Genomic DNA, 122,969 nt, shown 5'->3' with positions numbered 1-122,969 from the left:
ATCCGCTTTTTTCGAGAAGGAATCAATGAGGGTGGAAATAATTGTTATAGTTCACGCTAAGCTTTTCTTCTTTCTGGATCCATTCCTTTTCTGGTTGCGCTTACTTGATTTTCTAGTAACACATTTGCTTAACCTCATTTAATCGATTTTGACATAATTTTTGGAATCCCGTAGAGATAGATCCATGGAGAACTTCTTTTCAACAGGTTTGCGATTGTGCATTAGGACAATGTTAAGGTTAACAGGTATCTTTTGGGTTAGGTGTGATTCCGTCCGTTGATAGTATATCTAGTGAAGAGGTTATTATCTATTTCTTTTTCTTCGGAGAAAATGTTTCTATTGATGTTACTCTATGATCTCATATGCCCTGTTCACATGTTGTTTTAAATTGTTTCTGTCGTGCGAGTAACTGTATTCCGACCATCCATCCCATTATGTTATAGTGTGCTATTTATGCCTTATAGGGCGTCATTTAAATTTCCGAGATTTCCTTCTTTTTTGTAATTATTCTCTTTGAGTAGTTGTTTTACTTGTTTATTATTGTTTTTGAAGACACTGCTTTCCAAGTAACACTCTCATCACGGAGTACTAAGATTGGTTCAGTTAGTTGAATTCATATTTAATAGATATATGTATATGAGCTGTAGTACAGCTGTGGTTAGATTCTTTCATTGATATTGTGCGCAGCAGAATGCGCTCAACTGATTGGTGTATTGTTGAATGAACAACTGCCTCAGCAAAAGTTCCGGTTTTGGGAAGTGAACAACGCACGCCGAGACAAATCTCATGTATGAAGATCGCTGTGTTTACTCCGCGGTCCTGTGTCGCTACTTCTCAGGAAACGGTGCCATTTGGTAAACATAAGACTTTGTGCCTATGTTTGCGCTTTGAAATCCCTAATTTTTTCTCTTCTGTGGATCTATTTGAGTCCCTGTCCCGGTATGCGCTGTGGAGAAGGTGAAGTAGCTCCCAATTAGCTTCACACAATTTAGACGCCTTGTATGTGACGATTCACTTACTGACCTTGTTTATAAAGGTGTCAGAAAAATTTCTTTTAGTTCGCTTGTGAGATTTATACATCACCATAACAGCTCTGTGTAAAGGAGACTGTACCAATATTCGCCTTAAGAAGTCTAGGTGTAGTCGAATCAAAACGACATTAAGGGCATCACCCCACGAATCTGAGGTGGTACGGATTTCAGGTGGCGTATTCGTATACGAGATAGTAGATTAAGGAGAGAGGGGTGATTCCGTCTATTTCTTAATTGGCGTAGAAACGGCCCGGAAGATACGGCACGTGCACAAGGCCGGCGCACTCCAATCGAACTCCTTGTAGAAAATAGCGCGCCGGAACGCCCAAAGCCGTCTCTTTCGGGCCGTTTTTTACGGCAATTAGGCAGAAATGGACGGAATCACCCCTCTCTCCATAATCTACGATCCCGTATACGAATACTTCTAAAATCCGCACCACCTCAGATTCGTGGGGTGATGCCTTTAAGCTCGGTGCAATTGCGTAAGCGGCGCGGTGGAGTTGACTGTGGGGATCGCGATGGGACCCTCGCTAGCTACGCACGGCCTAGAATGATGATTTATGCTACCTTCGAGCGCATACGCTTTCGCAATCACACAGAGTCCAGGTAATTTGAACCCGGGTGTTATTAATAGGTTTTTTTTTCGTGATTGAGCGAGAATTTCTTGATTTCGTGTTGACATAACAGAACTGGAACTCAAAGAGATGACAGGACAGAATTTTGCCACTCAATGGAATTTCACACGAATTTGTCTCCTCGCATAGAAGATAAGATCTCGCAAACTTCCTCCGAACGACACTTCCCACATGGATATTCTATATCTTGAATTTATTCAACGAGGTTTTTTATTTCAAGAATATCAAAGTGATAGTGATCATAGAAGAGATCTCCATTCCCTAAGAAGCTGCACAATCTAATCAAGCAAAGTCGAGCTCGATTATATAACTTCCGTGTGGGAGCGGGAACAGAATTTTGCGAGATCTTGTCTACGCAAGGGTACAAATTCATGTGAAATTTCGCTGAGTAGGAAAATGTTCTGGTCAGTTCTGTCATCTTTTTGGCCTGCATGTGCATGTTCTTCGACGACAGATGACATGTCGACCAGATTTTGAAGAAGAAGTTACTTTCACTGATTACTGAATTGCAAGCCGTGAGCCATTGTGATGTAGGTCGCGACAAACTAATCGGCAAACTTTGTGAGTGCTAAAGGATCCTTGATTCTAGACGAATCCTAGAGGCTGCTGCTTCATGGGTTCCCCACAAAACGTAGATCTGTATAATCTCTATAAGTACGTCGGCAAAGTTGCTCTGTTTTTCTTTTCAAATCTGATATAATTCCTATACAGAAAGGGAAATAATGATTTCCCAACACCTTGTAGTTCGTCATGCGGAACGAAAATCGTAAAATGTATGGAAATACAAAGAGGAAGATGTAGAAGGAATCTGAACAGTGATTTTAGTTTTTTTTTTTTTAAACTCTCCACAAAAGTAATGGGGATTAATATCCTATGTACGGAATTGAAGACTAACCAACTAGGTAGTCTGATAAAAAAAATCTGATAAAGACAAATAGAAAATTAGGTTATGAAGAATATTAAGCATAAATCGGTTGAGCTGATGAATTTTTGTGCTCTGTTCGAGAATATGATATTATGTTCGTTCAGAACAAAGTTGAGGTCCTAGTCGGGAGCGGAATCCGAATCCAGCGAGACCAGATAAAATCGCTGAATTACTTTTTCGGTTTGAGGCGTGCAGCGGAAAGCACATGTGAGCCTATGTTTGTTTCTCCACTTTCGTCAGCTGAGGTTGACATCACGGACGAATTTCTTGTGATCAATGATCTTCAAAGATATTCGTGTTCCGTGTAACTTTACTGGCTGGTTTCTCTTTGCATGCAACTTTTTTTAAAGACTATTCTTTAATAAGTTTACCTCGATGGTTGCCTGTGCGATCTGTACATTTTTGAATTTCCTAGATATCTTAATGCGTCATTTCGTTTTGTGGTAGTGAGAACGTTAGTGCGTTAAGTCGTCCCAGTTTGAACGAGCAACGACAATGCACATGTTGCGCTAGAGGACCACACTCTTTACAGTACCTAGTGTACCAAAAAAACTAGAACTTGACTTTCTCGAAATAGTTCACCAAACAGCTTCTATAGTTTTTTTAACTGCTCGACTGAAACAAGTGGAATGACGGCAACGCTCACGCGTTTTTCCCAGTTTGAATTAGACTAATGAATCAAACGAAGAATAACTAAGCTCTTCCTTCTCAGACTGCAAAATAAGAACGATGTTTGTCCACTGGTTTATTGCGATTCCTCAAATTTTCGGAAACAACAACATACTTGTGCAAATCTGACACAGTACGCATTATTAGTTAGGACGAACGGCTGATATTTCTGGAATTCTCGAATAACTGTCACTGATGAGAAAATAATGCCTCGATATGAGACAGATCGAGATCACTCCTTCCACTGTGCGTTGTGACCACAATGTTTATCTGAAGAAGTAATTAGGAGTCTGGAAGCAGAATGGCTGCCGTGCGAAGAAACTGCGTAGCATTCTTCTCCATTTTTTCCCTACCATTTTTTCACGAATACCATGAGCAGCGTCTTCATCCTTTCTTGAAGGAGTTCGACTAGGATTTCGTTGTCAACATCTCAGACTCCCTCCAGAAAGGTGATGGACACGGCTAGATTCGATTCCTTGTCTCTTCCTAATATGCTCAGGATGCGCTCTTAAAAATACGAAAAGAAATAGCTTATTGGTAAATTCTCTTACACCATCATGTCGACATGCGCCATCGTATCGCAACTTTAGACGTTCAATTCGCAATTACGCAGAGTCGCAATCTCTTCTAAAAAAAACCATAAATTTCAAATCACTGGCTTGTCGTTAAATAAAGGAGGGGAGCATGGCCTAATCCTTCAAAACTTTTCAAAAGTACTCTAACCTTAAGTTAGTGTTACCATCGGACACTTATTGAGTGGTCACAATTCCCTTGGCGTTAACACTACTGAACTTGGTAGTGGTAATGTGAGTACAGATTTCCACAACGAGGCATATGAGCTCAGAACATTTCTTTCGTTCAAATTAAAAAAAAACTCTTTCGAGAGTATTCTGGTTTAAAGATTTAATTATATCCCTTTATCACGACAATAATAATTTATTATTAATAATTTTTTCATTATAACACATTGAATAGTAATTTCCTGTGAGTTTTCAAAACAGCTACCTCTGATCTAATAGATACGACTCTCTTCTCTCGAAAGAGATCATAGACAGCATAACTGCCCATACTTCTGAGCTTCGTCAGCTTTCCGTTTTTTTCGGTGATTTTCACTTTACACAACTCAACTACTATTCCGGAACTTTTATTTAATATACACGAAAAGGGATTAACGCTAAAGAAGAAAAAGAAAAGAACACGAAGAAGAAAAGGGAAGAGAGGAACGAGAAAAAGATGATAATGAGGAGAAGGAGGAAGCAGGCAAAAAGACGAAGAAGACAGGGACAAGAAAACAACGGAGGGAAGAAGTTAAAAAGGAACTCCGCTCAATAATATTGAAAATGGAACAGTACTGGAAAAGTGCAAAGATGAAATTGTCCTTAGGACTTGACTCACGTTTTGCTGAATATCGTTTTCGGTGGTCGTATTTGCGTATTGGGGAACTACTAAGAACTCCAAAAGATCTCTAATGGACCGGAAGCTCATGCTAAGAATTTGCAAGTGTCAAGCGTAAATCAGTATTGCGCAGACGAGAAATCAGTCCCGTTTTATGTTTAGTTGACTTTAAAGGCATCACCCCACGAATCTGAGGCGGTGCAGATTTCAGGTGGAGTATTCGTATAAAGGATGGGAGACTACGAAGAGGAGGGTGATTCCGTCCATTTCTTCCTAATTGCCGTAAAAAACGGCTCGGAAGATACGGCTTCATTCGTTTTGGCGCACCATTTTGTACAAGAGATTCGATTGAGCGCGCCAGTCTTGTGCGGCGCCGATCTTCCGGGCCGTTTTTTACGGCAATTAGCAATAAATGGACGGAATCACCTCCCTCTCCGTAGTCTCCCATCCCGTATACGAATACTCCACCTGAAATCTGCACCACCTCAGATTCGTGGGGTGATGCCTTTAACTACTGCGATGAATAAATTCCGGAATGTTCTCCAAGCTCCAATACTTCTCTTCTGGGTAATTTTTATCTCTGCTATGTTTCCTATGTCCGTCACCTTGCTTGATTTACTAGGTTAAAGGCATCACCCCACGAATCTGAGGTGGTACGGATTGCAGGTGGAGTATTCGTACACGTGATGGTAGATTATGGGGAAAAGGGTGATTCCGTCCATTCCTTCCTAATTCCTAAAAACGGCCTGGAAAATACGGCTTCATTCGTTTTGGCGCACCATTTTGTACATGAGGTTCGATTGGAGCGCGCCAGCCTCGTGCACTCGCGCATCTTCCGGGCTGTTTTTTACGGCAATTAGGAAGAAATGGACGGAATCACCCCCCCCCCCCCTCTCCATAATCTGCTATCCCGTCTACGAATACTCCACAGGAAATCCGTACCACCACAGACTCGTGGTATACTGCCTTTAAGAGCACATGCTCGACAAAGTCATAACAAGGTTAATGGCAGTGCTTAGAGGAATAATAAACATAAAAATAGTAATAAGAATAGAATTAAATGGTAGTACATTAGTTGATTGAATAGTTTTCGGCGCTGTCTCAGTCTTTTGGTCTCTCTTTCCCAGGTTTTTATCTGGACTATGAGGTTGTTGTCTGTTCCAGTAGTGAGTTTCTTCTCGTAAAAAATCTCGCTTCTTCTTCTTCTTCAAGAATCTTTCTTCAAAATCTTCAAAACAAATATTTGTCCATGCATTAATAACCTTCTAAATCACCCTTCGCCTCTTGTTTGTTTGTTTATTCGCCCAAAATGAATTCTAATATTGATGCAAGAGACCGTATTTTTGTTATTCGCCTTCAAAAGCATTTTTTTGTGATATAGTGATGAAAGCACTATACAAAAAAATGTAAGCGGGAATGCAGTGGAGTAATGTCTACTTGTTCTGATCTCCTTTTGATTTGTGCGATTTTTTCTATTGAGAGCGAAAACTCGTCCTCTAACATCTGAAACAAAGTCCTCGCTAGGCGCATCGAAGTTGTTAAGTGAGCAGCTAGCTTTTCAATGGTAGAAAAGAGCTCGACAGACACAGCCCTACACAGAAGTTGCGCTTCATGCTCACATGACGTCACGCACACACGCTCCGCCTCTTTCCATTCATTCTGAGCTTCTCCAGAGAACTGGTGTGATCGGTGGCTCCAGAAACAATTTTCCGTGTCCTCCACGAAGATCTTTTCGTTGGAAAAAAACACAGTGGTTAGAAATTAAAAAAAGTAGACTTTCTAGGTGAATTATTTATTGTTTCTCTGAATTTGATAACACACAACAGGCTCTTTATTCTGCTCCTACATACTGCTTCTGTGGATTTTCTAAATATACAACGCTTGTTCTTCCTGCATATCAGTTTTTTATCTTTGTTTTTGAACCTTCATTTTCAACTCGTTCATTTCACTGTTTTCGTTCAATAATTCTTTCGAAATCCCCGCCCATTTGTGGATTTTTCTAGGGAACTCTTTGTAACATATTAACAGGTTGATGTGGTGTCTGATCTCTTGCTTCCGCTGTTGAAGACAAATTTATTTCAGAAAAGTCTCTCTAACGTAGATTTTCCCGCTACTCCTCGGTTTCCATCTGTTTTATGCTTCAAATTTTCTCACTGGAATTTATTTGTTTACCGTATCTCATGGATATGTTTTTCGTAACCTAATTTATCCTAACTAACCTAACTCATCTGTAGTCGGATCAAAAAGACGCGAAGCAGTGCAGTTGCATAATCGGTTACGCTTGAAGAGACGCAGTGGAGATGGCGATTGGAATCCAGGTGGAACCGTCGCAAATTGCAGCACTGGACGCTGGCGGCAGGTGTCCTCACTCGATCCTAGCCGCTGCGCTCCACCACACCGCTTCGAGCGCAGGCGCTTACGCAACTGCTTCATGTCGTTTTGACTCTACTATACTAACTAACTAAACTTCCTGTGAACCAGAAGAAACAGCTATTCCGCAACCGTGCCTATGACAGGCTTTGTGAGACACCTAACTGCATCGTTTGTCCGAATGGGAGGCAGGGTGATTGCGTGGTATCGGGGGTTATCTATCTGATCACCTGGCAGTTATGTGGGGCTGAGTAAATTGGCGAAACAGGAAGACCGCTGTGTACCCGCGTCAAGGAGCACCTAGACGGGCTCGTAAAATCAAAATCGTCGACCCCTTTAGGTGCTCATCGCAGACAGTGTCATGACAACATCCCTTTCAAGATAGCTGTCACCATCTTCGCAGGCGAATCAGAGGCTCTGGCGGGAAAAAAACATTGAAAGCGTTTTATGTCGCTGCCAAAGGTCCAAGAATGAATTGTAAAGAAGAATGCATCGTTGTTGCGAACGAGCTGGCGCCATATCAAGACCTTGTGGGCTCACGAGGCGTTTGAGAGAGTAGATTACACGTGTCTTTGATTTTTTCAAGCTCTGAAGAAGGCGACGGCGCCGAAACGTTAGCCAGAATAAAGACCAATAACAATCTTGGTTCTGTTCAAAAAGTAGTGCATAATTAAACTTCACTTATTTTCATTTACTCTTTTCATTATTCATTTGTTTATTATTTATTCCCTTCACCTCTCTTATTCTGTTCAAATATTAAAGGGATTTTCTGCAAATCTTCATTGTTTTACATGAGTTCTCGAAAATTCCGTGTAAAGCAATCAGTTCAAATCCTCAAATCCAAACCATTAGTCCTAATCAAGAATCATGCCAACTAATCAGGGGTTCACACTGTTTTCGAAATGTCTTAAAGCATATAAGCACTAAGCCTGTGCATATCCAGCTTTTCGGTGTTTTTCGGTTGATTGACGAAGAGCGAAACAAAAGCGCTGATGCATGTCGTTTAAAGCACGTTGAACGGAATGCATATGCCCGGATTATCAGCGATACCTCGAGATGCTTTCTGGGCAAATTAATCAGGGAGCGCTAGAGTACTCCTGCCTTTCCACCTTCAAGAGATCATCGACCGCTTCTCCCTCTGCTTTTTGCATCAAATCTTGCATGCAGTGTCGCAGTAGATCACAGGTAGATCTGTCATCTCAGGTCACACACCTCATCACTCTACTTTTCCTTTTTTTCTTTATTTTTGCCAAATTTTTGCCAACCAGTCCCAAAAATACTGCTTTCTTTCTGTAAGCAATAATCAGCAATAATTATAGCTGTGGTACTTCATCATTATCCTTCAAAAAAAACTCGAAATGTTACATACAAAACCGTATTCCTGAAGAACGTTGAGCACTTCATCAATAATGCATCAGGTGCGCCAGGTAGAGATCACCAAAGTATCCGAAACGAATTTTTTTCCGGGTTTTCTTTCCTTGACAGATTTTCGGGCAGAATTCAGCAAACAAATTTAAGAAATTCTTCCAAGAATCCCTCTTACTCCATCTTTATTTCTTCTCTTAACTGTTACCCATTCCGGGAGCATATTCCCAAGCTGTTAATTGAGGGTCACAGCATCCCTTTACCAACAGGGTTTACTTCACTTCAGTGATTCTTCCCTAACGTAGCGCGACCCACCGTTAGAGTCTAGAACTGAACTACTTCAAGAGGAAATTCTAGCAAGAAGGAATTTTACCAAAAGAATAGGAAGCATAAGTGGAGTGTGCAGTAGAATTCAGCATGATCGTTACCGTAAGGTTCTCGGATTTAAATGAAAAAGCAGACTTTCTGGCTTAGTCTCACAGGTACAACGTTGCAGAATAACGCATTTGTAGCCGTGAAAGCAAGGGAATTTACGATTTAGATAGTTTTACGATTTAGATAATCACAGAAGAGAAACACTGAAAAGCACTGACTTCTGGCTCGCGAATTTACGGATGGTTGTTCTTTGGAAAATCAATCGAAGCATCGCACCGACTGAACTTCGAGGAAAGGAATCGTAGAGAGGTTTCTCATCTAGCTACTTAAGCACCTAGAGGATATTTCCACCGTTTTTGTTGGTTTCGGACCCCGTATCCTATCTATTTTGGAAAAGAAAGGATCGATGGCTTCCAACCATTCGGCTATTCAATATTATTTGGCTGATTTGCTGAAACAAACTCGGTGCGGTGGTGGCTCACAGTGGTCCAGACCCGTTCATTCAACAAAGCTTGTTTATCCACTTGGCTGAACTCGTATTGGGCACGAGTTCAGGACTGGAGACTCTGTTCCAGCTTGGCGCTTGGGCAAGAGCATAAGTTTATTTATTTATCCACATATTCATACTTATAAGTTGCGAACCAACCGCTTTGTCGATCAATCAGTCGAGCGATCCAGATGCTTTGTTCTACTGAAACCAGGAGCCGTTACGTTTTTTTGTTAAATACTACAGAACCATGGATTCTTCCTGAGGCTTTGCTTCTGCTTTTTGTTTTTAAAGCAACATATCATTCCTCCGGCATTTTTATTTCCATTGTGTGAGAATTGTCGTTCTTTTTTTGCGCTCACAAATTATGTGGAGATGGTTTCTATTTCGTTCAGTTATCTGGTCACTCATAAATCACGACCTGGATGCACGAATCTCACATCTTCCCAATTACTCGCAAAAGCAAATATTGTTTGTGGAAGAAAGCCTTGCTTCGATTTTTAAACTCGAACTTTAATTTTTAAACTTTTTCGAACTTTCTTCAAAATTGTGACAAGACTGTGAAAAAACGGATTTATAACATGGTCCGATGTTTTTTAAAACAGTGTGCTGATTTTGAGCGTGAATTGGTACTTATCGCTTAGTTTTTTGCCGATCGCATCCTATTTTTGCTATTTGAAGCAGGCCCATTCAAAATAAAGTAAGCGTCCGTAGATTCACTCAGTATGAACGTCATCTGTTGTGATTCAGCAATGGTGCAATAAATAATCAAATAGAAGTCCATATACATATGGATATGATCACTAGACAGTTGATGGTGGGCGATTTGAAGGCGAATGCTCGGTGGTGCCGCTTGTTAAGCGCGCTTCGCTGGAGATGATCTTCGATCGATCGATTGAGCAGTTTCATTTCTCCCAGGAGTTTCCTACTTGCGCTCGTTCGTTAGGCGATATTTTCGAAACTGATCACAAGTACGTATAACGAGCTCCCCTGAGAGATGTATAATAGCAATTAATCTCCACGTTGATAATCCTTTCTCGTTCTTTTCGCAATGTTTCACATTCGCTCCTACTAACATAATGACGAAGTATAGAAGTGCTAAGTCATAATTAAATCATTTTGTATCATGTAATTGTTCACATCGTTGTTTTATTTGATATCATTTATTATTATTTTATTATCTTATCAATTGATTAAATTCTTCAGTCCATAATTATTCACGTAATAAAAATAGAACCTTTCAGATGACAAACAACAGAAAAATTCTTTTTGTCCCGCTTCCAGATCTTTCGATACGAGCAAGAAATGCACGTTGTATCTCCGTTAAATACCTCGAAACAATTCTTAATTGAGTTCCAAATCAGTTTACCCTGTAAAAATTGTATTATTATGGAGGAACACTTTTCTAATACTAATTATCCCCTCCACTGACTCTTTGAGAAGGTTTTAGTGGAAGAAGAACAGTATTTCGGTTCGAAAAAAATTTTTTTAAAGCGTAATTAAATGAGAATTGTTGATGTAAAATTCAAAAAATGTACTTATTTTTGAAAAAAAAACAGAGGAAAATTATGAAAACAGACAACAAAGATGAACATGTACAAGTGGTTCTACGACAGATTCCAAATTTTGGTCAGCGAAACTTGGTCGCCCTTGACTGGACGGTTTTTTTCGTTTTTTTTTTTTGAACAGACAAGAATGAACGACCAGCATCGGGAAAATGAAAGAATTTTTGTAGAGCAAAAAATCCTCTAGCAAGCTTTTAGCTAATTACAGTTGTCCGTGCACAACCTACGTGCGGACCGCCCCTTCGCCTCCTGCTCTTTCGATGGGGTTCGCTCTCTAGGAGGAGGGCTGGCCTCAAGCGGAGTTCATCAATCACTATTGGCTAGCCATTTGAAATCCATTCGCTTCACAATCAAATCCTTCATTTTCACGTGTCCTTCGCGCAGCAAACTTAGGGACAGCTAAAAGTGGCTAAATCTCACTGTTTCCCCCTAATGAATTCTCTTGTCTATTTAAAAAAAAAACGAAAAAAAAAACGTCTGGTCAAGGGCGACCAAGTTTAGGGTACGATGTTAGCTTCAGTGAGTTACCAAGGTTTTTCTCGTTTTCTTTACGTCTGATCAAGCTTTTAGTGTAACGTTTAGTCTAATTTAGGTTTAGTGCAATGACTCCCGTTGTGTAGTTCTGTAGGCCAAAGTTTCTTAAGACGAACTGAGCGACCAGTTTGAAAGAAAAAATCTTGCAAATATTATCACCGGAAAGAATTATGTTTTGACAAAAATACTAGAGCTTTTATGGTGAGGCGCATATACCTATTCAATTGGATATTTAGGTACAAAGTCAACTCGAGTACTATTTTACTACTATTGCTACTTGGTCTTAGCTGTAGAACTTGTGGTGGCGTGTCCGAAAATTAGGTTGAATAGGCATAGCTCGAGATACAGAAGGCACCCAAGGCCATGGTACTCGCAAAGATCATCAAAGATTCATGAACTCTCAAGAAAAAGCCGTGCCACTTTATGTTTTGTGCCCATCACATCGTTTTACGATGACTCCTCCCTCTAGGTTGGGTTTTGCTGTCGCTTTAGTAATTCCTCTGTGTCTCCAACATTCAAGTTACGAAAAATGGAATGAATTCCATCGTCTAATGCCCAGCTGGAAGAATTCATGACCCTTAATCCTCCACCGGCACTCCATCATGCGACTTGATTTCTCAGTTTATCGTTGTCCTGTACGATTCCTCAAATAGCTGCGTACCTGTGAACAATTCTGAAAACTCGCTTTTAGTTCAGCACTTCTCTGCTGGATTGAGAATGTTTGCTTCTAACGATTGTTTGCTCGTTGCCTAATGGCCAGTAAAATAGAAGTAAATGTAATCAAATGTCGGAAGTAGTGCGTGTAATTGAAGGAAGCGCGACTGAACCCGGATCCATTAGTGTCAGTGATTTTGAAGTGCCTTGTAGCTCCGCAAGTGTTGGGTTTTAGAACAATTGTTTCGTTTTTTTTCTCAAAAGGACCGATTAGTTTCTAAGTCGGAAAAATGAACGATAATGGGATTTTTGTTGAGTTTCTTGGAATTTCTAAGCGCTGTACCATAGAATAATGATCCATCAGTAATTTCTCTTCACCAGAATCTCTCTGTATGGAGTCTTGCCATGCGAAATAATTTAACAACACTTAAATAAGGCAATAATAATGTTAATGATTTAAATACTCAACTCTATCCTATACGACAATAACTTTATTAAGCATTTCACGCTTGCAGCCTTACTGCTTAGTCATGAATAACTTAAACTTCTTGTTGTTCCTCCTTGTTTGGGCCCTAGAAGGCAAGTAAGTGGACGAGATTGATAAGTTCTTCTACGGGCCCCTGCTTGAAGACATGTTTTTATCAACGAAATAGGAAGAGTCGTGCAGTCGCAACAAAAAATACATTTACGGAACAAAGAGAGACATGTAGAAGCACATAACAGGAATAATTGTTGTTGCACGAATCGTTATGGCCACCAGTCTTGCTCAGCTTTCCCTTGATATCTTGAATCTAAGAATTTCAATGTAGGCAGCCACTTCTAGTGGGGAAGAAAAACAGGACTTCAGCGCTCTTCTGGCGCACTCATGTACAATTGCTGGCGAGCTTTTTGTCCTGTATGACGCGTCGCGTCACTTCTTCACATTTCCTCAGGTTTCAGTCCAAAACCGGAGGGAATTTATAAATATCAGAGCAAAAATGTAGAATTCTATGAAGGCGATCTACAAATTGTTAAAGGTTTCGGTACATCCATGGCCTTTGCACTCTTAGGACAATGAACTAGCGATCGCGTCGACACGATGTCGAAAAAAATCAGATTTTTCAAGAAAGAGCTAAATTGAAATTGGTTCAAATGAAATTTTTCGTCTCCTTCTTCACTTTTAGTCCAGAAAATCTCCATCAAAAGGTGAAGTCGATTCTAGTAATTGGTTATTATCGACGCTCGAATATCCTTTTTCTGCTTTATTTTCTATTCATTAACATGCCACAGGCACACATGCAACGGTCTATTATATCCTCTCCCTCGTGCTGTTTGTGTTCAGGAAGCGTTTTGAAGGATTTCTTTCAATCTCTGAGGCCTAACTTATTCATTTGACGTCATACAAATATAATTATAGTTCTGTGTGGAGCAGGTACTAAATAACTCGGCGAACGGAGAACGGTCTGGGCGGAGCACGCACGAACGGCCCCCCACCTCACTATCGGAGAGTTTCTGATTAAGAACACTCGACCGAGCCTCATTTTCCCTAGAATTCCTGTCCGTAGATCTTGTTGTTGTTGTTGCTGACGATGAAAATATATGCTCTTCCATCGTGACAGTGATTCCACCGTCTCTTTGTGTTCATTCACATGTGTGGCCCTATTTAATCCCCTCCTCAGTCTTAGGATGTGTAATTGGCTTACACATCCAGACAAAACATCCAGATGAATGAGATATAGGCGCTTTGTCTAGCGAGAAGGAATAGCGGTATTTCTTTCCAGAATGCCATAAATATTTCCATAAATGTGATTAGCGCAAGCCCACGACACGGGCACGGCGCCTGAAGAATTCTTCAACATTTCTCATTCTTCTGGAGTTTTTCCATTGAGACACGGCCATGAGAGAAGGTTGAAGTGACGATTACTTTGGTCTGAGACTTTGCTTTCTCCAATTAGTGAGGCTTAAAATCAAGTGGATTTTCCACAACTGGACAATCTGCCCTGACAAAAACGTTCCATGTCAACTTTTCGAAGAGCACGCTGATGGGAAAGAGCCCATACCGTACTTTTGGATGATAGAATTAATTAAAACATTGCTAAATATCAAATAGACGATATCATTGTTGACATAGGTCCAAGGATAGGGAAAGTACAGCAATACATTGTGGCTTCTCGTGAGATTGAATTCTTTTACGCGACTCATTTCTGGATTCGGAATGTTTGCACGTGTTTATCTGCCACAATTTGAGATTTCTGCATCAAAACCGTTATCTTAACTTCAAGATTAAATCCGTTATTGCACTTTACTCACTCACCGTAGTATTCATTATAGAAAATAAACCTGATCATTTTAGAAGAACTCGTATATCACTAATCATTCTTTTATAAAGTCAAATTTTGCAGCTTCTGAGAAGCTTCAGAAAATTTGCTACTTTTATTCGTAGGTAATTAATTTTGCTTCAATATAAAATTAAAGGCATCACACCACGAATTTGAGGTGGTGCAGATTTCAGGTGGAGTATTCGTATGCGGCATAGTAGATTATGGAGAGGGGGTGATTCCGTCCATTTCTTCCTAATTGCCGTAAGGAACGGCCTGGAAAATACGGCTTCATTCGTTTTGGCGCACCATTTTGTACATGAGGTTCGATTGGAGCGCGCCAGTCTTGTGCGGCGCTGCATTTTTTTACGGCAATCGGCAAGAAATGGACGGAATCGCCTCCCTCTCCGTGGTCTCCCATCCCGTATACGAATACTCCACCTGAAATCTGCACCACCTCAGATTCGTGTGGTGATGCCTTTAAGTGCTGTACAACCTGAAGAAAGGAGTGTCTACGTCACGTTACAGAATAGTCCATTTGTCTATTCACTTATTTATTTATTCAATCCATCACTGCTGCCTCCTGGAAAACGCCAAAAAATTCCTTATGAGGCTTTCTTGGATAACCTAATTTACAAGCAGGTACAGTAAAATGTCAGCTGCTGAGTTTCCCAAAAAGAAAATCAAGACGAGATTCTGATTCCAAAATAGGGTTGATATTTTCAAGAAAATAAGGGCTTCAAAAAAAAAGAAAATTTTGCTGTGGTAGCTCAAGTCCCACAACACAGATAAATTTTTGTGTATCAATTAGATTTCTGAGCCATAAGCTAGCCGTCATCAATTAATTTACTGTGAAGAGCACAAGAAACGTTCGTTTGTTAGTCGTTTGGCCGAGTTGACAACGGAAATTATCTCCAAAATCCCTTCAGACAAGTGCACCTTCCGGCCGTCCTCCAGAGCTTAGCCCGGTCAACCACAGATCGCGTAAGTGCTCCAACACCTGTAGAGTCGCCAAGATTGTATAATCTGCTCCTGCAGCACATTCATTTACATTTGACACCTCATCTGTAGCTTTTTCGCGGCGCTAATTCGATTTGTCGCTTATTTCCCATCAGTTGCAGTGGCTACTCACATCAACAACATTGTAGTCGTTCTCATCTAGAAAATTTCTTTGTCTGATTCCTGTTAATGTCACTGTGCTAGGTTCCAAAGGAAATACACATTTTTCTTCTTTTCTGTTCTCATTTTCTTTTATTTTCTTTTCTCTTAGAAGTGTTTGGCAGTCAACCGCGGAGAAGACTGCCAGGAAGTTATCGTGCGAATTACTCGATAACTTTCGGAAATGAATCCATAGTTCCACAAAGCATGACGTTCAAAGCTCCAATTATGTTTTCGGAATGATCACCCTGAATACTCGTAAATTTATCTATTACTTTGTGTCAATGATAACACTCAAGGGGCAAAATTCTTTATTTCCATTCTAAATGAGAAAGTTGAGTTATTAGTGAGTGCTTGACTTAGGACCGCGGTACCAAAATGGACATTTGAACCTTCTCGAACGGAAACACTGTTTCACTACGAAGGCAAAAATTATAATGCTATAGAGGGGCTCATTATGGAGTCTAAAAGCACAAAACAAATCTTTAGAAAACTGCCAACCTATTTATTTACTTATTCATTTGAAAACAACCAAATGTGTACCGTAAAACAAAAACAAGAAGGAAAGAACAGAGCTCGCTAGAAGTTCTCCTAAATTTCATGTAGTTTCATACAAAGTTGTTCCTTTTAGCACATTGTGTGTTTGTTCGGCAGGGCATTCTCCTGTCACAGTGGGTGAAGAACCCCTACACAAGATTTATCCCTCACTTTTATAATTTTTGATGTAGTTACACAGCTTCATTTCTAAAAATATTGAGTGAATGGAATCCAGGTAGTTTTTTTTTAATCTTTTGTGTATGTGAGTTCAAACGAGGGAGGAAAAAAACAGCATGTAAGGGCGCATTCAGACTCAATCGATCAAATTTTTTGTATGTAGTAGATTAGATTTTTTGTTAGTAATCACCAGTACGGAACGGAGAAAAGCCGTTCCCGCTTTTTGGTTCGTTTCCTGTATTAGTGATCACTCTGTTACTTAGATGGTTTAGAAAATACCAAAACGTGCAGCAGAGTCTATCAGCTTTTATCAGTAGAAAAATAGTCGATAATACTTAAATTATACAACTTCTCTTTCAAAGAAGATGTTTCAGTACATCAATAAAGGCTTGATCTTAGTAACATCCGCATTCTAAGTTATATATTGCAACTACGTCGGGAATTTAATGTAGTTTCCTGAAAACTAAAGAATACAGCCCCTAAGAAAAAATAGCAAAAAGTGGAAAAATAGCAAGAAAATAGCAGTTATAACAACAAATTGTTAGTCTTTCCTCTGATTCTCTTACTGACCTCGCAAGACGATGTCAGCCACCAACTTTCATAGCGTGGCCTGATCTACCTTGCATAGAGAACTTGTGTGATCGACCAGGTTTACGGTATTTACGGGTAGAAACCACGTAAAGACTGGTTCAAGTGCGTAAGCAGCTGCACTCGAGCCGGCGCGGTGAAACTAGCGGTCGGGATCGAGGTGGGACCATCGCGAACTGCAGCGATGGGTGATGCTAGAACAGGTCCCACCACGACCCTAACCGTTACGCTCCGTTGTCACTCTGAGTGCAACCGCTTTCGCAGCTTCACCGAGCTTCTATTCGTTTTGAACGTACTGTAGCTCCGCTGTTCTCTCCAGTTCGAGTGGAGCTAGCGGTCATCCCGACTCGACTGCAGCTGCTGACTTCTTCGCGCAGCTTTGAGTGCTGTCGCACAGGACTGTCGCCAACTGCACGAGGTTTCAACTCCTACGTTTGCGTACGCATGTATGCACGCCTTTCTTTTGCAAGTAGGACTCACTTCCGTACCATCCTAAAAAGCTAGTGTTCATCTCCATGAGGTTCGCTACTTTTTCATCAAAGAAACATTTCTTCTCCAAAGTACGCACACACTGACGACTCGCTGTCCTCTTACCTACCAAGTCCTAGTACACTTTCGGCTTTTTTTATTTGGGGTAGTGAATGGGACGAGAATTATATGCGGTTGCCGATAGAGAGATCCATATTGAAGATACAGGTCTCAGCGACCGCGCAATGCGTGCGCCTCGCCTATAGTCGGGTCAAAACGAGGTGAGTGTAGCTGCGGTGCATTTGCGTTCGAAACGGCGCGGCGCAGCAGTTAGAACCGAGTGGGACCGTCGCAAACTGCAGCCATGGGTGTTGCCAGCTAGAGTCCCACTACGCTTCACCGCACCGCCTCGAAAGAAGCCGCGTGCGCAATTGCGTACGTGCCTCATGTCGTTTTCACCCTACTATACCTCAATGGCTCTGCTCTGTCCATCTGGTGCAAGGTCCGTGTCGAATTGACTGTTTTGTGATTACTATACTTTATTTCCCAACATAGCAACTCCCCCGTAACCTTTTCCGTCTCATTCTCTCAGCATTTCAAAAGTCTTGGAACTTTATATTCTGCAGCATCATTATCCGGCGTAAGACGGCATTGCATGGCATTTCCAATAAGAATTTTCTTGGCATGGCATAACATATGAACCATCTACGTAGTTTTTCAGAAGTTTGATTTGAAAAAACGACAAGAATGGCGAAATGTCACGAAAGATGAAAGACACGGAAATATTACGATAAGGGAAGTATGTGAGTGAGGATTTCCAGCCCTTCCCCATGCACTGATAATACCACGAGATGCCAGGGAATCTCGCCACTGGATTCCACGACGTGAGGAGCAGATCTGACTGTTGTTCGCTAATATCAACCGGCACAAATTTCTGTCCTGCATCTTTCTGATACGTTTAGTTTTATATATTTTCGATAGGTCCTCAGTTGAAGGTCAGAAAGACGGCAGCCACGTATTAGCCTTATAAGTGGACTTGACTCGGTAACACCTTAATTTGTCGCTGACTACCACTCGTTCTTATTTCATTACGTTTTATGACCAGTGAGGCTTTTGTTCATGTACTTTGCTTCTATTATTATTATAAGTTTCTATTATCTATTATTATATTATTATATTATGTTTCATTATTATTATTGTAAGTCCAGTATTCGAATCGCCAACGAACACTTTCCTCAATGTAATTATTAACAAGAATTGCTTCTTTAGTTTTTGTTTAAATGGCGGTGGATCCAGGGACTTTTATTATCGCATTTACTGTAGTCCTGATGATCTATAGTAAGCAGTCTTTCCAGTTCGATCCCGGACTGAAAAGCTCCGTCGGCTTTGAGTGGTGTCCAGCCATAGACTGAAGAACTTCTACCACTGCGCTGGAGAAGCCGTACTACGCCAAGAATCATTTTTCGTACTGTATATATGAATAGAATTATATGTGGATACGAGGATATGAATAAGTACACACGTAATGCCCATGAATGCATATGAATAGCCCATTTCAGGGACAATAACATCTCGCATTTTGGTTTCTTTGTTCCCACGTTTACATGCATTTCTTCCCGAGAAACATGTGTTCCTGACATGTGCAATCCACAAAAACAATTTTGAAGATCGGAAAAACTTTGTGATTGAGGCATGTTCAGATTCCTCATCGGACATTTCAGAAGGAATAAACTATTCCTTCTTAATCACCTTCCTGCATTTCTTACCGTGAACGTTTCCATGTTCTTCGTTGGTGTCGCATTGTAGAGATCCCAGAGATTTTAAGAAATTATCAGATTTTCAGTGATGCGTACGCTGGCGTGTGTCCTGATCGCTCTATTTTGCGCTCTGCTCGTCTCAGCTCAAATGGAAAAGCGAGCGTCAATGGGAGGGTGAGAGAGGTTTCTTGATAGCTACACAAAGCAATTAGGGAGTAAATAGTCGCTGTGGGAACAGTTGGGGAAGCGGCAATGCATTTTTCGCAATGCGCGAGTTTGTTGCTGCAGCTAACGTATGTTCACAACAGGAAAGAGAGCAAAGGATAAAGTTCTGGCGTTAATCACTCCGCTCGAGATGCGCCACCACATTCACTTCGATTCAGAATCGCTTGAGGTTCACGAATGCGTAACTAGCTTGTATAATGACTTGCGGGGGATAGCCTACATATCAAGTCAGTGCTTTTATGCTCCCAGACAAGTCCGGTACCAATTTATCGAGGAATAGAAAGCTTGGTCGGCAGAAGTGCGGTGTCGAACCATCGCGGCCCGGAGAACTCGAGCGAAAGCAACCAGCCAGCCTCAATGGAACCGTTGAAATTGATTACATTGGGGCTACTGCACAAGTCTTTTTTTCAGGGCCGCATTCGGTGCCATGGATCGCCTACCGCTGGAACTTATTCAGAAGTTCTATCGAATAGGTCAAAAACGAACGCAGCCAGATGGACCATACAGTAAGATCCGTTTGTTCCAGCAGATAATATGAGCACGATCGAGTGAATTTCAGGGCCGAATCTAAGCAGTTACTACAGCATGTTCTGATAAGTGGCGACCGGATGATCCCAACGCACCTTATCGGTCTCTATTCCAATTAATCCAAACTATTCCAATCTCCACTTAATTTGTTACTGTAGTATTCGGATTGTTAAGACGCTTCGTTTACATTTCCTTGTGTTCAGTGAAGAATGTAGACGTGAAGTACGTTGTATGGGGGATGCGAGCAAAACTTCATAGTTTTTGTTAAGTTTTAGTAAATTTAACGTCAAACAATGGTCCGATGAACATTCTATGTTGAATTTTCATCCTTTGTCTGGAATTTTACTATTCTAATCTACTGCTATTCGAACAAGTGCTGAGAAGAATAGAGAACATCGTGACCTCGGTATTAGAATTTTTAATAGGACATGTGGCGAATGAGTTCAAATACTACAGTATCGAATACTCGCAGTCCCTAAACGATACCCAAACAAACAAGATAAGAGAGTGATCGAAACCAAATGTCTCAGCACTAGAACCGTATTCGATATATCCAAATACGAGAACAATCCGTTCTTTGGATTGATGTTAGCTGCCTCTCAATTGCGGCAGTGGGCTCAAATATTAGAAGAGATAACCTCACCTGTTGGATATTCGAACTCGAATATGTTCGAATCACATGGGTCTCGCTGAGTAATTTCGGAGATCCGCCGCTTACATGAGCGCCTGCATCGCTCACAAATATCCTATCCTTTATGTTGTTGATTGAACACTGAAGAAAAGGACGCAACAAGACTTACCTAAGTCGCCAGACGTCGAAGTTTCTCATAAAATGAACTTCTTCTAGAAGAAAAACAAGTGAATACCCCAGCTCATTCCCCATCGAGAGATCCGTCCCTGCGCTTTCGCAGTGCGCTGAGACCTCCTCCTCGTAGCACAAGTGTTTTGGCGGCGCGCCACACAGCTTATCGTCATCCGCTCAAACAACTCCGTGCTGCGCTTCCGTACGACGACGCGAAACCGCCTCTTACGGTCAGCATTAGTCCTAAATTCCCTTGAGATTAGAGGCACAAAAGAGAAAACAAAAGAGCGGATAGGGACCGATGTCGAAAAAGAAGAAAAAAAAAGAATATTTATCGAAACAAATCCGAAAATTGTGTAACATTAGATGACTAAACAAAAGTGCTTAGTAACAGTCATGTCCGTATGCATTTAGCATGGTCACAGAGTTAGCTACAGTAAATAACGAGGATGTGTGGAATCGCACGACATAACTGCGCAAACCTGAAGTGGACTATATCTTAGTATTAAACAGAAACGCAAAGAGATCGAATAAATAGTATATGCTTCCCATACCTGCTAAACACATACAATTTAAGATTCTCCATCATCTTCTGTGTTTTCGAAACAAGATCATTTTCGCAGAGTTTTTGTTTCATTATTACATTATTACTTGCATATAGGCTCACCTTCGTCATATTTGCACAACTTTACAGATTAATCCTTAGAGGATCTAGAGATTATCTCGACCACGACAACTGTGACGCGTTCGGAGTAACTCGCAAACTTTCTCCTCGAGACGCTCTCACGAACGCACACTGCGGTCGTTCGGGCACGAATAAGTATCGGCGACTCTTCACATGACCTGGACGTACTACTAGTAATGATCCAGAGTGCAAAACACTCAAATTCGCAGCACCTGAACTGGACTGGGACGCATGATTGTGCTGCAAAGTCCAGGCTGAGAAAGTCGAGGTTCTCCGTTTTCTTGTCTTGCGAGAACGAGATTTCGACATAACTTTATTTGTGGCCTGACGTTTCGGCAATCTCTTCTTTATCGAAGGCTCGAAAATGATTTTTTTCGAGATTTTTTGATGCTGTGCCATCAAAGGCTTCTGTTCTTGCCAGCCTCGATATCGTTCCATGGTACACCACGAAAGAAGCGGAGCTGGTGATTCACCACGTTCTTTCAGATTATCACCCAAGGCGAGTGAAATATTGGTTGTCTTTCAACAGCCCAGAAAAAAAGAAAGAAATTCGCTACAGGCAAAGAAATCAGGCTGTTTTCCGTTTCTTTAAATGTGATGATGAGAGTGATTTGCTTTCTACCAGAAACAATACTAGTGGTTCTTTCAACAGAATGGTAAAGCTTAACAATTACACAGTTCTTTAGTATAGTTATTATCGGGTCGAGAATTCATTCCTCTCAACCTCACTGGAACTCATTTCTGGCGGTTGGACAGGGATCGAACTTAAATCGAGAGCTTCTATGTCAACTCTTTGATAGATCGCCGAAAGTTCAAAAAAGAAGAAAGCTAATAACACAAAAAACAAAACCATTCTATTCCCTGGAGCTGAGCTTCCGTTCTTATCTTTTTATGAGTGTGCACAAGCCTCTCTTCTTTTTCCATCATTCAAGCAGTATTTGTGCGCGATTGTGATTCGAGCACACGACGAGAACCACTACAAGTGGTGCTCGCAGCTTCTACACAATCTCCTGACACTTCGTTAGTATTAACGGATGAATCGTCTTTGAAGCGCAGGCAGCCCCTCACGAAACGTCCTGATATTCAGCTGGGAGGGTTCGCGAACGGAGTGTTTGAGTAATGAGGGAGTACATTCGCCTGGTCGGTTTGTTTGCCGAGCTCCCCAACCGCTGGCCGGCTCGAGCTGACCGCAGACGACGCTCAGTAACAGCGACCTTTCTGGCTGTGTTTGTTCATTTATTAGTTCCTCTCCTTATGTCCAATTCATTTCGCAATTTCCATCGCTTCCTGCGCTCATTTAAGGTTTGTCTGCGATCCTCTGTTTGGTGACCGACACTAGATTTCGATGCCAAGCGCTTCGACAACCTCGTGTTTATCAGAGGGTTGGAAGTGGTTCGAGGATTTGGAAGCTGTACATATCCCTCGGACTCCTAATCTCTCTTCGTCTAACCTCGATACTGCTTTACCTACAACCCGCAAACAATTCCAACATTAACATAAACTGACCAGTCTTTCTGAATTTCGTAGCCCTTCAGAGATACAATGATAGCCCTCAAATTGACTCCCACTGAAGAACAGCAGTTTACCCCCTTATTTCGATGGTATTACTTCGATAGAAGTTCTACGATTAACTTGCAGTAAACGTACTGGACGTTCCATATCACTCACTACTAATTTCCAGCATTACTGATCTACTACTACTATCCACTCCAGTACTTCACTGAAACTTCCTCAACTTCACATAACTTTTAAAGGGGGGGGGGAGGGGGGAAGTTTTGAATCAATCAACAGCTGAGCTGAATATCTTGAACAAATGACCGTAGTTTCATGAGAACAAATCAGTAGAATTCGAATATTGACATGAATTCTAGCCCTTGCTTACTCTGATTCAAACTTTTTTGGAAATACACAAGTAACAATATGAGTGACTATCTGAACAAACAAACTCCAGACTTTTATCATTTAGAGAATCACAATGTATGTATGACCGTACCAGTATGGGGGGAAAGTGTAGTTGAGGGGGAGGGGAAGAGGGTTCAGTAGTCCCCTTACTTCTCGACTCTCTAACTGACTCTCTTCTCTTAGTGACTTCAGCTCACATGTCATAGAGCGTTGTAGATCCTCTAGGAATGCTGGTTAGGTCTCAGGGCCACGATTGATTTAATTATTTACTTCGAGAAGTAAGGGCGCCACTCGAGGTAAAATGTAGTTGCGAGAGTGCCCTCTAATAGGGTTGTAAAAGCTCAAATTTCTCCAATTGAGACGACTGGTGTGTCTACCCATTACCTGGCGCTTTCAAACTATTCCCTGTAGGAATCTTCTTAAAAGAACCTAGGAAACGAGTCAACAACACAAAAAATAAATAACTTAGAACTCTAGAACACACAGCATTGAAGGCAGCGTATCACGAAACTGACGCAGTCGGGAAATCTGTCGGAGGGTACAGAGTTCGGAGTGCAGAGTACGAGTATGAGCGTGGTCCCAGTCAATTTCCCCTATCTTCCTTGAAAAAAAAAACAGCGTCAGCATGTTCCCACCAGGTACGTTGGAACGTGCCATCCTTGTACACGATCCGAGACTATCGTTGCTTTCACTTGAATAGGCTGGTAAGGAGACCTCAGTGATCTTCGACAGCTCGCACATGAACGCGGCGCGTGCACTAGGGTGGTGCGTCCTCACGTACCTCGTTCGAATAAAAGCCGTTTCTCGTGCCGTTCTTTCACAGCGGTTTGGGAGATTGACCGCGGCCAAACACACAATCCTATTCTATGCCCCGAACTTTGTATTTTCCAAGAATTTTTCACACTACGTCAATTTCACGATACGGTACCTCTAGAGGGAAATCAGAGAGGTCGTAAAAGCATTCGTAAGCATGCTACAAGTCGTTGAACTGTTAAATGAGCGCGCCTTCTGATGTGGGTTGTACAGTGTTATGTTTGAGCTTCCCATAGAACGAATTTTCACGGTGGCAAAATTCATTCCTAAAATGTGGCATCAATAGCTGTAGTGAGTCATAATCATTAGCGACTTTGATGCAGGGGAATGCTAGAGGGTCTTTCATAGCCCAACTCAGTCATCGTTTTAAACAGATATTTTGGAAATTATTCCGTTCAGTTGTTAATATCAATTGTTAATATTAATTACTGGGCTAGGTTTCAAACGAAAAAGGAAATCATTTAGGTGTATACGTAATTTTGCTCAGTATTCTTATATGACGAAGTCAATGTTGTCACGACACGAATGGAAACAATTGCAACGACAAGGCTACCACACAATCTCTTCGTGTTTTTCTCATCTCAATTAATTTTTGTAATCATGTACATTATCTTAGGAACGTGAAAAGGCTGTTTTCAGAAGCTTTAGGAAGAGAAGGAAGGGACACCTAAAATAGTGGGCGATAAACAAAGTCTGGTGCAGTTGCGTAAGCGACTGCTCCCGAAGTGGAGATCCAGGTGGGGCCAAGGTTAGCTCTGCAGTATGAGTGAAGCTAGGTCCCATCTCGAGTGTAGACGCAAAAATTTGCGACTAAAGCTAAGGAATAAGGAAGTTCTTGAGAAGGCAAAGAGGCTGTACAAGAGCAGACGGATTGCGACTCGAATCATCGGATACATCCAAAAGAATTACTGTTTCATGGTTTCCTGTGTTTCACATCTAATCAAGGTAGCAGCGAAAGAATCATTGGAAAAAGACCTAGCATGTAAATATATATTCCTCATTGTACTTTTATATAGGTATATATTTCTGTTTTTCTAAGACGGCGACAGTTAAGTGATGACATGCGCAGGCTGTAAAATCAAACACCACTCTTAATGCGAATATATCTGCCCCATCAATGTCACTTTTATGCAAAAGCACGGTCGTATGCTACGAACAGGGAATGGTATTGACAAATAGCCCGAAGTCAACGCAACCGCGCAACACGCGCCGTAACGCGGCTCTTCGTGGAACAGTAAGTTGGCAAGTTGCACCCCACACTTCTTTTCTTCTCGCTGTTGTTGCTTTCGTTAGCTTTCTTCATTTAGTTTTTTTTTCTTTCTTTCGTTTTCGCTCTCTCTAAAGATGAAGAGATTTCTTAAATTTTCTGTTCGGAAGGGGTTGTTTCTCTACAACCATGATGATGACGTGGTGACTCAGAAAACTTCTCTTTACTTATTTGGGATTCTTTCAAATTTTTTCTCAGCGCACCTGAGAGCTGAGTGTTCGTGCGTTCATTATGTGTTTGTCTGTTGTGCTTTGCAAATAAACCGTGTTCGCTAGACTTTCTGCACTTGTTGAAAGTGCATATACGTGCTTTGCTAAAAGACAGGTTTCTATCTAGTAGTGTCTTTGACTGAGTTGCTCTTATATACGTTGATGGTCTTCTACTTTTATGCTTAAGTCATTTTTTGTGGAACATTTCATCCTAATATTTAATATTTTTGATATTTTAATATTTTACTGCTAACTGGTATTACCAGAATAACTACGATTTCCGTTTACTTAGCGTGCATTTACGTTTTACCCAAATGCGTCGAATTTCTCTTATTTTCTTACTGCACCCAGACATGTTTGTGTTGACTCGGTCTCTTTATTGACGTAAGGTTTGAACAACAGTTTTTGCTCACACATCCTACATCCGCGGACGATATTCGTTTTCTCATATTCGCTTCACATTACGCTTCTTATTGTTCATACTTCACCTAACACTAATATCCGATGTTGGGGTTGAACTTTTTGTCTTTCTCACTTAATTTTTGCTATATATATATATATATATATATGCTATATTTTGCTTTTGCTTTCTCATAGTGTTTTGTAGGACAGGCGGCTGACGATGCCTTGGTGGCTGCTCTGCCTCCTTTTGGGGGTAGATGCACAAGTCGTCAACCAGAACGTCGGTACGGCAACGGGTCAAAACGTTGGAGCTCCGGGAACAATCTTCTCTGGAACGGGAAATAATCCTTACTATGGAGGTATACACAAATCTTGTAATAAACTTTGACTTTAAATGCAATTTCTATGTTTCCAAGTCCAGAAAAGCTGTACTCCTACAAAAGAACAACACTGTAAGAAAATACATCTCAGAAGACTGTCATTTTAGTTAGATTATATCCCTTTTTTAGTATTTGTGCCATAATCACCCGTCATTTCATTCTTTTTTTTTTGCGTCTCTTTGCACTTGCATTGCGAATCATCCGAATCTGTACTGTCTCTCCTTCAGCGCACGTTGTAGAAGAAACTGCCAAAATGGGATGACGTCGACCATATGCACAGTTTTGATAATGTGTGTCTGAATGTCATCCTTTCATTGGTGTTTCCTCCGCAACTGTTGCGGGAATGGAATCATAGACTCTCCCTTTCTATGCAAGGCGCTATTTTTTGAAATTCCTTTCGTGGCAGTTACTTTTGGAAGATTTCATCTCTGCAATCCGAATACGTATGCATTCATTTGCAGCGTAACACGCCCGCTCCCACGTGTTGTGATGTTGCAGTGGATGAATTAGTATGAATACGACTATACGTGGCCGTATAAGATCCAATAAAAACTAGGCGAGCGGGGACAGCGGCGAGAGTTCCAAATCGTAACTTTTATTTTGTATAATGTACACGCGACTACTCAACATTTGCTTATACGTTTTTGTTTTCGATTTCAACGCCTCTAACTTCCTTTGGTTCGGAACTTATATGACTTCTTTCACTGTGCTTGATCTTTAAAAATTCAAAGCACGCTCACCACATGCCCTTACCTCACGCCACCTCGTATGTTCGTCGAAGTAACACGATCTGTGCTTATTGATTGTCGAACACCGGGTTCTATTTGCTCACCCGGAGAGCCGGAGCTACCGAGCGTGCAGCCTGAGAGCAACTGTCAACAGCGGCTTATGGCAATCATCTGGCGGGGACTGTAAGATTGCATACAGTAATACGAGTAAGGCGCGACTGTTTTTCAAAAATATCTTCGGAGGAAAATGTAGTTGGGGGATACCCTTATTTCTGGACGCTCTATCTTACTTTTTTTCTCTCAGTAACTTTAGCTTACATCTCATAGATCTCTAAGACTAGCTTAGATCTTAGGGTTCCGACTGACTTAGCAGAATTTCCAGAAATTAGGGTGCCACTGAGCCCCCCCCCTTTCAGCTACATTTTACCCCATCTCCCGTCGCCAATAAACATGACAATTCCATATATCAACATATATCGACATTTTACAGTAAATCTCGTTCCCTTTGGTCCGGAAGCAGGCGATCTGAAGGTGAATCCTGGAATGTTAACATCTGGACAGACTATTGATTTGCACATGTTCTTTCCTTTTTACGGTGGATTGTACAACTACACAACAGTAAGTACTTTGAGTCATGCTTCTTTTTCTAATTTTAACTTACTCAACCATGACTAAAGGCAAACACCTCCTTTTTCGAATCACGCCCTTCTCTGATGATTTTTTTCTCCAAACCACAACTAAACTAAACACAACTACCAACACTTTACCATAACTATGAACTGCTAACATAATACGCATAAATTCAGAATATTAAGAACTATTTTCTCCAGATATCTGTCAACGGATATCTTGCCTTCGCTACTGTACTAGATCAAGGCCCTACAATAAATGTTGGACCTCAAAGTACGGATTGGCCACGACAACAAGACCCAGCTATGATAGCTCCATATTTGTGTAAACAACAGGTACCAACCTACTGCACTCTTTCAGATAATCTCCGCTGAATGAGTAGACACAGATACATTGCATATTTGGAACAGTTTTATGTTTCACATTTATTTATACATGCTCGATTAAAGGTCTTTCGAAATCAAAACTGCATGCTTCAGTAGTTCCCAGCAATAACAATTCGCTCTATTCAGATTCCTCAAAGTGGGAATCCAGCCTTACGTGCTGGTATATTCTATCGCTTGATTCTGCGGCAGTCGCTATTTGGACGCGAGTCTGGATCAAATATGAATCTAGGTGATGCATTGTTTTTATTGGAGATTTATGCTTCCTGGTTCTAGTCTTTTTTAATTCCTGACAGAACTTTTATTTTCCACATTCAAAATGTATTTTGATATCAGTTTAGGCGGTACTATGCAGAGCAGTAGTTTCTTCGGTCAGAGTGCAGCACAGGTACCCTGTTGAATTTCCTTAATTAAACCTTTCGATTATTGATATTCTTAGGCTTGTCCTGGAACGCCGGACAGCTACGCCCGTTGTGATGCTCAGAGCGATTATTTCTTGGATGAAATGATGAGGTGGATACAAGGTAGGAATGGCATTCTAGAGTTGGGTTAAGTGGTGCCGAGCTTTTTTCCAGTGCTCCTTTTGCAAGAACCAAAACTCCGATGTTCCACCTGTTTGTCCTTTTTTTACTTTCTTAAAGAAGTTCCCTCCGTCCGTATGTTCTGACTCCCTCTTTTGAAACTTCTGATAGTTCTTGTTTACACAATTATTTCTCCTTTCCTGATAGGTTTTTCTTTTTAAATTCTACCCTGCGTATCACTTGACGATAACGGTCGATTCTACAGTATCTACACCAATCTCCCCTGTCTCCTTGAAATCGTGGAGCGATAATCTACCATGTCCTGATGCATGCTATTCACTCTAAAAACTAGAGTTTTCCTTCCAGATGGAGTGGCTGGAGGATCGATGTTCCGTGCAGATGCCGCGCTTGTTGTCACTTGGCACAATACGGCTTCAGCTATTGCTGGCAGATCTGATATTGACGCGGGCCAGAGTGCTACATACCAGGTAAAGTGCTGAATAGTTCTTTCATTGGTTTCTTTTAATTTTCACCGGATCCATTTCGTGCTGTTGTTTCTATGTTTCTATTTTTCTATTCGATAATTATTAGTATTACAATTCAACTTGCTTTGAAGGCCATCTGGTTAACTGACCAACCTGGTCGTCTGTCCTACGTTATCCTCAACTACGATAGGCTGGGATTTGATGCTCAAGACGTGCGAGCCAATTCCCGTCTTGGACGTTGCCGGGTATGAAGTTATCAGAGGGTTTATCCCCTTTTAGTTTCGTTACTTGCACGTAACGTTATTTCTCAGGCGTTGTTTAATGGAGGAAATCACACCGGTATCGTTGAGGTCGATCCCACTCAACCATACAAGAACTCTCCAAAGGTAATTGTATAAAATCATATAACATAAAAAAGTGCGGGGCTATTTTCTTTGTCGTAGATTTTGGCGCAACGTTCTGGAGTACCAGATGTGGTGCGAGGTCGTTACATGTTCCGTGTTGATGATATTGTACGACCTGCTGGTTGCAGTAACAAGACTGGAGGAACTTGTAAGATTTTTCCTGTTTTCACAATGCAAAATTGGCGCTTGATTTCATGCCTCTATTTTTTTTATCTCAGTTTGGAAAAATGAATGGGGGAAGATATTATATACCTCCTAAAAACTGTGACCACCAGCTGTGCTAATAAATAATCTTTACAGATCCTATGATGATTTATCCGAACATTGTGAACATGCTTGGTGAAATGAGTGTCGACGTTAATGCGATGTGTTTGGATAGAAGCCAGACATATATACTTATGATTGAAGAAAGAGAGGTACGTAGTCATTAGAGAAATTTTTAACTTAAAAGCGAGTCTATGCCATATTTAGTGGTTAGGGTAGGAACTGTCTCGATATCAAAGAACCTATCCCTGTTTGAAATTGTCAGCCCCGTCCATTTCAGTTCCAAGCTTTAAAAAAACAACAAAAGAGTCCAAATCATTGTCTTCACCTCCAACATACATTTGTACTATTGTCTTTATGCCTAACGTACAATATCTTGGGTCTGTTTACAACCGATCCCTACGTACTCTTTCAATTCAGCACCACCCTCATGTTTACTTCTCCTATCTATGTCCCACATATTTTGGCGCTATGTTCGGAGCTGCTTGCAAGGTCCCAGACATTGCTTGTAGTGAGTCTCAATCTTCTTAAGGTGGCCACTTGTAATATCTTAAACGCTGCGATTGCTCGTTGTAACCTGCCGAAGATCTACGATTGGGGGACAAAGACGGTATATTTCCAACCGCAAACAGGATTTGCCAATGACGACAAAGCATTCGTCGGATATATTTATTTTGGTGAGTATTTATTTCGTGACAGAAATTCTTTGAAAGAAAAACTTGTAATGCATTCGATTTCCTCTGCTGAATATGCTTTAGTGCCACCTACGCTCGATCCGCAGCGTTTGGATATTGGGAATTTATATGAATGGTATAAAAATCCAATGACGAGCTCTGTATGTTTTTTTCATCCTTTCCTTGCTAAAATTTATACGTCTTTTCTTCTTTACTGGCAATGTGTTAAGCTAATGCCAATATCGTGGTATCCGCGCAATTTCACTAATCCGGAACTGTTCAACACTCTCAATCAAATGGGTCCTAGAATCTCAGACGACGCGTTATACGGTGTGCAGCTTGGTCTGTACGTGATAGGATACAGAGAATATAAGGACGATGAAGTATTTTCTAGAGTTCTCTTTAAATAGCTGATCATGGGTGCATGCACGTCAGCTGTGTTTCAGATCAAAAAATTCCGCCCTGAACACCGCACTCTGGCCCGCCTTGCAACTTATACGAATAGAAATGGTTTCGACTATCGCTGGAGACCACAGGAAGAAGTTATCAATTTAAATCAGGTAGGAAACGTTAGAGGGAATGTTGGCAGATCTGATGAAACCACATGTCTTGCAGGTCCAACAATGGTACATGACGGATTGGGAACGATGGAACACATTGTATACGTATCGAGTCGGTTATTTCAAGCTGGCTCCTATTCGTCCAAACGACTTAAATGGAACTGAATTATTATCAGGGTAAATTTCGCTTTCAATTTAAACTCCTTTTTTAGAAAAAGTCCAAGTTGCTAGTGCTTTAGAGGCAGCGCCTCACCAAGCTGGCGATGTTAGGGTTTCTGTGGACAAGTTCATGGTGTAGATTACGAATCTGAGCGGTGCGTCACTCAATTCCGCCTAGTCGTGCTGAAAAACTGTCTGGGAACCACCTTAGTCAGGGTCAAGCGAGGCGACAACACCCTCTCGAACCCGCTCCCTCCCTCTTCTTCTTCTCCTTCATCGTTCCTGCGACAGTTCCTGTTTGCTGCCAATTGAAAATATTGGAAATTTTATGTGTTTCGAAAAAGAAAAGTTGAAAATTGACCGAGGAACAAATGAGAAAATCGGTAGCTGACAGAGGCGAAGAAATAGTATGAAACAAGTAGTAGAAGGAACAAATTTGCCGAAATGTTGATGAAATATTGGTAGTGAAATATTTCCATTTTTATTCTATTGCGTTTTTATTCTAAAATCTATGAAATGACTTCAAATACTGATTAAAGGACATAACACGATGAAAAAAGAGGAGTCAGGTGCATAGGTCGAGTCACAGAGGAACGTCAAAAAAAAAAACGAAAAAATCAACATTTTTTTGAAAGTAATATGACAATGGGACGACTCAGGTTCAACGCCCCGCTAAATCTATCATCTAGCGATGATGGTCACCTATCGTGACCTCACTGCAGCTCAAGTCCCATATAGGCGTGGCCCTAGATATTGCTTGGTGTGCTTCACATATACTTCGCCTTCATTGCTCACGAGTGGTCGTCTGGTTGTAGCAATAAACATCCGCTAAACCGCCTATTTATTCATCGGAACGATTCGGGCAAAGATCCCGAGAGTCTCAGCATCCCACACAGAGTCAAATTTTTTCAAAAGAGTTAGAAACTTGAAACCACTTCTAAAAGATGAAGAATTTGATCATACATAGTTTTCAACGGTTTAAAAGTGGATTTTTTTTTTGCGCACGTTGCTAGGACTGCAAGATTGCGAACAACTTCGTCATAAGAGGACCAAAAGAAAAATTTAAGGTAGCTTTTCAGAGAGGAAGGTTGTCCCTAAAAAACAGTCATATCGCTGTTTTTCCCACCACTTAGTTTTTTTTGGATTTTGATGAGACAAAGACGGGAAAGATGGCATTTTTTGTCCCACCAAAGATTTGGGAATTCGATGAGGCTCTGCAAATGTTGTGATACAGCTCCTGAGAGAGGAAATTCTCCGCTACAAAATACTAGTAAATACGTCCAGAATAACTCAAATAGATCAATAGCTTGTCGAACCAATTTCGGTTCATAGCACGAGTAGCTCGGACCCGCTCTCTTGCACTATTATGGCTATAAAACGATATGGCACTTGAGTGATTCAGCTCAAGCCCACTGTTGCTCAAACGTTTCTACAGTTGTTCTTAGCCTTTCTTTTTCTGTTTTTTCTGCACTCTCGCTTATGCTTTCGTTGCTGCAAGTTTTGAAATTGTTCACATTTGTCGAAACAACAGTAATCAAAAGTTGAGATAGTTAAGTAGAAGAAACAGGATTAATTTATAAGCGACTGTCAGATATTACCAATATCTGATAACATTTACATTTACATTCGTTCGTAACATTTACAGGTTGGTATCTGCTCCAATCTCCTTGCACTGGCTATGGTCACCAGAGGACAACCGCTTTGGACAAAGCACATTCTCACAACAGGAAAGAGATCAAAGAACAGAATTTGTGTCCCGCAAATCCATGGAAATGTGTCATGACTGGTGAGTATTCATTAGACAACTCTTTTGAGATGAAACTCGGAACCTACACATCTGCGACAGTTCAGTACAGGAGATGCTGTGCTTGCAATTTTTGTTGTCAAAGTTAACACTTTAAACTAATGTGTCCAGGTGGATAAGCGGTGGATCCTGAGGAATCGAAGAGCGAATTAAGAAAGGGAAGTGTAATTATAATACAAAGAACTATATCAAAAGAAGTAATACTGAATTACATCGCAAAACATAAAATGAGAATAAATAGATCCATGAAATCTAAAGATATGAAAAGTGTGATGTTGTCTGATACTACCACCAACTACATCTGAAATCATGAAAATGCGTGCATAAGGTGAGGTGTCAATGAACTCCCCCCCCCCCCCCAAAAAAAAAAAAAAAAAAAAAAGAAAAGAAAATGCGGCAGGTACGGCCAAAACGACCTGAAACTCAGTGTACTTGTGTAGACGGATGCAGTGGAGCAGTGGAACTAGCGGCTGCGATCAAAGTAAGACCTTGATTGTCTCTGCAATCTGACTGCAGCAAGGGAGGGTCCCGCCTCAACCGCTACCGCTAGCTGCACCGCGCCACTTCAAGCGCAGTCGCGCACGCAGTTGCACCAGGCTTCAGGGCATTTTAGCCTGACTGTAGGCAGCACCGATTGATGTGGAAGTCGGAGGGATCTCCAAACGAGAACAAAATCGTTCATGCTATTTGATTCCCTCGGTAAGCGAAATATAGAGACATTGTGTTTTGGATTGTGCAGTCCTGCAACTGCCTTGTTATTAATTTGTAACTTGCACCAACAACACTTCGGCAATGTCTGAGTGCAAAAAAGTGGTGGTACAGGTTGTGCTTTTCTAAGGTGACACATCATATTGCAAAAACAGTGTGATCTGTAAAATGTTATTTTGTTGTTTAGGTACGATGAAGATGGCGCTTTGTTCAATTTCATACGTGATACGGAGACCAATTCGAGTTGTCCATGCATAGAAACACAAGCACGACTTGATTTGGGACGCTTTATGCCACATCCGAGGTGTTCGCAGGTTTGTATACAACTACAAAACCATCATAAATTCACTGAAATTGTATTTAGGCATTCCGTGATATCACGTGCACGACTATAATTGGTTCCAAGAATTGCTATATGTCCGCAGAGAATATATACGGGTCATATGCTGGGAAAGGAAATACTTTTGATAATATGGATACGACGTGAGTTAAGAGTCTTTCTTCATACTGTTCAGTTGTAACAGCCTCACTTTTGTTGAACTCAACCATACCGAATGAACTAGATTAAGATAGAAGGCCTAAGACCTCTCTTTATCATTTTGTTCTGGTTATTTCATGTGCGTACGCATCTACATAGATTGTTGTTCACCAGGAATACAATTTGGAAAACAGCCTATCCCTTTTTTTTGAAGGAGATTTATGACGCACTACGGTCAAGTGTGTTGCTATGATGAATCTGGATTCCTGATGCAGACGCCCTATCAACCAGTCATCAAAACACAAAAAGAATACTTCTATAATCCTGGATATCCAATGAGAGCCTATGAATTTGGCACACCACCATACATGGGACAGTTCGAAGTGAGCCGCTAGCAACTACTTCATTTCAAAAGACATTTAAAGAAACAGCTAAAATTCGGAATATCTTAGGTGCCAGGACTGTCTGCATTCTACAATGACTACATGCCATACTTCTTATGTTGCAAGTTTGCTGACTTTCGCTGTCAGATGTTCTATTGGCGACGTCCGTCTTCAGCCTGCCAGGAATATCAACCCGCCGCTACTGGTTGGACCGATTAATGCTTTTCGTGAAGAATACAATATGCAAATTTATCATTAATCTTGCAGGCCAGGTATCCGGCGCTGGAGTTTTCAACACGATCGACAACGATAAGTTCATCTTCAATGAACCAGGCGTCTTTAACTTCCTTTACGTTCCAAAAACTGTGAGAACACCAGAAGTACGCATACAAGTGCGAATGGAGCGATATCCGAATAGAAAGGTAATGTAGTCCATCTGCTTTGAACTAGTATTGGCTGATGCTGTCGTTAAGGTCGATTTTGGGCTTCTGGGACGATATATATCGCAAGCGGAACTTGTTCAGCCTACAAATGCGACGGTGGTTACAGGTTGGTTTGTCTACGGTTTTTGCTCAGTTGCATACTGTATTTTACAAACGTATACGAAATGTGGCGGGTATTTTTGTACAAATTTGTGTTCTTGTTAACCTATGGAGTTTCGCATGATCTATTTCAAGATGTTAACCATAGTTTGTACTTAATACTTTTAATTAGCTCGAAGACTCGACTTCACCTATGTATGTATATCTATGTACATCTTAATGAAAGCTTATTCAGCTGAGCATCAGTGTTTGGATTATGATGAAATATCTCCATTTTTCTGCTCTTAAAGGCATCACCCCACGAATCTGAGGTGGTGCAGATTTCAGGTGGAGTATTCGTGTACGAGATGGGAGACTTTGGAGAGGGGGGTGATTCCGTCCATTTCTTCCTAATTGCCGTAAAAAACGGCCCGGAAGATGCGGCGCCGCACAAGGCTGGCGCGCTCCAGTCGAACTCCCTGTAGAAAATATTGCGCCAGTACGCCTGAAGCCGTATCTTCCGGGCCGTTTTTACGGCAATTAGGAAGAAATGGACGGAATCACCCCCCTCTCCATAGTCTCCCATCCCGTATACGAATACTCCACCTGAAATCCGTACCATCTCAGATTCGTGGAGTGATGGCTTTAACATTTGTTGAAGCTGTTCTCTTTTTTTGTGAGACATAGCCGATAGAACACCCAGCAATTCTGCAAATTTTTTCGCAGAGAGCCTCCTGTCAACTTGTTCGCGCTACAGAATCTCCAAATAATTTGTCCTCGTCCTTAGCTTTTCTAGGTTTCATGAACACTTATTTCACGTTTCTGTTGTTCAAGTGTGCTGATCCTCCTACGCTTTTGGAATACAACGAATTTTACTCAAGAGCATCGATTACAGACTCCCAATTTATCTTCTAGGTGTTGCTCTTGAAGCAACCGGCACTGACCGTGTGTATGTGCTGGCAAGGAGAGACACTAGGAGATTCCGTTATCGTACTGATATCATCGTTGGAAATATTCTGCGATATTTCGACACCATACGATTGCAGAGATTTACAGGTGGGTTGATTGTTCCTTGTTATTGATAAATTTACTTAGGATTGTTTTAGTTGCGCTGCTTCATTCTCTTCAATTCAAATTCTACTGTATCCCTTTTAGGAGTCTTGGTTTATGTTAACAATGTCGAACGAGGCCAGCCAGAAATTTATGTTGTGCTGGAAGAAGCTCAAATTGGTATCCGCGTCCGTGAAAGCTACGCCCTTGACATTGATCGTCTGTCTATGTATCAGGAGAGTATGGGGTTACTAGACATTCAGCTGTCTGTTCCACCGCAGTACGGAGTGGTGCGTGTCCTCTTTTCGTATTTAACGTATAACAAACTTTGTTATTTTTCATTGATTTGCTTGAGTCGTAGCCAAGATTGGTATTGATCAAGCAAATCAACAAAAAAAAAGCTACGTATCCAACATGCCAAGATTCAAAGAACGTGGGCTGTAAACATTGTGATGTCGGAAATTGATTGTTATGCATGCAAGTTGTTAGGAATGTCAGTTACAAAGCAAAACAGATATAATTTATCTCATATAGCGCCCCAGTGCAATCCAAGCTTTTCATCCCTCCGGGGTCGATAAATTGGTGTCAGACTTGTCCGGGAGGGTAAAAACACTGACTTGATCATCAGCTGGCCTCCGCAAGTCATTGTATAGGCCAATACGCGTTCCAAAATCTCAACGATTTCGAATTGCAGTGAAACCCGTTGACGCATCCCAAGTGGATTGAGACGCTAGATACATTATCCTTTTACTTTTATATAGCGCCCTGATGGTGACAAGACTCGTGAAGCTGAACAGCGTCAACGTTACGACCTTCCTCGGATCAGCGGCCTCATGAGACCGTTCCCGGAACAGACGAGCGCTGCTTTGATGCAAGGACTCACTCTCAACGACGTCAACTCGGAGACGATTCGACAGCAAATAGTCAATAACTGTCAGTTGAAAGGATAAGTTCAATCCGATTGATAATGCTCAAATATTGTTATGTTCAGATCGAATAGTGGGCTCAGGAGAGCCTGGATCCGAACAGCAGCCTGTCGGCACATTCGCCCAAGGCTTACCTACTGACAATATGTTCACGACTAGCAAGGAAAGTGACAAGCAATTTGATGTGTACCCGGAGGCGAATATTCGCGCGGGACCCATTTATAAGATGGCTCCAATGTATGAAATGTCAGTTTGTTTTTGTTTGTACAAATGTTTTGTCCCTCACCAAGGTCTGTCAGGTCAGTAATGGCCTAGAGATGAGAACATGACCATGTCAAAACTTATGTTGAGCGTACATCCAGCTGCCAAAAATATTCATTATATGCGCAGCAACTGAAACTAGCAGCCTGAATCAGGTTTCAACTGAGGAGAAAGTGGCGGAACTGGGCCAAGCGACATAGGCTAATTAACGAAGGGTGTGATCAAAGGCATTCTAAGCAGCGCTGGTGGTCTAGTGAAAGTATGCTGGGCTTGAGAACACTTTTTGATTAGCAGTAGAGAAGTGCAAGCATGCAATTGCTCACATTTAATGTTGCTTCTGTCGATCTTATTCAATTTTCTCTTAAGCGGGCAGTATCGATTCGATCCACAGACGGGTGCTGATATTAGCCAGGAGCTCAACAATTGCCGTGGACTGCAAGAAGATGTATCATGTTAGTTTTCATAAATTTGTGCGAAAGAACTGTCTACGAAACGTTGTAACCTCAAAATGATCAGAAAATCTTATATTGCAGTAAACTTGCAACCGTTCCAAAGCCAAGCCAACCTAATGTACGGCTTGCAGCACTGTCCAGAAGATGCCGCCTCAATTGTGGGCGACTGTGGTGACAGTGTATGTTAATGTAACTCGATAATTTTTCTGTCTTATCGTCTGTTATTCTGACTCTTAGGTGCCGTGTTTGTACAGTTACGCTTTGCTACAATCCAAGGTGTTAGCATTTGCTGAACAGGATGCATGGAATGCTTTCATAACAGAACGAGTGGATGCAGTACGTCAATGTGGGTTTTTCGCTCCTTCAGCTTTTTTAACAGTATGAATGTAATAGATTGAGTTATATGCTGTTTAAGACAATAGTTGTGGTGCGATCAATATAGAGTATCCTGAATACATGATGAAAACACCAGCACTATCATCCGGTTACCTGCAAGGAGACGTCGCACGATTCGGTTGCTACCAAACTCACTGGATCAAAGGCGACAACGAGTACAAATGTAGGAACTTCTTTTCTCAATATAGAGTATCCTGAATAGTTTCTTAAAGTACATTTATGGTATGCGAAAGATGTTTTTTTTTTTGAAGGTGGGATCGTTGTGGATTACAATAATCCGAATTCATATCGCTTTGAATGGAACAAAGGATCACAGCCATGGTGTCGATCGCGAATCAAAGAAAACTACTTCAAGTGGATTACAGTTATTTTCAGTATCGTCGCAATAATTATGGTGCGCATGAGAACTTCTAGATCCTTACTTCTAGATTCTAGATCTCTAGAGAATAAACCTTTTGTCGAATTACTATTTCAGGCCATCATGGCTGTATTCCTCTTGTGTTGGTGCGTCAAGCAGAAGAAAATACAGGAACAACGCCAGTACAACTATCAAACAAACACTGTACGAGAAGTTTGTTCCCGCTATTTTCGTTTTCTTCTTTTCCATTCTGTGAGCGTTCTTTTATTACCTCATAATGATGCGTGAAATCTCCACATCTGTTTTCCTTGCGTATTGTTTGGAATTTGTGCACTAAACTTAAGTTATTTTGTGTTATTTGAGTTGATCTTACATTCTTCTACATTTAAAATTCTAGGGATATACCAATAAGGCCCGCGTAGCATCGGTGGGATCCTTGGATGATGCCCCACAACTCACGCAAAGGTTTCCCGCCAGAGCCACTCCAGCTACTTTGGAACCAGCAAGGTTTGTTGCGGAAGTAATTCTCTAGTTGTGAAGTATTTGAAACTACTTTCCTTTTAAAGTGAAAAAAATTGGTTCCTGGCCATTTTTAATTTTATCCCGCTTTAGATTATCACCAATCTCCTCAGCCGCTGATCTTCGGAGGCCACAATCACGAAATTTGTTCGGGTTGAACACTAGCGTGTAAAACACAGCCTCTCCACACCTCTTTGAGCTTTGCATAATGTGCCTGTGTATTTTCTCATGTTCTACCAAAATCATCCGAAACAGCCTCCACTGTCGTCCTCGCCCATTCCATAAATTATTTTCATTATTTTCGATTTACAATGCTCATTTTCATTTAGGCCTCAGCTACTTATTTGACGTTCTCATAATCTCATAACGATATGTCGGCCTTGTACTAGTCTTTCGCATTCCTCGAAATGTTGATGCTTTCGCAGTGATATTGTACGTTATATGAACGAATTAATTATAAGATGCGCATAAACAGTTATAATTGTTGTCTTTATTGTATTTCTTCCTTTCTTTCTTTTCACCTGATATTCTCTTTTTTAAACCATGTAGTGCGCATACTATCGTTTTCTTGCCGCAACTCTAATACGCTCCTGGCAAACTCAGATACAGTAGCACATCTTCTGTGCTATGTGCACAAATGTTCATACCTATCATTTTGCGCACCAACCTTTGATCCGCTATCTTTATCAGTTCTAGCGACCACATTCACTGCATGTTTTTCTCCATATAAGAAGGAACTCTCCGCTATTGTTCACTGTCTCACTCTCGAAACGATGCCGATCGCACCTGGTCATATGACGTCGCCATTTCTCGTCGCCCCCGAAATAGCACGGGTAACAGCTAGAAAAGGCACGCATCAACTCCATTACAACGCCCAGACGAATGCTGCGATCTCTGCTTCTTGTTGTATTTGTTACTGTGATATTACTCGCACTGAACACAGGTGATTTTTTTGTTGTTGTATTCCTTGTCTTGGGTGCAGATCTACCAGCAAGAAGGTTGTCTTCCCTTTCACCTTTTTCCATAACTCTTGTTACTTATGAGTCAATGATCTTATTAAGTACTGCTGCCATAGAAACACAATACTGTGGAAGATTATAAGTGGAAATTAAGAGTTGGGAGCAGCTGCCGCTGTGAAGCGCCATACGACTTGTTTCTTTTCTTTTGAAGTTCAGAACTAGAACAGTTAGAAATTGATAGGACCGCGAATGAGGAAATCCTGTTCACATCCACATTACAAATACATAAATCTTTGCCAAACAAATGAACACTCCAAAAGTAGTGTGTTTCATTGTTCTTACTCAAAAAAGAAAAAAAAAACAACGAAAGAGTTCGTAGTCGTCTACCATCACGTTTCAAGGTTTCTTTCATGGTTCTGATTATAGGCATCTATTAATGTAGACGATGGAAGGGTAGCGCTGTGTAACACGACACTTAACGATCGTAATGGACTAGTCATAATTGTCTAATTATAGGCATGAGTTCAATACTGGAGGCAAATTACATGACATAGTAGTAGCAGTAGAATGCGGTGTTCTAAGCAATTCTTTAGAGCTACCGCTAATAGCTTACACAAATCACCTCCGAAAATGGAATCTATGGAGACTAGTATATGAATTGATGGAGTCATTAGAGTTGAACCCTATGATACAAACGATTTAAACAATTTCGTCAAAAGAAGAGTTAAGTTCGTCTTAGTTCGCAACAATTAGGTGTTTCAATCTATATGCGCAACCCTTCCATTCCCAATTATGGTACTAACGTATGGTACTACTGGTTTCTAACGCGACCTTGCGGTAGAAACTACAATCAAAACTTTTTTCTGCTGTCCTCTACATTCTTTGTAGACAGCCTATACAGAATTTTTGTGCCTGGCATCTTTAAACGAGCAAAGTCAGTGGTCTTGCATTTAACTGAACTGCGTTTTGCCAAAAAGGTTTACCAAGTCTTCGCTCGGTTTTCCAAGCATAATATTATGAATGAGTGTTACTTATCAAGAACCAAAACTGTAGTTTTAACTGTAATGAGTCGTAGCAATCCTGGATCAAATCTTCTGCACATCCTTCACCTAAATGAATAATTGCTACTTAGATTTTAAAACAACTTTCTATTTCCTATTGTAAACCAAGAAAAGATAATTACAGTAGATGCTGCTAGCGTAAAATCGATGGTGGCCTCACAAATGTCGGCAAAAGTAGGACTGAAGAATAAAAATCTCCTCACATATGTTGGTAACGTACCAGATAACATTCGTAATATGGTAAGTTCTTTAATATCTCAACCAAATAATACTCCAAATATCACCATAAAATTATTGCAGATGCTTCGCATGAAATTCCTTCGATGACCTTCATTTCTATTCTCTGAAAGTACTTAAAGCCGGGAAAACCATGCATTCACAAAGACAGCAATAAATTTTTTCTGCACAAATGTAGCCGCTTAAGAACAAAAACAACAACACTCAAGGCCTTAACAAAAAAAAACAGACAAAAAACAATACTCTATGCATTTGACAAACGCTAATCCTCTATTCGGGTCCATTCTTCCACTTGTCGTTTGACTGTCTTGAAAATTGCTAACTTTTCCTGCAAGGACGACTGCAATAAAAATAAAAAAAGATAAAGATAAAGATAAAATTAAGATAAAACTTTCAGTGCAAAATTTATTTACTTCTACGAAAGACAATTTCTCAGGGAATAGTGTCTTCGCTAACTGTATAGCTTGAAAAATTCGAAAGATTTCTCCTATTCGTAAGTAAGTCGTGTAACCTCACCTGTTCAGATAACCTAACCAGCATTTTAGGAACACAATCTTCGTAATACGATCCCGCTATTTGGTCATCTCGTAAGGTTGTATGTGCAATAAGTAATGCACTGAAGGACGGACTCCTTAAAAAAAACTAGCAGTTCCCTTTTTCCAAGTAATAGAAATGTGAAAAAAAAACACATATAAATCACGGAAAATGGCGTACCTCAAGAAGGAAGGTAGGATGAAATAAGTTGCAAACTTAATGAATGTGTTGGTGTGACGATAAAGTGTGCCGGGTATGACCCCCGGATGAACGGTAACAATACTCTGTGCCCTGGAAGACCGGTTCGTATGAATATGCGCAACACATCAACAGAAAATGGGGTAAAATGTAGGTGGAGGGGGAGACAATCTGACGCACCCAAATCGAACTGCTTCCCTACTGTATCTGGTGCGATTATTTGAGGTGATTCGTGGCGGGACCTCCACTGTGCCAGTACTGTGCGCGCACTCAAGACACGGAAAAGGTCATGGAGCACAATTGAGTAGCAGAGTTAGTCGCGGCCCTAAGACCTAAGCATCAGTCTTCGAGGATCCACGACATATAAGTTGAAGCTAAGAAAAAGGAAGACAGAGCTGAAACTACTACTGTTTTAACTTTACCAAATCTTCCAAATGAGAAAGAAAGAAAGAAGGGGGAAATGTAGTTGTGGGGTCAATCAGTGGCACCCAAGCTATATGTCACAGATCCTCTAGAACTAATGCTTAGGTCTGACGGCCCCGACTGATTTAGTTATTTACTTCCAGAAATGAGGGCGCCACTTAGTGGGTACCCCCAACTACGTTCTACTCCGAACAAGTTTACGAGAAATGAATAACTAAGTGATATCATATGTAAATTCCAAAGAAAAACAGAGAACTGAAAATGAATTTCATAGCAAGCACCAATCACTAAGCATGCATGCAACAGTTTTTATTCACACGTTTTCGATTTGAATTCGTAAGCTGGTTCGAATTCCTCCTTCGACTTCGATGCAAGCTCTGGAAAGTGGCAATCAGTAATCCGAGTGAAATGAAGAGTTAGAGGCGCCCATTATGCAAATCGAATGGTTTAACGACCAGAGCGATTAAAATGTTCCATGGACATCTTTGCGCCTGTTGTGCTCCACGACCTTTGCGTTCTGAGAGCAGGTACAGTACTGGCACAGTGGATGTTCCCGCCACGAATCTCCTCAATAGCACCAAATACAGTAGGAAAGCAGTTCGATTTGGGCGCATTAGAGTGCCCCTAACTACATTTTACCCAAAAAAATGTACCTTTGTCGAGCTAGTTCTTCAACGTATACAGAAAGAAGTAGCTTGGAGAAACAATATGCCTCATAGGGTCCCACGTAATACGAGAGAGGATCTTAAAGTTATCCTATATGTGTATGCTTAGAGGCAGCGTGTCACGATTTTGACGTGGTGCGGAAACCAAAGCGAAATTCTATCGGCTTCTAGATTGCGGAAACCAGCATAGTTTCGCTCATTTTTTCCCTAGTAAAAAGCGGAGTGGAATACGGGGCTTTTTCCTATGAACTCCATTGCAACGCGCCACTCTTCTGCATGGGCCAAGTGAGAGGTCGAAAACCAGTGGGGTCTCCTCGACAGCCTATTCAAGTAAGACCAATGAATAGGCTGCTGAGGACAAAGAAACGTATACAGAGAGGCACGTTCTAACGTATCGTATAGGAAATAAAGCGATTCTCATGCCGTTTTTTACGATTAGGGGAGAATGAGCGGAACCACGCTGGGTTCCGCAACTCACAACTCAAACTCTAGGCTCTCGCTGTGGGCAACCCGTCAACATCGTGACACGCTTCCTTTATCCTTATTTATAAATTACTTGTGAAATAGGCTAAGTAGCAAGGAAATCTGTATTCCATTAACTTGAAGAAACTGGAGTTTGTTCTGTTATCATGGAACTTGATCTTAGCAATCCATTTAGAAAGAAATTGGAATAATTTGTGAGCTTGTTGAATACCTTGTCGCGCATACTCACGTTAATAGCTAAAACAATAACGAGAAGGTGCGAAAATTGCCAAAATGGATCCCAAAGTTTTTTTTTTCACTTTATTAGCTACAACAACGATGTACGCAAACATATTTGAATAGTTCGATAGTGTTTAAAGAACTTCAACAAACAATTGCTTATCTAAAAACCATACCTTGTAGCAATGAACTCGAGAAGAAAGCAACGTTTGCAGTCGCTGAACTCAAAGCTGTTATTCTCGTCTCGGAGGTCATGAGGGGATCAAGAAGATGTAGCAAAAGCGCTTGAGACACCACATTAACACACATATGAGCCTCAACATTGTTGACGAACTGCAAGGAATGGCTATCCTCAACACGAATTCCTCTTCTCAAACAATTTTTAAGAATCAATAAAATGATCATTTCAACTCAATGAACGGTTCAAAACGTACTTTTAGAGGAACCAGCATCGTTCCGGCACACAATACTACAACGCTGAGCTCGGTACACCTTCCCAAAAAACCGCGGGCGAATTTTGCCACCTAAGGGTGATAAAAGCATTAAGTCTTAAAAACGGGAATCTTAAGGCAGATAGCCATAAATTGGTCCAGCACAGATGGATGATGGAAAGAGTGCTGGAGGATAAGTTAGCAAATAGCATACCGAGAACTAGAGAACCTCTTAACATAACACATAGAGAATAACAAACCTCATGAGGATCCGCTAGGTCTACTTCGTAGAGAGTGAGGGGTAGTTTCGATCCGTTCAACGATGCAAACAGCTCCTTCGCTTTCCTTCGATCACCAACCAACGCGTGTACAGTGAAATCATAGCGCAACAATTTCCTCACTACCTAGACAATGTGGAAGCAAACACTTTAAAAGGGGTGAGGGAATTCAGAAAGAAAATATTATAGACTGATGTTACTGAACACCATTTCTCTCAGATGAAGTTCTTCCCTGCCACTTACCTCTCTTCCGATGGTACCGTCTGCTCCTGTAATCAACACGTTTTTCTTGCAAGAAGATCGAATTGCATGAGAATTCCGGATTTCATTCTCCAGGCGTTTCTTCACTCCTTGATTAGTGGCCTGGAATCCGAATCAAGCAGTGCGCATCACAAATAGAACTAAATAGAATATCACCTCAAAAAGTAGCTCTTTCAATACGTACACAGCAGCTAGGATATAGACCTGTATCATCACGAGGACTTCAATCCAAGCACTCGGCAACAGTTCCATGCCACGACGAAGTAAAAACAACATCTATGTACCAGATTTCGACTTTGGACGACTCCAGCAAAACTTTGGGAAAGAAAGAAATTTCCTTCAAGTATTTTCCTCGATATAAAAGTACCAGCCTGAACGTCCGGCTAAAGCCGGATTTCAGGTTTTCTTGTGTTCACTTAGCTCGCCCTCACCGATCAATAAGAATAAGAAGAAAGCATATGGAACGGAGTAGTAGACATAAATGATAGGGAAAATTAGCAAGCGAACAAACGAACTCTTTGCAGATCGTTAAAAGGATAGAAGCGTTCTAATGGAGGAATGGTGAGCGTTGCCCAATACTAAGCATACTGTTCGCCTCCTCATTTATCCATAGTGGATCTTATGGATGCGATCAGTTCTAGACGAAGTTTCAGTTTCTTTTCGAGTAATGCTAAGATCAAACGTTTAAAAAACATTCCCATTCGACTCTTCCTTTCTTCCTATGTTTAAATTGAGTTCTTTAACACTGTCACATTTCTTTTGAAGGTACCTGGGGTTTTCGGTGGAGTATTCGTATACGGGATGGGAGACTACGGGGGGTAGGGGGATTCCTTCGTTTTTTTTCTTATTGCCGTAAAAAAAGGCCGGGGGGGGGGGGCCCCCCCCAAACCCGGCCCCCCCCCAACCCCCCCTTTTAAAAAAAGGGGCCCCAAAAAAAAAAAACCCCTTTTTCCCCCCCTTTTTTTTTGAAAAAAAGAAAAAAAAGGAAACACCCCCCCCCCCCCCCCCCCCCCCCCCCCCCCCCCAAAAACCCCCCCCCCCAACACCACCCCCCCCCCATGGGGGGGGGGGGGCCCTTCTTTCTTTTGGAATTCATTTCTTTGGAACCAAAGCCATAATTAATACTTCTAAATAGGTAACATCAGTAAAACCTGGAATAAAATCGTCAGAAAAAGTAATGTCTAGGAAATATATAAAGGTTAGATGGAAATGCAGGAATAAATATTCAATCTATTACACTTTTTCCACATTTTCCTGTTTCTCTTGTGCTTCCACAATAGTGCCGATCCAGGTGCTGTTCTGGAATTGTCATATACTAATGTCATATAATGCCTAAATAGGAAGCCTACTGATTAGTCGAACACTTGTACACTCACTCACTTCTTCTTTTAAAAGAACTGCGGCTGTGCGGACTTATTTAGTAACTTGAAAATATCTAGTTAACGATAACGAACGAATTTTAGTTAATAAAATTTAAAAGAATCTTGCTTCCTGTCTCTATAGTCGAAGAACTAATCACTTACACTCCTTTGTAAATTTGGAAGTAAACATTCATGTAGAGTATACATAAAAATGAGCACTCAGCGGTGCCCTTATTCGTCCTTGTTTGTGGAAGTAAACAACTAAATCAGTAGGAGCCCTAACACCTAAGCATTAGTCTTAGAGAATACATGGCATATATGCTAAAGCCACAAAGAGAAAAAAGTAAGATATAGGGTGCAGAAGGGCGGTAAGGGCGCCATTGCGTGCCCCCATCGCCCAACTACATTTTCCAATTCTAATTTGACTGAGGCCAAATGTAGTCGGGTCAAAACGACATAAAGCAAGTGCAGTTGCGTAAGCGGTTGCGCTCGAAGCTGCGCGGTGGAGATAGCGGTTGGAATCGGGGTGGGGCCATAACGAATTCCATAAATGAACGCTGGTAGCAGGGGTCCTTACTCGTTGCTAACCGTTACGCTCCACCGCACCACTTCGAGCGCAACCGCCACGTGTTTCGTGTCGTTTTGATCCGACTATATGCATAGGACGTCTTTGGATCCATGAATGAAATTTAGATTGGGGGTACGAGTGCAACACTGAATTTGAAGTACTTCATCAAATATTCGCATCCGTGGCACGAATACCTGTTCGCTACAAACACAGCAGACCAAAGAGCAGAGAGAAGGTGTGTGCCTAGCAAGGTGTGAACGAGTGCCGATATTACGAGTAATCATAAGCGCCGACGACTTCGCTACGAATTCGCGCCTATTCCTGGTGGAAATCATGGAAGCCGTAAAAGAGTAGACGGACATTTTGCAAAATTCCTTCCTACCAGAGCTTCAGAAGAGTCCTGAAACCACTAACTCTTTCCCGTATTACTTGACGAGTGCATCTTGCTACACTCGCTACCGTGAATCAACGGTAAAATGTAGTGGGCGGGGTACACTCCGTGGCGCCCTTATTTGCGGAAGAGAATAGCTAAATCAGTAGGGTCCCCAAACTTTAAGCATTAGTCTTAGAGGATATATGACAGGTAAGCTAAAGTCACTAAGAGAAAAAAGCAAGATACAGCGTCCAGAAGAGAGGGTGCCACTGCGTGCCCCTTCCCGAACTACATTTTCTCCTTAATCCGCTATGTACACTGACACTAGCCTCGACACTCACCCCAGTGCTCAAATGTGATCTATAATGATAGTATTTATATTAACCTACTAACAAGCACAAACAAAAGCTACATCACCGTACGCCCCAAAAATTCAAAATTTTAAGTCGTGCCTTGTAAAACAGTGTACGCAGAACTATTACGTCCTGCATCCTTAAACTCCGCTACGATGATACCTAGCTGTCCAGTGCTATGCTTTCCTTTAAATAATTAATGTACATATTTTTGTTGTATGATTGGTTCCCATAGCCAATAGTCTTATGAGATGCATGAGGTACAAGGGTGTTTCGAAATGACCAGTACGATCTTTCTCGATTTTCTAGAAGTTTTTGTGTTGTGCGCTACTATTTCTGCAGCTATTTCACTCGTAGAAAATTAATATAAAGTCCATTTAGCAAATAAATTCAATTAGTGATCAGTTTTCAAAAAAGGCAAGTGAGCCACAACTGCTCCTCGCGACTAACCCAAGGCTTCCCGCAGGGTTCACATGTCCCGCGCGGCAGATAGCAGACCCTTCTCAAATGGGAAAGCCGTAAAATTTCGGATTGCAGAACACTGACATATCGTAGAACTTAAATCAACCCAGTCTGACTGAAAAAAGTGGTTCGTGCAGTTTTCGAAATTGTTCGGAGTCGACCCATGAGTCTGACATAAAAAAAAACCCCAGACACAATTGTTCAAGAGTTCAGTTCATATTAACGTTGTTCCTGCTTACTCTGATGGAATATCTGTTAACCCCTAAAGAGTCTGTTCTACGTAACCTCTTCATGTCGCCGAAGACCCATCGATATACCATTTTTCTAGATGTATATCTAGAATCTAGAAGGTCTTTACGTACTTTTCCAAGATGCAGTGGACAATTTAACGGATCTAGTTCACCTGGTGGGCCACTTTTTTGTACACGCCACGGGACTTTTTTTTGTATCCGAGAGCATAATTTTTCATCAACTCGCTATTTCCTGGTAGTATCTTCTAATCACTGTGTTAATAGAAGAGAAATGCATGATGACCTTATTCTATGAATACAGAATACAATTTTTTTGACGGCAGCTTACTGTTGAATTTGTGATAAGAAAATAAGTATGCTGAGGGATGAAATTTTACTGATTTTCCAGAAATTCTTACAAATAGTGTTTCGGAGTGGACTGAGAAGTCGTTACAGCTTGTTTTGTGCAGTTAACAACGATTTACGTAACAGTAAATTATTTCTCGTTGTTGAATCAGTTCGGTTGAAGATGACACTCTTCAATGTGGCATTGCGACCATTGGAGTCGGGGAAATTCATCGTGGAACACGGAAGACTAATCAAAATCAACGAAAATGGAGTGCAACGAGTTGCTCAAATGGTGAGAGTTAACTGCTATACGACAGCAGTTTGATGATTGAAAATATTTCCGCGATCTGCACATTTCCAAAGAATTGTTTTGCTGAGTAAACTTTGCTAACAATTAGTCACGCTAAGTGAACATTGTCGGTGGTATTGTGGTTGCATGCAATTAACACTTCCCGGACACGTTTCAGATTTATGACGCTGCAAAGGATGGGTCGATTGCAGAGGTTGAGTTCTCTGCGCATAGTGTTCATCCAAAAGGCAAAGGTAGAACAGTAGTAGACTGGTGAGCTTCTGAAATCTCTGTCGTCGACCTCCCTATTGTACGGTCTTCATTTTAGCCAAAAAATTTCGTCTGTGAACTCATTTCTAATTTTCATTTGCTTTCTCAGGGTTTTCCTCACTGACACTGTCAACTTCTCCTTTTGGCCTGATCAAGGTTCCAGCTATGATGTAACCTATGAAGAAACCAAGTATACTGGATATTTTGCTGGATGTGCTGCCATCAACAAGGTTTATACTGGATTCGCACCTAATTTACTTTTTTTTTTTGTTCTTGCGGACATTTGTGGTTTTTAGGCAATAGATTCAGGCCTTGATGTAACGTCTGCAGAATGGATGGCCAATGCTTCTAAGAAGGAAGTGGATACCATGTTTAGGTCAGATGGCGGTGAGCTTCTCTAACTTTCGTTGGTCTTCATACGTTTTGTGGATTACTGCAGCAAAATGTTAGGATTTTCCATCCCTCTGATTGATGAACGAGTAAAAGCTATTAACGAGTCAGGAAGAGTACTTCTAGAGGTAAGTCCCTCTGGTCTATAACACATAAAATCGAACTTCAGATTTTATTTTTAGAAATGGAATGGTTCATTTTATAACTGCATTCTAGCAGCAGAGAGAAGTGCTGAAAAACTTTTGAACATAATTGTCGAACATTTCGAGTCCTTCAGGGATTTCGCTGAATTTCATGGACAGAAAGGTTTTTGTGTCTATTCCTTCACGTAAACAAATAGAGTTTTTCGATTAACTTTTCTTCTAGTTTCGTTTCTGAAGCGCGCACAAATTCTTGTAGCTGATTTATATGCAACACTTAAGGACGACGATCCTGCTTGCGCTTTCCCAGATATCGGGTGGAGTATTACGATTTTATCTTTGTATATTCTTCCTCTATTTCATCAGCGTTTTTATCCTCTAGAATTTCTTTTTCTTGCAGAATCCTTACTATGTTCGCTGATTATCGGGTCCCACAAGCTTTGACATTCCTCGGTGTTTTGGAGTACTCGAACGAACTTCTTGAAATACTAAAATCAAATCATTGTCTGGAGAACGGCAGTCCGGAGGAAGTGGAGTTACGGGGAGCATCCATATGGGGATGTCAGGTAAGCTGATTCTCTTTCCTTTCTACTTCATTTTGAAAGAAATTTTGGGTAGTTTTGCTCCAATTTGTCCTTGTTATGGATAAAAATATTGCAATCGCAACGGAGCTAGCCCTGTGGTAGAATTGTTTCCAAGTTCCAAGTCTTTATTGATTTTCGATATTTTGTAGTGTAGTCTCTAACCAATTTTCGCATTCGGTAAGTCGTTTGTTAACTCCCTTTTTGCAATACGTGGAATTGCGTTCAGCGAACAGATCTATAGTCGGGTCAAAACGACATGAAGCACGGAGCAGTTGCGTAAGCGGCTGCGCTCGAAGCGACGCAGTGGGGCGTAACGGGTAGCTCGCGGGAGGACCTTCGCTACTCCATCCATCGCTGCATTTTGCGATTTTCCCACGTCGATTCCAACCTCCATCTCCTCCGCGCCACTTGGAAAACAGCCGCTTACGCAACTGCACCATGCTTCATGTCGTTTTGACTCTGCTATATGTACTACCCTAAAGAGATCATTATTTTCATTTGGATCCGTTTTTCTAATATTTCCGATCATTATTGCTCGATTTTTCAATTTAGATTAGTCGCATGTTAACCGTTTTGTAGCGAATCGTAACTGCAATACAAAAGCTGCGTACCGGTGAAGGTGATATAGTAAGACCTATTAACGCTATGGATGTTGATATTTTTGCTTGGGTTTACCGTCGTAAACATGCCACTGAAATCGAGAAGAAGGTGAGTGCGGTCATTTATTTCCACCGAGCGAGTTTGAGTGATTCAGTGCTGCTACTTGATTAAATTTTTTTCAGGTTCCATTCCATCGCACCCGGTGCATCTATTACTAGATGAACTATTTTATTTTATGCATTAATATACTTTTTCTTTTTGATATTTCATTGCCTTGCAGTCGAATTTTATTGGAAATTTTAAGGAATAGGTGGACTTTTGTGTTGCAGATCATTCCTGTAGAAGTTATGTTGTTGTTGATAGATTATTTTGTTGTTATTCTTATGTGTTAAATAAATCTCCGCTCTTCTAATGTTGAGTCAGCTCTTTCTACTACTTGTAGTGGTTCTGAAGTACTTTGCTATAATGATTTATCCTGATTACGTAGGTGCTTACTTTAGAATGTTCAAGAAGTTCGATGAAAAGGAGGATGTTACTGGGGCTACCCAGCTGAAATCTTCCATTCAGGTTAGGTTTTGTTTGCAAGTGATCTCACAATTATGTTTAGTAGGACAAACTGAAAAGATCATATATTTAGAAAGGAATACGAAACAAAATTATCGAGCTATATCCGAATATTGAACCTTATTTGCTCGATATATTGCCAAAAAAGGTGGGAACTGATAAGATTGCTCTTAATTCGTTGTGGGTAGAACATTTTTATACTAGGAGAACTTCAAGCTGATTAAATGTAAAGATCATGTCGAATTACTTGCTGATCACAACGGTGTTGTACAGTTCTTGAAGACTCGAAACACTGACTGGATTCCAACTCTCCGGTTATTGCACAAGTACCCGTTTATGATGCCACATCAACAGGCTAGTCTATTGATTCTAATAGTTTGTAATGCACTTATAGAATGTAATTTACATCATACCTCCACTTTTTTGCATCTGGCAGTAGAGTGGATGATGTAGATGTGGATAACCTATACCATACTATACGATATTTATAGTCGGGTCAAAACAACGTGAAGCACGGTGCAATTGCGTACGCGCTTCGAAACGGCGCGTTGGAGGTAGCAGTTGGAACCGAGGTGGGAGCTTCGCAAACTGCAGCGATGGATGCTGCCAGCAATGGTTCCAGAACGCTCCCAGCCTCTACGCTCCACCATACCGCCTCGAGAGAAGCCGCGTAGGCTATTGCACCGTCGTTTTGACCCTACTATACCAAATGGTGCATGCCTTTTTCTTAGGAACGAGTCTTATGGGTGTTTTCAGAAGCAGATGATCTCAAGAAATTTCAACACCCCTCAATAAGAAAGGCGATTTTGTTTAGGTTGACAAAGGTGCAATCAAATTCGTCTTAAATGGTTCCTCGATCATGTGTCCTGGATTGACGTCTCCAGGAGCGAAAATGACACTCGGTGTTCCTGCAGATGCGATAGTTGCCGTCATGGCTGAGGTAATTCCTCTTGCTTTTTTCTGCTTACAATGACTTCCGGAGATGGTGGAACAATCATTTGGATCCATTTTGACGGCTTTTGTATTTCCAGGGTAAGCAACATGCTTTAGCCATTGGACAAATGAAAATGAGCTCCGAAGAGATTCAGTCGGTGAATAAAGGTATAGGTATAGAAAATGTACATTATCTTACGGATGGATTGTGGAGATTAGCGGAGAAACCTCTTAATTAACTGTTACAACACCGTTGTTGTTCTTTCATCCATGTTGATTGTTTTCTCTCTTTTTTGTATTTGTTTTTCTGTGACCTTAAAATATTTCTATTTTCATATTCCTAAATAACTCATTCGTTTATCCGAGTATGGTTAGGACTTTCCGTCTTTGCATAGTAAACTGTTATTTTTCAATAATTTATTTCGTGATGTATCACACTTATGCAAAATACGACGTAGAGCATAGGCTTCGTTCTGCTCTTCGCTTGGCTGTGCGAGCTTAGTTCCTCATCCCTTAAAAATAAATCATATTTTAGAACGGAGGGTGACACGTTAGGAGCTGTTCAAATCCATTTGAATGAGCCCCATAAACAAATATCACCTGACAGTTGCGCTTTGAATCCTGAGTTGTCTTCTTAAAGGCAGGGTATCACGAAATTAACGATACTGGTATCTCTCTTAGACAATATAGGGTTCGGATGCAAATTACGACTATGACCGTGATCACACCCAATTCTCTCCAATCTTCGTGAAAAACGGCGTGGGAAACTTCCGTGACGCTTCCAACACGTCACCCTCGTATATGCGCAACGTCCGCTGGCTGCTTCCAACCTGTTCTTCGAAGAGATTAGAAGAACTGACCGAGCTACACTGACCAAAGTCGGCAATTTCGTGATACTCTACTTTTAATGATCAGTTATTTATCTCTTCGTCATCACAAGAATTGTGCAACATTCGTGCTGGGAAGCTGTTTCTTTGAGTTGGATTTGTTCAACTTCAACGGGTGACCGCATTGCCTTCGGTTGGGACGAGAAAAAGGGAGGGAAGAGCATGTATCAAGCGAAGAAAGACAGTCGGCTTACGCATCACGCTCTCCCAGTTGAACACATTTCTCGCCGCAGTCAAGAGTTTGCGACCTTAATTGTGCGTTCCGTTGTGGTTGCGACGGATTTATAGCATAGTATAGAATCCTCTAGTAATGTAGAAAAGTCGTGGAAAACTACAACTAAACTGAGGCTGGAAAGGGGCGGTATCAATAACTTTGTTCAGAGGTCGGTGCAGGATCCGCGCTGACCTACCAACTCTTTTCTTTCTGCTCTGAGTTTGACGTGGAATCAACCAGTCACCCCGTTCCATTTTCAACGCGCCACGATCGCGTCACTCCTGGATGACCGTCTAACCGTTTAGACTTTGCTCTACCCCATGCTAGATCTGTTGAATCCGGCTGTAACATCCTATATGTACAGTCGTTGCAGAACGACCTGACTTCTAATGCAATTGAGTGGATGGTTCGAAACGACACGATGAGATTCTCACTCAGCTGCGCAACACGGTTGGAGCACACGAAGACTCCACCACGAGCGCGGTCGCGTCCACAAGTACACCAAAAGGTCAGGCCGTTCTGAACATACTGCGTTCGTCAAGTCCGGCTCGAATTCAGCCTTGTTGGCAATTTCACTACTGTACACTACGAGCAATCAATACCACAATTCCAGGCGTATCTAGCGCAAACGAAGTAACCGTGCATAAAGGCAACCTGGTAATTTAGCGGGACAGTGCGTATAGAGATATAAGACGATTCAAAACGACATGAAACTCGCTGAGTTGCGTAAGTGGCTGCGGCTGAAGCATTGTGCTGCAGCGTCGCTGTTAGGATCGAAGGGCAGCCTCTGCCAGTGCCATCCATCGCCGCACTTCGCGATGTTTCCACATCGGTCCCAACCGCTGCCTCCACCGCGTCGCTTCGAGTGGAACCGCTGACGCAGCTTCACTGGGGTTCATGTCGTTTTGACCCGACTATAGGCCGTTGTACAGCACAATTGTGAGTTCCTGTAGGGAAATGGACATGCTTTTCAACAAGACTACTGTTCCCTCTTTTCCCTTTTACTTTTTTTTTCTTTTTGCTTCGTGTTGTGATTGTGGTGCTGTGATGAGACCGCACTAATCGATGTAATTCGTCGTAGTTTTTGGGGTCACGGACGAGTCCCACGCAACGCGCAATAAGTTTGAGTTCTTTCTTGCAAACACCCTTCTGTGGTCTCTTCGCAACTTCGCATTCCCTGAATGACGTTCCTTCTTCCACAAACACTACAGTAAAATTTGTAGGGCAGAACATCAATCCAACGGCGGCATTTAAGGGGATTTCCTATGTCGGCGTTTTCAAGCAGTGGATAGGATCCAGGGCATAGAACAAATTGCAAGTATCACAGCGAAAATCCAAAACAGTTGCAAATCCAAATCCAGAGATCGCATGAGTAAACATTTAGTTTGACTCTCCTATTGTCTTTTAATCTTGCCGAGAGCGTCCGCATCTATGCATACGGTAAACTTCAAATTTTTTGCGCTGCAATTTGCGACTACTTTCTTCCTGAAAGATCACCTTTCTATTTAAATATGAATTCTATATAAATCAGCACCCCTGTTGCCACCGTTCATTGCTGCAGTTCGCGATCTTCGCGCGATCCTAACCGTTACGCTCCACCTAGACCGCTTACGCAACTGCAACTTGCTTCATGTGGTTTTTGACTCTGCTACATACCTACCAGCAAAACCCAACGAAAGAAGATTGAAAGAACTCACACAGCAGCCGCAGCCGCAGCAAGGTGAAGGACAACAACAAGGTGTAGGACAACAGCACGGTGGTGGAGGACAGACCACCGGCACAGGACAAGGCACTGGTACGGGACAAGGCTCGGGCACCGGGCATGGTACTGGCTCAGGTATCGGGCAAGGTACTGGCTCAGGACAAGGCACTGGACATGGAATTATTGGCACCGGTTGTGGACATGGTACTGGTACAGGTTGCGGAACTCTTATGGGCACCGGAGTCTTCACTGGGCAAGGAACTGGAACTTGAACACGTACTGGACATGGAACGTGAATTGGCGGTGCGGGCGGAAACTGTAATATAATGTAATATGATGGGATTACTAAAAACGATTATCTACGGAGAGTTTTCTAGGTTTACCTCACAACAGCAGCACCCACAGCAGCCACAGCAACCTCCTCCAGCGCCACCACCTCCAAATCCACCACCTCCCAGGCCGCCACCTCCAAATCCGCCACCTCCAAGACCACCACCTCCAAATCCGCCACCTCCAAGGCTACTACCTCCAAATCCGCCACCTCCAAATCCACCGCCGCCAAATCCACCGCCTCCACCGAATCCACCGAGACCTCCACCTCCGAGTCCGCCAAAACCTCCACCACCGAATCCACCACCACCTCCTCCGAGAAAGCGCTTCGTTCTGTTTGAATTCGCGTCGGCACCATCGTTTAATTCCTTCGTGACGTCGTCCACTTCAGTCTCGTTCTGAATAATAATGTACGACGTTTCTTCCTGCTTAACAGATATCTTTTGCTAAAATCAAGGAAGAGTTAGCTTACCATTTCAAATGGACTGACTTTGCTAGTGATGACCATTGCCACTATGACGTAGATCCACATTTCTATAAAGCATAATCTTCAGTTTCTATAAAGCATAATCTCCAGTTTTTATAAGCAAAAACAGCTTTAATCCTAATAGAAGCGCCTCATGTTTAACCTCACGACAAATGTGGACTGGACTTAACTGCAGCACCTATATATATATATATATGTATATATATATATATATATATATATATATATATATATATATATATAAATATATATATATCTATATATATATATATATATATATATATATATATATATATATATATATATATATGTATATCTTCAGGGCAATTACCGTACTGGAGCAATACAATCTTTTGCTAATCTATTGGTTACTTGGCCAAATGAAGCATTTGCGGAATTTATCCTCATTCTGTTGAATGTGTTAGACGTCATGCGGACTGTGCCGAGTGCGTCCCAAATTTCTGGATAGGTGAAGAAGGGAGAAGCTGATAAGTTCACCGTGATGCTTCTAAATTATATCCCTGCTCCAAATTATTTCATTAGAAACTTCTCCATTCAAGTGATTTTATTAAATTAAATTTAAATCCACTCGTCAGGTAGTAACGGAGACAAACGTCTGGAAATACACCGAAATTTCCTTGTAGCTTCCTCGGGACTTTTCGTCATTCAAGACGCGTTAGGCACCGAACTCTGCGGAATGCACCGCAAATTTTCGAGTAACCTTAAGATCCCTTCTTCATAGAGAGACGACTAAAATATTTCAACGAATTCTTGACTACAACTAAACAACGATAACTCCATCATTTGTCACTGATACTGTCAGAATCTGGAGAGTTTTTAGTCATTCTTTTGCAGATGAACTCTTTTTTTTTCTCTTTTTGGGATATGTGGAAAAACTCTCTTCTGTTTCAGGAACTGTTTTGATTCGCTTAGAAGGGAGAATATAAGAGAAGATTCTAACTAATTAGAATCTTCTCTCATATTAGAATTAGTGAACTCGTGCTCCTTCAAAATTTACAAGATCGGTGGACATTGGAGTTGTGGTAACGGTTGGGCATCTGCCTAAGGTGATCCATTATTGGATGTGATTAGAGCAGTTTCTTCAGCTATATCAGGTTAAACCACTACTTTCCTACCCATTTACATCGACGCTCAGGATTTCGTAAAAGAAGGAAACCCATGCGACATCCTGCTATACTTATATTCACACGGGCGATCGCTTTGCGTCCGCTACAATTCACTTATTCTCTCTGTCTTCGACACGCACTCCCTCTAGTTTTGAAGCGATAATTTTTGATTATCCTTGTTGTGAGTCAAATCCTCCGCGCTATTGGCGTCGGCACAGCAAAAGAAAAAAGCACAGAAAAGACGACCGCACGGTCGCAGAGCGCAAGAAAAAATGCAAAGAAAAACTGCAAGAAAGAGCAGAAACAGAAAAAATGTGTGCGTTGTTGTGGTTGAATGTCGCTTAGGTGTTTCCCTCTGAAATTCTAAATGCAATAATGTTGAGAAAGATTTGGATGGAACACTGCTAACACCCACATCCAGAAATGAAATGGTGTTTTGCTCCTGAATGAGGAAATTATTTTGTTCATGGATTACAATGGAAATTTCTCTTCAAAATCCTTGAGTGATGAGAGTCAAGATTTGCAAAGGAGAGGTCAGAAGATACAAAAGGAAAAGTGAAGGAATTTCACTAAACCTCAGCATTTTCGAAAAAAAAAATGCAATAAACAACAATAACTTTGGGATAACATAAAAACCCAAAGTTTGGAGGTTTAATTCATTGTAAAAGGCTCCTTGTTCCTCCCTCAGCTCTCTCAATTTTTATTTGTTCAATAGGATTTGATAATTAATTATGAATCAAATGTTAAGCTAAAAAAATGCTGATAAAATTGAAAGTTTAGAAGCTCATCTGGTTGGGTAGAGATCAGGATATCAAGAAAATACAACGAAAGAGAAAAACCGAGGAAATTTACACGTACCGTATGCCATGAAATGCGGAGCTGCAACGGAATGAACCACGGACTCATTTCGCTTTTATACTGGTACAGCGGCAGCACAGGTATCCGGTGAGCTGAAAAACATGACGACAGTCCTTATCCGTTGGTGTCGAGTTATATCCAGTTCCTGTTCGTAGGCGCTATTCATCGCTGTCTAGACATTAGTATTTGTACTGACCACACTAAACACACGATGGTCTCACTCACACATTGAGCAGCGCTCGATGTTGGACGAGTTCTTCTACTCGCTCTTTCCATTTCAGGAAATCTTGTTCCGGGAAGTGCTGCTCTTAGCGGATACGTAAATACTAACGTCATCTGTTTAACGTCCAACAACACCAGATTGTGCTCGTATTATCTGTTTTTCGTCGTTCATAATCCAGCAACACCCTGAGGGAGCCGAAACATTCTGGACAGGAATCTCGTTTTTGACTTGGAGGTGGTACTACGCTCACTTTCATTGCAATAGTTTGGGAACTATGTAGTCCTTGACTTCTTGATCTTCTTGACTGAAAATCCCTTATTGTTTCAAATTTTAAATGTATCGGATGTCAATCGCAAACAGTTGATCACACGCCACAAGTCAACGACTACCAAGGCTTCCGTTTCAAAATCCAAAATTTCGAATCTTCCATACTTTAAATCTCTAGGAAAACCAACCTTGATAGCTAAATGAATTAAGATGGACAGCATGACTGTGTATTTTCCATCAGAGATAAATGTCGCGTTGAATCCTAGAAAATCATCGCAGTATTTGTTCTGTTGATTTCCGCCCGAAAGTTTACCTTTGCCCGCTGCTGCGAACACGCTAATGGAACGGTGTTCTTCAAATCTCTTTCTTATCCACTACTCTTCAAAATATGGAAAAAATAATACACTTGAAATAAGAATGAGCAAACTTGTATAAACTCTTGAGCAGTGGTCTTTAATCGCTGAAAGAAGATAGCTTCCACAAATACAAACAAAAACTAACACAACTTCTTAGCTCCTATGACTAGACGCAAATGACTAGAAGTACAATAAAACAATGACAAGACTAATCCTGAGCAATTGAAGGGTTCTGAACAAACAATTCCGAATCGCACTTGCAGTTTACAAGGAGAATGGAAAGGAAAAATAAATACATATGTGTAGGACTATATACTGCTATACATGTATATACATAGTTGCCTCCAAAACTTCTGTTCCATCATGATCATCACGCGCGTGCGGTTGCGGTACAATTAAAGGCATCACCCCACGAATCTGAGGTGGTGCGGATTTCAGGTGGAGTATTCGTATACCGGATAGTAGATACTGGAGAGGGGGGTGATTCCGTCAATTTCTTCCTAATTGCCGTGAAAAACGGTCCGGAAGATGCGGCGCATGCACAAGAATGGCGCGCTCCAACCGAACTCGTTGTAGAAAATACGCTCGAAGCCATATCTTCCGGGCTGTTTTTTGCGCCAATTAGCAAGAAGTGGACGGAATCACCCCCCTCTCCATAATCTGCGATCCCGTATACAAACACTCCACCTGAAATCCGTACCACTTCAGATTCGTGGGATGATGCCCTTAACCCTTTCGCTATGCAGTACCGGTCAGTCCAGATGGCCCGATAGTCGCAATGGCACAAAAATATTGTAGTTTGAAAGCGAATATGTTCCTATAGACATAAAGCAATGGACAAATTATTACATTATTTCAGTACTGCTATATGTGGTGAACATTTCTACATGTGATACTGTGTACAGATTCATAAACAACACAGCAACACAATTCGACTATCGTTAATACCTAAGGATCCAAGAAACTTGAAAAAAAAACTATTTAATTAACAACCGCACTGGGTAGCGGTGGTAGGTGAATGGGCATTGTGTCGCAATGTTCAGTGAGTATTGTCTTTGGTATTCGTTTCGCATATTTCAGAATTTTTGTCGAATACGCTCGAACACCTTGTACGTCGAGTTGCGAGAGAACCGGTAAATTCAGAACTGTCATCAAACCAATTTCCGTAACCTGAAAAGGAGTTATTGAAGACAATCTTCTTCAGTATACAAAAAAGAGGAAAATTTGTGAATGATACCAATGTTATCACTGTTGTTAATGAGAAACTTGAGATTGTCTTGTTTTTCCTAAGAAATGTGTCGGTTTAGGGGTCGATTCATTTATTTATAAGGATATAATTACATAGTACTTATTTGAATGCGTATTTTAGAGGCTTTATGGAAGTTTTTCGAAGTTACCTACTAGGCAAGCTACTTTACGGGACGGTTCATTCAGGGGATCATGAGAAAAACAGAATTTCAAATCTTAAACTACCTACTTCAAAATTTTGAAAAAATTGGATGAAATGATGGAAGAATTCCGTCTTCGCTAATTTGCTCGCCCCAGGATAGACATTTACTAGCCAAATATGAGCATGTTGACTTACGTTCCTACAAAATTTGATGTCAAGCATTTTGAGTTCTTTGCAGTTCTTCAGTTGTTCCAGCACCTGATCGTCAACGCCTCCTACACCGGCAAGGCACAACCATTCCAAGTCGAAAAGCATGCCTAAAAACTCTCAAAGGATCCAGGTAGTGTTCTTTTTTATGGATTGCCAAATGTCAATCAGAACAGCGCTTACCAAGACCAACAAGAGAGTTCGTGGTAAGCATAGCACAATTATCCAAGGAAAGACGTCGTAGTCGCGGACAGCCTGCGCATACGCCCATCACTGCATCGTCAGTGAGTTCACGGTTATTTCCCAGGTACAAATATCTAAGTGATATGGGTAATCCTATATGTTTTGGTCATATTTACGCATGAACATGTGCAATCTGAAAAGCCTGCAATCTTGCGAGGCAAAGTGAGCGTCTTGCAACGAAGGTGCTTCGGTAATGTAATCAGAAATTTTTGAACCGAAAAATAGGATTTTTTTTTCTTGCTGCAAGCTTGGGTTTATGGTGTGCAATATTTCGTGATCTGCCATATGTAGTCGGGTCAAAACGGCCTGAAGAACGGTGCACTTGCGTGAGCGGTTGCGATCGAAGCGGCGCGGAGGAAATGGCGGTTGGACGTGGGATTATCGCGAGCTGCAGGGATGGATGGTGCTAGCGAGGGTCCTCCAGCGATCCTAACCGTTACGCTCCACCGCGTCGCTTCGAGCGCAACCGCTTACGCAACTGCTCCGTGTTTCATGTCGTTTTGGCCCTACTATATTTATATGGCGCTTCGAATCGTTGGATTCTGGTCTGAGAGCGGAGTTAGGTGGAGGCCCTACCACGCAGGCATCTACTGTAGAACCGTCAGATGCGCGACGTGAACAGAACGGAAGGTGCCTTTTTTTTCCTGGCTATGCGCTTGCGCCTAGTGGAGCATTGTCTTCTTGTGAAACTAGGCGCTTTTTGATTTGATCGCTTTTTGATAGAGGATTTCAGGGTCAGCTTCCTAAAGGACGCGTAGAGTAGGGTCAAAACGACATGAAGCACGCAAGCAATTGCATACGCGGCTCTTCTCGAGGCGCTTCGGTGGAACGTGGTGAAACCCTTACTGGCACACATCTATCGCTGCAGTTTGCGGCTGTCATTCCTCATTTCGAACTGCTGCCTCCACCGCGCCGTTTCGGGGCGCGTACGCAAGTGCACCGCAACTACACTCGTGATTCATGTCATTTTGACCCGACTAGGCAGATGGAGAGTTAGGGGTGACTATGTTGTAGGTTACGAGTGTAACTCGCTGTGACTGAGTGTGACTCTCTCAATCCCCCCCTCCCCCCTTATCACCTAATCATCCTCAGAAACGGCATGGGAAAAGAGTTTGTTACATTAGAGCGCGAAGCCTTGTACATGCTCTAGTCCCATTGGCAAAAAATTCATTGGTTTTACTTGGATAGCCTGCAGAGGAGGCCTCATTGATCCTTGGCCGCCTGCATGTAGATGCGGCGCGCGCACAAGGGTAGCGCGTTCCTCGTATGATGGAATGTTGTTCTCACGCGCTTTTTGAGGACGATTAGGCCGAATTGTACGGGATCACGCTCATGCCGGTAGACAACGCGCCAATCTCTATATTTATCCGCAGAGACCTCAATAGTGTCGGTTTCGTGACACGCTACCTGTAAGGCTCAATACAGGTATTATCGATACGGCTGTACGTGGACGTGCACGTGCAAATATGAAGTGCAAACGTAAGAAGACCTACCGTAGATTGTGCAGTTTACAAAGCAATGATCCATCAGTGATATTTATACATGATGTAAGATCAAGGGTGGTTAAAGATGACGCCATCGCAACCAAAACATCGAGATCCGCACTAGAGACAAACGACCTCTGCAGAGCCAGCGATTCGAGTCTGTAATCTTTGATAATTTTAATTTTTTTAGAAAATAGTTTGACGTTCAAAAACTTATAGGCAAGCAAGAAAGCGCAATACTTGTAGAGAAATTTCTCCTTCTCGTTCACATTTCTCATTTTCTCATTAGAGGCAGGATTTACGATTTAAAAAAATTGTGGCCTCCTATGGAGCCTATAAAGCTCGTAACCAGCATGCGCGTACAACCACGTTGGATTATTGAAATAAAATCTTGGAAGTATTACTTCCATATCTCTTACGGAACGCAAGTCCTTTTTTTCCTTTGTTTCTTCTTCGATTGATCGGACAAATTCTTGCAGTGGTTCTCTTTCACTGAGTTTTTGAATGTGCAGGTCCCTTTGCAGTCAATGTGATGGTACCTCTGGATAAAATACTTTTTCCTAAACGTCTTCGCTTGTTCTTCGTTTTTTTCCTTGCACAGTTTTCTTTCTTGGAAAGTAAAAAATGGTTTTGAAAGAAAAAGAAGAAAATCGATTTTCTATGTTTGATCTTCTGCGTTCAGTTTTTGGACTCTGTTCTCTGACTAGCATTTCAAAACTAAAAAACGTAAAACAACTGAATGAGTACACTGTAGCTGACATTGATTCTTTAGCGTGGACATATGCAGTAGGGTAGGGTCAAAACGACATGAAGCTCGGTGCAGTTGCGGCAGACGCTGCGTTCGAAGCGACGCGGTGGAGAAAGCAATTAGAGTCGAGGTGGGATCGCGAACTGCAGCGATGGGTGGTGCTAGCAAAGGTCCCACTATGATCCTAACCGCTACTCTCCACCGAACCGCTTCGAGTACAGTCGCTTACGATGCTGCACCGCGCTTCATGTCGTTTTGACCCTCCTATACTTCCCTTAACTATTCGCGCTAGCTACGAGTTTTAGTCGGTAACGTATTTTTCCGCACGGTGTATGTATATTAAAAAAATACCTTTCGAAATCCGAAGAGAATTTTGGATAAACATAACTGGGTAAGAATTACGAATAAGTGAGGTTAATGATCAAGATTTAAATATTTGAAAACTCACAATCTCCCTCGAAGGAAATGAAGGTTAGTGATTTTAAGGGAACCACCCGCCGATATTGATAGATCACGTATTGATTCAGGTAAAAGTGCTAACACATTCTCATCCAATACAAAATGATCAAATGTCCAACCTCGACCCTGAAGCTGTTCAAATCCTTTAGTAAATGTGCCAAAAGTAAATGTTACAGTCAAAAATTATGGAAAAATTCACCGAAATTTCGAATCGTTTTAATCTTGGGCTACGGCTCAGTAACTGACGTAGGCTGGTCTGAATTATCTCGTTCAGTTCAGCAGTTGAGCAAGCCATACGGCAATTCGATATGCTGAACTCCTGCAACAAGGATTTCTCCCCAACTATGTTTGTAATAAACCATTCCACATCTCTGCAACCGTAGGCAGTTATGTTTGGCTGGAAGACCGCGATGCGTGTTCGACTGGAGCAAGGCAGGGTTGCTGAGTTCCTGCAGACGCGTCGGAATCTCCAGCACCAAAATAACCACCATGAGTGGTGACAACTATACCTCCAGGGTTGGAGGTAGTTGTGAGAACGCCTCAATAGCTCCAATAGTAATGATCACCCTTAAAAACATCTGAGATGTGAATTTTGATGAAGACAATCAAAAATTGGAAAATTCCATCTGGCATTCCACACCTGTCGATTATAATGCTCTCCAAATCCGTAGCTTTTGCTGCGAGAGTTTCGATGATCGACTTGGTTAAATGATGTTCGCTAGCAAATACTGCGTATTTTTCATTAGTTGAAGACACTTGGAATACTACCCGTTTAAGTCGTCTTCCACACATCTCTGAAATTATCGGATACATCAAAAGAAGGGAAAAAGAAAACACTTAATTTTTGGTGTTTTTTTTAGTTTCTTGCACGGCGGGCAAAGGAAGAGGCGAGAGCTGTGTTCGAGTCCCGCAACACTCAGAAAACCCACTTACGTTTACTCTTTCTTTTGTTCGTTCTCTTTCGTGTTTTCTCTGATCTCGTCCTTTCTGCGCTACATGAGCTTCAGTCTTTGCAGATTGCGCCACAATCTATTAAAGGCATCATTCCACGAATCTGAGGTGGTACGGATTTCAGGTGTAGTATTCGTATACGGGATGGGAGACTATGGAGAGGGCGGTGATTCCGTCCATTTCTTCCTAATTGCCGTAAGAAAAGGCTCGGAAGATACGGCTTCATTTGTTTTGGCGCACTATTTTCTACAGGGAGTTCGACTGGAGCGCGCCAGCCTTGTGCAGATGCCGCATCTTCAGGCATTTTTTTACGAGACTTAGAAAGAAATGGACGGAATCACCCCCCTCTCCATAGTCTCCCATCCCGTATACGAATACTCCACCTGAAATCTGCACCACCTCAGATTCGTGGGGTGATGCCTTTAAAGCTAATGCCGGCGGGGGGGCGGCGCCTTCGACCAATCATAACAGAGCCTCCTAGTGAAACCAAGGAAGGTCCCAGCAAAATCACAACCGCTAGCTCCATCGCGTCGCTTCAAACGCATTCGCTTGCGCAACTGCACCGAGCTTCAGGTCGTTTTGATCCAATTATAGAAGGAAGGAGTGTGCGTGTGTCAGCAAAGCAACTACGTGCGCTACGACCACTCGAGCCAAGAATGTTGACGACGACTCACTTACCTAATATACGCTCTACTCGACTCGATTCCTCGATCGCACCAGGGAAATCGCGCTCGAAATTGATCGCTTCAAGTTGACGAAAAGCTCGATGCGCTAATCGTCTCCACATTTTGCAGACACGTTCGCATTTTCTGACATCTCGTGGTGGAAGATACGTGAACACCGTCGACCATGCATCTTCCATCCTCAACAGCACATTTTGCAGGGTAAAAAACTAATTATTCATCAACAGTAGAGTAGAAATTTGGCGATTAGTGAAGACGCACGCGATATGTTTTGCCATCAATTGACGCAAGTGGGACACGTTCTTAAGTGAGCAGTACTTGCTATGCGGTGCATCACACGAGAAGGAGAAAGCTCTTCTTACGGAGCTTAGTTCCTAATAATTATCGACTGTACAAACGACAAAAAAAGTTTGAACATAAAAGATACCACCTCATTATTTGAACATTTCAATGATAATACATATTTCTAGAAGAACTCTTCCATTTTTAATAATGACATTATAAGAGAGTAATAAGAAGATAGTATAATATAATCTAATAATAGAAGAATAATAAATGTATTTCCATGCTAACGTACAAATATCGTATACTATCGACTTATTCCGGAGGATTAGTAGAAAGAACTGACGTTAACCGGGTTATTTCTGAGAAAATTTTTCACATTTCCAGCTGTGACCTACCGACGAGTACACAGTTCGTCGTGGCCAAAAAATGTGCGATCAACGCTTCCTGTTATTCAACAGTCAACAACAGAGTCACATGTGAGGTGTTCTGCAGTATTCCTCCTCCATTCACCTTCGTCTTAACCTATCAAATTGATTTTTTGAGGAACTGCCAAATATCCGGATAATTCCTAGCCACAGCTCTGAATACACGAAGAATTTTCTTGCCGTAATGAGTTTATTTTGTTGTACTTGGTGAATTTTTCAATGTATTTGCTGCAAACGTTTCCTAAGATCTGTAAGTAGTAATGAAATAATTCACACCCTGCAAACTACAACTATTCGAATTTTAAGCATTTATGGATTAATTTGTACTAGTTTTTTCTTATTTTTTGAATTTATTTCGAATATTTTTTTATGAATTCTTAAAAATTTTTTTATGAATAATTTTTAATTAAAAGCGAAGATAGCACCTCTATATTTGATATCTAGAGAAAAGAAAAAACTCTTTTTCCAGTCTTGCATTTTTCTATGCAATTTCTTTTTTGCCAGTAAATATAATCTATCTTTGAGTTTTCTTTGTTCTTAGCTTTTTTCGTGTATTCGCTTTTCTGGGTCAATATGAACCATACGAGTGAACAAAAAATAAAATAAAACCCAAGCAGTACATAATAATAAATTGAAAGATATGAAGATATGGTGAATAAGTATTTTCAAGAGATGTGTCACTATGCTATTGTGAACCAGTAATGATTTTGAGAATTATGTTAAGTTGAACCAATTTGAGAACTGTGTAGAAATAAATATTGAATGTTGGAGGGAAGCGGTAATGATCGGCAAAGTGGAAAGAGGTCGGGCCCAAGCCAGCCAGCTGATCGGTTGCATTTTTGCGAGCGATCTTTACAGCGCGTGTTTCGTTGGCAAAACGTCAGTGAAGTGTCGGCGATCAAGAAATAAAGCGCGCTCGTGAAGAAGAGCAGAAGAATCATAAAAACCCCTAGATCGGCGGCTAAGCAGTGAATCGCGCAACTTTCCCCTTCGAAAAATCCCACCTCTGCGGTTCTGTGAGGAAAAAAGTTTTTCATTAAGAAGAAAAATGACACCTCCGTTTCAACGGCTTGCAGTCGCTCAAAAAAAAAACAGTTTGATCAAGAACAGCTGATGCACTGTTGTGTCCTTCTAATTGATTACGGTAACGAAGCATGTGGAACACATAATCACCTAAAACTACATAATCTACTCGTATACATTCACTACGGAAAGAACAAGCGTTCTATCTATCTATCGGGTTCTAAAAGTTCCAGAAAACTAAAACTGGACTACAAGGAAGTTTGAAACGCATAAAATGAATTCCAGGTTTCAGAACGTGAGAAGAAGTAGGTTCAAAACTGTCAAAAAAAGTGGTATATCTACAAATATCTACAGCATAATGAAGAGCAGATGGAGCGAATAAGCGAGATGGCGGTGACGTAATCATGTCGTTAATTATACAAGCGGATAGCAAACAGCAGCAACTAGGCTGACGGACTGGTTCTTTCGTTTGTGCGGACGACGACAACGGTGCAGCAGCACGTTAGAAATCCTCATGATCAAGCAAGAAATGGGCGCGTCAGAGATGATCACATACGCTTCACTCCTAGGGTTGATTATGCGTAATGGTTGGGATAAAAGCCGATTCTGGACAAGTTCGCCTCGCTGCGGGCGACGTGTCGCACAAAAACCGTTCTTCACTGCTTGTTCTACAAGGAAATCAGCATTTTGTTAGCAGTTATCGGCGTCACGTGATAAGACTTCTGGTGCAGTTCACCATCTTCAACTGGGCTGAATTGTTCAGGTATATTTTAAAAAAAACCACTAAATAATAATAAATAGCAAGAAAGTACCATCTTTACGTATAATATACAGTAGCATAAGCTACGTAGGAACTACAAAATAATTATTGCAGTTAATGTGACTAAAGAATAATTATCAAAAAAGTTGATCTTGGATAGAATGTTGACTATAATACATATTTAATTATCTGATCGATTAGCAGCTCATAAAAACAAACGAGGAAAGGAACGTACTAGTGGCAGCTATACACCTGACGGATCGGCTGGCAGCTTCGGAGCTGAACTAAATTATCCAAGAGATCCAGAAATTCTGCCATTTGTGATTATAAGTGAGTTTCAAAAAATGACAGAAACACAGAATTCAAGGGAATACTAAAAATCCACTTGTCACAGGTAATACCCATGCACTATTCAACATGTTTGCTCGACGAGTTTGTTTATTTGTTTATGAGATGACTCAACATTATAGAAAGACCTAGTTCAAAAGAGATGAAAACATAAAAACACCTAAGAAATATAAGAATTCGTTAAGAAAACGTGTCACAGCGTAAAAATATTCCTTTTATAGAGCTATATATAATTCCAGCATGTTTATTCGAAAGAAAACAATAATGTCCGATGATTAAGCTGTTAGGAATAAATATTCGAGGTCAACGTATTTCGCAGACGAAATGATTCACAATACAACTATGCAAGGTCAGCGATAGAGTGCTATAGACAAGATACTGAGATTCGTTATTCATAGATCTGATTGATAGAAAACAAAATCTCAGAAATACAGAAGAAACCCTTGTGGACTTTATTTTAATGTTTACCTTTTTTAGATTTCTCTTCATTTTATTTCAATATTTTTGAAAGATAGGTTGAGCCTCAACCAGATAAAAGCTAATAACTCCTTTTCATTCAAAAATGACTAGTAAACAACTTGAATCAACAAAGAAAAGTAATCCAACTAAGTGAAATTTTATGTTTTCCAAAGCTAAACATATTCAAAGTATAGAAGTACAGAGTAAATAATAAAACCAAAAGAAATATCTAATTTTGAGATAATCCTGAACTTATTACGTTAGTTATTGTTTGATAAATAAGGAAAATTTACAAATTAACACAGGTACGATAGAGAGGATCCGGATCCTCCTGAGGTGAAGGTGATCTAGTTCATGGGGTGCAACTCAAGTGACGAGGATCCCTTCGCGAGAAAACCGAAAGTTCCGCAACGACACGAGGAAGTCGACCCCTACTGTAAATTTGATTCGTTTTGAAGAATTCTCTCATGGAGAAAAAGCTCGAGCTACTGCAGCTAGGTGTATGCTTGCTATACCTAGCTGCAGCGTGCGATCTTTGCTGGTATCATCACAAGCAGGCGCTCGAGGCTATGGCTATGCACAGTTGTTAAAAGATTAACGGCGTCTCTGGAGACGCCGTTGACTTCCTTTGAATGAGTATTCTTCACGGCTGCGCTCAAGGAGACGCGGTAGCGATAGAGGTTGGAATCGTTCTGGGACCATCGTGAATTGCAGCAAAGAATGGTGCTACCAAGGGTCCCACCTAGAATCTAACCGCTTCTTGGCTACACCTCATCGCTTCAAGCGCAGCCGCATGCACAACTGCACTGTGCTTCATGTTGTTTTGACCCTATTATATTTATGGTGTTTCGAATCGCTCGCTTCTGGTCTGAGAGCGGAGGTAGGTGGAGTACTACCGCGTAGGCATCTACTGTAGAACCGTCAGATGCGCGACGGGAACAGAAAACTTCAGCTCCAGAAGGGAACTTCAATCATTGCCGAGTTTTGTAAGCCACGTTTAAACATCTATCGGTTTTCTGTTAGCCACTCGACTTCTCCGCCAGAAGAAAAAAGTGAAATGAGTACTACTTTTTCGTCGGCAAACACAGACTTCACCTCCTATTCTCATGATGCTTCCAACTGGCTGTCGATTTCCTAAAAACTTTCGTCGATACCAAGCCAACTGTATTCACTGATGAAGAAATGTTGCATGCCACTCTCGACCTTCCCATGAAAGGAAAGATTTGATGTTTAATATCTAAAAGTGACCTTCTTTGACTTGAAAAAAGCTAACCGATAGAAATGTCGGCGGTTTATTCACTCTCCAACTTCAATTTCTTTGGCCGAGTCCAGAACATGCAAAACGAGAGCTCAAAAAATGCTAGTTTTCATATCTTCCAAGTGAACAATTGTCGAACTAAACTGCTAAAGTCGCTTAGCACTGGGCAATGCGACTGAGTATTAACAGCATGCCCTTTGTAGTTGCATAAAGATGGAATTACGCTGCAAAAATTAATTTCAAATTCGTGCTAAAAATATTAAGCACACATATCCCTACGGCTTTTAATCACATATGTATGCCGTTAAATCAGCACTTCCAACATCTTTATATAGTGAGTATTTACAATTATTCTTAGATCTTTAGTCTTTTCAGCACTCAATAATATATGTAAACACGATCCTTAGCACAGCCCAACACTTCTTTATTACTAATAGAAAACTAAGAACCGAAGAAAATCAATTAGACATAAGACGAAGAAAGCGCGTTCATCCTGACTTATACAAGTTCTGCTAAGGATATGTGTAGCGATTTATGTTCGAGATCCTTTCAGAGACTCCACTTTCAGTATTGCCCATGGCATTTTTGTACTCGTTCTAAAAAGAAAAACACCTTTAAGATTGTTTCTACAAAAATTAGTTGTTGATAACTGGTCAACAACAAGCAGCAACTGCGAGACAGCAAATAAGCGGGAGAGGGATAATGGATTTTGTAACACGCAACAAAAACAAACTCTAACTCCTATGTCTTATCAAAGGCACTATGAAATCCTGAGTATAATACAGTTTTTAAGCAGCAAACAACGCGCAACGAGCAAGCTGGCTTCGGTCTTGGCCGATCTACGATTGACCAGGTTTTCACCGTCAGGAGAGTAGTCGAAATCTGGCAGCAGTATTCGAAGCCAACTAGCATTTATGGACTTCGAAGCCGCGTTTGACTCTCCTCACCGAGGCCTTCTTCTAAACCCGCTCCACGCCGATGGAGTACCAGGAAAGTTCGTTCGCATGCTTGATGACATGAACCAACGAACAACTGCTGCAATTCGAACACCAGCCGGATGTGCAACACCGTTTGTAGTGGTAACTGGAGTAAGACAAGGGGCAGTGGCAAGACCCTTCCTGTTCAATTTCGCCATCGACGACATTGTGCGAAGAACTGTCGACCTGTGTCCTGCCGACATTGACTTAGCACCATCAGGAAGGCCCGTGACCGATTTCGAGTACGCTGACGATTTTGTTATATTCGCGAAAAGCAGTACAAAACTTAAACATGTTTTCAACCTTGTATCGAAGCTGGCTGCAGCCTATGGACTACCTCTACGCCATGATAAATGCAAGTAGATGTGGATCTCTTCGAGACCTCGAACGGGAATCAGGGTGGACGGACAACCGATAGAACTCGTCGATGAGTTCTGTTACCTGGGCTGTACGCTGACGAACAACGGCAGCTACGAGAGAGATGTTCAGCAAAGATGCGCTAAGGCCAGTTCTGCATTTAACTCCTTAGCGAAATGCCTGTGGTCGGCCCCCATCACCAACGAAGTCAAGCTGCGAGTCTACCTATCCGCAATTCGCCCCATCATGATGTACGGATCGGAGACTTGGGCAGCACCATCAAAGGTTATGGAGAGGCTTGATTGCACGGAACAAAAGCTGCTCAGACAGCTACTTGGCTACTTTTGGCCTAGGGTATGCCACAATGAAGATCTTTGCGCAGAAATCGATGTGGTATACCGGCGGATGACACGTGGAAGATATCAGCATCTTGCACCGCCTTCGAAAGCGGCTAAAGTAAATCGTCTTCGCTTCTTTGGTCATATATTAAGGAGACCTGCAGATCAACTTGTTCAACGAGTTCTGAGGACTTCGTCAGGTTCGAGCTGGAAGAAGCCACCTGGCCGAAAACAGAAGTTCTGCACTGAGGTGATGAAAGAGGACTTGAGGACACTCGGCGTTGATAGGCAGCTCAGGTGAGACGTAAGGTTTCGCAGAATTTGGAAAAGCGACGAATGGATTGATTCTGTGCAAGCTCTCGCAGAAGATCGAGAAGGTTGGGCAGAGCTGTGTTCAAGGACAGCACACCTCGGCGAAGATGCGGGTAATCGCGTCAGGCGATGACATCAGCCCGCCGATTAAGGAAATCGAGCAAGCAGTCTAATTCTTTCTTTTAAAACACGGATGTAGTGGATGTGGATGGTACAGAGAATCTTCTGGGTAGAACAATCCTGTTAATAGTCCCTAAAAATGGCTCGAATACAGTCGAGTACCTAAGAAATCTCCGACCTCAGAGAGTAGCTTGTACGACAAGACAAGTAGGGCAAAATTTCAAATGAATATCATATCGAAGTACGTTTACACATTAAAATGCAGGTAGGTGCAAGCAAAGCACAGCCACAATTGATAGTTTTGAATTCTAAGTTAGATTTCAGAACGCTAATCAATCAAGCATACCTCTACTTTGGCAAAATTAGCAGCATATCTTTCCAGCTGTTCTACCTCTCTCAAAATTTCTCTGACTTGAGAATTCGGCAAAGAACGATCAATCCTGTCCATGATTTTGCTAATTTCTTCGCGACGCACTTTTCGTGGAATCTAAGACTGTGAAGAAAAAAGATTGGGGAATGAAAAACAGTGAAAATGCTGTTTCCACCAACCGTTTCGTCGTATGAATCCAACAAGGCACAGTCAAACAGCTCGTCCGGAGCATAACTTAATATAACGTAGACAATGTGTTTTAGTAACGAAAATATCTGGACGCTTACAGTACATCAGGAGAATGTGAATGCGTTTCATCGCGATATCTTTGGCTCACGTCAGCGAGGTCTTTCTTCAAATGTCTCATCAGTTTCAGAAGTGATCGTAGACAGGACGACTAGAACAAAACAAAGCTAAATAAAGCCACAGCTCAAGGAGAACTCAGGAACAAAACAAAGACATCTCAAAACAATAAGAAAGAAAAAAGTTATCAGAATTTTCACCTTATTTTGTGATTGCTCCAACAGCTTCTTCTGCTCTCTGAAAACTTCTTCCACAATCTCGCCCTCACAATCAGGAATGAGGTTGTACGACTCGACAATTTCTCGGATTTGGCATTGATTTACTGCAGATAACAGTTCTTCAGAAGTACGCCAATCTCGCTGAAAAATATAATAGCGATAAAATTCTATAGGAATATCTCAGAAAAACAGCAAAAACTTGAAACTTCCCGAAAACTTCATCTAGATAACCTTGCTAAAAAGGGAGGAACACAACAGAGCACTTCCTCCACAATTTGAACACTGCATTTGACTATTAATGAACTATGAGTTACTAAAGAGCAATCCTTCATCACTGCAGCCAAGCAAGCGAGACAAAGAAAATAATAATTCCCGATGAGTAAAGATTCATGGGAAAGAACCATCAACTGGATTTCTTTTAGGAATCGGGTAGTTAAACCACTAAAAGTTACAAAACTGCCAACTTCACCAAACACCACAGGAGGAATTGCAAAGGAAATGACTGATGCAGAATGTGCATGAGAATTTTCTTGATGGTTGATCAAAAATGATGTTTGCAACAGAAATTCCACTGATCCCATCAAAATGATACCATACTACTAGGTGCGAGATTAGCATCACGTCTCGTTATGCTCCAGCATCAAATGATGACTTTAACCATATAACATTAGATCAAAACTTACATCTCCATCAGCATTTTCAGGAACATCGAATACAGAACAAAGGTGTTGAAGAGACCGTTTACAGGAATCGCTTGACGTCGACACAACAATGGGCTTCGCAACCCTACCATGAACAACACTAGGAACATATTCAATGATACAACATTCTACTCATAAGTGCAACAGAGAGGAACCGGACCTTCCTCAGGTGAAGAAGGTCTAGTACATGGGGTGCAGTTCAAATGATTAAGATCCCTTCGTCAAACGTTCAAAAGTCAAAGGGTCCCTTCGTCAACTGTCCGAAAGTGGAGGGGGTTGCAGCACCGACCAATGCTGTCACATGTATACTACTGTTTCATTATACAGTTTCTACTTTAAATGTAACAGCACAGCCTAGTAAAAGATGCCAAACACATGAATCTGGCAGAATAAAACGAGATGTCTTCAAACTTCATTTGATTATATCAGTAACATAGTAGCAACTTCAACCAATTAGTTTTTAGAAATTAACCCAAGGTTTTGGTTACATACTGACAACTTGTTATTAGTCTCTCCATTTATTGTATCTGGGGAGCCGTGAGAATAAGAAAAATCCTTCCTTAAAATCAAAAAGCAATGCACTTACGAATTATCTAAAGAAGCGGCTTCTTGAGCGTCGTGATCTGAAATAATAACAACAAAAATTATGATAACGTACTCAAATCCACAATGAAGCACAGTCATGCAAAAGAATACAATACTTATGACGTTGGCAACATACTAGCATCCTGGACTTCAACTGAACAGCTATCAACAACTGTGAGAGCAGCATAAGCACAGGGAGATGATTGCTTCGCTCCGAATAACGGGGACAGGTTTGACCCGACGTCTAAGCACATGCGAATATGAACAGCATTGAATGAGATTTTAAGGGAGAGAGAAAGAAAAAGAAAGTCAAGAAATACCTCACAATGTCCCCGGAACACTTGAAATCGTAGCAGGAAAAAGACACTTTTAGCTTTAGTGTATATTTTTAAATCTACTCCAAGTAGCTAAACTACTATATCCATACAAAATACGAATGTGAAATACCCTCACTTCTACTCTGTGGAGAGTCATTCTGTAACAAAATCGCAAAACTGCTGTTAGGCCCCATCTCGTGGTCAGAACCACCGTTGCTCACCTAAACAGCAGAAAAATCAAACATCAAACACAAACATGAAGGAGTAGAAGAAAAAAGTAGAAAGAAAACAACACTCCTTAACAAGTGCAGATGTGATTGTGAGAGAGAAAAAGAACTTGCCACTCTTTCTCGTCTTGACTGTAGCCGAAATCCCTCTTTTATATCCAGAATTTGCTCTGAAGTCTGTTGATATAAAAGAGTTTAGTTTGTGAAAAGGCAGTTCCTACGATAGAGAACCCAAAAAAGAAAACTTACGTGTGTAATCTATTGATTCTCGTATGTGTGATGATGAGGGTTTTTCTACTCTTCTGAAATTCCTGACAATTCCACATGTATCTAGCTCTATTTCAATGCCAAACTTCAGTTGAAGTCTATAACAGATAGATAGCTGGAACATGCGGAAGTGCAAACACCTTGAATGATATCAAAAAGGACATCGTCAGGGCAGTTACTTATGCTCCAAATATTAGGATTTTGCATACAAGAGCTCTCTTCCTTTTGACTTGATCTTTTTCTTAGCAACAGAGATATAGGAACCCGAAGATGTAGACCTACAACGCTTTAGGAACTTGAGAAATATCGAATATCTCACGCTATTTTAACGTCGCTACTCATTGGAATACACAGATGTGAATAGAGGAACATCATTCTGTGGCAGGGTAAGTGCGCGTCATGCAACCGAGAGGCCATGTGACGACGAAACCTGAAGAATGTACGTGAAGGACTGGGAAAGTCACATGTCAGGTAAGTTTCAGGAAGAAAGCACGTCAATATCTAGTTATTAAGTTAGTTATTCAAAAGAAACAGACCTTGTTGCAAGGCCATCAGCAGTTCTGTTCACTTTTTTCTCCCCAATGTACATCTTCCAAATTCTTAGTCCTTTTGGCTCATTCGCAGCTGGTTCACCGCTGCGTAATTTGCTGAAGACTCTGCTGCTACTCCAACGTGTTATCGTGGTAGCAGAACACAAACAACTGCTAACATCAGTTTGACACTAACAAACAAACCCACTCGTACAAGTAGGACCACATGCTTGATTCGTCGGCGCGCGAATACGATAAACGCGACATGTTGTACTACAACATCAAACATATAATAAACTTCCCAAAACGGTGAGGCGTCTTCTATTTCAAAGCAAATGAGAATAGGAAAAACTTCAACCAGAAAAGAAAAGCTTGTGCCATCTCAGCCAAATAAAAGTTCTCTGATAGTGCAGAAGTGAACGTATGAAAACAAACTAAGATCTGTTTAGTGGGAACTAAACAGAAAAAAAAATGGATATATAGAACAAGCCGGCAGGCAATGAGTAAGCACATAATGCCCGTACAAATACTCATATTTTCCAAAATGACGTAAACTTAACCTAACATTAAGCATAAAATGTCGTAGAATCTTTACGCAAAGCACGACAAAATTCCAAAAATTCAAATAACATAAGGCTTTCGAGGAATTGCACCGCATACACCGAGGTGTACGGCAACAGTTAACTGAACGCGTGTGAGGGTCAAATCGTCGAGAACCTTCAGCGATGTGGTGCTTATCTAGCATTCTAGCACCTTTTTCTTCTACAAAGTTAACGGACTTGGGGAAAGTGTAGTTAAGGGGGAGGGGGGCAATACTCATCTGCGTTCTTATTTCTGGAAGTAAGTAACTAGATCATTCGGGACCTAAGACCTAAGTATTAGTCTTAGAGGATCTGTGACATGTAAGATAAAGTAGCTAGGAGAAAAAAGGAGGATAGAGCTTCCAGAAATAAGGACGCAGTTGACCGGCTAACTCAAACTTCGAATATTATCTATGTACAAAGACCAATAGGTGACAAGACGTGTGCAGCTTCTGGTGATACGCAGAGGTTGTTGTAGTGTTGTAGCATTCGTTACAATGTTACCGTATATTTTTGTATGACTCCGCACTAACAAAATACTTCACAGTTCGATACCTTGTTTATAGATAGACTATTTCGACATTGAACATCCGCAAAATATTTAATACACCTTCCGATTGATTACAAAACGAAGTTAAGCGATGAAATCGAAATACACTAAGAAAACAACGTTGACAACAAGAACAATGAAATAATATCGAGTCGTTGCAACGTTGCAGTTGTCCTCAGCACAACAACAATGCTCGGCAGTGTACATGCCCTCTGCTTCCTCACGTTGATCGCATTTTGATTCCTGTAAAACATTAAACGCAGCAATCTCCAAGTCCTCTCTCCTTGAAATCTCGGCATTGGGAAGTGTATAGTCGAGTCAAAACGACGTGAATCGCGAGTGTAGTTGCGGTGCATTTGCGGACGCGCTCGAAAGGGCGCGGTGGAGGCAGCAGTTGGGACCGAGGTGGGAGCGCCTCGAGGGAAGGTGCGTCATGTCGTTTTGACCCTACTATATTTATGTTTTCCTGCTACGCGAACGAGGTTTCGGTGAAACTTTATTATTGGCCTGACGTTTCGACGGACTCGTCTTTATCAAAGGCTTGAAAATGGTTCGAGGTCTTTGTTGCTATGCATAGCCCACCAAACGTCTTCTCTCTCCTCGCCAAGCCTCGATTATTGTCTGGATAACCTTAAGGAACTACATATGGGACAACCTTATAGCTCACAGCGTTACGAAGGGCATGAAGACATTGGTACTTGATAAGCACTCATTTTTGCTATTCATGGCTAGATTCCTGACGGAGATCCAGAAAGTTTCCAATGCCTTCCTCGCAAATATTTCTTTCTCGTACGTTAACATCGTACATTTTATTTCAAACTCATTTCCATCATGCTTCTCATTTTTGTGGGAACCTAATGGTGTTTTCGCACTTCCACGCCTTTTACCAGCTAAATGTTTATTGATACGCAGGTTCAGCATCATTCCAGTTTGTTCAATATAAATAGCATTGCACGTAAGACAATCTATTGGGTAGATAACTCCGATTTTCCTGCAATCTCAAGTCTTACCAAATGGACAAACCACGCAACATTCTGACACGCATTGCCTATCGTAGAATCTATTGCGAACTAATTGTCGCTTGATGCTGTCGTTTGGGATACTCACCAACACAACATCATCTTGCAGCTGTGCTCGCAAAAGAGTCCGGTGTGTAGCAGCAGTTAAGGAGTTAGGGACGAAGGGGATGCAAAAAGGAATTCTACCTCCACGTGGGATCTTCACTGTCTTGTTTGTAGTTCGAGATTGGGTGTAAGATTTCGATCTCGTGTAACCGTTTGAAGTAGCTATGCTTATGGCTAATTCTAATGATTTCTCCTTCTGTATCCCTTGTGCACATTGCTGTTGCTGTTTTGACCATATTTCGGATAATTACGTTTTTTTATGCGAATAGGATGAGCTAACGTTGCGTTTATCAGTATGTTTTTCGAGCCCCCTTGCGATACCATTTCACACTTGCAATACTATTGTGAAGTCTTATTTGAGCGTTTAAATAAGGCAGCCAACCGTCTTTTGGTTGTCCTCGAGGGAATTTACATACTGCGATCGTTCATTCAAAATTCTAAAGCATTCGTCCATTTCGGATTGCGTTAATGTTACAATAAAGGAATCATCGATATGACGGCAGCACATCTGTGGAAGACGTTCTATCACTGATTGTTCTATTCTGCTCATAAAGCAAACGGCAAGAAATGGATCAATATTATATTTATTAGACCAAAAGTTTCTATACTACGGCCGTGCCTATCTAGCATTTCAGATAACGTTTGTAACGCCTGTTTGCTTTGAACATTCGTGTACAAAGACGTAATGTCAAATGACTCCATGAACAATTTTATTTGAGTCTGCCATTTTTGAGTCATTCAAGGAATTGTGAACTGCTTGATGGATGAGAAGACACTTTTGGTAGTAGTTGACTCACAATTCTATTTAGAAACCAAAAGATACGATCTGTTCGCCCTACTACACAACATATTATTGATCTTATTTTATAAGTTTCCGCTGACATTGATCGTAGATCGTTCCTTGAAAATTTATGCGTTTTAATCTTACTGTGAAAAGGGAGCAGTTCGGTGTTTCTATTTTCAACCTGCTAAGGAATCTTTCGTCAATACCAGGAGCCTTACCGACGCTCATCCAATCATGGTTCAAACATTTATATTGTGCAGTAAACCCTCTTTCTGTAACTTGGCGATAAATGCTATTATCCAATGAATGCCTTTCCGTTATTTCTCGATCTAATGTTTGCGACATAACTACAAACTCTCCTCCCTTGTCGCTCACAGAGATGTGCGATGTCAAAGTAGATATTAATTCTCGAACTTCTCGAAACCCTTTCCATTGATGCTTTCTTAAGTTTCTATGCCGCTGATTTCGGTGTTGGTTGAAAGCGGCTAACACTCCCGCTGATACAATTCTAAACTGTACATCGGCTTCGCGAACTGGTTGAGATTCTTTATGGATGTATGCATGGCATCAAAGACCTCGAACCATTTTCAGGCCTTTGATAAAGACGACTTTGTCGAAACGTCGGGCCAATAATAAAGTTTCACCTAAACCTCGTTGGCAAAAAGGAAAACATAAATACATTACACGTAGCATCAGATAACTTCCTATCGTGCAACAGGTTCGTCTACTATAATTGAGATGGAAATTCAAGATGTTATCATCGACTCCGATGATGGATAAAGGGCGCGGTATAAAGTACCGTTCGCTGTTATGGTTATTTTAGTGGCATAACCACTTGTACCGTCCAAGAGTGCAGCAGACAACGCTTTGCTTACTCATTACTTCTTTCACATCAATTGCGCCGTTCTCTACCTACTGTACAATAAATATATTCCACTGAGCCACCGTTTCGGTCTTTTCAATTAGGGTGATAGAAAACCTCTAGTCAAGCACTTTCCAGTCTGGTGCATCGCCTAAAACTAGCCAATACTCCTGTGTCAAAGAGTAAAATGTTTGAGGCCAGGAGAAGAGACTAGCTCATTAATAAAGGGAACACAGGTTCAATCAAGGACCTAAAATCAATTCATCCCACTTTTGGGAAACCTCGCTCCTGTACGCAGTACCTGGAGCTAAATCTGACTAATCACAGCAGAGTACATTTTGAAAAGAACTTGCCAAAAATGCCTTTCTAAGACATTTTTATCTCTTTAATTGAACAAACCGAGACGGTGATTCAGTGGAATATATGTGCTGATGTGCTGTAATATGGAATATTTATGCTAATTTGATGGAATATATGTATATATGCATGTGCATGTATGAATATATGCTGATGGCTTTTTGATGACGATGACGGTTGGCGTTGAGCTAGTGGTTACTTCTTGTATGGCTGCATTCTCCTAGAAGAGCAAAGCAGGAAATTGTGGCCGAGGCCACAATATCCACACTTGACTCCACATGCGTCCTCATGTACCGTTTTCAGGCAGAGGAAGCACAGATTCAACATTGTCGCCTGTGCTGTTTTGGAGACTGGCTCCGGGAACCGTGGACATCTCCCAGCGTAGTGATTGTCGCGATTCCCTTCCACGGTGCAAAATAGGCGGCTGGCCTTAGGAGCAGTCCTTTTCAAAAGCGTTGGCAGGTTTTTTCAAGGCTGCCGAGGCGGGGGAGCAGACGGTGTAGTAATGTGGCGATGTTGCACCTGTCCAGATCGTGCAGGGCGGATAGCATAGCATCAGCGGATGACGACATGATTTTGTGTTTCTTTGATGCTTTCCACTACTCTTTATACGTGTTCAGGTGGTTTGTATCTTGAACCCGCATTCAACGAATAGCTTAGATGTAACTTCCATTGCTCTTGATGATGCGCCAAAGTACTGTTTGAGTGCATAATGAAAGAGTTGCAATTGACTGTAGGCACCCGAGAAGGCACATCGTTGTAATTGGAGTACTTTGTCCAATACGATGATCATGGTACCTGCTAACCGTTGAATCCGGTTGCTGACTAATGCTGCTCATTGGGTGGTTCGCTGCATTTCCAAGCAGCGCCATGCCGTCACGAGCAATCTTTTGAGAATGTAGGGTATGCATTTCGCTACGTAAATTACAGCAATAGGCCCTGCTATGTAGGTTAGGGCAGAAAGCACTAGTGTAGAGATAGCGGCGACCACAGCTGGTTTCCAGTGGTTTGTGAAAGTTTTGAGTAGGGGGCTCACGTCCAGCATACTTATGTCCGCGAACCGTACGTGACCCAAGCTAACTGTGTGAGACTGGTGGTCAAAGATTGAGGAATTTTACAAATGTATGTGGTATCACAGGTTACCTGTTAGCACGGATTTCTTGTGCTTGCTACCACATTGGGCTGCACATTCTTCGCTCACGACAGAGTTCTGGTGATTCAGCCGTACCTGGCTCTTTCTGTTTGCTCCACAACGGAGTGTGAACTGCTGGGTTTCACATAAGGCTGTGACCAACATTTGCTTTGGAGATTCGCAAGTTAACGTGATAGCATCTGGTAACATTCGTAGCTTTATCAATACAGTCCTGATTCTCTTATAATTCAGCTGAATTTTGGAGAATGTTCGACTCAAGCCTTATGACCACTTCTTCTTCGTTTGAGGTATCTATGGCACCCTCCGACATTACCTTTAGTGTTCCAAGAGGTGTTTCTAGAAGTGGTTTAGCATAGCTGTTGTTTCGAAGTGCACTAATTGAGCCTTCTGGATACAGGCAATTGTTTACTGAGTTGCTGCACTCGCACCTGACCCTGCTTATGCAGTGATCAAATTGAGTTTGAGCTTCCGTGTATGAGGCACATTCTGCTGAAATACTTTTTACTTCCAACTTAAGTTCGTGACTAAAGTGAGGAGATCTGGTCACTTCGTACACCCGTTTGGTTATAGGTATTTGTGTAACTCTATAAAAGGTGCAATCAGGTTGTGGCAAGAAACACCCGCAAAGCAGTCTCCCGCAATTGCTGAAGCATCCAGAGTACCCTGGGTATTTTGCTGCCGATTTTAACTCTGGGATTGTCTCATTAACACTGATCGTCTAGCACATTTGTGTTGTACAAGAGCCAGCCTGATAGATGTGCGTTCTTGTCATTCTTGTAAAGCTCTCAGTGACTTTGCCACATTTGAATTCCACTGGCTTTTTTTCTAGCAAATTTGGCTATGCCCATTGCCTTATTTCCGTGAAAAATTTCAATGCATAGCTCTGACTGTAGTTTGTTGAAGTATAACTTTCTGTTGTATCCGTAATGGCGCCGAGTTTTCCATTGCAGACTAAATCTGCGTTGTGTCGTATGTAACCATGCTAGCATCACTATGCGCTTGTACTTAATGTCAAATTACGGCGCAAATTAGAAGTGCTGATGAGTCAGGAAGAGGAGCTAGTTCGAAAGTGTTCGCAGGAATGGCCGAACAACTTGGCTAACTACAATTTTGCCCACTAACCATGGAACGCTTGGCTTTTCTGACTAACACGACTTTTCTAACTTTCTGAGTAACACAAACAAGGATGATCGATATAATATATAATTGTCAAAGTAAACCATCACTGTCACTGTAACAATCGCCAACAGGGTGGATTCCTTAAGAGACTCTTTGTGAGGAGATAATGGTAGTCAAAAAACCAAGTCTCTCGCATGTTGTTGATTGCTCTTGAGTGCTATTATGTTGCAAACTACGCAAATGTGCCTCAACCTTGGTTGGAGAAATTGGAAGAGGAAAACTCAGATTCTTGTTATGATCTGATAAAATCTTGCATTCATTATTGAAGCAAAGTTCGAAAGGGTGGTCTAATGGTATTATTCTGACCACTCCTTCGTTGCATACGATATTTCATGTTAGTGCTTTTGTAGCTGGGTTTGGAGATATTAGGCAAAGGAATGATAACATCATCACAACATTTGAGCTTATGGAAAAGGAGCTCTGTGTGTTATTCAATCCTTCTTCGAACTCCTTTATGATGTCACCAAAAAAGCCGAACTTCAGGCTTTTTTGATGTTCGCTTCGCTCGCCTTGACCGATCGATGAAAAATTACAGTACCGACATTTTTTGGAAAATTAGAATTGCTTTTTTCTATCAATGCTTTCTTCAATTTTTTTTACCCGAAATTTAAGCATAGATGAAAGATTTTATTGTTTTTCCCCAAACGCGTCAGTTCTATATTTGGAGAGCAATCCAACTTTTACATCCGTGTTTCTCTCGAACCTGCACGATTGGAAACATTATTCGAAGTATGACTTTAATCCGTTCTCAAGTATTACCAAAGAACGTTGTGCTAGCATGAAATGACGTGAATATCACTACCGTAGTGATAAAAGTGGTGTTCTACGTCAGATCGCGTAAACTGTTGGCTACTATGTATTGTATTAAGGCCGTTCGCACGTGTGTTCCCTCTTTTTGAAGAAAGGATGTTAGCAGCATCATGGATACATGCTGGAAAATAGACATGTGAAGGAACCATAGAAATCCGTTCTGCTGCGTTGCGGCTTCCGCGCAAAAATCCGACACAATGGAATCCGTCTCTCCACACTCCATAACTTTCTGGCAGCGGCGCACTATTCCGGCCCTATGGGACCCGTCCACCTCATTTTACAGCTATTTGGCTCCGGGGCACGAATTTGACGCCGTAGGACCCGTCTCACCACATTTTACCGCGTTGTGGCTCCAGCGCACCAAACCGACGCCATGGTTTCCGTCTCCCTCTCTTTTTGGAATTTCTTGACTGAGACACACAAATACACAGACGCACACACGTGACAGAATACGCCCGTTATTATACAGTATGATAGTTTGCAAATGTGGAAGTTTACATTCACATAAAAGTTTATTTACCCTCACTAACATATGGCAGAAACTAACTTCCCCTATCAAAGCCAACATACATATTTTTATAGCTTTGGACAGTTGTGAAAGGGTAGAGTGTTCGCCTATCAGGTGGACGGCGATGGTCCGGCACCTCACCAGTGCTGAGTTTTGCATCATTGTGGAGTATTTTCGTGACACACAGACAAACACACATACACATACACAAACGGACTAAGCGCGTTATTATATAGCATGATATGCTCGCGTTTTTGATGAGCGGATCAAGATCTGTCTTTTGTTGCTTGTTGAGGGAGGTTCCTCGCAGATTATATTATCGGTGTTCCGAGCTTTTGCGGAATTTCGTATTTCTAGAGGAAAAATTTTATTGAGCGGACGTTGCATGATCCGATGATTTGGCATAAGGATTCTTGCTGACCTTATTAGGCAATCAGCAGAGGTCATGAATTGCACTATGCCGTACGGCCAATTTCCTCCGGGATCCAGATCTTACTCGATTAGATAAGCGGTCCGATGTTGGAAATTACTTCAATTCTTGTCTGCAAAGTGCACATCTCAGGGAAGCTTAACTTCCTTTGTTCTATTGACTTGTTTAGAGCCTTTTTTTACTGATCCTACTAGTCTTTCCCATAGGCCTCCCATCCATGGTGACGCTGGAGGATTAAAGATCGAGTTTATCCGTTCGTTTGCGCAGTAGGTCATAGGAGAGCTACCTGTATTATCATCTTTTTTTTTGAATAATGCTTCTATGATGCGCTCACCATTCTCAACGTTCGAACCACAATCACTGCGCATGATTTTTGACACCTCTCTACGTGATACAAAGCGTATAAAACTTTCCAGGAATGCCCCCGTTGATAAGTTTTCAACAGCTTCGAGGTGCACTGCTTTAGTCGCTGGGCACGTGTATAAACGCACATACATTTTTTCTTGGCTTTTTGAAGTGAATGGCCCCAATAAGTCACACCTAGTGTTTTGAAACGGTTTTGAGACCACGACTCGATCTCTTGGAGGTGGTGGCATTATCGGAGCGCCAAGGGGGAGTCCTTGGTACTTTTTGCATGTTGTGCATTTGTCCAAGTACTTTTTGAAAGCACAGGCAAGGCGCGGAATCCAGAATCTTTGGCGTACAACAGTTAAGGTATGATCTTTTCCACAGTGTCCGTCTTCGTTGTGAACCTTAAGCAGGATTAATCGAACCAGTTCGATTGGGGATGAAGATAGGCAATTTTGTATCCAAGGGAAGATACGCATTTTGTAAGCGTGATTCCTGACGAATTATTCCTTTCTGGTCTTGGATTACTTTCCTGTCACGAAATTGTTTCGTAAGATCTTCGAGTGTATAATGACTTAGTTCGGTGCTTATCAGGATTTTTTCAGCGAGTTCCATATCTGATTATGTAATTCGCTACCACAATCAAAATGCTGAACCTTTCTGAGGTTTATACTAATAGATCTAATTTTTTCGTAGATAACGACCACTGCTTGAGAACTTTTCCAACTGTTGCCATAGTTCGCAATGCCTTGTTGAGTGTGGAGAATTGTGTCAAATTCATAAAATCATTACGAGTCTTTTTTTTAATTTTAGCAATAACGTCTAGCTCCTTGTTTTTGAGAGCTAGTGTGTGTTCGACGAACTCTTCAGCATCTCCGTGAAATTTCGGTAGGGGTGCCTGAGAAGGTTTTATCGATCGATAGCGGAATTGGTTTTGTTTGATTTTGTACAGAGTTGATTGATTTTAGCAACCCTGATTGTAAAGCACTCGGTTCATTCTCATTATGGTTGCTGTTTTGTTCGCCATCGTCATTTTGTGTGATTTGGGTTTCTGCCTTATCTAAATTTTGGTTTTCGCCCCTTGGATTACGAGTGGTGCAGCCGAGTTTTATGCTCATTCTGCAAGTGCCTTCGTCTGACGGAGCAGTTAGCATGTGTAAAAGTATGTTTAAAATAGTTAAATATGAGGTCATTGGCATCTGCAATACTCTACTTGCAATTGAGATTCATCTTCAATTTGCTCTATTTCGAGGATCACTTGCTTACTTAGATGGCCCGTCTTCACTGGACGTGTGGGCTCTAGCATCTCTTCCACTCGTTTCGTTCCTACGTCATTGTCACCAAGATGTTCTCAAGTTTCGTGAGTAACGTTGACGAGGTCCTTGAGCCGTATCCAGCTGAGCTCTCAGCTGGGCCATCCGTGTAGCGAATACGTCACCTCATCTCGCTGGCGGTCTCCTTCAAGGGCGTTTAGCATCTCTTGGGATCCACTCTAGCGTTCTTTTAGTACATCTATCGTCGATTCTTCTCATGATGTGACCGGTCCATCTATGTTTTGCTTTCGATACATATTCCGCTGGGTCGCGAAGACGGGACATTCCTCTCAAGTCGGAGCTGCGAAGATCGGCTAGGTGTTGTGTGCGCTGGTTAAACTTCCGAAGGCATTTCTCAAGGGCTTTTGGGTAGTAAGTAACTTCCTAGATGTGGCAGCGATGTATGACACGTTTCCGCTGCGTAACAGAGCGCTGGAAGAATTGTCGAGTCGAACAGATGGGCACGAAGATCTTTGTCCGTCAGTTGGTCCGTAGCTTCCCTGACGGTTGCGAATGCTGCCCACGCTGCTCTCATTCTTCTATTCAGTTCTTCCTTCAAGTCCTTTTCCATGTTCATAGAACGTCCGAGGTATACGTATGACGAAGTTTCCACGATTTGGGAGCCTTCAAGTTGTACTCCTCCGTCCTCGCAGTGGGCGTTCTTCATGAACTGCGTCTTCTTTCCGTTTATTTACAGTCCTATTCTCTTCCCTGCTTCGTTCATTCCGTTGAGCATCGTTTCTGCTTCATTGGAACTGCTCGAAAAGAGAACGATGTCGCCCGCGAAACGAAGCTTCGAGAGAAATCTTCCATCAACACGTATGCTACTTTCTGGTGGAAAAGCTGTAGGTGGAAAAGCTGTATCCTAGTCGTGCATCTATCGTAGCAATTGGCTAATGTCCTCACATATGACGCGTCCACACCTTGACCGACCAGCGCTGACAGAAATGCATTCGTTTCTACGCTGTCAAAGACTTTCTCATAGTCGAAAGTTAGAACAAGGGGCAGGCGGTATTCCCGGCAAACCTCTATGACCCTCGACACGGTCTGGATGTGGTCCAAGCAGCTGAACACCTGACGGAATCCAGCTTGTTCTTGAGGATGGGCTTCATCCAGCGTCCCAGCTATGCGCGTGAGGATGATCTTGGTGAATACTTTGTATAACACGCTCAGCAAGCATATCGGACGGTAGTTCCGAAGGTCCTCTCGGTCACCTTCCTTATGGATAAAAACGGTTTGCGAGGTCTTCCACTGGTCTGGGATCCTTCCTTTCTGAAGATAGGATGTCATGTGCGCTGCTAAGATTACATGAAGATGGCCACCAGCCCGAAGAAAGTCTGTTGATATAAAATCAGGTCCGGGAGCTGTGCCAGGTTTCATGCTCTTGACAGCGACTCGTACTTCCGAAGGGAGAATCCAAGAATCATCAACTCCTGTGTTAAGCCCGATCATCCCCACTGGTGAAGCTCCACCACGGATTTTCGAGGATTAAATCTGTCTTATCTGATTTACTTTTACAATTTTTGTACCCGTCCCTTATTTCATTGTACAGTTTCTGCAGATTTCCTCTACCTTCTCTAATCTGCCTGATACCGCTCTTTAAGAAGGTAATTGCTGATCTACATTTTTCGTAGCACTCTTCGTCTACAGTACGATAATCAGCCTTTGTTATGTACTCCTTATATCTAGAGACTAAATATTTGAGCGTTGATGCGCTAAACACAATTTGTGTCTTAGAGAGGCATTTTTTGGTAAGTTCTTTCCAAAATATACTCTGCTGTGATTAGTCAGATTTAGCTCCAGGTACTGCGTACAGGAGCGAGGTTTCCCAAAAGTGGGATGAATTGATTTTAGGTCCTTGATTGAACCTGTGTTCCCTTTATTAATGAGCTAGTCTCTTCTCCTGGCCTCAAACATTTTACTCTTTGACGCAGGAGTATTGGCTAGTTTTAGGCGATGCACCAGACTGGAAAGTGCTTGACTAGAGGTTTTCTATCACCCTAATTGAAAAGACCGAAACGGTGGCTCAGTGGAATATATTTATTGTACAGTAGGTAGAGAACGGTGCAATTGATGTGAGAGAAGTAATGAGTGGGCAAAGCGTTGTCTGCCGCACTCTTGGACGGTACAAGTGGTTATGCCACTAAAATAACCATAACAACGAACGGTACTTTACACCACGCCCTTTGCCTATCATCGGGGTCGATGATAGATGTATTGTCGGGTCAAAACGACATGAATCACGAGTGTAGTTGCGGTGCATTTGCGTACGCGCTCGAAACGTTCAAGTGCGTGAGCAACTGCGTTTGAAGCGGTGTGGTAAAGGCAGCAGTTGGAACCGCGGTGGCACCGTTGCAAACTGCAGCGAGCAAGGGTTTCACAACGCTCCTAGCAGGTACGCTCCACCGAAGCGCCTCGAAAGAAGCCGCGTGCTCAATTGTGTACGCGTTTCATGTCGTTTTTATCATACTCGTCGTAAAAAGTACGATTATCTGTAGGCTGATCAAAATGACATGAAGCATGATGTGCATGAGCGGCTGCGCTCGAAGCGACCCTGTGGAAATGGCGGTGCGGTTGGAATCGACCTGGGGCCATCGTGAACTGCAGTGGAGAATGGTGCTACCAAGAGTTTTCCCTCGGTGATAAACGCTACTCTGCATCGCACCGCTTTGAGCGCAGTTTCTTACGCTGCAACTGCACCATGCTTCATGCCGTTTTAACCCCTTATTTGTATATGCATGAAAAAGGACTTACCATACACTCATACTCCGCAGAGCAGCCTTTCGCGCTAACCATTGTTTGGCCATTATTATTCAACGTTATGCTTGAACAAAACTGGTTTTCAGTTTCTGGGCATTCCTCTTCAGTATTTTCTCCTAAGCATTTTAACAGAGTAGCTTAAAAGAATCTTAAGTTGTTTTAGTGAGAGAGAATCAGAAATTTCACTACATTGAGTTGAGTCGATTTTATTAACTCATGCACTAATATGGAACAGGGTTTCTTCGGCAGCAAGCATAAGTCACGTTCTTTCATTCATAACCGTGCAAATTCCCTCAGTTGTCCACGCTAGCACCATTGAGAGGACAGAAGGACGCGTTTGGTCCCTGGCAACCTGCATCTCAACCGCCAGTGTCTGCCACTAACCCAGGAGAAGAAGCGATAGTTTTCAGACAACAAAGCAGAACGAAGTGCTTGATCTCGCCAAATTTAGGAAAAACCATGAACAAGGTGTAGGGAGTGTTGGTGTTGGTACCGAGAAAAGTGAAGGTCGGGAAATAACTGCGGCTATCCCACATTTCACTGACACCACCTGAACCGATGAGCATCCGAACACTAGTGTCAATGACGTTGTCATCAGACTTACCTATGGCTCTCTCCTTTTGATTCAGATAATTTTCGTCCAACAACTGTAGAAAAGGACAATTCTAAAGAAGATGGAAGAAAAGATAAAGATGGAAGACAAAAGAAGGAGCAGAACGCCGATGAAACCCTCCTCACTGTTCACATTCCAACAGCGTCCACCAATGATAATGTCATCCATCTATATCAAAACAAAGAATGCGTGCCGTTAGACGTAAAACAGCGCCGTTTCGACGTGTTTTCTCTGTCATCAGTAATTCTCTTCAAAATGTCGGTCATGCTATGGAATGCAGGCCATTCGTAGTCTCTGGTGGGGATCTAAAATTGTGCTGTCGACTACCGCATGATTCTCCAACAGCAATTATTTCGAAAACCACCTACTTCGACGAACTGTTTCAGTTTATCGCTGACTTATTCAATACTTCCTCGCAAGACATCATGCACCATTAACATCTTTAAGCCTGATATGGATAAGCTCTTTGGTGGTATCTTTGAGCACTCAGGCATGTTGTCTGTGCTCGTAAAAGGTCAAGCTGTGGAAGTTGAGCTTTCAGAAATTGAAGGACTGTTCGGACTCACTGCTATTGATAACGGACGATGTCGTTTATTCATCAGACGTGTCAAGAATGACAGTACTGAGTCTCGTGCTCGACCAGCACTCGACATTGGTCAGCTGGTCGAAAAAAATGACGATGTTCTTGTAACTGGTATGCGGCACTGTGAGGTCGTACCTAACTTTCGAGATATCCCAATAGGCAACACTTTCAAAATGCTTGTAGTTTCACCAAAACAATCGGGATTCTAATTAATTGCTCGCCGCAATTCCCTGGCTGGGCGGAAACTACTAAACAACAGTCAGTTAAAACAAACGGAAGAGTTGTTGTTGAAGAGGGTGCTCTCGACGGAACGATGATCGCTCGCCTAAATGGGGTGCGGGAAAAGAGGTACCCGTGAAAACCGCTCCTGACGTGCCTTCAGCGCAGCGCGCCTCCGCGCAATTATGGTTGCTGCTACTTCACCAGCTAGACATACAGACGTCCACGACCGCCTCAGACCACCTAAACTCCGCCTCTCCCTTCCTATTGCTCTCTAATCGAAGCCGCACGAGACGTTCGCGCTGCGACGAAGCGGTGGACACTGCGAATTTGTAAGGGAGAGGAGTGAAAACGAATTGATGCAGCACGTTCTGATGTACGAATAATGTAAACTGAGTGCATATTGTCGGGAATTAAGGAGAGAAAGTAGATCATCCTATCCAGTTAAAAGCTATATCATCACAGACGTGACCTACATTGATCTCATTTCAGCAACTCCACACAAATGAAGATTTCCTCAAGAAGATGCTGCGGGGAAAAGAATAACAGGTGAATATTTTCACACATCTCACAATTTCACATATTTGAAGCTCTAACTGTTCTATATAAACATCAACTTACGGCATGGCCGAATGTCTCGTTATGTTACTTTAAAAAACTATTTAAATGAATGTTTTGTCAAAATTTCATGTAGAGATAATGTTTATATAGAGCGTATGTCAAATATTTTATTGAAAGAAGCGCTTTATCGTTTCATTCCTATCTATTCTCTACATAAAATAAATATGACAGGTTAGGTGTATAAGTGGCGAACAGAGACCTTTATATCTTCGAGATATACCTTTAGGTACAATGTATGTCTGCAAGGCATTCGCGCCTCGCTAGACGTTGGATAGAATAAAAAAGGAACGTCGGCTAGAATAAGCAAAAACAAATCCTTAGGAAGCGAAGAAAGTTAAGAAATATGGCATCACACCGATCAGTGGGACGTTTTTTGAAACATCGCTCGCATTCCCAGAGATGGATGATTGGTTTCCATCTAACAAGTTAAAATAATAGACGTTTTCACTCACATTTCTAAATGGCATATCACTTATACAAACCCCTTTCATTTATGTTAAACATTTCATTTACTCTTACCAGGCACTTTCCCTAACGATCATGACGCTGTCAAGAGACGCGCTGTGTAATTAACGACGCCCATTAACCTCTTGGATATGCGGAGGCACATCATACGGGTACCTCTTGACCGTTCTCCGCCTAAACGAGGTATAGGATTTAGATCTGAAGGAGATCAAATGGCTCAAGCTCTCCGGAACTTGGAATTGAGTTGTGAGACACTTCCTCAAATGAATAAAGCTGTAGTATGCAAGTCAATTTTTGTCAACTTTTTGGCTTCTCGGATGAGGATGTGTTCGATAGGTGGGGAATCGTTGGTGATTGGACGCAGTTTGTAAGGCCGCCCGCACGGCAGTGAACTCTGCGGGCGTCCTAAGCCAATCAAGCCTTTCATCTCCGGTCTCCGATCTCACAATTTGGTACAAGGTTCGTTTGGGTGGATAAAGATAAATTACAGGTAGATAATGACTGATGACTGATGAATGATAATGACTTGACACGCCGGCTAGTCCCACCAATTCTTTGTCGAAACCATCAGCCCACAAGTCTGAGATGGTACGGGTTTCAGGCGGGTAATGCCTATATGGGGTCGTAGATTGTGGAAAAGATGGTGGTTCCGTTCATCTCTTCGTGTATCAATGTAAACGGACGACCCCGCAACTGTCTCTTACGACGTCCTCTATTGCAACGCGCCTTCCTTGCGCAGTCCCGCCTGCAATTCCTCGAAAACCAATTCGTACTAATCGAGGGGGAGGTGGGGCGCAATGGTTTCGCATTGCAACAGAGGCCGTCGTAAGGAACAGCGTTCCGGTCGTCTGTTCACACTGATACAGGGACAGAACGGAATCACCTTTTTTCCCATAATTTACGACCCCATATAGGCATTACCCGTACCACCCCAAATTAGTGGGATGAAGGCTCAGTTGCGTAAACGGCAACGCGGCGAAGCTAGCGGTTTTGATCGAAATGAACCTTTACTAGCTCCACTCATCTCCGCAGTCCGAATAGCAACTGCAGAGTGCTTCAGCTCTTTTCGACCCGACTGTCTCTTCTTCGCATGGAAAACTAAAAGCAATGTCAGTTCAAGAGGTAAAGGATTAGGAATTTGCTTCCTTTAATTGAGGTTGTTAAGATATAAAAGGATAAAGTTTCTGGCGTTAATCAATCCGCTTGAGATGCGCCTCCACTTAAATTCAAAATCGTTTGAGTTTTACGAACGTGTAACTGGCCTAGACAATGACTTGCGGTGGCTAACCCCGGAGGGATGAAAGGCTTGGTGAGCCGTAGGGTGGATTCGAACCTCCGATCGATCGTGCAGGAAGTGGAACCTCTAGCCGCTACACTACACCGTCCATTGAGGTTATAATCTTTTGTTCGTGGCTAACGTTTCGACAACACCGCCTTCTTCAGGGTCTGAAAGGATGAAATTGAACGTGATTCATCCGCTCAAACGGGGTATCCCGGAGGGATGAAAGATGAAAGATGATGAAAGATATCCACTCGACAAAGAGAGTCCTAAGTTTACTGTCTGGTCTCATAGTTACAAGTAGGAAATAATATCGTACCTTAGGATACTAAAACAGAAACAAACAAAACAAAACTAGAAACATCACTAAGCCGAGATTCATTGAAAGTCGTACAAGGAAATGAGGAATTATCCACGAAATTATCTAGAACTGTGCTCTTCTTTGAAGTTCTACTCACGACTTTTGCCTACATCAAAAAGCTTACTTTCTATAAATATGCTACTCTTTGTTGAGCACGCAGAAGACCATGCATGACATAGCCGGAGACATACCATAAGAAGATGGAACAATCCCATCTAACCAAACACTAACATAATACGAAAACTAAAATCCCAGGGTCTTTTCATTCACAGTACACAGAATATAAAGCTGCACGACCCATAACTGAAGTAACTTGGACGACCAAGGTGGAAATTCCCTGCTCCATTGCGGAACATTTACTCTGCATTGGCGCGAATACTGAATATTTGAATTGTTCGGCCCCAACGTAGCCGTGAACATGTGATTTGATTTCTATCTCATTACTGTCTAGGTACCGCAGCTGCTAAGTTATCAAAATGCAGCCGATTTGTTTAGTTTATTGCACTGCTGGAAATCAGGCTGTAGATCCGGGCAGTGGGTGTGTTGTGAGATGTTTTCTTCGAATTCTTTCTCTTGCCTTGCAATGAAATTTTCTTTTTCTTCCGTATGAGGAGCTCATATGTCATCTCTCTGTGTCGTCATTTTACATTTGGTTTCGACCTTGCGTGGACTTTGTTTGGATTCTAATTTTTCTCCTTTGAAGCAATGTCTGATACAAAGGCAGAGGAGCTTCGCCTTCCTATGGCAGTGTTGAGTCGAGCAATCAAGTCTTGTTTACCCACTGGTGCAGCTCTTTCTAAGGTTCGACCGTTCACTTTCTAACTGCTTCATTATTTGAGTTGGTTTTTGTCGAGAGCGTTCGGCTTCTTAAAATGAAAGGATAGAACTTTATACTGTATGCGCAAGAAAACTCGCAGAAACGACTGCCTTGTTACCTTCTGGAGATGACGTAGAGTTCTTTTTTAGTGTTAACGATCATCACGAAGAATAACGATACAGATGATTACAGCATATAATATTAGAACTATGAGTCAGGACATGATCATGTTCTTTTTTCTGTTTAGGACAATTCGTATTTCGTGCTCTTTTGCAGGATGCTCGAACACAAATCATGCGAGCTTGCGTTGTTTTCATCCTGTATCTTTTGTCTCAAGCAGAAGAACATGCTACTTCCAAGAAGAGGAAGACTGTAAATGTGGAGGATGTGATGGTCGGTTTAAGGAATGCTGGTTTTGAAACGATTCACGAAACAGTGAGTGAGGATATCCTGTATGTTCTTTATTAATTGTTAACTGTACTATTTAGTTACATGAAGCTTTTGAGTCTTACAAAGCATCAAAAGCAAACAAGCCGAAGACATTGCGCAAGCACGGTGCCAATGTTCTGGAATCGAATTAGTCCGAGAGGCCTCCCGAGCCTTCCGAACAAGGTACGTACAATCGCCCATGTTCGACTGTCATTGAATCTTTACGTAGCTTTTCTTATTGATTTGCTTGAGCTGTGGCCAAGATTGCTATTGATGTTTATTAACAGCTAACGCTTCGGCGTTTTCGCTTTCGCCAGAGCTTGGAAATATTAAAGCCATTAGTGATTTATTCTTTCAAGTGCCTTATCACCTACCGAAAGCATCCGAACGGTGGGTAAACTCACACAGCAATACATTGGCTAGTGTTTACCTCATTAGCTAGACTTGGTAACGCAACAGACCACCACGTAACACAATTACGAGTCGCAAGGGGTTTTTATTGGGACCCGCCCCGTAGATAAAACCCCACAGATTTTGATGTGGGGCTAGTTCGTTTGTGATTGCAATGCACTCATCCTTCCTGTTCATTTTTGGACTTTTGGGAGTGATCCAAAATGTCTCTAGTGTTCTGCGTGCTATGATCTCGGACTCGAACGATACGGGGAACGGTCAAGAGGTACCCGTATGATGTGCCGCCGCGTATCCAGAAGGCTAGTGAGCGTCGTAAGTTGCACCGCACGTCTCCTGATACCGTCATGATCGCTACAGTAGCCTGATTGCTCCTCTTGTGCTACGTCTTCAAGACGCTCCGCCCACACCACCCTTCCCTCCCATTTCGCCGCGTCTACCGCTCTTTCGGCGATTTTTTTTTCGCCGCGCCTACAGCTCTTATGATGCGCTTTTAAAATCGAACGGAAAAGAAAGTACCTGGTATTAGATGTTGTTCGAAGGTCTACATAAAGTGTATTTGTAAGCTAATATAAAAGAAGGAAAGAATGAAATACGTTTGTATAAGTGATATGCCATTTAGAAATGCGAGTGAAAATGAAATTATTCTGTTTCGACTTGTTAAATTGAAAACACTCATCCATCTCTGGGAGTGCAAGAAATGTTTCGAAAAATGTCCCACTGATCGGTGTTATGCTATCTTCTTTTCTTTTTTTTCCGCTTTCTAAGGATTTGTTTTTGCTTATCTAGCTGGATAAAACTGGCATCCAACGACTAGCGAGGCGCGAATAATGCCTCTCGGACATACACTGTACCTAAAGGTATATCTCGAAGACACAAAGGTCTCTGTTCGCCACTAATACACCTAACCTGTCATATTGATTTTATGCAGAGAATAGATAGAAATGAAGCGATAAAACGCTGGTGAAAGAAATTTGAAGAGCCACACAAAGTTCTGTTATATAAAACTGTATAAAACGTACAAACAAGTATTGAAATATTTGACATGCGCTCCATATAAAGATTATATCTAAGTAAAATTTTGAAAAGGTAAAATGTAGAAAAGAGTTTAAAGGATGTATACAAAGTAATAAGTGCATAAAGTTGCTGTTATTATAGCTGCTGCAGTTGAAAGTTGAAAACGAATTCGTTGAATGGCATTGTGACAAACACATACTTATGCACTGCTAGTTTATATAGAAGACTTAGGGCATGAATTGTGTTAAATTATGAGGTGTGTGGAAATAAATGCATATTATTCTTTTTCCTGGAGCATCTTTTTGAGATAATTTTTGCTTATGTAAAGTTACATTGGATAGAAGGATCTACTTCTTCTCTTTTATTCCCAATAATGTGCGCTTAGTTTACTATATCCATACATCAGAATTCGCTGCGGCAATTCGTTTTTCTCTTCCCCTCCCTTCGCAAAATTCGCACTATCCACCGCTTCGTCGCGCGCGGCGTTGATCAGAGAGCAATTGGGAGGCTTGGTGTAGGTGATCTCAGGCGGTGGTGGAAGATATCTAGCTGGTGGAGCGGCAGTCGTAATTACGCGGAGGAGCGCGGTACTGAAGGGAGGACAGGAGCGGTCAGGCGGTTTTCACGGGTACCTCTTGTCCCGCACCCGAAACGATACTATGGTAACCTCTACCTCTATTTCGGAGTTTCGATGGTTTATCCTGCGGTGTGCCCCGAGCGGCGTGGAGAGTTTAGGTTTCGCGAGTCCATCTATATGCTCCTCGACCCGAACAACACCGGGGGTCCCGTTTTCCCTATATAATCGTCACTGCACAACCTGCACGTAGTACGATGCAGTACTCCTGATACCATACACTCGCTCTCTGACATACGGGCAAATCACACAGCTGGGAGTTGTGCAGAGTCGGTCATACGCACGATTACGCACCAGTTGACACTTGAGGTTTACTGGTAGTATTTCCACAACCTTCAAGTCGTTCTGAAGATTCGCTTTTCGCAGACAGCTCCGTACCGCTCTGCTCATATCATCAGATATGTAAGGTGAACAGAACGGGATATTTTGTGGTCCATCCTTTAGACTTGGATCTTCGAGAAGCTTGTCGAGCAACACAGTCTCAAACATCAACACCAATTTTGGCCACAGCTCAAGCAAATAAATAAAAAAAGTACGTACAATCATTAAGTGATCATGCAAAGCTTCCTATCAACCTCACCTTGATCTTTAATGAATTTTGAACTTTTTTGTTCAGGTTCCAGTGCTTACGATATTGAAGATATTGACATTGGTGCGAACTAGATGATTCCCTCGACTATGCTCAGTTCTTTCAGTGGGATTACCTTATTTTGTCGAATTTTATATTTTAAATGGATAGAATTCCAAGAAAGCTAATTTAGTTTGTTTTTCTTTGCGGTACCCATCCATTTTACTAGGAAGTATTTCACTCTTGCTACTGCATTTTCTTATGGCAACAGTTTTTTCCTCTCATTGGGGATATCTGTGTGCCGATTTTTCGTATTCCTCATTGTCTCCGTCAAAAGAGGTGATGGATTTAACATCTGCATCCCACAGACTTTGACAATTCGTCATATTTTCCTGACTTTGCATATACGTTTCAAAGGATTTTTATTTCTTGGTCCTTCTGGTAAGTAATTAAAGCAGTAAGAAGCGTGGCAGCTTATATTTTTTGTCTGTAACTTTTGCCTAAACCACTTAAAGAAGCAGATGAAAAATAAATCATGGGACTCTAAAGATCTAAATCTAAACTAAATCTTTTCCGCCAACTTTCTCATCATGAATTGAAGTCTGCATTTCTGTTACATTTCAGATGCTACGTGATATTTGATATAATAATAACCTAGTTTTTATGGTATGTATGAAATGAACAATTGGTTGGATTGGTTAATTTAAAATTTTCGCACACTAAAAACTTAGTTCAAAGGGATTTCTATCACAAGAATTGATACCCATTTGTTACAATTGTGGGAGTTTTGCTACTTGCAGCGATAGTGTGAGATCGACAAAACAGTAAAAGGCCCAGAAATAAAACCACCAATGAAGATTGAGTTTGGCAGAGAACTTCTGGATGTTATTATAGCGAAGAAGAGTACCGCGGTTTGTGAGTCAAAAGTAACAAAATCAGTACTCCCACTGTTGAGGGCAGGTGGACAATCGCAACGGGGAAAAATGGGTTACGTCATAGACACGCCCCCTTTAAGAGTGTCGTGGCTTTCCAAACAAATGTGAGTGTATAGAAAAGGGCGCGTTGGCGCATCCCAAGTGGATTGACACTGGCGTGTCAATCCACTTGGGATGCGCCAACGCGGTTTACTGGAATTCGTAATCGTTGAGGTAGGTTTTGGTACGCGTATTGGCCTATACAATGACTTGCGGGGCCGGCCGATGATCAAGTCAGTGTTTATATCCTCCCATACAAGTCTTACCAATTCATCGATCCCGGAGGGCGGCTTCGAAACCTCGATCGTGTGACTTTAACGGACCTCTAACCGGCTGCGCAACACCCGCCCCAATGTGGATATATATATATATATATATATATATATATATATATGCTTGACTTAATCGGCGGGCTGATGTCATCGTCTGACGCAATTACCCGCATCTTCGCCGAGGTGTGCAGGCCTTGAACACAGCTCTGCCCAACCTTCTCGATCTTCTGCGAGAGCTTGCACAGAATCAATCCATTCGTCGCTGCTCCATATTCTGCGAAACCTTACGTCCCGCCTGAACTGCCTATCCAAGTGCCGAGTGTCCTCAAGTCCTCTTTCATCACCTCAGTCCAGAACTTCCGTTTTCGGCCAGGTGGCTTCTTCCAGCTCGAACCAGACGAACTCCTCAGAACTCGTTGAACAAGGCGATCGGCCGGTCTCCTTAATATATGACCAAACAAGCGATGGCGATTTACTTTAGCCACTTTCGATGGTGGTGCAAGATGTTGATATCTCTAACGTGTCATCCGCCGGTATACCACTGCGTAAAAGTCTTCATTGTGGCATACCCTAGGCCAAAAGTAACTTGACTTTGTTGATGATGGTGGTCGACCACAAGCATTTCGTTAAGAAGTTGAGAACGGCCTTAGCGCATCTTTGCTGGATATCTTTCTCGTAGCTGCCGTTGTTCTTCAGCGTACAGCCCAAATAACAGAACTCATCGACGAGTTCTATCAGTTGTCCGTCCACCCTGATTCTCGTTCGAGGTTTCGAGGAGATCCACATTTGCTTGTATTTATCAGGGCGTAGACGTAGTCCATAGGCTGCAGTCAGTTTCGATACAAGGTTGACAACATGCTGAAGTTTCGTATTGCTTTTCGCGAATATAACAACATCGTCAGCGTACTCGAAATCGGTCACGGGGCGTCCTGATGGTGCTAAAATGATATCGGCAGGACACTGACCTAGTGATCTTCGCATAATGTCGTCGATGGCGAAATTGATCAGGAAGGGTTCTGCCACTGCCCCTTGCCTTACTCCAGTTACCACTTCAAACGGTGTTGTACATCTGACTGGTGTTCGAGCTGCAGCAGATGTTCGCTGATTCATGTCATCAAGCAAGCGAACGAACTTTCTGGTACTCCATCGGCGCGGAGCGCATTGAAAAGACGGTCTCGATGTGGAGAGTCGAAAGCGGCTTCAAAGTCCATAAATGCTAATTGCAATGGATTCGAATACCGCTGCAAGATTTCGATTCCTCTCCTGACGACGAACACCTGGTCAGTCGTAGACCGGCCAGGACAAAAGCCAGCTTGCTCGTCGCGTGCTGTTTCTTCGCGATGTTTAATGAGTCGCTCCAGGATAATCCGCTCGAATACCTTGTACATAACACGCAGCAAAGAAATTCATCAATAATTCCTAGGGTCCGTGACGGATAACTTCTTGTGGAGGGGGATTGGTAGCGCATCTCCACAAGTCAGGTATCCTTCGTCTATCCATATTGAACGGATGATCTTTGTCATCTCACGAATCGCAGACGGAGGAAGATATTTAAGCATTTCTGCGCTAATTCCGTCGTCTCCACCAGATTTTCTATTCTTCATTTTTTGAATACAGACTAGAACCTCTGACTCGGGCGGCGATTCCTTGTTAACCGCATATGTCGGTCTATGAACGTGCTCGAGTTCAGGAGCTGACGGTGCTTGCCGGTTCAGCAAGATCTTGAAGTGATCCCTCCAAATTGGAAGGGTTGCTTCACCGACAGCCACTCCATTGGCAGTGTTAAGAACAGGAGAACATCTTTTCATTTTGCTGCTATACTGTCTTATTAAAGCATAGGCTTTCAGAGGGTTCGTGTCCTCCCACGCCTTTTCAAGCTCCTTCGCTCTTGATTCCACTCGTTATCGCGGTCTTGTTGCAGTTGACTTCGCAACTTCCTTCTAAGACGCTTTTCCTGGTTGAAGTCACCAGTGCTGCGCGCGACGCATACAGAATTGTACGTGGATTTTGCTTCCGCAGATGCAAAGGCAAACTTCTTCCACGGCAATAGAACCGGGAGCGTTTCCTTTGCAGCGTCATGAATGCACTTTGCGAAGGAATCCGCATCGCTAAGCTTCTTCCTGGTCCGTACTCCAACATTAATAGACACACGTTGGCGGAATTTGGTTCTGCATTCTTCGTCTTTCAGACCTGCCACGTCGATTTTCGGTTGGAGAGGAACTCCTCGGTTTCTCTTGTGGAACTGTATCTTGAAGCTGAGAAGAATTGGACGGCGGTCAGAGTCGAACGCGACGTCCCAAACAGCTCTAGATTTTTGGATACCTGACTGAGGAATGTTCCTCGCAAGAGCGTAGCTGAAGTTCCAGAGTCCTCATCTCCCGCTTGCGCTGCTCTTCGGGCGTTGAATGGGTTGAACCATGCCACGTAAGTTGATGCGTCGATGATTCCATTTGCACGTGGAAGCGATGATGAGGCCCGTTTGCTCGCATAAGTCGATCAGACGGTGGATAACACCATTTTCCTAGCACATAGGATTGCTGTTCGAGTACCATCTTCGCATTTGCGTCTACTCCGACAACGACCACCTGCTTACTTGGTATTTTAGACATCAACACATTGAGTTCATCATAGAAGGCGTCCTTGCTGTCCTCAGCGGTTTCTGTAGGTGCGTGAGTACTTGCGAACAGGAATTTACGTCCTCTGCGATCCCACAGTCGTAGAAAGGCGCATCTAGACGACGTTGAGCCAAATTCCTTCACTAGGTTGTTGTAATCCTTCCTCACAGCTATCGCGCAGCCACCTACTCTGTTCTCATCAGCATCGCCGCAGTATACGGTGTAATTTTTGATGCTGATAACGGGCCGATCTCTCATGCGTGATTTCTGCAGTGCAGCAAAAGGCACGCAGAGATATCGTAGAAGCTTAGACAGGGTGGATTGTTGAAGTTCACTCGCTAGTGTTCGGCACTTCAGCGTGACGAAATGAATGGTTGTTGTCAAAGATTCCATGCTCCCTTCATGCAGTTGACCTTTCAGGTTATGGGCTTTGCTTGCTTTTGTGCTGGACGACAGCACCTTTTCGCAATGTATGGGCTTTCGCCCTATAAGAGTGCGGGTTATATAGCTCGTACGTTCCCAATGCGTCCACTCGGACGCCCGATTGCGTTTGGTTGAAGCAGGGCCACCACGTGCAGGTAGCAATCAGACTCGTGTACGATATAGATATACTCCACCGAAAATCCACACCACGCTGGATTCGTGGGATGATGCCTTTGGAAGACAGTAATCCGGTCTAATATTGATCAATCTGCTTGGATGCGCCAAAGCGTTCACTTCAATTCAGAATCGTTTGAGGTTCACGAATGCGTGTGCAGCCTGTATAATGACTTGCGAGGGCTCGCCGCTGTATCAAGTCACTCATCCTCCCAGACAAGTCTGGCACCAACTTGTGGGACTCGAGAGATGTAGGGCTTGATTGGCGCCAAGGCAGCCTCGATCCCTCGATCGGTCGTATAATCACAGCGAAACTTCTTACCGGTTGCGCTACATCCACCTTTTATTATGTAGACACTATTCTGTTTTCTTTTTTGACCACAAGGGCTTCAATCTGAATTTGAAGATGAAAATTTTAATGTGGTAGTTTTTTACCGCTATACCTAAAATTTCTATCTGACAGTGGATGCACTGGCGTCTCTCTGGAATTCGTGCTCAAAAAGAGCACTTTTTTCAAAAAAAAAAAACACTGGGAAAACGAGCACGAAGAGAGAGATTTTGGTTGAGCTATTCTCGTGAGAGAAATGAAATGAAAATCATTTAGTACCGTTCGAATTCTGGCCATTTTCTTGAAGAGAAGTTGACGTTGAAGCTCAGCGAACTTTTCGGTAAATTTGATATGTGTGTTTACCACAAAAGACGGGTGGGTGTAGTGTAGCGGTTAGAGGTTCCGCTTCATGCACGATCAATCGGAGGTTCGAATCCGCCCTAGCGCTCGCCAAGCCTTTCGATCCCTCCAGGATCGACGAATTCGTAAAAGACTTGTAGGGGAGGATAAATACACTGACTTGGCACATCTGCTAGCCACCGCAAGTCATTGTTCTGGCCAGTTACACGTTCGTAAACCTCAAACGATCCTGAATTGAAGTGGTGGCGCATCCAAAACGGATTGATTAACGCCAGAAACTCTATCCTTTTACCAAAAAAGACAAACAAAAAGAAATAGGCAAACGAATAACAACGAAATATCTGCTCAAGAACAAATATGTGTACATATATATATATATATATATATATATATATATATATATATATATATATATATATATATATAATATATATGCATCGGCTCTCACCTTAGACCACTTACATGCAAACTTTACTGATTCAAGCTTCTATCCTCGGGCTTGCTCTAACCTTTTTAGAATGGATCTTGATAATAATTCATGAGGTAGGTTAATGAGTAATAATGAAAAACGAAGGGCTGAGTCCATACCCACGGCTTTCTGCGCCAGTGCGTTAATATACGTCGTAAGTTGTTCAAACATAGGTGTCTTTGGGAGTTCGCTTGTAATTTCCTGAAGTTCTCTCTCTGCAGAGAAAGCAACATCACATTTCAGCGAAGAAACTCCAGCAATAATAGTAATAAAGATGTTGATTGTATTCATTGTGTATGCCATGTTGCCTAAAATAAAAAAGATTTCTATGGTTAATCTCTTGGATCATTAAATGCAAATGCAACTGCTACTATGGTATTACCGAAATAGGTGTGTGCGACCACCGTTCTACTTCAATAGCAATAAATGAACTTTCTTTCGTCTTTAGGTAGGTAGTGATATAAATCAGTGTGGTTCGTGAGGATAATACGTAGGTTGTTTCATACTAACTCTCCATTGGAGATAAAATGGTTGGAAATGAAAGAACAGAAGTGGAGTTTATGTTTTCTTGCTATGCCAACGAGGTTTAGGTGAAACTTGTTTTATTGGCCTGACGTTTCAACAAACTCGTCTTTTTCAAAGGCCTGAAAATGGTTCGAGGTCTTTGATACCATGCATATCCCATCAAACTCCTCCTCTCTCGTTAACTTTCGATATTGTTCCAAATACACCGCGCAAGACCTTAAACAGTTTCACCGACTAGCGGGGTTGGTAGACCACCGCGTTCTTAAAGATTGTCACCAAGGCGAATGAGATTTACACACCTAAAGTACTAATGTCTGGATAACGTTAAGGAACTGCATGTTGAGCAATCTTATAGTGAGTGTTACGAACGGCAAGAAGTCATTCGTAATTGATAAGCACTCATTTTTGTTATTCATCGGCGGATTCCTGACGGAAATCCAGAATGCTTCCAATGCCTTCCTAGCAGATATTTCTTTCTCGTGCGCTAATGTCGTACATTTTATTTCAAACTCATTTTCATCATGCTTATCATTTTTGTGGCGCCCTAACGGTGTCATCGAACTCCCTCGCCTTTTACCAGCCAAATGTTCCTTGATACGTTCAATCACCGGCTTTACCGTCTGGACAAACCACGCAACATTCTGACACGCATTGCCTATCGTAGAATCTATTGCGAACTGACTGTCGCGTGATGCTCTCGTTCGGGATGTTCACCAGCACAACATCATCATCTTGCAGCTGTGCTCGCAAAAGAGTCCGGTGTGTAGCAGCAGTTAAGGAGTCAGAGACGAAGGAGATGCACAAAGCAATTCTACTTTCATGTGGGATCCTCACTGTATTGTTCGTAGTTTGAGATTGGGTGTTAGATTTTAATCTCGAGTAACCGTTTGAACTAGCTATGCTTGTGGCTAGTTTTAGTGATTCCTCCCGTTCTCTATCCTCTGTGCACATTGCTGTTGTTGTTTTGACCATATTTAGGATAATTGCCTTTTTTATGCCATTAGGATGGGCTGACTTTGCGTTTATCAGTATGTTTTTCGAGCTTTCCTTGCGATACCATTTCACACTTGCAATGCCATTGCGTAGTTTTATTTGAGCATTCAAATAAGGCAGCCAACCATCTTTTGGTTGTTCTCGAGTGAGTTTTATGTACTGCGATCGTTCATTCAGAATTCTAAAGCATTCTTCCATTTCGGATTGCGTTGATGTTATAATGAAGCAATCATCGATATAACGGGATTACATATGTGGAACACGTTCTATCACTGGTTGTTCTATTCTGCTCATAAAGCAAACGGCAAGAACTGGAGCAAGCCTTTGGCCCATAGCAAGTCCTCTTATTTGAGAGAAATATTTTCCCGACCATTTAAAAACATTGCACTGGAGGCATTCGTTGATCAGGATCATTATGCATTGCTTGCTTAGACCAAAGGTTTCTATACTACGGCCGTGTCTATCTAGCATTTCAGATAACGCTTGTAACGTTTGTTTGTTTTAAACGTTTTTGTACAAAGACGTCACGTCAAATGACTCCATGAACAATTTTATTCGAGTCTGCCATTTTTGAGTCATTCAAGGAATTGTGAACTGCTTGATGGATGAGAAGACACTTTTGGTAGTAGTTGACTCACAATTCTATTTAGAAACCAAAAGATACGATCTGTTCGCCCTACTACACAACATATTATTGATCTTATTTTATAAGTTTCCGCTGACATTGATCGTAGATCGTTCCTTGAAAATTTATGCGTTTTAATCTTACTGTGAAAAGGGAGCAGTTCGGTGTTTCTGTTTTCTACCTGATAAGGAATTTTTCGTCAACCCCAGCAGCCTTATCGACGCTCATCCAAACATGGTTCAGACGTTTATATTGTGCAGTAAACTCTTTCTGTAACTCGGCGATAAATACTATTATCCATTAAATGTTGTTCCGTTATTTCCCGATCTAGTGTTTGTGGCATAACTACAAACTCTCCTCCTTTGTCGTTCACAGAGATACGCGATGTCAAAGTAGATATTACTTCTCGAACTTCTCGAAACCCTTTCCATTGATGCTTTGCTAAGTTTCTATGCCGCTGATTTCGGTGTTGGTTGAAAGCGGCTAACACTCCCACTGATACAATTCTAAAGTTTACATCGGCTTCACGAATTAGTTTAGGTTCTTTATAAAAAGTACGGGGGAACGGGACAGGTGGAAGTTTACAAACGTGGATTGTGTTTGGCCTTGATCCTAAGTTGGTCTCTGAGTCTTTGAATGCCTCCTGCAATTTTACGAAAGACCGCCCCATTGACATTCTGAGCTATCGAAAATGAGGGCCCTAGGCTTAAGAAGTCCATAGCATCATCGGAAATATGAGTATCACCAATTACTGTGATTCTAGCCGTTCGATCAGTGTTTGTATTTTGATCAGAGCTTATTGGTAGTCGATGGTCTGTGGATGTATTGTTCTCACAAATAAATGGGGCGGCCAAAGGCTTGCTCCAGCTCTTGCCGTTTGTGAGAACATGTTATAATGTTAAAATAATAGAACTTCTTCCACAGATGTAATGCCGTTATATCGATGATTGCTTCATTATAACATCAAAGCAATCCGAAATGGACGAATGCTTTAGAATTCTGAATGAACGATCGCAGTACGTAAAACTCACTCGAGAACAACCAGAAGATGGTGTTGGCTGCCTTAATTGAATGCTCAAATAAGACTACACAATGGCATTGAAAGTGTGAAATGGTATAGCAAGGAAAGCTCGAAAAACATACTGATAAACGCAAAGTCAGCCCATCCTAATGGCATGAAAAAGGCAATTATCCTAAATATGGTCAAAACAGCAACAGCAATGTGCACAGGGGATAGAGAACGGGAGGAATCACTAAAACTGGCCACAAGCATAGCTAGTTCAAACGGTTACTCGAGATTGAAATCTAACACCCAATCTCGAACTACGAACAACACAGTGAGGATCCCACGTGAACGTAAAATTGCTTTGTGCATCCCCTTCGTCTCTGACTCCTTAACTGCTGCTACACACCGGACTCTTTTGCGAGCACAGCTGCAAGATGATGTTGTGCTGGTGAACATCCGGAACGACAGTATCAAGCGACAGTCAGTGCAAGGCGACAGTCAATGAGTGCTTATCAATTACCAATGACTTCTTGCCGTTCGTAACACTCTGTGAGCTATAAGATTGCCCCACATACAGTTCCTTAACGTTATCCAGACATTAGTACTTTAGGATACTGCACAGTGCGTAGATCTCATTCGCCTTGGTGACAATCTTTAAGAACGCGGTGGTTTACCAACTCAGCTAGTCGGTGAAACTGGTCAGTTGTTTTCCTTTTAAGGCCTTGTGTGGTATACTTGGAACAATATCGAGGATTGGCGAGAAGAGAGGAGGAGTTTGATAGGATATGCATGGTATCAAAGACCTCGAACCATTTTCAGGCCTTCGAAAAAGACGAGTTTGTCGAAACGTCAGGCCAATAAAAAAGTTTCACCTAAACCTCGTTGGCATAACAAGAAAACATAAATACACTATCAAATGCCGAGGTTCCAAGAAGAGAGGACTTGGAGAAGTGGAGTTTTAGTGTTTGCGTGGCCTGGGTGGCGTGGGAATAGCACTTAGTTTATCCGGGATAAACGTGGGTTTCTCTTCAGCACTCGTCGAACAAAACCTCGAATGTGAATAGTGGACGAAGTTTTAAATTCACTTATGAGAGATGAACCCCACTTGCTCAAGAAGTAGTGCTCATAGCTCTGGGATATTGCAGAACATTGTGGAGAGTGGTCGAAAGCTTATAATTTCTGTGCAGCTTTCCGTCGTTTATGTTTGCGTCAAATGCCCATAGCCGTACACGCTTATTCATTGTGGCCGTGTCCTTACTTTGCATTTTGGTTTGGAGCTCGTCTGGGACAATTATACGCATATGTTCGCAAACATTCCGAAGCCTTCTTAAATGAGTGCGTCACGGAAAACTAAGAAAGTAAGAAAAAAGTTTAAGCACCGTTGTTTTTGTGCGTAATTGCTCCTCTTATATTGGATACAATCACTCAATCAGGATATTTTGTTCTCTTGCTCTACTGATTTCGTCAAGAGGAAAATGATTGTCGTTCCCAAATCAGTTTACATTCACCCTTGACTCCTGGTGCTGACCTGCTGTTTGATTGTCTACGGATTTCGTTGACGACATCCGATACGTACCAAACGCCCACTGCAGGTTGCAAACTTTCTTTTGCAGTGTCGGAGTCTGACCGTGCTTTAACTTGTTCTATCAGGAATTTGACTGTTTTGCGTGTTGTCACAGAGGATGCTACTCCGTGAACGACCCGGTCACATCACCTCAAGCAGTAAAAAGTGAAGAAAAGCAAGAATATCTCTGGGATACGACTAGTTGCGATGATGATTGCAGCCTTACTTTTCTTCTACATTCCGTAGTTTATATTCCCGCATAACAGAACGAGGTTTTACAAACACTTGATTATCAAAATTTTTTCAGTGTACTCTACTGTAGTATGTAGAGGTAGAATCAGATTCGACTAAGCTATATCGTATTTGTGCGTTTCCCTCATTTGGAGAAGAAAGCGTGGAACTAGTTCGTAGGCTGGGAGGAAAGGTTAGGAATATTTCTTGACTCCACATTTCAAATACAACTTGCTGGAATTCTGAATTCTATTTGGATAGCACGTGGAATTCAATGTAAAATGTTTTCAAATGTTTTACATAGTAGATTATACAAAACGACGTATTCTTACATTCTATGACAATTTATTTATTAAAATAAAGCGTCAGGAAATTAAGATTTCAAACTCTTAATAACGTCACAGTAAATAAATCAGTTGATGAGATTGTAATAATGCGCTCAAAAATAGTGAATAACATCGAAATCATGCATTTGGAGTTATAACTACGTTGATCATCGACGCCTTCTTGTTGAATCTGCATCTGGCCTCCGTCTTGCCGCTGAGATCTGTGAATATGAGCGGGGATTGCAGGGAAAGATTTGCCTAGGGCATATTTTCACACTTACCCTTCGGAGATCAAGCTTTTGCATTTTACGCGAATCCAGTTTATTCTGTGAAATGTACACTTAAAACATGAAAAGAAGGTGAAAACTATGGTCTACCTTGCGCGATGATGAGTCCTTCTTTGATACTCTTCTGCTAGAATCTTGACCAACCGCACACAGCGGTACCGGTGGCGCTCTATTTAGTCCTTCACCAGGGACTCTGAAAATGTTGGAAAGCGTGTAGTAGAAATTACACAAATATAGTCTTAATGGGTTCAACAAGGGAAGGCCTATCTATTTCTATTCTACGAGATACAGGCCTTTCTATGGCGTTATGGATCAGCGAGTTTGTTGTTGTTCACATTTTGATTGAGTTTACCCTGTTTAATACTAATAATTTCCCTGATTTATTCTTTCCCAACCTCAAGAGATGAATGTGTTGAGTTGACATATTTACGAATACTCTCATCGAAATTGGACTCATCATATCAGTGGGCGTCACCGAAGGCTCACCTGTATCACTTGTGCTCCCGTTGTTCATCGATTTACAGCGGGTACCAGTAACACTTATATTTGTTCCAATCGCGCGCAAGTGTTGACCAGTGGCATCTCTTTTCGCGAGGAACTCGAAGAAGGACTTTCTGAAGAGGTCTGACCATTGGGTCGGCGCTCTTCCTGCGGTGGGTTTGATGTCGCGTGGTATCCATTCGCTTACGGCTCTGGTCCAACGTTTGTCGTTGAAACGCATCACATTTCCCGCCTAATTTTGCTCTCCTTGGCATATGCTGCAGCGTCTCTGATCTTCTATCGGTGACGTAGGAGTGAACTTTTACTGAAGTGAACTTTACTGGAGTGAACTTTAACTTGCGTAAAACGGGTTACTCCCAGCATCACCCTTTCAATTCCGCGTTCTATGATGCTAATCGCATTTTCTTCCTGCTTGCGAAACACTAAGGTTTCTGAAGCGCAGGTCAAAGCAGAAAGAACGGTGGTGATGAATAGGTGAGCACGGAGCCGGATGTTCTTGGTCCTCTTCACTACATCCTCGATGCTCTTATACGCTCCCCAAGCCACTCGTTTCCTTCTGCCCAGCTCGGAGGTCAGGTCGTTCATCATGTTGATTTCCCGACCTAGATATACATAGCTGGAGCACTCGGATACGTTCTTTCCGTTGAGTGTGATTGGGGCATCAGAAACCCATCCGTTCTTCATAAACATCGTCTTTATCTAGGTTCAGCCGAAGACGGATCTTTTTACGCGTTTCATCAAATTCGGCCAGCATTCGTTCCATCTGATGCTTGCTGTTATAAGAACGATGATCAGCGAAACGAAGATGGTGTAAATGCCGGCCGTCAACTTTCACTCTCATTGTGTCACCCTGACGAACCCCTCTCTTCACGTCGATTATGACATCATTGTAGAATGGGGAAATTTTGGTCGTCAAGTTGCTATACAACTCACCAAGTATCTTTATGTATGGAGTAGGGACCCCTTGGTTGTCCAAAGCCTCCATGACCGCTTCGCTCTCAACTGTATCAAAGACTTTCTTTAAATCGATGAAAGTGAGACACAGCGGCATCTTGTACTCTCGCGATACTTCTGTGAGTTTTGAAAACGTGTGTATGTGGTCAATCGCACTGAACCATTTTCGGAACCCTGGTTGCTCGCATGGCTGTCCTTCATCTAATGCTCTTTCTATCCTGTTTAGAATTACTCTTGTGAAGAGCTTGTAGATGACAGACAGTAAGCAGATTGGACGATAGTTGCCGATGTCTTGTGGGTCTCCTTTCTTATACAACAGCACGGTCTTGTTGGTTTTCCATTGCTTAGGAACTTTGCATTGCGACAGATAACGAGTGAAGACCCTCGTCAATGTGTTGATGAGTACTGGGGGTAGGTACTTCAGATGTTAAGGCTTGATTCTGTCGTGCCCGGTTGAAGTACGATTCTTCACTGACACGATGGCATGTCCGACTTCGGAAGAGGGGACCTCTGGAACGACATGTCCATTTTCGTTCAGATGGTGAGGAGGCGTGTGGACGTGGCTGTTGAAGAGATTTTAGTAGAAGTCGTGAATGACATTTTCCATCCTCCTTCTCGATGCTGTAGTTGTTCCATCTGGGGTCCGAAGAGCAGTCATTGTTGTTTTACGATTGGCGAAGTTCCAACGGGCGTAGCAAATGCTCTGTTCCGCCTCTGCATCTTCCACCAAGAGCAGGAGCACTTCTGTTCTTCTCTCTTTGAAATCTTCCTTAATGGCCTCTCTGCAAAGCCTTGCGAGCTCGGACGTGAGTTTTTGGTTGCCTGCAGTTCGTGCAGCTCCACACTGACCCATCAGCTCTCGAGTTTTAGGAAACGGCGTCTCTTGGTGGTTTTGAAACTCTTCGCTTTCTTCGTACGGTCGTGAAGATGTTCATAAGCCACTCATATCCGTCGTCGATGTTGTTCATGACGGTATCTTTTCAAAAATCGACAAGCGAAGCGAAGAGCATCCGGTCTATGATGGTTCTGGGAGTTCGCTTAGAGAACTTTGCGGCTTTTTCTTCTGTCCGTGTGGAAGGAAATCTTCCTCGAAGAAGGCGATGGTCCGATCCCGTATAAAACTTTGGTACAACAGCGACATCCGTCAGAGAAAACCCTTTATTGATGATGATGTGATCAATTTCATTATCATACCCTCCATCGCCTCCACAACGGTTCACCGCCTCATAGTGGCGTGGAGGTGACACTGGGCGTCGAACTGCGATGCACAGCGGAGGTTCATCCTCCGGGAGGGTCTCCCAAGCTGAGAAGGGGTTCGACACATCCGACATTCCGACTTCTCGGAATCGGAAGCCTAGCTAAGAGTAAACCACTGCTAAGATTCACCACCGCCTGGACAAAATGTCTCAAGGTGGCTCCCTGATCCATATAGGTTGGGCGACGACCTGTGGTGAAAGCTAAGCTCGCCGTGACATGGCTGCTTAGTTTGGGGAAAAGTCTTTTTGCCAGTATATATACTGCCTCAGTACCCTGCACACTGGGCCCTGCCGTCTCAGACGTCGGACGGTATGGCGACCGCTGAGAGGCGATCAAATCTCAGGTTGCTCAGGACGTCATTGATTCTGGACCAAGGTGACACACGAACACGCACGACTCGCCATGGAGACTGTCTCAGACTGTGTACTTACAACGCGAGAACAGTGTCCACAGACGCTGACCTGCATGCCCTTCTCGGAGCTCCAGAGCGTATCAAATTTCACTTGATTGCGCTGCAGGAGACCAAGTGCAGAAGGAGCGACGTACGAGTGATGAATGACGGTACACTCGTCATCCGTGGAGAGAAGGTTCCGCCGCAAAATGTAGCCGGTGTTGGTTTTTTTGTGCACCCATCTGTCGTCCATCTTGTCGATTCTCACGAGATGCTGTCACCTCGTCCGGCCTTTCTGCGCTAAAAACCCATCAGTATCATCAACTGCTACTCACCAACATCAGCAGCTGATGAACCCGAACTGGACGCATTTTAAGAGGAGCTAGAGGAAGTAATCCGCAACGAGAAGTCCTACAAATTCGTTGTTGGAGACTTCAATGCAAAACTAGGAAAGGCCGCAGAAGAGGAATACAGGATTGGAAGATTTGGACTAGGAGGCCGGAATGAAAATGGCAATCGTCTCGCCGAGCTGTTGTCCGTCGTCGGTGGACATGGGAATTGCCCAATGGCACATCGAGGAGGACCCAAACGTGGATTACGAGATGCTGCTCAGAGGATTACGAGCCTATGCTGAACGTGCCTCGAAGTCGCGCACGACAAACTTGGATCGAGTTTCGAAGACCACCAAGGAATTGTTAGGAAGAAGAAGGGCGTTGAGGCTTGATTCGAATGCATTGCATGTTGAGTGATTAGTAACAGCGATTTATAAGTAACAAACACTAGCTGCAGAAAAGCGTTGCAGGAGGATCCTTCGAAATACAGGCGGAAGAAGATTCTGGAAGCAGCACAAAGAAGAGTGAGTCTAAAGAAGTGCCGCAGGGATCTCCGCCAATATAATATTCCGCTAGCAGCCTTGCTGAGCAAAGACGGGACTCGCACGTCTTCTCGTCGTGAGATGGAAATCATTACGGAGAGGTTCTACTTGAACCTTTTCCGTTCATCAACTCCTATGTCAAGCCTGATCATCCCCACCGGTGAAGCTCCACCACGGGTTCTCTCTTCGGAAGTACGAGTCGCTATCAAGAGCATGAAACCTGGCACAGCCCCCGGACCTGATTTTATATCAACAGACTTTCTTCGGGCTGGTGGCCATCTTCATGTAATCTTAGCAGCGCACATGACATCCTACCTTCAGAAAGAAAGGATCCCAGACCAGTGGAACACCTCGCGAACCGTTCTTATCCATAAGAAAGGTGACCGAGAGGATCTTCGGAACTACCGTCCGATATGCTTGCTGAGCGTGTTATACAAAGTATTCACCAAGATCATCCCCACGCGCATAGCTGGGACGCTGGATGAAGCCCATCCTCAAGAACAAGCTAGATTCCGTCAGGTGTTCAGCTGCTTGGACCACATCCAGACCGTGTCGAGGGTCATTGAGGTTTGCCGGGAATACCGCCTGCCCCTTGTTCTAACTTTCGACTATGAGAAAGTCTTTGACAGCGTAGAAACGAATGCATTTCTGTCAGCGCTGGTCGGTCAAGGTGTGGACGCGTCATATGTGGATATTAGCCAATTGCTACGATCGATGCACGACTAGGATACAGCTTTTCCACCGCCCTCTCACCATACCCATTGGAAAGGGGGTAGGCGATACTATATCGCCGAAGCTGTTCACAACTGCATTGCAATGGATAATGAAATCGTTATTCTGGGAAGTAAGGGCCATACGTGTTGATGGAAGATTTTTCTCGAACCTTCGTTTCGCGGACGACGTCGTTCTCTTTTCGAACAGTTCCAATGAAGCAGAAACGATGCTCAACGAATTGAACGAAGCAGGAAAGAGAATAGGACTGCGAATAAACAGAAAGAAGACACAGTTCATGAAGAACGCCTACTGCGAGGACGGAGGAGTACAACTTGGAGGCTCCCAAATCGTGGAAACTTCGTCATACGTATACCTCGGACGTTCTATGACTATGGAAAACGACTTGAAGGAAGAACTGAATAGAAGAATGAGAGCAGCGTGGGCAGCATTCGCAGCCGTCAGGGAAGCTACGGACCAACTGACGGACAAAGATCTTCGTGCCCATCTGTTCGACTCGACAGTTCTTCCAGCGCTCTGTTACGCAGCGGAGACGTGGGCAGACACCGCGGCCACGTCTAGGAAGCTACTTACTACCCACAGAGCCCTTGAAAGATGTCTCCTGAAGTTTAACCGGCGCACACAACACTTAGCCGGTCTTCGCAGCTCCGACTTAAAAGGAATGTCCCGTCTTCGCGACCCAGCGGAATATGTATCGAAAGCAAAACATAGATGGGACAGTCACACCATGAGAAGAATCGACGATAGATGGACTAAAAGAACGCTAGAGTGGATCCCAAGAGGTGCTAAACGTCCTCGAGGGAGACCGCCGACGAGATGGGGTGACGTGTTCGCTACACGGATGGACCAGCTGAGAGCTCAGCTGGATACGGCTCAAGGACCACGTCAACGTCACTCACGAAACTTGAGAACATCTTAGATGACAATGACGAAGGAACGAAACGAGTGGAAGAGATGCTGAGGCCCGCACGTCCAGTGAAGACGGGCCATCTAAGTATCTAAGTAAGTAAGTACCTTCCATCGTGTGACTCCCACGTCTAGCGTAAAGAAGAGGGCTTCTGGAGTTGCGAGTTCCCATGTGTGGTCTTAGTCGTCATGATGAACTCGGAAAGCCTCTCTCCCTGCTCATTCCATTGGCGGCCGTGGGTTCCGATGTGAAGTTCTCTGGGCGTTCTTCTGGGGCCAATTTTGGCGTTGAAATCACCAATTATGACCTTGTGGATGGTATGATTTTCTCTGTAGAACTTCTCCAGGTCCATACAGAAAACTTCGACTTCTTTTTCGTAGCTTGATGTTGGAGCATAAACGACGAAGATTGTCAAAGCTGGTGTTGAACTACATCTTCTCATCCGTAAACCTCCTATTCGAATTGTAAGTTGTTCGAAAGAGTCGATGTTTACTGCCATATTTGTGTTGACGGGGACACCAACTCCACCAACTCCTCTACTTTCGCATGTTCCTAAGAACAGTTCTTCTCCAGTGTCATACACGGCGTTTAGTGGGCGGCGTCGCCTTGTCTCGTTCAGTCCGATGACATCGTACTTAAACTTCCTGGCTTGCATCATCAGATCTTCAATGGCCACTTCTGCTGCAGGCGTTCGGGCGTTACAAGTGCAGATCGTCATTCTAGTCCTTTTCCGTTTCGGTAGTCTATATAACCCCTGCAATCCCGTCTTCCCTGGCGCTACCGTACCAGGTTTTCCTCCAGAATCGGGACTCTTTTCTATTATTTTGTTTTGCATAAAAATTTAAAACCCATGGGCAGGTTGCAAACCTCTAGTCCCATGAGTTTTGGGAGAACGTTGGGCTCTTCGGGAGTGGAGGAGCGTATTTTTTGGAGGTGACTCCAAACCGCCTCCTTTGCATCTCCCAGTCACTTGATTGCAGGCTTTTGGCCGGACCGACGTGCGACATACGGTAGTATTATGAGCCGATCCTGGCACAGCAGAAACAAGGAGTCCATCCGCTGGATCTACCTGCGTCTCAGAGCAGGCACAAGGTCGCTTTTGGTCCGCGATTAGCCCCCTATCCGCCACCTGGGGACGCACCACGTAGCCTTGCGACTAACCGGCTGTGTTCCCTCTAATTAGGGAGATCCGTGGCACTGAAGGTTAGCAAAAACTAATCATTGTTAGTCTACTTTTGTTACCCTTAATGAGGAGTATGCCCTCTGAATGGATTCGAACGATATGAAATTAGATCCTTCCGTCTAACATAAGTTGTCAAATTGGATAGATACTTTCGTTCAGAGGCGTGACTCGAATATATTGCTATTAAGCAATGATTCATTCATGGCTGAAGCGCTCACGTGGCGGAAGCGTTTGTCCAATTGCTCTAGCACTGTATATATTTATTCAAAGGATAAATCTAGGTTTTGCAACGAAGCTTTATTGCCCGAGTTTGCGCGAAGTAGATCATTATAGATGACACTAGGAAAATGAGGCGCAAATGATAAGAATTCCATCGAATTTAGGAAATTATCCCCGATCTCGCGCCTAAGGGCTTCGTTGTTCTTTTCGTAGTGACTGTAACTCCCAGAAGACATCACTTAAATTGATTTGTGGATATAAGTGCAAATCGACTCTGCAGGAAAAGTCGCTTACGTATGTCTAATGAATTTCTTGAGAATCCACGCTACATCCTTCATAACCGGACGCAACTCTGGATTTGCGCACCAGCACGCCGCCACAATAATTCGAATCTCGTCCGGCATATCTGGTGTCAAAGGTGGCCGAAATCTTGGCTCACACAACTATAACGGCATACGTCGAAATTGAATTTAATTCAAGAAGAAAAATCGTACGAAAGTATTGATTACCCGTTGTCGCACTGTTCTATTTGAATACTCTTCAAATGGCATTCTTGCGTTGTTGAATATTTCCCAAACAAGTATACCATATGAATATACATCACATTCTCGCGTATACATTCGAGTCGCTATTACTTCAGGTGCTTGCCTTGAGAGAGAAAGAAAAAAATCATAAAACCTCTAGAACTCTGCAACTGTTGGGACATAATTTGAGAAGGTGCACCATTTCACAGCAATTTTTTCATAGGCTTGAACCTGATATCTGTCTGCTTGTTTTGATAAACCAAAATCGGAAATTTTAACAATATTTTTCTGGGTGTCTATTAAACAGTTTCTGCAGGCTAGATCCCTATAAAACCTTCACGTGAATAAAGAAGTACCAAAAATTAATCTAATTGGGATAATGACCTTACCTGTGCATGCATCGTTTGTTGTGTAGATAGTACAAGCCAAGAGAGACGTCGAACGCGAACGAGCAACGATCCGGGATACTTACCTTGAAATTTTAGGAGATGGGAGAAAATATGTAAAGATTGAACTGATGTTATAGAGAATAGGCACAATTCGTCAAAAGTGAAGGTGATTCACCATGCCCTGCTAGGCACTTATGTTCGTTTTGATCGCCGTGACGCATCCACCGCACGCAATCGCATTTTCTGCTCCACGCAGTGTCAGCTTTGTGCCCTGCCTCAGTCAGACGCCCGTTGGGACCCCATCCTAGCAAGCATAAGCCCCTGTGCCTATAAGCTGATACCTTGTTCTCTTACTGTTAAATGGTATGATATTTCTATGTTCCCGTGAACAAAAATTCACTATCTCTCATCAGCACGCTATGTCTTGCTGAGCCGTTGGGACGTGATAAGGTATGAGCGATCTTTTTTTTCAAAAAAAAACAAGGAAAAACAAGGAAAAACAAACTTGTCTATTCTTGAGATGGTGATCCAATCCTCCTCCTGACACGAATTCCATTACTATCATTACGTTATCATTCTCGATTACCATACCATAAAACGCTACGATATTCCTTAAGATACAAGTAGTTAGCCTCTAAACTCGAGAAACCTAATTTTCAGTAAGTTTTTAGCCACGATTCTTGAGGCTTAATGATTAGCTTGCTTACAAATGCTTGTACTGGCGCATTAATCGAGCTTCTCTGTGCATTTCCTGCATCAGAACTTTGTTTTCCTCTTTCATTTTTGTCTGGAAGAAATCCTATCTGATTTTTTTTCCAGAATCTGCGGGATGGGAGCTAGATGCAGTTATTCATTTTCAGATTTCCCACTTACCACTTTGACAGCCACAGGAATGTTCATATTAGCAAATTGTCTTAGCGATCCTCTCCACACTTCTCCAAATGCTCCTTCACCTATTTTTTGTTCTAATGTAATTTTATCCTTTGATAACTCCCATGCTTGTTTAGGTATAGGCTTTAATAACAGTACTTCGCCAGCGACAGGGATCCTATCGTAGAAATGTTTCCTGAAGTTAATCACGTTGTACAGTATTTGAAAGTGCACTACCACTAGGTGTTTTACTTCGAAAAATCATTGTGTTCCTTAGCAATTATTCATTATTTTCGTACTTGTGAAACTGTATAAAATTATAGAAACATACTGAACAAGAGTAATAACCGACGGAGCTTTATTTACACCATCGATAGTGAACAAATATGCGTTCGCTTGTTGTATTTTATGGATCGGGAAGTCTTTCACATGATTTTCAACACGAACGGTTAGACATGGCTGCAAGGATTGCGAATAATGGTTCAATAATTCTTTTTCGAGTGGAATAACGTGATGCATGTGTTAATGCTACAATGGAAAGCAGCAGTGCGTCAAAGCGCTACTCTGGAAGTTTTAACAATAACTTATAGTGAATAAAGTACCATCGGTCCACGTCCATCTTCTGATTCGAGAGCACGTAGTAGAAAATCACCACGAATTGTAATAAGACAGACTACGTCTTCCAGTGGAAGAGCACCATGGTACCAGTTCTCATTCTCGAGATCCTTAAACATCCATGGATTTATTCTGTCTTCTTGTTTTGAAGTTCCTAGAACAAAGGACTTGAAATTCTTTATTGTAGATGCCAGTCATCTTTGCCTGGATGACAGTGATGTGTCTAGCCCAGCGCATGGATTTTCTATCTGGGCATATACCATTACTTATATCTAACCTTTTTCTCTTGCAGGATAAAGAGTCCTTGGCGTATTAGTTTGCTTGGGACAGGCCTACGCGTTCGAATTTCAGAATAACGCGGGGTTTGCAGACGCGTGTGCAACCTTACGATAACTTGTAGAGAGCAGCCAATGATCAAGTCAGTGTTTTTATCCTCCCAGACAAGTCTGGTACCAATTTATCGACTTCTGAAGGATGAAGGGCTCCGTTGGCATTAGGCCGAATTCGAATCAGCGATCGTGCAGCTACAGCCGAACCTCTCGCGATTGTGCTACATCCCAATAACAGATCTGCAATTGAAGGTTTCAAGGAAACAATGAAACCGACGCCACCATTTAGCAGAAAAAAGTCATCGGTGCGAAAAATATCCGGAAATTAGTGGCATCACCACTTATGCATGCTTTCCTTTACTCTCTCAATGTCTGTAACGAAGAAAAGTGGGTAGAAAGTATCGCTGTAGTGATAGGACGAAATCTCTTCTCGCACAGTGGCTTCATTACTGTATAATTAGTGAAAGTGCAGCTAAATGCAAGCCAGTTGTACCTGCAGCTTCGTCATATGCTTTTATTTATATCTCTATTTATTGACTACAACAACTGCGCGCCACAACAGCCTGGAATCGTGAACTGTATTATGAAAAACAGATTAATGCAAACATACCATATGGTTTTTTCAAAGAACAGTTAGAAATCTTTCATGTTATGTTTCATAATCGGTCGTGAAAATGTCTACGAAGCTCACCGTCATCATTCTCTCAGCGGCCTCGTCGACAAAATTCGCCATTTCCATCTTCTTTTTCTCCTGCTACAACAACGTGAAGTAAAAAAAAACCTTGTTCTCTTTATAAGTGCGTCTTAATTATTAACTTCTACTTACTGCTGGACGTCCGGCAAATCTTATCAATCTTTCGTACTGATTGACATCGTCATCGACCCCACCCTTCTAAATTTGAAAAAAACAGAGGGAGGATTAGAGAGAAAGAAAAGTGCTAGTATAAGGAAGTTAAGCTCTGCTGACCGGTGCTCGCATGCTATATACAAATAGTGTACACCTTGATAATGTGTTCAGCGGAACTGCGACGACAAGGACTGAAAGAGAAATACGATGGTTATAAATTTCTGATCTTTGTATATTCGACGGCACTTGCGTTTACTCGGGAGATCGCGTCGCGTCTACCGCAACTCACTTCCGCTCTCCCTGACACATATGCTTTGGCCTGCCTTGAATGAAAACGGGGAACGGTAAAGAGGGTCCCGGCGGATTCTCCGCGAATGCCTCCGAGACATAACGTGCCCAGTGGATATGCCGGCGGATACGCGAACATATCTCGACGAAGTCACGCTCCAGTCGTTCATGAAGACGCAGACAACCGCCATAGATGTTCTTCCTGCCACAGAGACGCAGAAAACTGCACAGTTACAAGGAAATATGCAAAGAAGAGTGGTGTGAGCTGTAGAAATGACCGAATAAGTCAAAGAATAATAGTGTTAGATAGAAGTACATGGGATTTTGTATGGTGTTCTAATAAAAGGAGGGACTCAGCTTGTCTTATATTACTTTCGGAATATCTAGAAGTCTCATCAAATTTGAACTCTTTTTCTTCCTGTAAGTTCCCGGAAGTCAGAGATACAGAAGGTCCCTCTGTCCAGAAATAAGTTAGGCTACAAAAAAGCAGTTGGGAGTTACAGGATAACGATAATTCTCATTAATTTTGAGTTATTTTTGAGAGCTGGAATGTTCCGTTTTAACGAAAATTCTCACGTAATTCGAAGCTATTAGACACATACTTATCTCATATTTCACGTGAGGATTTCTCTTGCTTCTGGTACGATTACTAAATTGAGGTCACCTCATGTTATAAAATTGAAGTGAATGTGTGTGATTCTCCAGAACAATTTAACAGATAGTGAATTATATCCTAGCCGGTGATGCAGCGTATGATTAGCGGTAGGTAAGCAGAGTCAGCTATTTAGGTGCCAACGAAAGTGAATCTCTTTAGGACACGCACCATCGCTAATTGCTCTGACGAGGCATGACCGGGGCATGGCTGAAATTCCGCCGGGACCCTCTTTACACGCACCCAATGAAAACGCATAGTGGTCGCTCGGGGAAACATAAGTACCGGTCTCAACATATACAGAACCGTCATTTGTAGTTAGATAGAAATGATAGGGATGGATAGGTTGATGTTTGCAAAATGTGACCGTCTTCGTAGTTATGAGAGGTTGGTCTCACAGACAACGAGTTCCGACGGGAATGTACATGTGGTTCTATAGTATCAAAGTAACATGATTGTACGTGCAGTCCTACAGCATTAGTTCCTACAGTATGATCGCGTATACATCCATAGTGTACGCGAAAGGAAAGGTGATATCTATGATAGATTAGATCAGTTGATTTCGTTTTCTGATTCGTTGGTCGCACACTCTCACATCCAAACCGCATTTTGACTGAAAATTCAGTATGCCTAGACGAAAACAAGGTGCTTACGGAAGAAGATTGTATGAGATGTGCGGTGAAGTCAAGATCGAACATCGTTGGAATAGTTTGCAAAATATGATGCAGTTCTATATGATTTTCCCATGTGAATTTTTGATACTAACTACTCAACGTGTTACAACTGCGATTTTAATTGCATGTCACTTGGTTGTCGAAGCTGAACGTTACCGTAATCTACAATGCGAGGATCATAATCTCCGCCCTCTGTGGAAGCATTGATATAAAGTTTGAGTTCCCAAGTAGGTGAAGTCGAACTCATTTCTGACAAGCATTGGTTGTGACTTGGTGGGTCAAGGGAATAAAAAATAAATTGTCTGGCGTAAATCAATGCGCTTGGGACGCGCCACCACGTTCACTTCAATTCAAAGTCGTTGAAGGTTTGCGAACGTGTAACTGGCCTACACAGTGACTCGCAGAGTCTAACCGTCGTGTCAGGCCAGTGTTTTGAGCTACCAGATGAGTCTGGTACCAATTTATCGACCCCGGAGGGAGGAAGGGCTTGGTGAGAACCAGATCGGATTCGAACCACCGGTCGACCATGCTGCAGCCACAGCGGAAGCACTTACTGACCGCGCTTAACCGCCTCATAGATCGCAACAATAATCTCTGCCGAATACTTTCTTCAAAAAAGTCGGTATCACAATTGTTAACCATAATATGCTACCACTAATATTATCGAGGGTGATAATAGAGTATAGTGATAGTCTAAATTAGGTTGCAAAAGGCGAAAGAAGGTTGGTGGATCACTTTCACTCTGAGTTACATTCTTTACAATTTCAAATGTTCGGAGTTCGTTAACTATTTCTGGAACTATCATGGACTTATGGCGCTATTGAACTTCTTTGCTCTGTGATTGGAAAGCAATTTCCTGCTTCTGATTTGTACTCTTCCTGTTGCTCTTCAAAGCTACGGTAGTCTTCTCGAACTTAACTTCACCTTCATTTTCGCTTCATTGGACGGACTCATGGTTTCTTTATATTTTTTAAAATTTAGAAACTTTGGACTTGTGAAATAAACATTAGATGGGATCGTAGAATTGGTTCCGTACGATTCCCGGCTACGAGGTAGATCAAAATCGAGCCTATGAGTGTCTCGAAATTGGCCTGATATGATTTTCAAAAGCACAGTTCTAGTCCCGTTAGCAGCCACAGTTTCTTCTTGAGCCACTACAGCGCCATATGCAAAAGTCATCGAGGCGTGACATTCGTTACACTCAATGGTCACCGACGAATTCGTCGCTCTTCGACTAATAGATCTTGCAACGGTTCTGGTTTATTTTGCCCCCTCACTTCTTGGAAACTGCTGATTTGATTCCTTTGGGATTGAAGTAGAACATGAAGAAAATTGGAGTAGGTGGATAATCACGTGCACTAACCGAGTAGAGTAGTGTAGACGCTCTCCGACACTTCGCCCTACCACCCGCTGCCAGGAAATGTCGAAGTGGCTATAAAAGACATACTATCCTCCCTGGAAGTTTCCGGTTAACAATAAACAAGAAATGAAGCTGGTGCAAAGACTTACTGTCCAGGCGAAAACTGGTTCCCGTGGAAATCATACTTCTTAAAATAAGTGCACGTATCTCGTTCTTCTTTCGAAACATACAAAATGTTGACTTTATCCCTATTCTTTCCCAAGGATGTCCTGATTTTTTGCGAATTTGCAACAATTTTCATGATCACTCTTTGATATGAAATGGTTGTGAGTTTTCTTCTCGCGTGACATTCCTCAATGTACAATAGTAGAAATAAATTAACAATTAGATATTTAAATAAATGTTCACCGCCGTTTATAACTGCTCAGATGTAATTTGTCTGTTGGTTTGGGAAAGAATTTCCTTGTTTATTCTCAAAATCTTCAAGTTGCAAATTTCTGCATGTCCAGAACCGATTTCCTGGACTTCAGTCACTTCATCCCGGATATTCGTTGCATTTTCATTAAGGTACGACCTCAAACAGTATTCCAATAGTTTTTTTTTGATGGTTCGATTTCATGGTAGTCGTTGACTGGCGCGCAGATCATCGTCTGACCTGAAATGACCGGGATTTGTGTGTTCTTCGACAATTCTCAATGGATAAAAAAGTTTATCGCCGTGAATGTCAAGGATAGAGCGCTAATCGTTCCAAAGAACTTGCTTTAAAGAACCCATAAAGAGAGACAGATAGGTTTGATAGTCGAAAACACACTCATAACCAGATAATAAAACAATGAAGTGGCATCATTGGCTTAGGTTGGGAAGAAACACCTCAACCTAACCCACTGATCACCTCAAGACACAATATTACAACGAAACCCATGAAAAAAGAGAGGCAAATAAGTTAATGGGAATTACTATAGGATACGGCTGTTAAGGGAAGGCAAAGTATTGCTAGGTAATATAATTGGTACCAATATGACCGCTTGCGTAAATTGCTGAATAGTGGCCAAAAATAGAGAGACAACTATGTTGGCAAATGGGTAGGTAAGCGAAGGAAAACAAACAGATGAAAAAATATAAGTGAATTGATTGATGGCTGAATAAAGAGAGAAAGTAGAATAAAGTTGAGTAGAATTGAGTAGAGAAGGGCGGAAACCCTCATGGATGTATGAGATAAGCTATTACATATGTAGCTAAGCCACTGAGGTGATAAGTGAAATGAGTAGGAAACAAAAATTCAGAGGAAACTGACTGGAAGCTTGAAAAATACATTCTATTTGCTCACTGTCTTTTTCTCCATGCCGACTAATCAAAAAAGCAATGGAAATGATAAGGAAAATCCAAAGATGGTGTAGAAAACTAGGGAATGAATAAAATAAAACTCCAAAGCAAAATTTTCGAAAGTTGAGTTGTTTAAGAACAGCGGAATGGCCAGTGCACTTTTGAACCACTCCCGGCTGCCAGTTGTTATTATACGAGAAAATTTAAACGAGAAATATTAGTTTCCAATGTTCTTCTCAGATTCTCAACTACCATTTACTCGTTAATGGTCGATTCGATGTCCTCATTTCACCGCACTTCTTTTCCAGTATTATTTATTTGCTCAATAAAATCCGATTTACGTCAACTCAGTCCATCAGCGCATACAAATCTCATCTTCGCAGTTTTATCCTCGACGACAACGACATCGGCTCTGACCTCATTCACCCCAACAGGTTTACCTCACACTTTTTTAAATCCATCTCGAAAGTTGTTTAGGGCTTACCCAAAGTCCTCTTTGTGGTAAATTTAACACTCTTTTATTCCATGTAAATTGCCTGTTTACTTTCTTAAATAAGAGAATTACTAAGACACAAAAAATATAGAGATTAAAACACCCGAACAAATATTTCGCACACAATTTCTCTTCGTATTTGCGGTTTGTTGGCGTTTGCAAATAATCCTAACAAGTTTTTTTCTAGAGAATGTTTTCTTCACTTCCATATAGACTGAATTTTTCTGCCATTTCCAGATTCCTCTATCATATGCTTCTAAAAATACAACAAACATAACAGAAAAATAGAAGAAATACTATGTAATATAAATGTATGAAATTTTAGTTCTGAAAAGTGAAAAAAAATTATTTGAGCTCGCAATTTCATTTGGAAGATCTCGACTTGTTGTTAGGTATTTCATTGACTTAGCTGATAGTTGCATTCATTTATTTATTCTATTAAGAATTGAAAATTGGAACTCGTAATCTTCAATTCTCTGGATTTCTATACTCTGAATTGCACTTCATCACAAAAACTTGGCTTTCCCTCTGTCTCTCTTTGGTCCCTATCAGCACTCAGAGAAACATTAAAAACTACTGCTTATCACTATAGACTCCTTTCGACCGTTTCATTTCACAGAAAATTTTGGAAAAAAATCTTTAGTGATTTTTTATTAATGCTTAATAGTGCTAGGAACTATTTTATACGTAAACTTACAACTTAACACGATGATGACGATGGCAGAACTAAAAAAAAACGTATCTAACTTTTCGTGTTTACGTCCATTT

General features: G+C 42.1%; 32 protein-coding genes across 49 annotated transcripts; 16 read left to right on the top strand and 16 right to left on the bottom strand.

Moving 5' to 3' along the window:
* Positions 1-14,776: 14,776 nt before the first annotated feature.
* On the top strand, positions 14,777-18,183 carry RB195_002290 (uncharacterized protein; the record flags this gene model as incomplete). The annotated part of the gene is made up of 3 exons (XM_064199472.1): positions 14,777-14,944; positions 17,952-18,033; positions 18,089-18,183. The coding sequence occupies 3 exons, from the start codon at positions 14,777-14,779 to the stop codon at positions 18,181-18,183; spliced, it is 345 nt and encodes a 114-aa protein (XP_064055353.1).
* An 892-nt stretch (positions 18,184-19,075) lies between these two features.
* On the top strand, positions 19,076-19,806 carry RB195_002289 (uncharacterized protein; the record flags this gene model as incomplete). The annotated part of the gene is made up of 3 exons (XM_013448758.2): positions 19,076-19,161; positions 19,624-19,718; positions 19,772-19,806. The coding sequence occupies 3 exons, from the start codon at positions 19,076-19,078 to the stop codon at positions 19,804-19,806; spliced, it is 216 nt and encodes a 71-aa protein (XP_013304212.1).
* A 5,298-nt stretch (positions 19,807-25,104) lies between these two features.
* Positions 25,105-39,036, top strand: RB195_002288 (uncharacterized protein; the record flags this gene model as incomplete). 2 transcript variants are annotated; one of them, XM_064199471.1, is made up of 36 exons in its annotated part: positions 25,105-25,176; positions 26,026-26,179; positions 27,419-27,546; positions 27,759-27,893; positions 28,071-28,173; positions 28,283-28,329; positions 28,381-28,465; positions 28,829-28,950; positions 29,079-29,192; positions 29,259-29,333; positions 29,391-29,499; positions 29,652-29,767; positions 30,148-30,292; positions 30,374-30,450; positions 30,520-30,672; positions 30,736-30,849; positions 30,905-31,026; positions 32,654-32,794; positions 33,708-33,834; positions 33,885-34,003; positions 34,213-34,381; positions 34,451-34,586; positions 34,649-34,803; positions 34,855-34,930; positions 35,818-35,958; positions 36,058-36,242; positions 36,714-36,885; positions 36,944-37,124; positions 37,506-37,591; positions 37,673-37,770; positions 37,829-37,937; positions 38,007-38,150; positions 38,239-38,381; positions 38,463-38,549; positions 38,743-38,852; positions 38,958-39,036. In XM_064199471.1, 36 exons carry the CDS (start codon positions 25,105-25,107, stop codon positions 39,034-39,036), a joined length of 4,329 nt encoding a protein of 1,442 aa, XP_064055351.1. The 2 variants fall into 2 exon arrangements, with proteins under 2 accessions (XP_064055351.1, XP_064055352.1); XM_064199470.1 differs by lacking the exon at positions 25,105-25,176 and having other exon boundaries at positions 26,041-26,179; positions 38,463-38,558.
* A 710-nt stretch (positions 39,037-39,746) lies between these two features.
* Positions 39,747-41,211, top strand: RB195_002287 (uncharacterized protein; the record flags this gene model as incomplete). Its single annotated transcript, XM_064199469.1, has 3 exons — positions 39,747-39,807; positions 41,009-41,124; positions 41,185-41,211. 3 exons carry the CDS (start codon positions 39,747-39,749, stop codon positions 41,209-41,211), a joined length of 204 nt encoding a protein of 67 aa, XP_064055350.1.
* A 172-nt stretch (positions 41,212-41,383) lies between these two features.
* Positions 41,384-44,889, bottom strand: RB195_002286 (uncharacterized protein; the record flags this gene model as incomplete). 3 transcript variants are annotated; one of them, XM_013446879.2, is made up of 9 exons in its annotated part: positions 41,384-41,449; positions 41,638-41,752; positions 41,836-41,946; positions 42,930-43,020; positions 43,820-43,976; positions 44,078-44,167; positions 44,335-44,478; positions 44,596-44,715; positions 44,770-44,865. In XM_013446879.2, 9 exons carry the CDS (start codon positions 44,863-44,865, stop codon positions 41,384-41,386), a joined length of 990 nt encoding a protein of 329 aa, XP_013302333.2. The 3 variants fall into 3 exon arrangements, with proteins under 3 accessions (XP_013302333.2, XP_064055349.1, XP_064055348.1); XM_064199467.1 differs by lacking the exons at positions 41,384-41,449; positions 41,638-41,752; positions 41,836-41,946 and adding an exon at positions 42,693-42,843 and having other exon boundaries at positions 44,770-44,889; XM_064199468.1 differs by lacking the exons at positions 42,930-43,020; positions 43,820-43,976; positions 44,078-44,167; ... (1 more) ...; positions 44,596-44,715; positions 44,770-44,865 and adding an exon at positions 42,186-42,193.
* A 3,600-nt stretch (positions 44,890-48,489) lies between these two features.
* Positions 48,490-50,799, top strand: RB195_002285 (uncharacterized protein; the record flags this gene model as incomplete). The annotated part of the gene is made up of 10 exons (XM_013446877.2): positions 48,490-48,600; positions 48,776-48,870; positions 48,977-49,097; positions 49,164-49,254; positions 49,318-49,385; positions 49,440-49,563; positions 49,624-49,714; positions 49,798-49,963; positions 50,561-50,689; positions 50,764-50,799. 10 exons carry the CDS (start codon positions 48,490-48,492, stop codon positions 50,797-50,799), a joined length of 1,032 nt encoding a protein of 343 aa, XP_013302331.2.
* A 283-nt stretch (positions 50,800-51,082) lies between these two features.
* Positions 51,083-55,153, top strand: RB195_002284 (uncharacterized protein; the record flags this gene model as incomplete). 2 transcript variants are annotated; one of them, XM_064199466.1, is made up of 6 exons in its annotated part: positions 51,083-51,148; positions 51,219-51,293; positions 51,350-51,499; positions 51,960-52,085; positions 52,177-52,246; positions 54,741-55,153. In XM_064199466.1, the coding sequence occupies 6 exons, from the start codon at positions 51,083-51,085 to the stop codon at positions 55,151-55,153; spliced, it is 900 nt and encodes a 299-aa protein (XP_064055346.1). The 2 variants fall into 2 exon arrangements, with proteins under 2 accessions (XP_064055346.1, XP_064055347.1); XM_064199465.1 differs by lacking the exon at positions 54,741-55,153 and having other exon boundaries at positions 52,177-52,317.
* RB195_002281 (uncharacterized protein) lies at positions 52,585-55,743 on the bottom strand (the record flags this gene model as incomplete). The annotated part of the gene is made up of 4 exons (XM_064199461.1): positions 52,585-52,590; positions 54,877-55,197; positions 55,265-55,609; positions 55,684-55,743. 4 exons carry the CDS (start codon positions 55,741-55,743, stop codon positions 52,585-52,587), a joined length of 732 nt encoding a protein of 243 aa, XP_064055342.1.
* RB195_002283 (uncharacterized protein) lies at positions 55,002-55,208 on the top strand (the record flags this gene model as incomplete). The annotated part of the gene is made up of 1 exon (XM_064199464.1): positions 55,002-55,208. The coding sequence occupies one exon, from the start codon at positions 55,002-55,004 to the stop codon at positions 55,206-55,208; it is 207 nt and encodes a 68-aa protein (XP_064055345.1).
* On the top strand, positions 55,215-55,613 carry RB195_002282 (uncharacterized protein; the record flags this gene model as incomplete). Of its 2 annotated transcripts, none has more annotated exons than XM_064199462.1 (1): positions 55,215-55,613. In XM_064199462.1, one exon carries the CDS (start codon positions 55,215-55,217, stop codon positions 55,611-55,613), a length of 399 nt encoding a protein of 132 aa, XP_064055343.1. The 2 variants fall into 2 exon arrangements, with proteins under 2 accessions (XP_064055343.1, XP_064055344.1); XM_064199463.1 differs by having other exon boundaries at positions 55,218-55,613.
* Positions 55,744-57,738: 1,995 nt separating the features above from the next.
* On the bottom strand, positions 57,739-58,019 carry RB195_002280 (uncharacterized protein; the record flags this gene model as incomplete). Its single annotated transcript, XM_064199460.1, has 2 exons — positions 57,739-57,855; positions 57,909-58,019. The coding sequence occupies 2 exons, from the start codon at positions 58,017-58,019 to the stop codon at positions 57,739-57,741; spliced, it is 228 nt and encodes a 75-aa protein (XP_064055341.1).
* Positions 58,020-59,510: 1,491 nt separating this feature from the next.
* On the bottom strand, positions 59,511-64,873 carry RB195_002279 (uncharacterized protein; the record flags this gene model as incomplete). 2 transcript variants are annotated; one of them, XM_064199459.1, is made up of 9 exons in its annotated part: positions 59,511-59,699; positions 60,115-60,236; positions 60,310-60,443; positions 61,863-62,012; positions 63,050-63,192; positions 63,260-63,379; positions 63,570-63,627; positions 63,701-63,854; positions 64,690-64,873. In XM_064199459.1, 9 exons carry the CDS (start codon positions 64,871-64,873, stop codon positions 59,511-59,513), a joined length of 1,254 nt encoding a protein of 417 aa, XP_064055339.1. The 2 variants fall into 2 exon arrangements, with proteins under 2 accessions (XP_064055339.1, XP_064055340.1); XM_064199458.1 differs by having other exon boundaries at positions 63,050-63,186.
* A 4,891-nt stretch (positions 64,874-69,764) lies between these two features.
* Positions 69,765-75,141, bottom strand: RB195_002278 (uncharacterized protein; the record flags this gene model as incomplete). 2 transcript variants are annotated; one of them, XM_064199456.1, is made up of 14 exons in its annotated part: positions 69,765-69,848; positions 71,703-71,843; positions 71,906-71,960; positions 72,014-72,123; positions 72,230-72,388; positions 72,931-73,033; positions 73,535-73,571; positions 73,670-73,777; positions 73,987-74,071; positions 74,192-74,247; positions 74,327-74,442; positions 74,664-74,774; positions 74,881-74,991; positions 75,083-75,141. In XM_064199456.1, 14 exons carry the CDS (start codon positions 75,139-75,141, stop codon positions 69,765-69,767), a joined length of 1,335 nt encoding a protein of 444 aa, XP_064055337.1. The 2 variants fall into 2 exon arrangements, with proteins under 2 accessions (XP_064055337.1, XP_064055338.1); XM_064199457.1 differs by having other exon boundaries at positions 75,083-75,102.
* Positions 75,142-76,089: 948 nt separating this feature from the next.
* Positions 76,090-88,414, bottom strand: RB195_002275 (uncharacterized protein; the record flags this gene model as incomplete). Of its 2 annotated transcripts, XM_064199452.1 has the most annotated exons (4): positions 76,090-76,248; positions 87,628-87,749; positions 88,238-88,298; positions 88,379-88,414. In XM_064199452.1, 4 exons carry the CDS (start codon positions 88,412-88,414, stop codon positions 76,090-76,092), a joined length of 378 nt encoding a protein of 125 aa, XP_064055333.1. The 2 variants fall into 2 exon arrangements, with proteins under 2 accessions (XP_064055333.1, XP_064055334.1); XM_064199453.1 differs by lacking the exons at positions 88,238-88,298; positions 88,379-88,414 and having other exon boundaries at positions 87,628-87,669.
* Positions 85,229-85,540, bottom strand: RB195_002277 (uncharacterized protein; the record flags this gene model as incomplete). The annotated part of the gene is made up of 1 exon (XM_064199455.1): positions 85,229-85,540. The coding sequence occupies one exon, from the start codon at positions 85,538-85,540 to the stop codon at positions 85,229-85,231; it is 312 nt and encodes a 103-aa protein (XP_064055336.1).
* RB195_002276 (uncharacterized protein) lies at positions 85,594-86,325 on the bottom strand (the record flags this gene model as incomplete). Its single annotated transcript, XM_064199454.1, has 1 exon — positions 85,594-86,325. One exon carries the CDS (start codon positions 86,323-86,325, stop codon positions 85,594-85,596), a length of 732 nt encoding a protein of 243 aa, XP_064055335.1.
* Positions 88,415-88,576: 162 nt separating the features above from the next.
* Positions 88,577-89,038, top strand: RB195_002274 (uncharacterized protein; the record flags this gene model as incomplete). 2 transcript variants are annotated; one of them, XM_013446872.2, is made up of 1 exon in its annotated part: positions 88,577-89,038. In XM_013446872.2, one exon carries the CDS (start codon positions 88,577-88,579, stop codon positions 89,036-89,038), a length of 462 nt encoding a protein of 153 aa, XP_013302326.2. The 2 variants fall into 2 exon arrangements, with proteins under 2 accessions (XP_013302326.2, XP_064055332.1); XM_064199451.1 differs by having other exon boundaries at positions 88,739-89,038.
* A 3,441-nt stretch (positions 89,039-92,479) lies between these two features.
* Positions 92,480-95,717, top strand: RB195_002272 (uncharacterized protein; the record flags this gene model as incomplete). 2 transcript variants are annotated; one of them, XM_064199449.1, is made up of 5 exons in its annotated part: positions 92,480-92,575; positions 92,868-93,026; positions 93,080-93,146; positions 93,179-93,203; positions 95,696-95,717. In XM_064199449.1, the coding sequence occupies 5 exons, from the start codon at positions 92,480-92,482 to the stop codon at positions 95,715-95,717; spliced, it is 369 nt and encodes a 122-aa protein (XP_064055330.1). The 2 variants fall into 2 exon arrangements, with proteins under 2 accessions (XP_064055330.1, XP_013302325.1); XM_013446871.1 differs by lacking the exons at positions 93,179-93,203; positions 95,696-95,717 and having other exon boundaries at positions 93,080-93,172.
* Positions 93,586-95,742, top strand: RB195_002271 (uncharacterized protein; the record flags this gene model as incomplete). The annotated part of the gene is made up of 3 exons (XM_064199448.1): positions 93,586-93,696; positions 95,524-95,611; positions 95,696-95,742. The coding sequence occupies 3 exons, from the start codon at positions 93,586-93,588 to the stop codon at positions 95,740-95,742; spliced, it is 246 nt and encodes an 81-aa protein (XP_064055329.1).
* RB195_002273 (uncharacterized protein) lies at positions 95,251-95,568 on the bottom strand (the record flags this gene model as incomplete). Its single annotated transcript, XM_064199450.1, has 1 exon — positions 95,251-95,568. The coding sequence occupies one exon, from the start codon at positions 95,566-95,568 to the stop codon at positions 95,251-95,253; it is 318 nt and encodes a 105-aa protein (XP_064055331.1).
* Positions 95,743-97,463: 1,721 nt separating the features above from the next.
* Positions 97,464-98,003, bottom strand: RB195_002270 (uncharacterized protein; the record flags this gene model as incomplete). The annotated part of the gene is made up of 1 exon (XM_064199447.1): positions 97,464-98,003. The coding sequence occupies one exon, from the start codon at positions 98,001-98,003 to the stop codon at positions 97,464-97,466; it is 540 nt and encodes a 179-aa protein (XP_064055328.1).
* Positions 97,464-98,281, bottom strand: RB195_002269 (uncharacterized protein; the record flags this gene model as incomplete). Its single annotated transcript, XM_064199446.1, has 2 exons — positions 97,464-97,978; positions 98,026-98,281. 2 exons carry the CDS (start codon positions 98,279-98,281, stop codon positions 97,464-97,466), a joined length of 771 nt encoding a protein of 256 aa, XP_064055327.1.
* A 21-nt stretch (positions 98,282-98,302) lies between these two features.
* Positions 98,303-98,701, bottom strand: RB195_002268 (uncharacterized protein; the record flags this gene model as incomplete). Its single annotated transcript, XM_064199445.1, has 1 exon — positions 98,303-98,701. The coding sequence occupies one exon, from the start codon at positions 98,699-98,701 to the stop codon at positions 98,303-98,305; it is 399 nt and encodes a 132-aa protein (XP_064055326.1).
* A 35-nt stretch (positions 98,702-98,736) lies between these two features.
* RB195_002267 (uncharacterized protein) lies at positions 98,737-102,978 on the bottom strand (the record flags this gene model as incomplete). Of its 2 annotated transcripts, XM_064199444.1 has the most annotated exons (5): positions 98,737-99,148; positions 99,216-99,993; positions 101,382-101,570; positions 101,645-101,673; positions 102,470-102,978. In XM_064199444.1, the coding sequence occupies 5 exons, from the start codon at positions 102,976-102,978 to the stop codon at positions 98,737-98,739; spliced, it is 1,917 nt and encodes a 638-aa protein (XP_064055325.1). The 2 variants fall into 2 exon arrangements, with proteins under 2 accessions (XP_064055325.1, XP_064055324.1); XM_064199443.1 differs by lacking the exon at positions 101,645-101,673 and having other exon boundaries at positions 102,396-102,978.
* Positions 102,979-104,604: 1,626 nt separating this feature from the next.
* On the top strand, positions 104,605-104,916 carry RB195_002266 (uncharacterized protein; the record flags this gene model as incomplete). Its single annotated transcript, XM_064199442.1, has 1 exon — positions 104,605-104,916. The coding sequence occupies one exon, from the start codon at positions 104,605-104,607 to the stop codon at positions 104,914-104,916; it is 312 nt and encodes a 103-aa protein (XP_064055323.1).
* A 1,783-nt stretch (positions 104,917-106,699) lies between these two features.
* Positions 106,700-109,605, bottom strand: RB195_002265 (uncharacterized protein; the record flags this gene model as incomplete). Of its 4 annotated transcripts, XM_064199441.1 has the most annotated exons (8): positions 106,700-106,753; positions 106,814-106,858; positions 106,910-107,012; positions 107,215-107,552; positions 107,687-107,922; positions 107,990-108,692; positions 108,751-108,895; positions 109,469-109,605. In XM_064199441.1, the coding sequence occupies 8 exons, from the start codon at positions 109,603-109,605 to the stop codon at positions 106,700-106,702; spliced, it is 1,761 nt and encodes a 586-aa protein (XP_064055319.1). The 4 variants fall into 4 exon arrangements, with proteins under 4 accessions (XP_064055319.1, XP_064055322.1, XP_064055321.1 ...); XM_064199440.1 differs by lacking the exons at positions 107,687-107,922; positions 107,990-108,692; positions 108,751-108,895; positions 109,469-109,605 and having other exon boundaries at positions 107,215-107,333; XM_064199439.1 differs by lacking the exons at positions 106,700-106,753; positions 106,814-106,858; positions 106,910-107,012; ... (2 more) ...; positions 108,751-108,895; positions 109,469-109,605 and having other exon boundaries at positions 107,982-108,371.
* Positions 109,606-109,842: 237 nt separating this feature from the next.
* Positions 109,843-110,226, top strand: RB195_002264 (uncharacterized protein; the record flags this gene model as incomplete). The annotated part of the gene is made up of 1 exon (XM_064199437.1): positions 109,843-110,226. One exon carries the CDS (start codon positions 109,843-109,845, stop codon positions 110,224-110,226), a length of 384 nt encoding a protein of 127 aa, XP_064055318.1.
* A 199-nt stretch (positions 110,227-110,425) lies between these two features.
* Positions 110,426-111,522, top strand: RB195_002263 (uncharacterized protein; the record flags this gene model as incomplete). 2 transcript variants are annotated; one of them, XM_064199436.1, is made up of 2 exons in its annotated part: positions 110,426-110,667; positions 110,745-111,522. In XM_064199436.1, 2 exons carry the CDS (start codon positions 110,426-110,428, stop codon positions 111,520-111,522), a joined length of 1,020 nt encoding a protein of 339 aa, XP_064055315.1. The 2 variants fall into 2 exon arrangements, with proteins under 2 accessions (XP_064055315.1, XP_064055317.1); XM_064199435.1 differs by lacking the exon at positions 110,745-111,522 and having other exon boundaries at positions 110,426-110,671.
* On the top strand, positions 110,878-111,522 carry RB195_002262 (uncharacterized protein; the record flags this gene model as incomplete). Its single annotated transcript, XM_064199434.1, has 1 exon — positions 110,878-111,522. The coding sequence occupies one exon, from the start codon at positions 110,878-110,880 to the stop codon at positions 111,520-111,522; it is 645 nt and encodes a 214-aa protein (XP_064055316.1).
* A 97-nt stretch (positions 111,523-111,619) lies between these two features.
* RB195_002261 (uncharacterized protein) lies at positions 111,620-112,447 on the top strand (the record flags this gene model as incomplete). Of its 2 annotated transcripts, none has more annotated exons than XM_064199432.1 (1): positions 111,620-112,447. In XM_064199432.1, the coding sequence occupies one exon, from the start codon at positions 111,620-111,622 to the stop codon at positions 112,445-112,447; it is 828 nt and encodes a 275-aa protein (XP_064055313.1). The 2 variants fall into 2 exon arrangements, with proteins under 2 accessions (XP_064055313.1, XP_064055314.1); XM_064199433.1 differs by having other exon boundaries at positions 111,737-112,447.
* Positions 112,448-112,565: 118 nt separating this feature from the next.
* On the bottom strand, positions 112,566-113,153 carry RB195_002260 (uncharacterized protein; the record flags this gene model as incomplete). Its single annotated transcript, XM_013446869.2, has 1 exon — positions 112,566-113,153. The coding sequence occupies one exon, from the start codon at positions 113,151-113,153 to the stop codon at positions 112,566-112,568; it is 588 nt and encodes a 195-aa protein (XP_013302323.2).
* An 870-nt stretch (positions 113,154-114,023) lies between these two features.
* RB195_002259 (uncharacterized protein) lies at positions 114,024-120,568 on the bottom strand (the record flags this gene model as incomplete). Of its 2 annotated transcripts, XM_064199431.1 has the most annotated exons (14): positions 114,128-114,280; positions 114,347-114,485; positions 114,561-114,686; positions 114,751-114,833; positions 115,256-115,361; positions 115,458-115,537; positions 115,624-115,816; positions 115,952-116,079; positions 116,223-116,345; positions 117,256-117,318; positions 117,391-117,456; positions 117,532-117,602; positions 120,389-120,425; positions 120,473-120,568. In XM_064199431.1, the coding sequence occupies 14 exons, from the start codon at positions 120,566-120,568 to the stop codon at positions 114,128-114,130; spliced, it is 1,464 nt and encodes a 487-aa protein (XP_064055311.1). The 2 variants fall into 2 exon arrangements, with proteins under 2 accessions (XP_064055312.1, XP_064055311.1); XM_064199430.1 differs by lacking the exons at positions 120,389-120,425; positions 120,473-120,568 and adding an exon at positions 114,024-114,075 and having other exon boundaries at positions 114,132-114,280; positions 117,532-117,543.
* Positions 120,569-122,969: the final 2,401 nt, after the last annotated feature.

The sequence above is a fragment of the Necator americanus genome, chromosome IV (assembly GCF_031761385.1).
Source record: "Necator americanus strain Aroian chromosome IV, whole genome shotgun sequence".
NCBI lineage: Eukaryota > Metazoa > Nematoda > Chromadorea > Rhabditida > Ancylostomatidae > Necator > Necator americanus.
Note: the sequence above shows the minus strand (reverse complement) of the source record. Positions and strands in the feature narration are given on the sequence as shown.